The sequence below is a fragment of the Python bivittatus genome, unplaced genomic scaffold, assembly GCF_059951505.1.
Source record: "Python bivittatus isolate LINGU-HERP-01145 unplaced genomic scaffold, Pbiv_v1 ctg000060_np1212, whole genome shotgun sequence".
NCBI lineage: Eukaryota > Metazoa > Chordata > Lepidosauria > Squamata > Pythonidae > Python > Python bivittatus.
The window spans coordinates 5,678,337-5,822,515 of NW_028277044.1; positions in this window are offsets into that span (position 1 = coordinate 5,678,337).

The window sequence follows — 144,179 nt, forward strand, 5'->3', positions numbered from 1 at the left end:
GAGATGTAATAGTTATATCAGGTAGCATTCCAGCTATCACTTTCATTCTTAAGTAGAACAGTCTCAACAGTATTTTTTTTCCTTCAGTAAAAGATTAGTATTCATTTCCTAAAAGGTTTGAAGATATTTTAATATCAACGTTGGTGCTTGGTGGGAATTATGGGAGTTCATGTCCAACATATCTGAAGAGCACTGGATTGGAAACATTGTCTAATTCTTTAGGACCTGAAGTTTTATGGTACTTGCATCTATGAAAAAGGAAGGCAATCACTGCCGGTTTCACTGAATGTGAGCAATAATTTTTGTAGACCTTGCTGTTGTACCTGGACTGATTTATTTATTTATTTATTTTATGACCTCCTCTCTGCTTAATGGAATGAGCTTTGAATTTGTGCTGTTTCAAGCCATGAGTTATTAGCTCCCTTTTTAACTTGTTCCTGGTGTTGTCTCATTTTGAAAAATAGCATCATAAACCATCACCCTGACAAATGCATTTCTTCTAGTGGTTTTCAAGTCCTTTAGAAATATTTGGTATTTAATTTTATGTGATGTCATAATGTATTCTTTACACCCAATAAGACAATATAAATTAGTATTAATTCTGTGAATGGGTTAAAGGACTCATATAAAAACTGGATTTATAACTTTTTTAAAAAAATGTATTGCTTGTGGAACAATGGATATAACCGACAGTTAAGAGCTGCAATGTATCCTAATGATCAGAGGCTGACATAACCCTAAACCTATTTCACAAGTTTATTAGGTGCATAAAAGGAGGATATGATTCCATTCAACTGACACAAAAATTGGCCCAACTTTTATCATGTGAACAGCTGATTTATATGAGCTTTACTTAATGACAGTGATCAGCAGACTTGCTCTATTGTTGCTATCCATGTGATGTCAATATCAGCTTTGATAAATTAAATATTATGAACTAGAAGAAATCCAGAGTGAATTTCTTTTGCAAGCTAAACTAAATACAGTATTGATATCATGCAAGAATATACATAGCAAATTTTAGGAAAATAATTTTGATTCTGAACTACTGAAACCCTTGAGATATTTTATATCCTAAAGGCAATACTGTGAATTCAGAGGCAGAATAAATTCTTACAATCTTTATACTTTTGTTGCTATGCTAGCTTTTCCATTGCACTGAGAGAGGCTGACTTGATCATAAATCATGACAAGAAACAACCCCCTCCCCCCACACACACATTCATGTCATGATACTTTCAAGGGGTTTTATCACACCCTGTTATTCCCATCAACATCAAGCAAGCCATTCATTAAATATCTCATAATTCCATTTTAATACTTCATACCCTGGTCTGAACAACTGAGGTCCATCTTCCTGGAAAGCCAATATTTAATGGGTGTCTTCTTCCAGTTCACTACCTAGGATGGCAATAGGCATGTTCCAGTTATGATTGAAATCTTCAGAGGTAACAGTTATCTGATTTATCCCCTCATGGCTAATTGAAATCAATTCCAGTCTGAGATTCTGAAGATTTTCTCCACAATGCTTGATGTCAGTTGGCTATGACAAAGCTTTTTCAGTGACAATACAATGCATTTTTTTATTGTGACCTACAAAAGGACCTAAGACACTTCAAAAATTTACAGCCAAGGGATATTAGAGGGGCCATTCTTAGTGGCCATGTACCACACTGATATACATGTCCAACACAATATTTAATCACATCTCTTTTAACCATCAGAAACCATAGAAGTGATGCTGATCATATTCTTCCCTTTAGTATATCCCTTAGAGATGATCTCCAGGAAAGCAGCTAAATTTTGCTCTATCACCATTGCTGAGAGAAAGTATATTTCCTGAAGTTTAGAACTGTATGGATGTTACAGGGTAGAATTTCAAAACCATTCTTCTGTGTTTTCATAATGTTAAGCAATGGTAAGTGAGAGCAAATATATTTATATTTATTAATTCTTATATATCCATGTAACTAGCTCAAACATTTAATAATTAATGGATTAGAATTTAAGTATATTAGCATACTCATTAACTCCAAACAGCACTGGAAAACTGTCAGTACAAAAGCTGGAATAGTTCATTTATTTACATTAGAAGGAATGGAAGGGAAAAGATCTTCACAATAAACAAACAACGAATAAGTATTCTTTTCCACACCTTTTGGCTTGGCTGGCTGCAGATGGACTGGTGGTAGCTCTGTTACAGGCTTCTTTTTATTCCTTGTCCAATTATGATTTCTCTACCCTCAAGCTATGACTGAGATTGCCTTTAAATTCATATATATATATACAGAGAGAGAGAGAGAGAGAGAGAGACAGAGACAGAGACAGAGACAGAGACAGAGACAGAGACAGAGACAGAGAGAGACAGAGGACAGTAAAGACCAAAGTGGTCCCAGTGGTGGTAGGAGCACTCAGGGCCGTGACTCCTAAACTGGGAGAGTGGCTCCAACAGATCCCAGAAACAACATCAGGGCTTTCTGTCCAGAAGAGTGCAGTGCTAGGAACAGCTAAGATACTATGCAGAACCCTCAAACTCCCAGGTCTGTGATAGAAGACCCGAGATTGAGGAAGACACATACCACCCACAGGGGTGAAAGGGGATATATATATTTTCTCAAATTATTTATACAGTTGCCCAACTTATTTTAAATGTTTTTATGCTGAGAATATTTTATACTCTTTAAAAATGGCTTTTTCTTAAACTGATCCTTTCTTTCTTGTAAAGGGCCACAAAAGCTTAACTCAATACACTCAATTTCTAGCAATATACCTGTACTGAATTTGAGCCAATACTTTTATATTTTATTAGCAGCAGAATGTAGGAATAGGAAATAAATGCATCTTTTCACCAGTTTGAGCTAACAGAGGTTCAGGGCCCTTAGGAGATGTGACTGAATAGGCTTAACCAAAGGTAGATAAACTAGGGATCTAGGCAGTCTAGATCTGCCCACTAGGCAGTTTAACTTCAAGAGACCATTAACTTTAAAATGATGAGTCAGAGCAGAAGGTGTAAAGGTGATCTGATTCACATGAGAACTCACGTCCCCACCCACAGGAAATGGGTGGGTGGGTGAGTTCTCACAGCAAACTCATAAATTTTGATGCAGATGCTAACATAAACTCCTGGGCTGAAAAAGTAAACTGATGCAAGTCATTTCAAAATCACTAGTGTAAAAGAGAGAAGTTTGTGGGGGAGATGTATGATCAGACACCAGTTTAGCTTGCTTTTTAATGTTCCATTAGCTCTCCATTAGACAGAAAAATCCACAAAACTGTAGCCCCCCATTTTTCAGTCTTAATAAATCCAAAGGCAAGACACATGAAACAGTATGGGATCTCATGGGATGGGGAAAAAAGGGGCAGATGCAAATGCAAAATGGTATAAACTCTATTCCATTCCCTAAATTCTCAGACTCATACAGCCCTGAACTTTAAATTTAAGGCACAGCCAATGCTTAATCTCTATTCAGAATAGAACTGAGAACTTTTCTTTTCCTCCTAACAGTTTCTAAAATTCTGTGTAACTGTTGCAATATATTCAAAACAGTCTTTATTCAAGCAACTTTCCAAAATACAAGTTTTGCAGCAATAGAGTTAGCAGTCTTTGGACTAATATAATATTGATGATTTATAAATTTTGACATTTCAATTAATTTCTTTAGATGAAATGTCAGATTATAGTAAAAATAAAGCTTTTTTAAAAAAGAAAGCTATGATAAAAAACAAAGCAGAGAAGGGTATAATAGGCTAGGTTTGTTCTGATAAGTTTTAGCACAGTACAACAGTGACAGATAGTAATTTTATGACTCTTCTAGTGATCTCATGCTACTTGTCTAATAGCAAGTGATAAATATATTCCTTCTATGTTCTAACAAATGCATTAAATAGAAGATGAGTTCTAAATCAGAATATGGAATTCTGAGACACAGCAACTTAGAAGTCCATGTACCAAAGACTCAGTTTTGTGAGTATATTATCTCTAAAATGGAATAATTATTATATTTTCCCTCTAGTATCACCAATGGTAGTGAAGTGAGTTAGGGAGAAAGGTCTGTGATGGCTTAAACACATAAGGTACTTTCCTGGAATGAAACAATGTTCTATTAATCCCCAATTTGAGAATTTGACCAAGTCTCCCTAATCTTTGACACTTGATTTGTGGTTTTAGGGACTCAAGACCAATAATAGAATGCTTATTAAGACAATGGGCCTATGCTATTATGTTTGCAAGAAGAGATGGTGCATACTATCCTTATGAAACACACACACACACACACACACACAAGATTTTAAAAAGCTGCAGCTTTTAAAAAGGAGAACATAATTTAGTCTGGCTTTGGAATTACAGAGGCAGATTGAATACAGATAAAGTATATCCTGAAGATCAGGAATAAGGTTAGAAAAGTGAACTGGATGCAATTACAAGCTAGATTTAGAAAGTACCAAAGATGAAGGAGTCAAACTGAGATAGAATTCAAGGACAAGAATACAGAGGAGCATATCTGCAATGGACACTTTCTGTTTATGGCTCATTAGAATCCCTGGGTGAGAATGCAGTTTGACATACTTTCCTAGGATTATGCATAGTTCCTTCAAAGAGATGGAATAAATATGCCAGGTTTGCTTTTGTTCAGTTTTTCATCTGTTTCTAAATTTTAGTTTGATTCATCTGGTTCTCCCTTATAATGGTTTTGCAACTTTCTTTCTAGAAAGTCCATATGAAATGTACATGCATTTTTAAAGGAAGGTGGCTTCCCTCAAGACAGTCTGTTTCTTTCCCCCCTGATGTATTTTTGAGTGATGGAACATTAAGATGCACTTTAAAAGAAATTGTGAACTGAACATCATTTTTTTTAAAGGACAATGTTGGCATATAAGCATGTTTTGGTTTCATGAATAAAACCAGGAAATACAAACTGGGTATGTTTGCATTCAAATCTCAATCAAAAGAATTTTCTACCATTCCTGTTCTTATGTATACAATATCTTGCATGTAAATATCACATAGTTTTCTAATTCTGCTGTAAGCAAGAGAGGAAATATATGAATAAAGGAATGTGGCACAACCTTGCTATGGATATCAGCAGGTCATCACTGCAAAATGATTTCATTTAAAAGTAAAAACCCACGTTTTCTCTTGATTTCCCAGCTATTTTTTCTTCAGCTGCCTTAATATTTATATTTTGATTTTTTTTTTATTATAAGATGAAATTTTAATGTAAACTACATTATCCTTTTAAATTAAAAAAAACTATATAAAAAGGTGAAAATAAGACACTGAATAAAATAAAAGGATAAAGAACTGGAACAGAATAAAAATAGTTTGAGTCATTCAGACTCTTTAGACTTATGGAAGCATGGGAATTAAGCCATCTTCACTCTACTAATGTGTTCAAGCATCTGAAATGATGAAAATACCTCTGCAGAAAAGCTTACAAAATCATGAACATCTCTTCTTTGATCTTTATTTTTCCCAATGATTCTCAATGTTAGTTAATAATATTACCTATATAAGGTCCTAGATTAATTAATTATTGTAATTAACTACAGTCATTGTTTTCCCACACCCAATATGGCTTCTTATGTCAGACTTACTTCATAAAATTGTCAGATAGTGGTTTTAACAAACCTTAATATTTATTTGTTTGTTTGTTTGTTTATTACAGTAGGTAGGGCAAGTAGGTAGAATTTTTTTGTCCTGAAGATGAATACAGTATGTATTAATGATTGTAATACATAAACAAATAAGAAATATGTTTATGTAAACATTGTTCATATATTCCTTAAATAATATTATGGTGGGAAAGTTGGATACAAAATTTTTTTTTTTTCCCCCACCCACAGAAAAAAGACTTCCACAATGCTCAGAAGAGCATATTTGTGGCGAACCAAGCTTACAATCACAAAAATCCAGTAAAATAAAAGTTGGCTTAAAACCTGCAAGACCACACACAAAAAAAGCAAGTCTGAATATGAATCTAAGCCTATATCTTCAGAAGAAGTGCGGATATAGTAGTCTCAAATACTGGTTGACCATCGTTTATCTTCTTTCTTTCTGTCTGTCTGTCTGTCTGTCTTGCAACAGTTTAGTTTTTTTTTTTTTTAATGTAAATATTTGGTACCAGTGTTCTATTTTACTGGACAAGAAGAGTAGAAGAGCACAGAAAAGGTGTGCTGCTGACTTTAATTTCATTAAAAGGTTATTTCATATATGAAAAAAAGTCATCTAACAGCAGTTGTGATGGTAAGGCCACACGTTAAGGTGCCCTAATAAGAAATAACATACTCAATTATTCACCAGAGTATTTCTATGAATGAAACTGATACTAAAGCAATCAACATCAACAATTTTTGCTCAAGCAATATGTTTTTCTACCACAGACTCATTTATATTTATATGTAACACAAGTTATTTCATTTTCCTAGTTTTTCCTTGAGATGGTGGTGGGTCATTACAATTTTCTGATCCACAGCCTGCATTGCTTCACAATTTTTTTCTAGTCCCAGTTTAAGCTTCAGCATTTCATCTAAGCAAACTCTTAACTATTCATGTTGTGAATCAAAAACACACAGAAAATTGGTACTCTACCAAATATACAATCCTGTGATCCTGCTGTCTTCTCTATGCTGATCTTTCTCACGTAATTGGCTTTCAAGATGCTTTGACTAGTGGACAGTCAGAAAAAAAAATGTACTTGATAATATAGATGTATATACATGACTCTGTGTGTGTGTGTGTATATGTGTGTGTGTGTGTGTGTGTGTATATATATATATATATATATAATATGATAGGAGTCTTATTCCAGATTTTGCCAGACTTTGTCCTTTCCTAACAACACTGCCAGTGAACTGAAGTAGGACATTAAATATTATTTATTTATTACATTTATTTCCTACCACAGTCAGAATAGATTCTCGGTACTTGTAAAGGGGGAAGCACTTTTGAAAAACTGTCTCCCTTTAAACACATTCATCAGCAAGGCAGAATTTAGACTGATCTAAAGACCCGTCTTCCAGCTTGGACTGGCTAGATTTTGAGATAGATATGACTAGCCAGATGTGTCACTATAGATTTAGACATTACTTTTTGCCCATTTTTTTAAATTAAAAATTTAACATGCAGTTTCCATGTTGTGGAATAGCTAGATCTCTCAGAATCGAATAATTGGTTTGGAAAGACATTTATTTTAAGCCTGCTCATGGCTTTTAGCTTTCATGTAAGTTAACACATATATCTAAGTAAAAGATCAAAGCAGATATATCAGTGGTGAATCTTTACCAAATAGGATAGCACTCTATTGAAAATGTCTGTATCATCATTTGGCACTATTTCTAACATCATCGTGATTAAAGAAGATGCTCTTTCACGGTTTGCTATCAGTTTCCACCATCATCCTACTTAAGGGTTGAGTTTTAACATTTTTCCTTTCTGCAATGGACTGAAACATGGCCACTTGGTATAAACAAACTGTGTAGTTATGTTATTAATTGAAACCATTTGTAATCTTTCAAATGTCTGTCTTGTGTAAATTATCAGGATCATATACAGATTTTAATTCATATGGTTGCGGCATAATCTTTTTTTTTTTTTTAATTTCTTTTTCTTCTGGCTTGACCAAAGAGATTCAGACTTCCAGTAGTTGTGGGGAGAGTGTTGTGAAGCGTATGTTAAAGTGTTCCATCTCCTCTTCTTGCCTCCCATCAAAAGGAAAAACAAACAGACAAACAAACTTATCTTTAGGAATATTGTCAGGACTGCAGTGATTCATTTTACAGGAGGAGAAAAATCAGCCTCAAAGATTGATTCATTATACAAGTGCACTCATATTTATCTATTTATCTATTAATTCAAATACATCAATAATTTTATTTATAACATGTTATACATTTAAAACATATCCCCCAGTGAGATGCAGTCCAAGCACAATAAAAAATTAACAAAAACCAACTAGTAGTTAAAATTATGCAAAAGCAATGTAATCGATATAGAGCATGATATATTTAGAGTCACAATAAAAATAATACTTAAGCAATTATAAAATCCTGAACCTACCTACCATCTAAATTTTCTAAGATTTACAGCAAAACAGCTCTAGTGCCATTCCAAGCATCTGCTCATAAATATTTCCAGCAGTCAGCTTTATTAAATAAACAGTAACCACTACAAATGGCCAAAGGGAGAGCACATAATCTGGCAGAATCCCAAAATTTGGGCCATGGACACCAAAACCAACTCACAGCTCTGAAAGAGGAAGATAGGAAAGGTTAAGAAATGGGAGGGATGGTCCAGCTGATATACCAGGATCTTAGTCTTGTCCATCTTGTGTTTAACTGATGTGCAATTAATGTCCACATTTTTTTGTTGGATGAGCACTCAAGGATAACTATGCAAAATATTAAATGTGTGCTATGAAATATTAATATTAGTTAACTATTAAAATCTTGCCAAACATTTTTCTAAACACAGAGATAAGGGCTTAAATGAAATTCTGTAGGAGCAACATTCATACCTCAGTGCAATAGAGAAGACTCATGTGCCAGACAGGCAAGTCTCTGAGAACTGGACATCTTCAAAGGGTTGCAGCCACTGTCTTTAAAGATTAAACAAGCTTGTTAGAGGAGAGATGCTCTTAGTTTGTCTGACCGTTAGTTATTGGTAAGTAACTGGCAACCAGTATCTTATACTGGTTAGTAGCCTTGCTGCCATGTTTTGCCCTCATTTCAACTTTCAGAAATACTTCTAGGATACCTCACATAGAATATGTTTCAATAATCAAGACATGAAATAATCAAGTCAAGAATCACCCTTGCCACATCTGACTTACTCTGGAAGGGTCACAACTTGGTTTATGGAGCAAAAGTCCTTCTACCAGCTGTGAATCAAGTAACAGCTGAGGATCAATGAGCACTAGCAGATGGCAGGTCTGCTCTTTTAGGAAAGGTACCACCTTGCACAAACAGGCTGAAACTCAGTATGTGAAAGCAATTTCCTACTTACTAATTAGATCTCCATCTTATTTAGATGCAATTTCAGCTTGTTCACCCTCATCAAGCCCATTTTAGAACTTAGGTAGAACTGAATGGTAAAGACTAATGGAACGGAGGCTTATCAGTGTACAATGACACTCAAGTTCAAACCTTTGGCTGAGACCTCCAGTGGTTTCAGTGGTTAAACAACAGAGGTCCAAGAAGTGCCATAGATCAATGGCCTACATGTCTTCTGGTCACAAAGATTGAAAACCAATGTCCCCAGTGTAGCAGCAGTGTAGCAGCAGTATTATCCACCAAGTAGCAGAATACCATGATTGATGGGATCAAATGCACCAAAGAGTCCAGAAAGACAATCGAAGCTGAACTTCCTCATCCAGTTTCAGACATAGCTCATCCATCAAAGTTGTCTCAGTGCCATACCCTGCTGAAAGTCCATTTGAAATGGCTCGATACAGATAATCAGTACCACATTATCTAGATGTGTTGAACTGTGAGGCCCCCACTTTCTGATCAGCTTTCTGAGAAATGGAATATTTGAAACTGTCCAGTAATTTCAGGGATCCATATATGCAAATTATGATGAGTGCTTGCCTGGAAAGATTCACAGCTTTTAGCAGTGCACACAAAAGTGTATTAGGTTTAGTGCAATAAAGAAAATTAAAACATCTTCAGTATACCAGGTCCATTATGGACGAAACAATAAACTCACATCCCATTCAATCTGAACTGGAGATTCAAGTTTCAAAAAGAGTCTGATTCAATCTGGCAACCCAGATTGACTGAAGCTGCTTGAGATACAATTTAAGGAAACAATCCATAGACTATAATGGGGTATCATTAAAACTGCTTCATTTTGGGGCAAACTAGGATGAAAGTAGCAGGAATTATGAATCCTTTAGAGGACACGAACCCTGCCACAATTCATCTGTATCTCTTCAGTAGTTTCACTACAATCAATTTTTGAAATATTCTCCTTTACAGCAGAGGCAGCAGAGCTGGAAAGGAAAATGTTAAAAGTCTGGCACCTAGCAAAGAGACTATAGAAATACAATGTCCTACACCAATGTAAAAACCCAATCTTTAAAGTAATCCTGTTGCCTGAAATAAGGCTGTTGCCTTTTCACAAGAGAGAGAGGGAGAGGGAGAGGGAGAGCGAGAGTGAGAGAGGGGGAGAGCGAGAGCGAGAGAGACTGACTGACTGACTGACTGACTGACTGACTGACTGACTGACTGACTGACTGACGGCTTCTGTTTTATTCTGATCTGAGTGCCAGGAGTTTAGACATAGCTAGATGGCATGTTAGATCATTTCTAAGAAGGACATCATTCATTTTTGGCCTTGGTGAGTGTTACACTTGGTGAGGCACATTGGTAATGCATGTCCTCTTCTAGGCAAGATTTGGAAGAATGACTACCTACTTACTTCTATGGGATATTGCAACTGCATGACTGCTAATCCTGGATTTTCTGAAGCAGTATGACAGTTGGCTGAGTTAATTGGCAGGCTTGGCCCTTCCCAGGAAGGATCCTTCAACACTGTAAAAATTAGTTTATTTCACAATTATGGCTTGTTGGCAATACTCTGTTTTTTGTGGTTGTGGTTAATTAGCAAAGTCAGAAACTGATTCTGAAAAAGGAGTTGCAATACCATAAAGAAAGAATCTGGAACCCAGAAAGTGGCACTGATATCTTTAATCACTCCCAGTTCTGAAAATGGTTAAATCAGCACCTGTCAACTTAAACTTGGCTCAGAGTCACTCATTTTAATGTGGAGAGACAAACCTGTTGCAGTCACACAGAATGTAAAGGAAAGATTTGATCCAAAAGTGCATACTACTGGACTGCTGGACCTTGAGCCTATATTCCAAGCACTAAAAGCTGGACTGAACTCCTAACTGTCTTTGCAAAATCAGCATAGCAATATTCAGTAATATTCCATTAGCACAAGATAAAGGAAAGTTAAAATTTGTAGCTGGCTACAGTAAAGTAGTTGAAATGAAAGAAACTGAATGAAGCTCAAACCATTGTTAGCCTTCTGTCACCTCATTTTCAGCTTAGCAATATCCATTTGGACAGACATCTAAGACCCTGGCTACTAATCAATAAAACTATTAGCAAATACATTAACACTAAGGAATTCCCTCATTTTCAGATAGCCTACCCATTCACAGTGATAATCCTACAGTATATACATTTGGGGCAAGCTCTGTGGGTAGGATCATGCACCTCCCCATTCAATGCTGTTGCCTGGAGATTTCTCCCCATCCTTTGAATAATTTATTGTAGAGACGCAAGAATCTTATATAAATCTTGCGGTATGCACTTAGAGACTTTGGTTATTAACTGCAAACCGTACTATGCTCCATGGGAATTTTCTTCATTCATCTTGGTCGGAGTTTATATACCTCCTGCTTCTCCAAATAGTGCAATACAGACTTTAACAGATCAGATAGTCGGTATAGAACAGAAATATCCAGACTCTTTACTCACTGTTTTAGGAGACTTTAATGGTGCTGATCTTACTACCGAGTTGCCTAGATACATACAGCATGTTAGTTGTCCTACTAGGGGCAAGAATATATTGGATTATTGCTACACCACACTAAAAGGAGCCTACCGTTCTATATCGCGAGCAGCAATTGGCTCATCTGATCATTGTATGATTCATCTTATTCCCACCTATAGACAGAGACTTAAAACTGCAAAGCCTGTGATCAGAGCAGTGAAGTTATGGTCTGATGATGCTAAGTTAAACCTACAGGCCTGCTTGGAGTGTACAGATTGGAATGTTTTTGAAGCTGCCTCTGCAGATCTGGATGAGTATACTGATGCTGTGACTTCATACATTAGCTTTTGTGAGGGCATGTGTGTGCCCACTAAAAACATACTTATTTATAACAACAACAAACCGTGGTTCACAGCAAAGCTCAAACAGCTGCGTCGGGACAAGGAGGAGGCCCATAGGAGTGGGGACAGGATTAGGTATAATCGGACTAGAAATGTACTCACGAGGGAGATTAAGGCGGCAAAGAGGAACTATTCAGCAAAGCTGAAAAGTCAGTTCTCAGCAAATGATCCTGCAACTGTGTGGAAGAGCCTGAAGAACATCATCGGCTACAACCACCCACCTCTCCTGATTGAAGAGAGTCATCAACTGGCAGACGATCTCAACAGGTTTTATTGCAGGTTTGAGAATGATCAATTGATATCTGCGGCTGCCAATTGTATCGGATACATCATCAGTACTCGATTTTTCTTTACCTCTCCCCAATCCCCCGGGTCCCTTACCTCTGGTGATCCTGGAAAAAGAAGTGCGAGGTTTGCTTCAAAAGCAAAAGATTGGAAAAACTCCAGGTCCAGACGGTGTGACTACCTCGTGTCTGAAAGTCTGTGCAGAACAACTGACCCCCGTTTTCACGCATATTTTTTAACAAATCACTGAAGACGGGCTATGTTCCTTCTTGTTTTAAGAGTTCTACAATCATCCCAGTTCCTAAGAAATCCCCCATTAGTGAGCTGAATGACTACAGACCGGTTGCATTGACATCTGTGGTCATGAAGACCTTTGAGAGGCTCATGTTGGCTCACTTGAAAGCCATCACGGATCCCCTGTTAGATCCACTGCAGTTTGCCTATCGGGGGAACAGGTCAGTGGATGATGCTGTTAATATGGCCCTTCACTATATTCTGCAACATCTTGAACTTTCGGGGTCTTATGCACGAGTTCTTTTTGTGGACTTCAGTTCAGCATTTAACACTATTGTACCAGAAATTCTGTACAACAAACTGATCCAGCTTACTGTGCCTGTGCATACTTGTAGGTGGATTATTAGTTTTCTAACAGGCAGAAAACAACATGTGAGGTTAGGCAAAATTATTTCCAGTACTCGGTTAATCAGTACTGGTGCCCCTCAGGGATGTGTGCTTTCTCCACTGCTTTTTCCCTTTATACCAATGACTGCATTTCAAAGGACTCTTCTGTTAAAATTTTGAAATATGCAGATGATACAACTGTCATTGGTTTAATTCAAAATGGAAATGAGTCAGCATATAGGCGGGAGGTTCAACAGCTGGTCTTGTGGTGTGGTAGTAATAACCTAAAACTGAATACACTTAAGACCGTGGAGATGATTGTGGACTTTAGGAAGAATCCTTCTCCTATTCCTCCCTTTACTATACTTAACAGTCTAGTATCAGTGGTAGAGTCCTTCAGGTTCCTGGGCTCTATACTTTCCCAAGACCTGAAATGGACATATAACATTACAGCCATTATTAAAAAGGCACAGCAAAGGATGTTTTTCCTGCGGCAACTTAGGAAGTTTAAATTATCCCAGGAGCTCTTGGTGCAGTTTTACAGGGGAATCATTGAGTCTGTTATCTGCTCCTCTATAACTGTCTGGTTTGGTTCTGCAACCAAACAGGACAGACTCAGACTCCAACGAATAGTTAAGTCTGCAGAAAGGATCATTGCAATCCATCTGCCTTTTGTAGAAGAACTATATACTGTGAGGGTCAAAAGGAGGGCAGAGAGGATATCTGCAGACTCTTCTCATCCTGGGTACAATCTGTTCCAACTTCTTCCTTCAGGACGGCGCCATAGAGCTCCTTATGTTAAAACATCCAGACATCAGAATAGTTTTTTCCCTCGTGCCATTGCTTTGCTGAATACCATGTGATCTTTTTTTTGCTCTTATCCAAACGCACCGTTGATTTTGCTGTTATCACCGAAGATAAATTCCTTGTGTATGTTTTATACTTGGCCATTAAAGTATTGGTATTGGTAATTTATCCTGCCTTGGAAAATTTCTGCTCTTTGCTTGCCATTAAGAATAGAACTGTGGAACATTGTTTTGTTTTTTCCTACCAACCACATCTAACGTTCTCCTGGAACGGAACGCTACATCCAGGTTACTGCAACTTTCTTCTGATCTGGACAATTAATTTCCAAAAACCATTGAGCCAACCCCAGAAAGGCATGGTCCAGGAGGAAATTCATCTTGGTCTGGAATTAAAACAAATGGTTCCAGACATGTTCTGGAATGTTCTGTTCTGGAATTGGTGAGCTTAATTTTACCTGCCAGAGAAGACCAAAATCTGCCTTATCATAGGAAGATGGGATTTGGAGCTAGTTCTTATATTACTATCTGTCTGGGGAAGGCTCTAAAGTAAGTGATATTGGTTCCTCACATGTGATATCATTAAATTGTCCTCAAGTGCTTTGTATGCTTTCTGCAACTAATCCTGTGCTTGCTCTAGTTACAGATACAGTAAAATAGGGGTCATCTTCTTTCTGCTGGGAAGGATCCCATGCAATGCTACTTGCATACTTTTTAGTAATGACAATAATATTCTAAACATAGACACTAGAGTGTAGATGCTTGCCAGACTGATTAAGGATAGTTCTGGTATACGATTTGTGTTTCTGAAAAGCAATCTACTAGGTAAACAATATTTGGGGAATAACTAGAAAATAATGTTCATTCATCATCTTGGCCAGTCTTGTTTTATTAACAAAGTTATCCAGTAAATAAAAGAGAGCTCAATTAAAAATAATAAAATACTTATCTTCTTGAAAACTTTTAGCTCCTCCAACAGTTTTCTTACTGGAATATTACTTTGAAAGATATGAACCTTTGGAAACAGAATCAATATTTCAGTGTTAAGCAGCTGATATGTATAATATGCATGGTGTTGTTCCAGTTCCAGAGTTTATTTACTCTTGTATGTGCACAGGACTCTGTGGGGACCATTGTCCGTGGAGCAGAGAAAAACCAATGAAGTTTAGCTCACTTGAAATTGTGAGAAAAATCTAAGTCTTAGCTATGCAAGTACTTGAAAGTTTGGATATTAGATTGTGTAGTCTGATGTGTCTGTAATTTTGTACTGATCTTGTAGTCTGAGCTGCTGAGGACAAATATTTGTTACAATTAGGTCTGCAGAAAAAGATTGCTTGAAAGTTACACATTTAATTAGCACGAGACTGTAGTGGTTTCTTTTGTTACACCAACATATTTTTATAATACTCTTTCTGATCCACACAGAAGGATATTTACATCAGTGCAAATTGGTGACCTGTCCTCAGTAGTGACAAGAGGTGGATATAATAACATTTCCTAACAGGATTGCCTCTGCATGTACTCATATACTGAAGTGGAGGCTGTAGCACATGTCACTAAAATGTTCCTTATATTGTGTTATGCTTATCAACTTATCAAACCAATTGTTAAGAACCTTTCTCACCTACCATAATTATAGGTTATGGATCAGCTACTGCAAGATCAGTGTAGTGAAACATTCAAGAAGGTTGCAATATTTTTAGCAGTAGCAATGGCTATCGGAAGCTGTGGGTTTGCTCCGCAATTAAGGCTGGGATTCTGGTTTTTTTTTTTTTTTCATTTAGTATTATATTTTTTGATTTCTTGTTTATATTTCTTCTACTAATTTCTGTATAGGAGCTTGCCAGCCGTGACAATCTCTGCAAGTATCTGTTGGGCTTGACTTATCGTATTTAGCCTCCTATGAATGGATCAGCTATGAATGTCAGCTGTTTGCCTGCTTTTCTTCCTCTTAATTATTGCATAGCTTTCACTGATTTTAGTTTTTTGGTCTATTGTCATCCAATCAATTGATCAATCAATCAATAAATGGTTGATTTACTTTTTTTTACACTATCCCACAGCTACCCTGTCTTGGTTATACAGCACATTCTCTGCTGGAGGTTGTTGGGAAGGCTACATATAAATTGTAGGTTCAAACCTTTTCCCCAAGCCATATATTCTTATACAATCTGAGGTTTTGAAACTCCTTGTAAATTTGGTCATCTCTTGACTGTGAAGAAAAGAAAAGCAGGTGAATTTTTCAGGTGCTGGGGCGGGAATGAGCCCAAGTGGCAATTCTGCAATTGAATTGCTCAACTTCTGTATGCAATGACTTGTCTGCTGGGGGAACATAATGCCGACCAACTGGTTCTGGCTTCCCGAAGTGGATTCCATTGAGGACAAAAAGGAATGTCAAGGTTAAATTATTATTGGGACTTCTTTAGCAAACACAAGCAATGACTGGCTTCATTAAACATACTTTGTAGTGCTTTCTTTAAGAAGCCCTTCCCTTTCTGACTTTCTATTAAGCCAAATACCTTATGTATTTAACTGGAACAAGAAGAACTACAAACAGCTGCAGTGTTTTTCTTCCCTGTTTTTTTTTTTTTTTTGGTCTGTTGAATCTATTTTCTCTCCATTGTAGTGTTGGTAATCAAAAGAAAAGAAAATACCTGGCTTCTTAGCTGTTCTACCCATAGCATTTGAAGACTGCTTAAGGACTGTTGTGAATTCTGACATATGGATTCAAACAACAATTTGTTGTGTAAACATCGATTTTCAAAGACAAAAATGTTAGATAAATCCAACATGATCTCATTGTTTCAGTCTGAGAGGGAGAAAAACATTTCTAACTAGGTGACCACAGTCTATTATTTATGTATGGTTGGAAATTATAGTCCTAAACTTGGACACACGTTATTGTTATCATAACTGTAAAGTCTCATCCATGTTAATCATGTTATATTAACTCCAATAATCATGATACCATTTAACTTTATGCAAAATATGACTTTATGGGCATATTTTGTATTAGCATTTTAATACTGGTATTTGCTACATGCTGACAAACTTCTCCCAAAAGCAAGAAATGTAAACCCTTCTTTTCACATCCCAAATCTCCTTGCTGTCAAATACAGCTGCAATAAATTGGATTGAAGTTTAGTAATCTTTACAGCAGACAATTAATATGATGCAAGTTAATCTCAATGGTTCCATTAAAACCTAATCCAAGCCAATGTTTATCGATCCAATACAATATGGATTTAAAATGTCTACATTTGTAGTGGATAAAGAGGATGGAACTGATGGACAGGAGGAAGAACCACTACCATGATAACAATCAGATGAATGAATCCTGAACCTAGGCCAAGAAAGTAATTTGCAAAAATGCCTCAAACAGCCTTCTTTACCCCCACATGCTGATTCTCATGGAGATAAAAGAGGGTGGAAAGGTGGCACATTCAGACTGGCAAGATTCTGTTACTAAAACTGTTCTAATAAAAGTAGCTTAGATCCATACAGTATCTTTTTCTTAGTATGGTCCACGTGATGGGGCTGATGTACTTCCAACATCACACTAATGCATGGCTTGTTTTAATCATGGTTTGTTGAAGAAATGTTTCTTTCACTGATTTGTAAAGCTAAACAGTGAAGAGACTCATAGAGTGATGGTGGAGAAAAAGAAAGAATAAATCATGATTGCACACCTGTATTTGTGAGCATACCATGTTGTTAAGAGCAGTCAAGAGCTCTTTCTTGACTGATCTTGCTGGTCTGTGAACATCTGAACAGAATTTTTGGCATGTGTTTAGAATTTGGGGGAAAGATAGGAATGTGATCTCCTCCTCCTCCTCCTCCTCCTCCTCCTCCTCCTCCTCCTCCTCCTCCTCCTCCTCCTCCTCCACTTCTTCTTCTGCTTCTGCTTCTTCTTCTGCTTCTTCTATTTTTATTCAGTTTGGATTCCATCCAAATCCAACTGACTCTGGGTGGCTCATAACAGTAGAGTAACATAAAAACAAAACAAAACAAAAACAAGCAAACAAACAAAAAGCAAATACCCCAAACAGTACAAAAAGAACTATTAATAGTTTCACCAGTCAGTTTTTGTGAAAATAAAGTGGTCATACCTGTGCTTACTTCACAGGGCTCAGTCCCCTCCACCATGCTGAGTACCATCTATATGAAATCACTGGGGAGGTAATCCATTGGTTCAGAGTAAGGCAAATAACATCTGCCTAGGCCAAACTGGAGATGCTGTAGAAGTCTTGGCCTGGTGCCTGGAGGCTCTAAGTTCCTGGATGGGCCAAACAAATAAACACCTTCAAAAAGTGGAGGTATTTTATTTTATTTTATTTTATTTTATTTTATTTTATTTTATTTTATTTTATTTTATTTTATTTTATTTTATTTTATTTTATTTTATTTTTTTTAATTTTAATTTTAATTTTAATTTTAATTTTAATTTTAATTATTTATTTATTTTGGTGATCAAACTGGATTGCTCTTCCAAAACAGTATGTAGAGTCCATAGCCAGGAGAATTTTGTCTAGCTCAAGTGTCAAGTCCTGGCTTTTCTGGGCTGAAATGCCCTAGCAACAATGACTTGTGACCTTATATACAGAATACTGTAAGATGCTGTACATAGACTGCTCTTGAAGACTACTTGGAAATTCAACTGGTTCAAAACAGAGTGCTACATGGAACTGATAGATTCAGGTCTGGTTGCTGCATTAACTGCTAGCTGTTTTTGGGTCCAATTCAAGATGCTGGCTGCCATCTTAAAATGGGTTGGCATTTACATGCATACAGGTTCAACTTTCCCACCCAGACACAGCTCACTCCACTGGTCACTGAGGAAGGTATTGCATAAGACTGAGAGAGGTTAGGACTGAAGACGAGTCTTCTCAGTGGTGGTCCCCGCACTTTGGAACACTTTCCACCCAAGATAGGGAATGCCCCCAAGCTCTTAAGTAGCCTTAAAAAAAAAAACAACCTTCTTTTCCCACACTGTTGTGAGTGCTGGTGGTATAAAGTCTGCCTGACTTATTTCAGTTAGGTTTGATTTTGTCTTAGGCTTTTGTTCAAATGTAACCCAACTAGAAGTGGATGGCCTATAAATAATTAATTGCATAAATACATACATTATAGTTTACCACATCACATTACATCAAAGCAAAATCAAAACAAACACATTATGGCAAAATGTGATGCATCAACTAAGCCAATGTTAAGCTGTAATAGGTGCAGTGACATTAAACAGTGAAGGCAGGGACCAACCCAAATGCCTTTGGGTACATAAATTAGTCCTGGGTCCAGTTTTTCCATGTATCAAGAATAGTAATCTTTAAGGAAGCAAGTTTTCCTCCCTCTCCCCAGAGAAGTTCATTAAGTTCTTTGCTATGTTGAATTAAGTTCAGTTGTTATGTTCACATGTCATATGAAATTGGGCCAAAGGGGTGGATGGGAATTAGCATGTGCACATATCAAGCATTCTGAGTGTATGTCTTTACACTGCATCTGTGTCTTCAGTGATAGAATGTCAACAACATTATATTAGCTTGCAAGGTACTCTCTCGATTAGAAATCTTAGTTTGCACAGAATAGGGGGAAATGTTAGGTTATGCTTGTGGCTTACAGGCCAAAATGTGCTAAACTGACTGGCACCGTTGTTAATGTTATCAGGAAATGATGCATTTGGCTGATCTATCCTTCCTCCTTGCCCCAAATGTTGGGGGAGGGGGGAGTTCCTTCCTCCACCCATATTTTCTGTCTCTATATCAAAAGCAGTATTTTTCTTGTGTGCCTGCCGCACTTTGGTATCACTCAAATACTCCTGCTCTCTGTCTTCAACATGAAAGACAAGACTTTTTTTTTTTTAATGGTTCCTCAGTGGAAGGGCAAAATGCTGGCCATTAACCTCTGTGTGTGCTTAAATTGGGTGAAATTGAGGTGAGTTCTACACATTTCCCCTTCTAGACCAACAAACAGGAAGATCTCTCTCTTTCCCTTTCTCTCTCTCTCTTTCTCTCTTTTTCTTTTTATCAACAGTCCTTCCAATGAAAGGAAAGCAGTTGGTGTCTGCTTTCCTGACACAGGGAGAAAGAGAAAAGAAGCAAGGGAACCAAGCAAATGGGCTCATGTTAACCATGATCCAGTTAACACCTGCCATCACTGTGGCCAAAGTGGAGAACGGGGTTGAAATCTGGAAAAAAACGGTTTCTTAAGCCACCTTCCTTTTCAGCTGGTTTACAAATGGGAAACAAGCAGCCAATGGCTGCAGTACAGAAAAAACACTATGGCCGATAGCTTTGTCTTCTTTATAAAAACGGTAAGTGAAAGCCTTAATAGATCAGAGTCATTATGGACAAAAAATGTTAGTATCTGTAGACTCTTCTAGTGAGGTCCGTGGGATATGGAAGATGACCATATAAATACAGTGCATCACTGCTGCAGGAATGCCTTTTCTTTGCATCCTCCCATGGTTATTATAGGAAGAAAGGGGTGGGTGGATAAACCCATCCATGGGGAAGGGCAAGGGGAAAAGTGACAAACCACATGATGAGCTGTTGTCCTGCATTCCCTGCTCCTTACTTACATGTGTGCAACTTTGTGATCCAAACATGAAAGGGAAGAGCGTGTGTTGGAATATCACAACACATTATGTTATTTTGCCTCATCCTAGCTAGCTGTTCAGAGACTACCCCAACTCAGTTTGGAGTTATCTCAGTTGTGGCACCACGGATTTTCTTCTTTTTGAAGTTTTCACCACAAAAGCTTCAAGAAATGATAGCCTCTCAGTCCCCTTTGCAACAGCTGAGGCTGTAAAACAAGATCACTGCCTGGGGATTTCTGATTTGTTTCTGCCAACATACAAAGTTAAGCATTTTCTTTAGAATAGCCACTGCCTTCAGCAGAATCAAGCCATAGAGGTTCCATCAAAATTAAAATTCTCCAAATCTGGCATTAATTAATTCTCTTTAATTTTCCAGAACTTTAGAGTGGAACCATCTCATGAACTCAGTGGCAAAACAACATTCCCTTCATATCAAGGAGATAATTTGCACTGGGGAGTAAAGCAGATATACTTTTCTTTGAATCACATGGTTTGGCTGAAACATTTGTTGAAATCCCAAAATGGAACTTTGTACTTACATCTTCAAGATGTCTCCTGTGGACAGCATTTGGAATTAAACTGGACATTATTCAGCAGACCTGGGCATAAGATCTTTAAAGTTTTTTCTGTATGTTTAACATTTGACCTGAGAGCAGATTTGAATTGTTGTGGCAGGAAAAATGTACCTATATTTATTCTTTATAACAAAACTTTGTATGTATCTCTCTTTCTCTTGCCTTTTCTCTGGGAGCAAAAAGTGGTTTACACAAGATGATTCATTTTATTCATGCAACAACAGCCTCTTGGGTTGTTGGGCTGAGGGAACCTGAGGTTTCCCAGGTTATTTTAGTCATTACACTGGGTCCTGAACAGCTTTTGACATAGGATGAAGATCAACCTATGCATCTACAAAATGCTTTAAAAACATTTTTGCTTAATTCACAAAGAAAACGGACAAGTGGCCACAGTAACTTTTAATCTGATCATATATAAGGCAGGTTTTGCAGACAGTCACTAGACAGTTGTTCAGTTAACTGTGGTAAACACATTTCATTCTAGAACAATAAAGCATAAACAGCAAGTAGGAGATAATCCCATTTCTAGGTACAGTTTACATTGCAAAGTAAATCAAAGTTAATGAGAAGTCTGGAATCTGCAAGCAAGACTACTACTTTCAAACAAACAAACATTTTAGCACTCTGTGAACTCTTGCATTTGGTATAAAATTCTGTTTTTCTTCCTTTTTTCTCTCTTTTTTCTTTCTTTCTTTCTTTTTCTCCTCTCTCTCTCTCTCTCTCTCTCTCTCTTTTCCTTTTTTGGGCTTTCCACTCTAGGTTTCCACCTAGGGATTTACTTGAGTTAGTACTACTCAAATATTAACCAAGTCCAATTCTGCTCAACTTTCTTGTGAGCAGCCAAGGTTGGCTATGTGCTGTTACACTACTAAGTTAATGATACTCTTATGGCACCTTCATGTGGAAAAAGCAGGCAAGAAAAGTGATTGGAGGCCCTTAGAGACTCTTGTATAGCAACTGGAGTTTCCTGAAGCATACATCTCAAGGCTGTGGAACATATGAGCAAGTACAGGTAAAATATTAGCACACCCCACTTACCAACCTAAAGCTCCTGGGCGGTGGCACGGTATGGCTCTCTATTCATTACCAACTTTACGATCGTAGTGGTCCAGGCAAAAGAATTAGAGGCCTGGAAAAATAACACATTCCTACACAGATGACCCTGGTAACTTAGTTCATCTTCATCTATGCATTATCCAGTTTATTATGCACATGAACACAAACACAGAATGCATATATGGAGTCTGAGAGACTAATATGTTGGATTAGAACCTGGTCTCTCACCTTTATACATGTTTGGTTGAAGTATAAAAAAAATAATCATGCACATTTGTGTAAGTATGAATAATTTATATGTTTGCTTGTTCTTGCTTTTTAATAAACATCCTGAACATAAATATTGGAGAAGTCACATGCCTGTAACTCAAAATATAACACTATAAATATGGAAATAAGCCCCATCTGTTAAAACAGGAATTACTCTCCAAAAGTTATATATGGATGATATGTAAATCCACTCTCCACATGCATTTTATGGGTGGCCTATGTCTTCCTCAATCTCAGGTCCTCTATCAGAGGCCTGGGAGTTTGAGGGTTCTGCAAAGTATCTTAGCTATTCCTAGCCCTGCACTCTTCTGGACAGAGAGCTCTGATGTTCTTCCTGGGATCTGTAGGAGCCACTCTCCCAGTTTAGGAGTCACAGCCCCAAGTGCTTCTACCACCACTGGAACCACTTTGGCCTTTACTTTCCACATCCTCTCTATTTCCTCCTTCAGGCCCTGGTACTTCTCCAGCTTGTCAAACTCCTTCCTCCTGATGTTGCTGTCACTTGGCATCACTACATCTATCACCATCTCTGTCTTCTGGTCTTTGTCTACTACCACGATATCTGCCTTTCCATCTGGATCTGGAAGTCCCACAGGAACTTAGCCTTGTTATTCTCCACAACCTTCTATGGAATATTCCATTTAGACAGCTATTTGGCTGTGCCATTCAATATATGCTGTTCCTGCCTGCATCTTACACCCTGCCACTACATGTTGGACTGTCTCTGAGGCCTCTTTGCACAATCTGCACCTTGAGTCCTATCTAGTGTGGTAGACCCCTGCTTCTATGGATCTGGTACTTAGTACCTGTTCTTGTACTGCTATGATCAGTGCCTTAGTGCTGTCTTTTAATCCAGCCCATTCCAGCCACAGGTAGGATTTCCCAATGTCAGCCACCTCAGTTATCGGTTGATGGTACATCCCATGCAGGGTCTTGTCTTGCTATGGCACTTCTGCTTGAACTTCCTCCCATGTCTGGTGCTGCCTGAGACATTCTCTCAGCAGCTCATCTTTGGGTGCCATCTTACTGATGTACTCCTGGATGCCCTGGGTTTTGTCCAGGGCAGTGGCTTTGACCCTGCCCACCCTCTTTGCGGCTAGTGTACAATTTCTGGGTGTTGGACTTGGTGTGGAAACCTCCATATGTTTTGAGGAGCTTCCAGGTCTTCACATTGGCAGCCTCCATGTCCTCCTTTGGCCAGCTCACTATACCAGCAGTGTATCTGATTACTGGCAGGGCATACATGTTGATGGCATGGATCTTGTTCTTCCCATTGAGCTGGCTCTTCAGGACCTGTCTTATCTTTTGGTGGTACTTGGATGTTGCTGTCTTCCTTGCCTCCTCATCATGGTTCCCATGTGACTGTGGGATACCAAGGTATTTATAGCTATTCTCTATATCTGCTATGTGGCCCACTGGTAGTTCCACTCCATTGATCTTAACTACCTTCCCTCTCTTTACTATCATCCTGCCACACTTCTCCAGTCCGAATGACATCCCTTGCTGTAGATCTGTGTCAGGTGGATCAGTGAGTCGATGTCTCGTTCACTCTTAGCATACAGCTTGATGTCATCCATGTAGAGGAGGTGATTCCACTCTTGAACTTGTACTCATATCCAGATCTTGTAATTATCTGGCTGAGGGGGTTTAAGCCTATGCAGAAAAGCAGTGGGGACAATGCATCACCTTGGTATATGCCGCACTTGATGGCCACTTATGTGAGCTGTTTTGAGTTGACTTCCAGTGTTGTCTTCCATAGTTCCTTTGAGTTCTTGAGGAAGGTCCTTAGTGTCCTGTTGACTTTGTATAGCGCCAGGCATTCACAGATCCATGTGTGTCGCATTGAGTCACAGGCTTTCCTGTAGTCAATCCAGGCTGTGCTCAGATTGGTCTGCCTAGAACTTGAGTCTCAGGCGACTGCCTCTATCTATGAGTAACTGGTGTTTTGAGCCTCTGGTGTTATTCCCAATGCCCTTCTGAGCTGTGCTCATGTACTGGCCCATACGGTCTTGTACCTTGGTGGCTAGGATGCCTGACAGAACTTTCCATGTTGTGGGTGTCAGATTCAGCCTAGGAAGCACACACTGCTAGCGCAGAGCCGTTGGTCAGTTTCACCACCTCAAGCAATAGGGCAAGGAAACAAGGCCACCACAAGTTAACTACCAACGGGGGGGGGGGCAGTTAACTGGCAGCAGGGAGCCAATTAGAAGTGGCGACACTGTAGCGCAGCCGGCTCCCCAGGCGCCCCGGCAACTCCGGCTTACAATACACCAGCAGCGTAGCAATCCAGGGGCAATCAGCGGTCAATTCAAAACCAAATTAAAACAGCCACTCCAACTCACCATGAGAAAAGCTCAAGGAATGCAAGGGCTAGACATTCAAAGGAAGAAGATTATAACAGAATGGAAACCAGCTGAATCTGCCATCAAGGTGAGGGAAGAAGGATCGCAATGGACATATGGGTAGCCCAGGGCAAGGGGAGGAACTGAGGAATAACTATGGGTCAAGGGGGGAACCCTATAAAGCTGTTGTAAGAAACCGCACCAAGCCAATCCTGGCTTTGTCTGTAACCACTATGCATTATGCCTGAATAAACTAGCTTTCATCCAAGCCTGTGCCTCATGAGGTTTCGGTTCAGCGCCGAATGCAGTGAACCTTACAGGGGGGAGGCAGGTCATTGGCTGGTAGTTGGATGGTGCTGTTCCCTTGTGAGGGTCTTTCATGATCAGCACTGTCCTTCCTTGTGTTAGCCAGTCTGGGTGGGAGCCTGCTGCTAGCAGCTGGTTCATCTGTGCTGCACTGCTGTTCCAGTAGGTGTGGATCATGTCTGGGCCAGGTGCTGTCCAGATGTTCGTGTTCTTGACCTGCTGTTGGATGTCTGTGATGGTGACTGGTTCCTGTTCTGGGAGATTGCTGTGGTCTGCTCTCAGATCCTGCAGCCACTTTGCACTGGTGTTATGTGTCTTCTCTATCTCCCATATGTTTTTCCAGTATTGTTCAGTTTCTGCTGTTGGTGGCTCTACTGTTACTGTGTGGTTGCACTGCAGTTGGGAGTACACCTTGGATGGTTCTTTGGAGAATGGGGCATTTATATTCTTGGCCTCTGCTTCTCTAGTATATCTCCTTAGCCTGGCAGCCAGTGCTGCGAGCCTTTGTTTAGCAGTCTCTAGGGGTTCAGATGGAGTCAGGCCCATGTATTTTTTCAGTAGCTGAGTCTTATCCTTAACCTCCACACCCTTCTGTAGTTTCACCAGCTGGCTGGCTTCTCTCTGAGTTGCCTTGATCTTAGCTTCCAACCTCATTTTCCAGAGGGGGTAGGTACTGTTGTTTTTCTTGATCATGTAGCTAAGCATTTCCAGGATAACAGTGGCTGTAGCATATACCAGTCCATTGGTTTGGGTTATGGTAGTAGTAGGCATTGTCTGGAGGGCTATATTGGCATCTTCTAGCATACTATCTGATCGTACTTCTCCACTGAGCCTTGGTAATCGGACTCGAGGGTTGACTGTAGCTAGTTTCTTATGCCTCATATCAGCTGCTGTGCTCTGTAATGAAGGCGGTGGCAGTGACGTTCCAGCTTCTGGTGTTGGCTGCACATCCAGTTGTTCTTCTGGGTGTTCTTGAGTCCAGGATGTAATGTGTAGTTAGTCTTTCCCAAGTTGTGACAGCAGCTTCCTCTTCACTCTGTTGAAACATTGGGTAACTAGCTGTTTCTCAGTTAGTGTGGTTGTAGGTCTTTTGTCCCTTATAGTTTCATATATCCCCACTCATTAGGTCTACTGTTGTAATAGCATTCCATCAATTCCTGGTTCTTCTGTCTCATCCATGCATGGTTTGTTCCAGTAGCCTACTTATGTTCAGATTGTCCTGGTTCCCCAACATCTGGCATAGATCTTGTTAATCTGGGTGATCTCTGAGCTGACATGACTCTCTTAGTTTGTGTCACTGTCATATTTGAGGTAGACAGGTGAAGCATTAGGGATTCTTTGCCCAAGGACCCCTGATGGTAAGGTAGGTACCAGCCAGGATTTGAACCTTGGTCTCCTGCATCAAAAGGCAGTGCTCTAACCACTATGCTATCCAGCCGTGCTTTGTCTCTCTGTCTCTGTCTGTCTGTCTCTGTCTCTCTGTCTCTCTCTGTCTCTCTCTGTCTCTATATATACACACACACATATATAGTGTCAATGTTCTCTTAAAAACATGATTCCAAAGAAATCTTGAATTGTCTTTTTTTTTTTTTTAATTCAGAAGTTTTATGCTTTGATGTTTCATAACATGTGGAACTCTTTATATTTCTTCCTTTGACATTTGAGGGTATTAACAAACAATGGAGATTCTTTACCAAGCTGTGAATAATTAACTAATTGTGCTCTTACACAATTTTTCTTTACATCTTCCTTTATATTTCAGTTTTATGAAGCAAGAATGCAGTTTCTTCCTTCTGTCTTTCACTTGATCTTGTTGCTTACAATTAAATTCAACAAGTTATCTTTTTCAGCTGTGGAAAACATTTAGGTAATTTAATTGAAGCAATGTTCCATATTCAAACATGCATACATTTCAGAAGTATTATAATGTTCTTTTCTGTCACAGCGCCTGTCCTATGGAATGAGGTTCCGGCTGAGATCTGAAACCCCCCACCCTGATGGTGTCCCAAGAGGGCCTGAAGACCTGGCTGTTTATCCAGGACTTTGCTGGCTGTGACTGGAGCCTCCTTTTAACCTAGATTTTCTTTTGTTTCCACCCAGTTTTTTTCCCCTTATTTTTAATATCACATTTTCATGTTTTAAAACATTTGGAAATCCCCAGAGACGTTGGGAGTTGGGCAGCACATTGTTGTTGTTTTGTTGTTGTTGTTGTTGTTGTTATTGCTCACACAGTCAGCCAGATGTTTAGACTGGATTTGGCATTTTTGTCCACCTATCGAGTCCTTCCCAAGGACCTGGGAGAGGCAGATGTTGTTTGATGGAGTTAAAGGTATCGTTGCAGGATATAAGCTGTTCCAAGCAAATCTGCCCTTTGCAATTGACTGATGGTGATTTTGTCAATGCTGATGGTCTTCAAGTGGTGCTCCAGATGTGGTGGGATTGCACCCAAGGGGCCTATTACTATTGGTACTAACTTTGCCTTCTTTTGCCACAATTGTTCTACTTCTATTTGCAGGTCTTTATATTTTGTGATTTTCTCCAGTTCTTTCTCTTCTCTTCTGCTGTCTCCAGGTATTGCAGTGTCCACTATCCAGACTTTTTTGTCTTTCCTATCAACAATTGTTAAATCTGGGTTGTTGAATGTTGTGGTTGTTGTTTTTTGCTTAAACTTGGGGTTGTGAATAATGATGTTGTAAAGCATACAACACTTAGACATATAAAGTGACATAAGTTACTAAACTTGTTTCACATATTTAACTATGTGAAACCATCAAACCTGTATTTTCAATAACTCAGACCGTTGTATCAGATAGAGGCTTCACTGGGTTGGATCCATTTTTAATTGTACATAGAATCAATTAATTGGCATAAATTCAGTTGGTTGTAACTACATTATTTCTTTTATTTCAATCTGTCTGTTGTAGGGAAGCCAGATAAATCCTTTGCTATTTTCTTTTAAGCAAAATGGTGCGATCTACCAGCATAGGATTATTAGAAGCACAGACCAAATGCATCTGATCTTGAACACATGTCCAAAACATTATTCAGCTTAAAATTTGTATACAAGACAGGTATTAATACAGTAAGTGGCACACAAAAATGAATTTATTTGGGGAAGCACATAAAAAATGTGCACGTAAAAAAGATTGGGAGTATGGGGCCCAAGGAATATTCTCAGCAGTACTTCCCTCTCTCTGGAACAGGTTTTTTCAAGGTTAGATGTGCCCCTATCTTGATGCTTCGCAAAATGATGAAACTGTCCTCTACAGGAGGGTGTTTAGATATGTCTGATAGTAGCAGCAATTTTTATTAACAGTTTTCATTAATGTTTTATTCATAGCATGTATTGGTTTTTAATCCTTTTTATGAGCATTTTATTGCTATTTTACTGGTTAATTGTAAGCCCCCTAAAATCATGTCATACAACAGAACAGATGGCATACAAATGTTGTGAAATAAGTAAATATAACAAATGCATTGGGTTAATTGAAAACAAATATGGACTTCCTTGGCTCTTCTTTTTAATCCATGAATGATGCAAAGCCTCTAAATATGACTGGATAGGGAAGAAATCCTCATCTTAAAATTAAAATTCTACCCAGAATTTTTTGCAAACTGTATTGCATTCATGACAAATGGAGAGAGATTCTTTGGTAAACAATGGGATGTGTGATTCCAAAAAAAGGTTTAATACTGACCTAATACCACAAATGATAGTAGATTAAACACACACACACACACACACAATACAATGACAAAGAAGCATAAACCTAATGCCAGAAAGAAAAACATTCATATGCATTATTGTTATTAATGTCTGATTTACTTTTTGTAAGCGTTTACATTACAAAAGCCATTTGTGTCTTTTAAAATTCATTTATATACAGGATTTCTTACATGTCAAGATGTAGTTAATTTTAAGTATGTCTACTATGAAGCAAACATTGTAAAACCATTAGTTTAACTGATGAAAAGCAGGTTCCTTATTCTTGGCCCACACACAGCGATTGTGTTAATAGGTAGAAGGACTGCTCTGGGGAATCAAATTTACATTTTTACTCTTCATATTTAGCTATAGAATGTAATTCCCCCCCCTTTTTTTTTCTACATACATTTTCCTTTTAGAAATGAAGGCTTTTATTTTGTATTCTCTTAATATTTAGTTACAACTGAAATATATACAGTAAAACAGGTTTGATCCACTATCAAATACAATAACTTGGGGATCAAATTTGGCTTTGTATTTCCCCTAATTTCAATACAAATATTCCTTCTGCGCTTACAATGTTTGTCATTTTCCTTTTTTTTTGTTTTTTTGTTTTCCCTCCTTTGGAAGGTGTATTTTTGCTCTCATCTATGAAGGTTTTTACATTACTTAATACTGGGATACATTAGAGATTTCTCAAAAATAACTTCAGTAATGTTTTTCTGATTTCCTTCTTTTTCAGCATGACCTACCCAGCATGGAGGACATTGTTTATAACACAGTACACAAACCGGACAGCTCAGCTTAGGCCAACAGAAAATGGAAAATGGAGGCATTAAAAATGAATAAAGATTACATTAGTTTCTGGCTCAGGATAGGCTGAGGACAACATCTTTGTTCCTGTTCTCCATAAATGGTGGATCTTACCTGACTGTCCCCTTTTACTATTTTCCACGTAAATGAATAAACTAATTGTAGCTCGTGTGGCATGCACACGAAGAAGCATCATGGGATCTGTGATACTCAATAAATATCTCTGATAGATTCTCTTCATTCTAGAACATCAACATTTAAATTTATTCCTTGATGATTCCCCATACCCCCAAGGTTGGTTTTGGCTGACAGCTGTGCTTTGCATGACATTCTTTCATTCCCAGGTGGCCTTTATGGCCAAAGCCACATGCAATTCATTACTCCCATTAATAAGTGCATGCTACCACCTCCATGCAGAAACCATATGATTTCATGGAGAACAGTAGCTTAATTTGTGTTGCTAGGTGATTCATGGAACACAGAAATAGCCAATTATCCAAGACTGACACCAAAATGAATAATCCAACAACAGGGACAATTGGCAGCATTGTTTGCTTGTTTAAATATAATTGCATGGCAACCCATCAAGAGCTTAATGTAAAAACAGGTTTACATGCATTGAATTCACCTTGCGCTGACTTGAAAAGTTAACAAGAAGAGAAGACATCTGCTATCAAAAGTGGAAGTTAATCTGGAAAATAACCAAATGTCATTTCTGATTTCTTCTATTTGTATCCTTATGGTTAGTTGCATGAGTGATTGCAATCTGGGACTCATGGAATTCATGAATGATATCACAATATCATAACCAATGAGCAAACAATAAAATAAACAACATATCAAATCAGTTGAGTTAGGTGTGTCCTTTTTTCTTGGGAGGAGGAGGAAAAAAGTTACCTATCTTCTAAGAGAATGAGACAACATTGTCTGCAAGCACTCTTGTGTGGTTTTCTCCAGTTCCAAGAACAATCAGAAGCTCTGCTCACTGTCCAACAATTTAAGCCATGGATGCCAAAATCACAGGTAGGAAGTAACATGTGACCTATCAGTATTAGTATCCTTTTTGTGACCAGAAAGCCCCTAGCATGTGTAGGTCTAGAAAATTGGGTTCTTTAAGCACTGGAGGGAGGAGGGAATCGGGGAAAAAAAAATAAAAGCTTTAAGCTTTGCAAAGGCTTACTCCATCCATTTCACTCCTTAGAACCACTGAAGACACATGTTAAACTAGACCATGGCTCTAGTATTTTTGAAGCTCAAGTAAATTGTATACTTGTGATTTAGAACCATCAGACTAGTAGAACCTTTTCAGTGGTGACCATGAATCTCTAGCAGTTCCTCCCAAGTTATCTATATTTCTAGGTATACCTTCAAAGCTTGCATGCATCATTCTTCATTTTACTGATGCATTTGCATGCTGGTTCTTTATCTGTTGCTGTTTTTTACTTGTTTTGAAGAAAGGTTACCTATACTACCTATTCATTGTGCTATTCTTTGTTTACTCCTATAGGCAGCCTTTCAAATACTATAAAAATAGAATTGCATGAACTGACCTTTCTGTTCAGAAAATAGCTGTTACTAGACAAAAAAGTTTATTTTCCCCCATTTGTGGTGGAACAATACTGTGTGATTAGATTCTCTAGAAAGAAGATGTCTGCCTGACCTCCCTCTATTTTATTATAGGTATTGTGAGGTGAGGTGAAGTTTTTGAAGGAGGGGAAAGATAAGGCAGCAGATGCTTGGGATTACACCAGCATTCAAATGCTGTAAACTTACTGTTTTTACCCCCTTGTCCATTCAGCTCAAACAAGAAAACTGTTCCATAAAACATGAAAGAGAGATATTCTATACCATTTGTAATACATATGCTTCATCTGGAGAGATCCACATGATTTCCAGGACTCGTGGTTGCCATATGCTTTAGGCCTTCTGATCTTCAAGACACAAAAGGACTCCTGAAATATGAAACTAATGAAAAACTAATAGGATACAGACTTCAGAAACTTTGCCTTGAACTCTGTTCGAACAGCAGTCACTATGAGAGTAAAATGTCCTAGGAAGTATCTTAGAGAATAATATATCATTAACTCAAAACCTTGCAATCCCACAGTCACAAAATCTACTTCTAAAAGCCATTAAACTACTTCACAAATCCTGTGCCAAAGAGATCTATAGCAAAAAGAACAAGATCAGAAGTACAGGGTGTACTCACATAAAAACAGGACGCAGACACACATGCACACACACACATGCACACACACACACAGAGAATGAGAGAGAGAGAGAGAGAGAGAGAGAGATAATAGTTTAGGCTTCTCAGTGCACAAATTTGGCATTGGACAATATGTGTATATACTTTGACAACTTTAAAAAGGAGTTTCAATCTATGTTGCTGATCATAATACAGGACAAAGAGGTTATTAAGATAATAATAGCAACCTCCCTCCCAGTCTCCTTCTTTCACTCGTTCATCACCTTGCTCTTTGGCAAAGCTTCTATGCCAAAACCATTCGAGCCACTGAGCTCCTACTGAGTTGCTGAAAGAAATGACATTAATAAAAACAAATATGGCCTTTAGGCTCAAAACTGAACAATAATTTCAATTCATTACATTATTTTCATATATTTTATTATTTTGCAATAAAATATTTTTACATGTTACATTTAAATAAACTATCTGAGTTTTGTTTTTGTTTCTGTTTTTTTCCCCTGACACCCCCCCCCCACCAAAAAAAATGCTTCTAGTATGTTTTACAATTCCCATGGACAGGGATGAAGTATTGATTGCTAACCTATAAAATCTGAAGCATTTGTCAGTGTTATGGTAAGCTAAAGGTTTTAGGCTGCAGTGTCTACATTATCAATGGAAAGAAGCAAAAATATTTATGTCAGCCTCCTCATGCAAAAATTACAGCAATTTCAGAGTTGGAGGGGGGAGTCACTTTTAATTTACATTTTTAAATGAGTTGGCAAAGGCTTATTCTCACACTGCCATTGTTCCATGCAAACAGGAGCCAGAGCCCAGGGGAATGACACAGTTCCTATGAGGCCCAGCATCTATTTATAGAGGTAGAGCTGCATTTCGATGGGCAGCTCTAAGCTATCACTTGCAAACCAAATGATGCTTAGCTATGTGAATGAGTGGGGAGAATAAGCCATTGCCATTAGTTAAATGATCCCCCCCCAAAAAATGTAACTACTCAATGTTAATTTTTAGTTTCCCCATCAACATTCATCTCCCAACAATATTTGCTCTCTTACCAATCCTTACATCTTTAAAGCCATTAGCAATAGTTTTAAATGTAAATGTTTACCCTGAACTAAATTACCCTTTCTCCCCACTACTTGTTTCTTTCACCCACTGAATCTTATATGGATTTTCCTGAATATTACATTGTTTCAATTTTTGAAATATGATAATTTTGCCTCCATTATAAAAGGAAATAAAGCTTCATTACAACTTTTTTTCCCCCCTGTAGAGCAATGACACAATTATGTACACAGTTATTTTGACATGGTAATTATAAGAATGTTATTAGGAAAAAATTCAGGCTTAAGTAAATGCAGTAATCAAAGGAAGATCTGTAACAGAAGCAGGAATCTGCTAATTCTAACGGAAGTGGGCATAGTTCTTTTTAATCTTGAAGGATCCTGTACCAATGAACTTTTCTGAAATTCAGATTATTTTGTGGGTCATAGTTCTCTTGTTAAGATATATATGAGAACTCGGATGGAGGAGGGGAACACATTTTACCCCACTCCCTACCTCTCTCTCCATGTCAGCTCTGTTCTACATATCATTGTCATACTGAGGTGGGATTATAAATATATTTAATAATTATAGTGCAGACACAACTATCTTGATAACCCAAAGATCCCCAAGAGCCAGAAACTTAAGTGGTATTTATTTTTAAACTTATTGTATACCTTTAATTTGCCTTTCAAGCTACTTAGGATGCCATTCAGTGACAGGGAGATGGATTTTAATTGATTATGTGCCATCAAATCCATGTGGTTTTCTTGATAAAATACAGATGTGGTTTACTTCTCCTGCACAGTATGAAATGATACCTTTGCCATTGTCACAAAGATAATTATCTGCCTCCAGAACTTTTGCAAATTGCTACTGCCCAATATAGGTGCCTGATTGCTTTAGCTGGGGAGCTGAGATGATCTTCACATCTTGGGTGACCTTTCTGGAAATGTATATTCTTGGTGTACACTCCCGGTGTTCTTCACTCATCCCTCCCAGGAACATCCACCCTGCCATGATGATGCAACACAGCAGGACTTGGAGGCAGGGTAGGTAGTATGCCTTCTTCCATCACTGTCCTTGTGCATCAGATATTTGATTTAAATATGCAAGAGTGCATACAGATGGTCACATTCTGTATTTTTTGTATCCTTATTCTGTATTCCCTCTATCTATTTCTCATGATTGTTTTCTATATATTAATCCAAAGGCAGATAATATTTAATGTATATGATTTCACTGAATAACAAAACCGATATAACACACTGATATTAAAAAAACAAAACAAAACCTAGAACAGTAGTTAGGTTTCAGTTATATGCAGAAATAACATATGTTTCTTTTTCTAAGGAAATATTGGATCATAGGAACAGAAGTAATCAACAGAGTGCCAGAAGTCTATATTTAATCAACCCACAAAGTATTGACATTCCTCTCCCCCAACACCATTACTATATTCATCATGTCTGAAGTGGATAGGAGAGATCTTTAATTCTATATTTGAAAATTATTTTATGGTTTCTGTAGATTTCCTCCCCTGTGCCCCCCACCCCCTGCCGTGATATTTTGATAAGGTCACCAAGAGTAGGCCAAATTGTTCAGCAGGCCAAGAACCTGATCTGGTATAAATTGGAAATGCTTTTCCCAACACCACCTAACTGAAATTGAATTCCTTTATCAGGATTGCCCTTTAGATCAGAGTTAGCAGCTAATCTCAGAACAATAATTTGGAGCTACAGAAGAAGAAAATGTTCTTTTCATTGTGATTTCCCAAGGCCTGATTTATAAGTACCAGATAGGACATGTTATTTTCAAAAGACATATTCATTACTTGCTTTAGGTAAGGAAGACTATAGAATAGTGTCTAACTTAATTTCCAGAAACGTTGGTAATTAGAAGATATGGAAAGCTTCCCCTACTTCTGAACTTTAATAAGCAAGCAAGTTCTTAAGAAAATGCTGTTTAAAGAAACTTCTAGAGATTTAAATTTAGTAACCCTATATTGACTCACTTTGACTCACTAAAATATTCAGCAAGCAGAATGACTTTTTCAGATGATAAAAGCACAAAAAGAAAACAGGCACTAAAACTCCCAAAGCTAAAAGAGGGAGTAAGCAAAGATGCAAGTTCCAGTGAAGAAAAAGTCTGATTTGAAATGCATCAGGCCTGATTAATAAAGTTGTTTCTCACTGGCACTTGGGACCTCTCTCTCTCTCTCTCTCTCTCTCGTTCAGATGATAGCATTTGGGCTTAAAAAGCCTACCAATGCTTGAATCTTTTCTTCTCTTCTCCATTTTTGCTATTAAGATAACTCAAGAAGTTTTCCGTTACTGAAAGTTTTCCATTCCATCTATTGTAAGGGGGGGAAAAATGCTCACCTTAAATAAGATGCAAGGAAATACAAGGATAGCTGTCTGGTTTCTGTTATCTGTCTCCACTCCAGGGTCACAGCACTGAGTTATATGCCTCTTAATACTTAAGCTAACAGAATATATTCTCTATTTCTAAGGCATAAAAATGAACATGCTGTATGAATTAAACCTCCACACATCTGAACTGGGAAACAATTGGTACACAACACAATCTATGGTTTACAGTTGATTTAAGTTTTTGATTTCATCTGAACCTTATTTATAAACAAATGCAGGTATGTAAAGACTTTTCTTTCATAATGGTATAACATTAGAGCTCAGCGTTGCTTTATAAAGTTGAATAACTTGAAGTTGAAAATAGAAGGTAACACTTCTTTACACAATGCATCGTTAAATAATGGGTTTCACTACAAGGTACTATATTGGCCAGCACAACAACTAAAGTCAGTATAGACAATTAATAGCTGTATTATCCAGCCCTACTTTCCTATTCATCATATTTTTAAAGTGTAAGCAATTGGAGGATCAACCAGATCATGACAATGTATAATGGGGTGACACTAATTCCTTCTCCCACCCCATAACTCTTTCTTAAAATAAAAAAATAAAAAAATACAACTATGGAAATGATTGTTAAAAGGAAAAAGGAAACCCATTTTTCAGCTCAATAAGCACCATTTATTTATTTATTTATTTATTTTTAAAAGAATGGCCATTTTTTTTGGTGTATTTTTCCCCCTAATAATGAAAGAACTGAAGATAGGGTTAGGTTCAGTGAGTGGTGTTCCCAAATTGAATAAGGCACTTTTTTATTTTTAATTTTAAAAAACCCAAATAAACAGAAAATAGAGCATAACCAGGTACATGGACTGTATTTCTTTTAAAGCCTCTAAAATGGGATTCAACAAATTCCTGGACAATAAAGTTATCAGTGACTACTACTGCTACTGATGGCATTTGTTATCTCCAAAATGAGAGGCAACATACAGTTGAATAATATCAGTCCCTTGGGAAAAATAACATAGAAGACCCCTATGATTCTCATGCCTTGTTTAAGGGTTTCCCATATGGATAACCACTGTGGGAAACAGGATGCTTGACTAGATAGAAGTGAATGAAGTCTTGAGAGAATATTCTATTTCCAAATTTGTTTAGAATGTTTATTATACATTGAACTATTTATGGATAGGCAATGTTTGTACACAATAATTCTATTTGTATATAAGTAGTTTTCATTCAGCAGAAAGTTATACAGAACAGGAAATGATAATATTCCACTGCTGGATTTTTTTCAGCACTGCTGGCTCTTTGGTACAATGCACATCCTGGAAATCTATTGATTTTCCACCACAAACACATTTATTTTGAGACTCTTAGACACATGTATGCCATATACAAAGCAAGTCACATAATAGTACTTTTCATTCATCTGTAGTATACTCGTAAAGCTGCATAGGACTGTGCTGCTGATCCCACTTTTGATGTTTAATCCTTGGGCTAGGCCCATTCCTATTATCCACATATTGATACTGCCTTTTCTGAAATAAGCTTCTTCGAGTACTACCTGTAGGTGTTCAGGGCCATCAGGACACCCAGTTGTGTAAATGCTCTGATAATGGAAAACTCCTATTCATTAGCAACTGTTCCCAAATGGTTGTATCTTTTCAGATATCAGTGTTCAATATTTGTATGCCAGGACAAGGCTAGCTGAGAGGTAAAATACTAGTCAGCCTACTCCTGCTTCAACCTATGAGTCCCTAATAAGGATGGTATCAGACTCAGGACCTTAGCAGGTAGTATAATTAGGTATTACTTATAATCTGAATTCCCAGTGGCACTAATGCTGCTAACGACCTCATTCTTAGTTCCTACCTGATTTTATTTTCTGCTACTTTTAATTTGAAACAAGGTAGGAACAGCATGCCAGGCATGGCTTCTGGAATTCTTTTCAAACTTAATAGCAGCTTGTCAGAAGGAGAAAGGGAGGTTTGGAGTAGTGGGTAGCATTTCAAGCCATTGCTCCACTGTCACTACCATAGGAACACACAGCAATCCAACTGTTTTTGAATTATAGCTCCTCCCAACTAATTTCTCTACCAAAGATGAAGTCTGCTATAGCCAGCACTTCATTGTACAGTATATTATGCTCCTGTAAGACCGCAGCATGACAGCATGACCCTGGCTAAACAACTGTTAGGTTTCACATAGGGAAATGCCTTGGAGGAGGTCAATAAAAAAGAAGAGCTGAGGCTGTTCTGAAACACTAATGGGATTTATGACAAAGGCATTGGATGGCAAATAGTTGCTGATTTGCCATGCAGGAAAAGAACATTTGAGCTGAAAAGACAGAATTACAGTGGGGACATGGAACATAAGAAGCATGAATATGGAAACGATCAACACAGTGGAAGCTGAAATGAATTGACTACACATTGACGTCTTGGGCATAAGTGAATTGAAACTGACTGGAACTGGACTCCTTTAGTCAGACTGGAAAGAGTCTTACTGATTATTATTCAAGACACAAAAATAATAAAAAAAGAACAACATTGTGTTTGTAGTCAGGAAGAATATAGCAAAGGAAATACTTCAGTACAATGTAGTCAATGATGGAATAATAATCAATTAGACTTTGCAGATAATCCTTTAATATATCATAATAATACGATCATTAATCAAGTTTATGTTCCAACCACTGTTGCAGGAGAAAAGGAGATTTGCGAGATTTATGATCAAGTTCAATGTTAAATCAACATGCAAACATGCAAACAAAATGTGCTCCTTCCATATAAAAAACTTTCTGAATGAATTGGGTTACATATTTTTTCCTATATAGAATTCTGTCCTGTATGATTAACAGTCATATGCCACACTCAACAGATCATTTAGTATGTAGAAAAGACTGTGCTATGCATGACATTTCTAATAAAAACATTTTCTCTCACATAATGCACACATACATACACCAGCAACTGCATGGACATACGGACATAAACTGTATACATTAACTAAATGAAACCTTCAATTTGCCTCAAACCTACATGCATGTGGGGCAGGACTAGTGTATGTGTCCTAGGCCACAGTACAAGTATTTTGGGGTTTTAAATTATCTGTGTTGTAAATGCATGACTATCATTCTCATATGATGTTTCTACCCTTACATATGTCTAACATCATCAGTTGAATTGCCTGAGAGTTTCCAAGTGTTTAAATATTTTTCTTAAGTTTTGAAAATGTCAGTCATTTCCCCTCTTCTGTATAATAATCCCACTTTCTGCTTGCACGAAGTTTGCTTCTTAATTTCTGTTTTGTACAAGGTTTATATATAAATAGGTGTGTAGTCAAGAAGTATATATCCACATGAAGTCACCAGGAGATAGATGACTGCTTGATTGATAACACAAACTATCAGAAATACAAAAGTTATAGCTCTCCAGAAAGCCAACTTCTGTAACAATTTATGATGATACCAAAATGGACACTCATGTGTGATGATATGATCATGCATATGCCATGTGTTCTCACATCACAGCATCTGATGTGAGTACATAAGTTGCGATATTTGCGTGATGACATCACACACTTCATGACTTTGTCTCCCCTCATGGATGCTGTGTCTACAGATCTTATACTCATCTCCCAAAAGCCTAGCTATCTTGGTCAATAGATGTTGAAAGTTGTAATCTAACAACATTGTGGGTCATAGGTTCCTAATGCCTGTACTTAGCTCTTGTTCTGTGTAGAATAAGAGTGTTTATAGAATGGCATGAGAGCTTTTTTAGAATGGCGGTTTCTCTTTGGGAGCAAAGGTTTGTTCTATTCTCAACAGCAATTTGTTTATCACAGCAGAGAATTCTGTGTCTGTTTCTCTCCCTCTCTCCCTCTCCCTCCCTCCCCCCCCCCTAATCTCTGCTGGCCAATTCTATTTAGAAGTTATTATATTTGTTGCCTTTCAAAACCCTATAAAAATTGTAAGTCCCTACTACTGAAAATGTTTGTTTGTTTGTTTTATGGAAATGGCTGCTTTGGATCTGGTGTCAGTTCCATATTATCATCAGTTGATAGAAGGAGGTGCTATAGCTGAACGTTGCTGCTCCTGCTGCTGCTGCTGATTTAAGTGCAAAGGGTAAAAGATCATTCCAAAAATGTTGAAATAGACAGTGCTTCTTCGCAATTTACTGCTGCTATAAGCTATTGTGAATGACCTACTTACTTTCTGCCTTCTCTTCAGTAATGAAGGTACATCATATCCAGCACAGGTGCCAAGAAGACCAATAATTGCTATTTAGGAAGCAACTGTATCTCCAAGAAAAAGAAATTTGGATTTAGCTGCCTTCTTCTGTTACTTGCTAAGGTAAGGTATAAGAAGGAGAGAAGCATTGTAGAAGGAATCAAAACGGTTATAACAAATCATGTATGGTAGATCAAGAAATTGATATTTCAAATCCAACTACATATTTTAGCATGAATTTGGAAGCTCTGCAAAGCCAACATGCCTTTATGTTTGTTTGAAAATAAAGGTACATCAAGGTAACAGTGACTGTGGCTTTTTGTATCGATTTTGTGTCGCTTATTTGTGTAGTTTCAGTGTTGGCCTTGTTTCAATGGACATATGACAAGCAGAAATTAAGTACTATGGGCAGGAATCTATGCACTAGTGACTTTTCTGCCACTATTCCTATTGTAACATTTATTTCAGCACCAAACCTACTTGTGAAGAATAAATCGAGGGCCCTGATAAATCTAACAGGACAAAAATGCAGTTTTTGCTCATGTTTTTGTTTTCTTTAAAAGTATCTAATGGTTTCCAGTATGCTGGGCTTTTAAAAAGTTTATCATTCAGCCACCTTTCGAAACATAAGTATACCTAGTGATTTTTCTTAAATGGATTTCTAGGGAAAACAAACCACAGAGGTCTTCAGAAAACGTGTTGTATTGGAATCTGCCTCTATTGATCAGAAATATAAATAGAAGAGATCCACTCTGTGCACTCTATATCTACTTATGAAGAGATGCTCAGAAAGTGAGTATCACAGCCATGGAATCTCTTTTCCTAGGTACCTTTCTTATTTTTTGGCCTATGGTTTTAAAATCTGTAACTATTGGCTGTGCTAGCTGATAAATCTCAAAGATGATCCGAGTTTTAGTCTAAAGCAGCTTGAAGGTATCAGGTTAGAAAAAGCTGCATTCAATCATAGTTTTAATGTCAGGATCTTTCAAGATGAGAGACACGTAATAAAGTCCATCCAGCAAATCTTCAAAAACAAGGCTCATAAATCACCACATGTAATTGTGTTTGGTAAAACTACACACAATTATTCTGAACAGAGATGAAATATCATTAATAATGAAAACAAGTATGTGATTCACAGAAACAATCTGGTATTTTGAGTCTAGATAGGAAGCAATTTTATTTTTTGTCTTATTGAAAGGTAGCCATGTATAGAGTATAATGTCGTAATCCAGCTGGAGCAAATGTCAAGAAGCATACCGGTAAGGACAACAGTGCCAAGGAAAGTTGCAGAAGCTCTTACGTTAGATATTAATAAACCACTCCATTACCTTTTTTTAGTATTGCCACCCGAACCCCACAGTTTATTGACTTTCATTCTAACCCATGATCGCAGAGAACTATTAATATATTTCCTGCATCTATGGAACACTAAGGAAACTAACATATCATGATATGGATTGAGGCTGGAAGGGCAAAAACCATCAGTAGCGAGGCAAGGCAGAACCATTATATAAATAGTAAACAGGTATCTCCCAATCTCAAGGCTCCAAAGAGAAGAGCCAAATTTCTACTGACTCAAGAAGGAAAGTTTAAAAGCCTAGAATTTAATCCCTGGAATGAAGATGACGGATGCAGATACAGATGGAGGTACAGATACAGATGTGTGTCTTGATTTCTTAGTACTGCCGTAGGCAAATCTGCATAGGTATGAAGACCCTATAAAGCAGAGGTAGGGTAGACTGCTGATGCATTATAGCAGAGTTTCTCAACCTTGGGAACTTTAAGATGTGTGGACGTCAACTCCTAGAATTCCCCAGCCAGCCATGCTGGCTGGGGAATTCTAGGTGTTGGCGTCCACACATCTTAAAGTTCCCAAGGTTGAGAAACCCTGCATTATAGAGTTAGTACTGAGCATTTACCTTTTCTTTTCTGGATGAGACCGAAATGATTCAGGGTTAAAATGAATATACCTTCATTCAAGTTTAATGGCCATTATTTTCACCATTCACTACCTTTCCTGTGAAAGGAAATACTGATCTGTGATTTTCCAGGAGTGAACTAGGAGTGGCTAAAATCTCCTTAGGGTGCTTCTGGACAAATGTCTTTCTGAACAGTCCTCAACTTCCTAAACCACATTTGCTTCTCTCCCTAAGTTGATTGTAACCTGCTATAGAAAACAACAATTGAAGATGATAATAATCTGAGAAGTCCCCAAATTTTCTCTATTTCCACAATTAGAAAAAGCCAATGGATGCAATACACAACAATCAGAATAACAACATTTTTATATCAACTCAAGCTTCTCATTATTTTTCACCTTTGTCTTGGAGTTTAGAGAATTTGCCTAACCCCAGAATTTGTTATCAATGCCAGAACAAATCTTTCAAGTTTCTTCACAGAAGAATCCACTCTTGTTTTCCTCCAATAATTTATTCAGTAATTTAAATTGAAAATGTTTTTCAATTTCTTACCTATATGTTGACAACTGGGAATCAGATTTCCCAGAAATCTCCCAGTAGATCTCAATTTAACTTCTGTTCAACTTGCATTATGGACTATACATAAATGTCCTTCCTTCTTTCTATATTCACCAGCTTATAGTGGAAACAACGAGGACCAAAAGTGTAAGCACATTTAACTAGAAGCTGATATTGAAATCAATAAAAGGGTATTGTAGGCAAGACCTCTGAAAGAAAATACAATTTTATATAAGGACTAAAGAAGAACTCTGCTGGGCATAATTTTGTCCAGCGCACAGTGTCACATAGAGCCCAACTGACTCTTTTAGGAAACTTAGAAACCTGGGCAGGAAGGACTAAACTTCCTTCCAGAGTTGGTATTCATAAGGAATTAACCCGGCAAGATTGGAACCAAAAGCTCTCAGGTTAAATAAAATCATTACATCAACACAAATCAAGGGCTTTTCAAGGCTATCAAGTCTAATTATCCATTAACTTGAAAAAGATAAAGTAAAAAAAACAACAACCCACAAACAAACAAACAAACCCTGTAGATTCTGAAACATGTACCAGTATATAGACCACTATTTCTATATATGGCAGTCTTTATTCTTGTCTGCAGTAAGGATTCTGTCTGAAGCCTCTGTCTGAGGCTTCTGCAGAGAAAGCCAATTCCTGCTTGTAAAAAAATTACATACATATAGAGGAAACATTTACACCCTTGCCCAGTATGAAGTCCCGTAATATTTAAGCAAGGCTGCCTGTGATTCAGGAAGTTTGGTCTAGTGGTTAAGGCACCAGGCTAGAAAGCAGGAGACAGTGAGTTCTAGTCCCACCTTAAGCATGAAAGTCGGCTGGGGGACTTTGGGCCAGTCATTCTCTTTCAGCCCAACTCGACTCACAGGGTTGTTGTTGTGGGGAAAATAGGAGGAAGAAGGAGTATGAGGTATGTTCGCTGCCTTGTGTTATTTATAAAAATAATAAAGGTGAGATAGGAAAAAAAATGAAAAAAAAGTTATAAACAGACATCAAGACAAGTACCCCTCTGGAATGTGATTCTCTTTTTAAAGCTTTCTAAACTGGTGCCATAGTCTGATTATGTGCTGCATGTAAAAACACTTCCCATGATCATTAATGAATTATTTTATTGAATGACCAGAAAGGAAACGAGGAGATAATTCTACAATTTTGATATAGTTACTTCTTGCACAAATTTGGGGCAATAAAAAACAATCTTACTGCTTCCTTATTGCTTTGTTTTCCACTAAATCTAAAATATTCCTAATTTAAAAAGTAATAAATAAAAATGTTGTTATAAGGCTACATGCTAACTCTTCCAGTGTGAATGTTTACTGCATTACTGTTTTGGAAATCATAGCCTCCTTTTTGCCTAGAAGTAAATGGAGTAAGAGGCTGCTTTGTGCTGCAAAGCTGTGGGCTGAATGATGGGAACCAAGGAAACAGCTTCTTCAATCATATAATTTACTGCACAGGGGAGTTCTGTAAAATGCTTCAGTGAACCTAATCATCTTTTGAAATCAAAACATTCAGTGTATCATATTCTGGTAACACATGAGGTTGTGGCATCAGATCTCGTTGGAGAGACCATTGAAACAGGAGAAGTACATTTACAGAATTGCTTCATAAGTATCAAAAATATTATTTCAGCAAAGCATCATTACATCAAGTTATCCTCCTGCTCAAATATCTTCCGTTAATACTCTCCTGGTTAGAAAACAAACCCCTCTATGTGACTACAGTGGAAAAGGATGGGTAAGTCTCTTCTAAGCTTTGCTCTGAATAGTGCTAAAGTAATAAATACTATTTGTCTGTTTTCCTCAAAATTTTCCTAAAACCTTTGTCAATGCTAACAGCTGAAAATTTATTTTCCAAGATAGATTTTGCTTAAATGTTCTTCACATTACCTGAATGTTATTATGACTGTTGTGCCAAATCCCATCTTCCAAAAGTTTTCTTCTACAAAATAGTTCCTCCATCAAAATGCTTTCAAGAGACAGAGAAAGAGAGCAGAGATTGGTGTCTGTATTTCTTTCTTTTACATAGCTGTCCATTACACAGACATGCCGTGCACTCCCTGGGATGAGTTTCATCCTTCATCAGCCTACTTGCCTTTAGGACAAATAGAACATATAACTTATGGCAGTGTTGTCCAAACTTGGCCACTTTAAGATGAGTGGACTTCAACTCCCAGAATTCCCCAGCCAGCCATGCTGGCTGGGGAATTCTGGGAGTTGAAGTCCACTCATCTTAAAGTGGCCAAGTTTGGACAACACTGACTTATGACTATAAAAAAAAACAGCACTGACCCATGAAAATTTCACATCATTTTATTCTCTTTGGCTAAATAAATAAATCCACCATAATTTTGAATGAAATTTTTGAAAACATTTTTCAAGTAATTTGTGGATCTCTGCTGCTAAATATAATGATCAGTACATATAGTGAGATTTACTAATTGGCTATCAGAACACATACAGATTGGCTGATAATTAGCTATCAGAACACATACAGATCTATGCTGCTGGAAAGAATTCACTTCAATATTAATAGGGTCTCACAACCATGTATGTGTATAATCAGGTATCAGTCTAACTAATCCTTTAAAAGAATTGTAGCATGGATTAGTTAGTTGAAAGATGCACTCAGTTCACAAATGTTTTCAGTGTTCTACCACAAGGAACAATGATAACTTGAAAAGAAAAAAACAACCCTGTTCTCTCATGATCTAGGGCATGATGAATGCTGTCTGTCATCAAACCTAAGGAAAGATTGTTGAAGGGAATGCTTTATTTCAGAAGAAAATAAAATAAATATGTTTAAAATCATATAGAAAACTATGAAACTGACTTATAAGTATAATTTAGCAATACAGAAGCCAGGGTGAGCCTAGTAAGAAGCAAAGAATACAATTCACTTCAACAAAGCCTATGAACTATTACAGCAAAAAATATATTTCAGCTATAAACCTGAATATGTCTTCTTGAACCCCTCTTGCAATTTGAACCTTGCCTGAACCAGATATGAGGGTTGAAGGCTGCCGATGCTTTAAGTCACCAATAGATGTTCTAGAAGCTCTGACATGTTCTTTAAATCTGTTACTTCACTTCAGTTGACAGGAAGTTGCTGTGAGAAAAAGTTATGTTGTGATTGTTCATGAAATAGAAGTCTGCCATGAGTACTTATCACTGTGGTAAGCAACATGCTGTGATTGAATGTTTGGTTGCCATAGGGGTCCCTACAATTAAAATTCACTGCCGAATGCAGAGTGTTTATGGTAATAACTATGCTGATGAGAGTACTGGGCATCATTGGGCCAAAAAGTAAAATGGTGAACAGGGAAGAGCTAATTTGTGAACTCAAGAATGAAGTGGTAACCTATGACAGCAACCAATGAGTTTCACATGAGATAGGTTGATAAACTGATTACAGCCCACCAGTGAGTCACTCAAAGGGAAACTGCTGTCAAGCTGGGCTTTTATAAGAACATGTGGATTACATTACTGAAGTTCCTCAATATTGGAAAGTTTGTGCAAGACAGTTTTCTTGGATGCTGATGGCAGAGATGGAAGCTTTAGGAGTTGACATTTGCCAGAAATCTTTGTTACGCTATGGGAATGTAGGAGAGGAATTTCTTCACAGCATCTTGACAGCTGATGAAACATGGGGTCATCATTATGATTCTGAAATGAAGTCCATGGAATTTTATCCCAAAGCTTTTATTGCCAAAAAAAAAAAGGGGGGGAGGTTTGAAAACCCAGGTTCATCAGAAAATTAATGGTTACCCATATTAGGGATATATAAGGTATTAATCACATGGATTTCCTTGGAACTGATTGCACTATCAACTCAGAGGGCTACACTGCAATGTTAAAAACTTTAAAAACAAACAGAGTTGGATACTGCAAGAAAAATCTTTTGCTACAGCATGACAATACTAGGCCTTACACCTCAGGAGCCACCCAAGAGGCAACAGTGAAGTTTACATCTTAGTCCATCCACCCTAACCCTATAATCCAGACCTGGTGCCATGCAATTCCCACTTTTTCCCCAAAGTAAGTAATACTTCCAGGGGCATCTGTTTAACTCAGATAACTCAGAGGTAGAAAGGACTGTCAGGACCTGGTGGAACAGTCAAAGTGTGGAGTTCTTTCCTGACAACTATATGTGCCTTGCATCTCTGGCAGAAATGAATAGCAAATGGTGGTGATTATGTGGAGAAGTAGAAACAGATAACAAATAGCTCATTTCCAGTATTATTTTCCTTTTCCATTTACTAAAGTATCCCTATTTGAATTAAAGTCATGGAGATAGAAACAAGACTTTTCATTCAGCCTTCGTACATTCACTTCAATATAGCTCACAATGAACAGCAATATTTAAGATATTTATAAGCATAGAATCACAGAATGTCATTGTCAGAAAGTACTTTTGAAATCATCTAGTCCAGTTCAGGAATTTTTCATTCTATTTTAACACATCTATGGATGTGTCTTAGGTTTTCCATTATTCATTCTCCCCATCAGGGCTACCAATGCTACCTAAAATGAGGAGAACCAATACATATCCTAAATATCATTTTTCTTGAAGACATGACATGAGTCAACTGGGTTCACAAACATTTTGAATCATAACAGTGAAGTTATGGAGGGGATTTTTTCCGATGTGGATTATGGAGGTGATATTGGTGTCCCTTGGATAAAAAAAAACAAAACAAAACCTAAGGCAACATAAGATTTTTTTTAAAAATCCCTTTGGAAAACTAAGGCAACATAGGATTAAAAAAAAAGAAAAGAAAAGAAAAAAGAAGAAACACTTGTGAGGATTCTGGTCCAGGAAATGAGAAGTAGAAAAGAAGTTGTGTTGGATAGAATCATGTTAAATTAAAATAGATTCCAGATTGATTTCTTGAGCCAAAGGGTTTATGCCATATGAGCTGGCAACAAGCTTGAAAGGAAAGCCTAAGAAAAAATAGCTAAAAGGCATTGCCAAAAGAAACTTAGATTACCAAGAACTAACTGTGCTATACCAATGCTTCTCTAAATTTTTTGACCCTTATGATGGAGTCAAGGCTGAGTTATTTTTCTTATAATCTCAATTCAAAGACTTTTCTCATAAGCTGTTGGCATGTTGGTGATTTGTAATTTAACTTATAGTGAAAATTCAGCTTTCTAGGAATTTTTCTGATATTTAACTTAATCAGTGGGGGAACATGCCTCTCTCTTTATTTCAATTAATAGTAGCAAATCCTTCTCCAACCTGAACCTCATCTACCAAATCAAATTAGAAACAAAAGGGAAAATTTGACTTAAGTTTTGGGGTAATGTTTTCTTTCTTCATTCCATAAAAAAAGAATAAGAAAATGATTTAAAAATTAAATAAATAAAAACAAGAATAAAATGTACAACAATGCAGTACAATACAACAATAATACAAAGAAAACAAGAAAAAAGAACAAAATAATTTTGTTTAAAGTAAACATCACTCAGCCCAACTTTTAAATATTGTATCATTAAACCATAAGCCCACATAATATTATGGGCTCTCAATTACCACTACAGAGCCTGTTCATAGACACACACACACACACAAAAAATGAATGAATGAATGAATGAATGAATGAATGAATGAATGAATGAATGTGTATGTATGTATGTATGTATGTATGTATGTATGTATGTATGTATGTATATATATATATATATATATATAAAATCCAAGACTGAAATTTTGGGTTTTATTGTATTTCCAATATCAAAGAGTAGGGATTTTTGTTTGTCTATTTGTTTTGCTTTGATTTTGTGACACCCCCTGCTTGGTAAGATACATGTGTTTAAATAATGAGCATCTCTAAACTTTTCTACATTAACATTCTTATCCGATATTTCTTATCAGGAAATTGTTTTTCAGTGATTTTGACAAAGTCTCTTTCAGCCCTAATATTGACTCAGATGTGTCAAAGAACTGTACATGCCTGAAACTGATTAAGGATGTTCCATATACAAAGGTCCTATTACTGCATTTTGTAATGGCAAATGGCAGTTTCTGAAATTTTGTATTATTGATTATTGAGAAGCAATTGAGAGGTGCTAATAAACTGGTAGCATCCACTTTTCAAACTCTGAGTTGTTCTTGTGAGGTTTGATGTTGAAACATCACATTCAAAACCTGAGTTACAAAAGTGAACAATTTAGGTGCTATATTGAATATTTTCAAGTATCATTTCATTTTGAGTTAGACAGTACCACTGTGAAAGATAAAAGGCTTAATGTAGCAAACTATTTGCAGCTTGCCCAGTTGTAACTATATGTGTGAATTTTAAGGCAATTGTTGCTGAGTTCTTTCTAAGGGTCTAAAGCATTATTACTGCTGAACGAATGACTGCAATTTAAGCTGTAGTTACCAATTACCAGTTGTCTTTGACATTATTTTAAGTATATACATTCCTTTGTGCAAAGAATAAAAAGTTGCTAAACCTGTTCTTTTTCCCTGTAGAAAACGGCAACTCCACAGGATTAATCACTTTAGCAAGCTCTAACCAGTAATCACTTATTTTAAACTTTTCAATCAAATTGCTGATTATACCAGATAAGGTAAGGGGTGGGAATAAAGACTTAGCCCACAATATTATACTCTATTTACAAGACAATATCCTGACTGATATTATGGGAAGTTTGGGAAGCAAAAGGAAGAGAAGTGGGAGAAAGTGCATGGCCTAGTGCAAAATGGAAAATGACTGGATTTGATCCTTGATATTTCCTGTAATCTCACAAAGCAAGTAATGAGGAACAGCACACCTTAAGGTTTTCCCATCAGATGGATAGAATAGATAATGTGCTTGATGAGCCAATAGATTATCTGGTGCAAGACAGCTCTCTGTGTACTTGTCTACTGAAGGAAAATGCAATGGTCAAAGTGTTTAGGAGGACATATATAGGACCTGAATCTTGTGCTCAGTCCTGGCTGGTTGATAATGAGCGCAAAGTGCAGAACTGGAAGGAACGGCACAAGCAACGAAACAAGACTGATTTTGTACATAGTAACCCTTGCCATTTGCCCGCTTTCTGCTAGAGATTCCTAAGACCAAATTTTCTTTTCTTTAATTTGATTATGTGCCATCAAGTTGTTTTTGACTCCTAGTGACCACATAGATGGATTTTCTCCAAGATGTTCTGTCCCTAACCTGGTTTTTCAGGTCTTTCAACGGTGCCAAGTTTTCTTACTAGCTGATAATTGAGTTATGTTTAACCTATCATTAAAATATTTAAACCACCTACACAACACACATAAAAACAGCCTTGCTCATCTACAGTCAAATAAACACCAGCCAGTATGACAGCTATTCTAATTTAATGAAAATATTAAACAATTGCATTAAGAATTTTTTTTTCTTTGTGGATACATAAGTAAAGTGGCATACAGGGGTGGGGGTGGAAATCTTGATTTGATTGCTGAATTCTTCTTCAGCATTATGAGCACTGATAAAATATGAGACCACAAAATTTTGTAGGGACTTAAGGCCTAAATGCCCTCTGCCTCATCCTTTACTAGGACAATAATTTAAAAAGTCAGAACTGTTCAGAAATCTGTTCCTGCATTCACTGAGCAATCAGTTGAATTCAATTTATTTTGATCAACAATTAGAAACAAGCATACAAACAAAAAATCTAAAATGACATTTAAACACTAAAAAGAAACCCCATAAACATAAATATTTCTTCAAGAGATGCATATAAGTATATTGTTCAAAAAAATTCAAGATCATTTGTGTATAGATATACTGTAGACAGCTTCAGTGCAACATTACAGGTCTGATAAAAGAATGTTAACATAAAATTCATGAGACCAACCTGGAACATATAATAACAAAGGAATTATGTGGCTTTTTTCAGAATCATTATCAAAGGAACAATTTAACAATGTAATGGATGGATTCCACAGTGTCAAAATAATAGAGACAAGTTTGTCAAAGTATGGAAATTTTAATTTTCCATATAAAATTGTTAACAGTCAGATGTTCAACCTGATTCTAAAAGCAGAACCTTTGTTGGAATGGTGAAGTAAGTGAGCTTCCCAGATAATGGGATTATGTCCTGATTACCATCCAATTTGCCTACTGCAATGTTTTCTATGTGGGGCTGCCTTTGCAGGTGACCCAAAAATTACATCTGATGCAAAACACAGCAGCTCTACCACTGGCAAGACAAGCCAGTTGTCACCTAGGATGGACTGTTTGTTTTCCAATGTAGTCTGAGATCAGAATAGTCTATTTTGGTTTTCAGTATTGAAAATCCTTTCTCTGATTATTTTCTTAGTGTGTGTAAATTCTAAAACATGGTTAAAATATTCTGCAGAGAAGCCACATCATGAGAGCCACATGGATTCAAAAGTGCTTGAGACCACCAGGACTGAAACTGGTATTCAGGACAAGAAGGATCAGCTCTGTGGGAAATAATGGAACTTAAGCCAACAATTAAATATTAATTACTGCGGTCTTTAACTGACCAGTTTCTAGTTTCATCTTGTGAGCTTGGTTTGCACTATTTTCAAAGACGTGTAATTGCAGTAAGGATCCATCTCTGAACTGTAGTGCAAGGTCTGGTTAAAGATTTTCATGCAGAAGAATTTTAGAATCATTGCCAGGTTTCTTTGAGTCTAGAGGACTACAAAGTCCTTCTGCATTTTCCATGAATACTGAAAAACTGCATCAAGGGAATGTATTTGTTACATTAGTCCCCTGCCCTTCCAAGATCCATTTCTGCTTTCTACTTTTTTTGGCAAATGCTATACTTTTGACTTCTGTTGCTTTCATCTATTTCCCCCTCCTTTATTCCATTCAAAACAGGTTTCTTCACTCTATTGCTTGAGAATGGCAGATATATATTCACACCAAACTACAACATTCATCTTGATAGAACAATATCCATAAATACATTAAAGTCTCTCAGTGCACATTGGTAGCATCAACAGAGAAAAGGACCAAGTATGAACTGCTGCATCAAACTACTTCTCTCATGGTCTTTACAAAATACATGTCTGTATGTTTGGTGGAACAGTAGAGAATCCTTGATGAATGAATTCCAGTTATCCATTGATAATTTGTTTAACAAATGAATTCATTTAGCCTATATACAGGTAGTGCTCACTTACCCACTGCAATTGGGACCAGCAACCCTGTTGCTAAGTGGTGTGGTCATTAAGTAAAACATCACATGACTGTGCCGACTTCAGACATCAGTTCCAGCTACAAACATTAAGCAAATCACCATGGGTCATTAAGTGCAACATCACATGACCATGACTTGTAACTTCCTGTTGCCTTCCCCACTGACTTTGCTTATCAGAAGCTAGCTGTGAAGGTCACAAATAGTGATCACATGACCACGGGATGCTGCAACCAGCTGCTACTTGTGATTGCAGGGACACTGCAACAGCTGCAACTTCAAGGACCAGTCATAAATCTCCTTTTTCAGCACTGTTGTAACTTTGAACGGTCATTGAAAGAGTGGTTGGTAAGTGAGGACTATCTACATTTTGATACATTTTCCCATGGACTCACAGCTCAAAGTGGTTATAATAACGTTATGCAGCCCTTTACATTTAAAGGCAAAACAGTGCTTCAGACTGCATGGGGATGCACATCTCACCTGTCTGCAATTCCTTAAAACAAATATGGAAGGTAGCCACATAAACCTAGGAAAATATGTAGATGCTTTAAGAACTTGTGGTCAAGAGAGGTATTTCATTTACATCCCTGTGCTCTATGAGGCACTTTTGGGGGGAGGGGCGGGTCTGCACAGCTTTAAATAATAGGGGAAGTGCTGCACAGCTTTAAATAATAAAAATAATTACTTTTAAAAATAAATGTAAAATAATACAATTTTAGTACATTTAAATTAATAATTTGAAAATAACTTAAAATGTAAACAATATATAAAAACAGGTTAGTTAAAGAGGCAATGGGAAAAAAATAACTAAAATCAGGTAACACACTGGGAAAGCTGAGTGAAGACTTATGTTTTCAGAAGCCTAAAGTAGCTCAGAGTTGCCTCACAGATTTCAGAGGTAGAGGACTTTCCAGAGAACAAGTGCTATCACAGAGAAGGCTTTACTGAAAGAATACTATTTCTGTGAATGATCAGTGAAGTGAAAGTAGATCATTAGCTATCTCTGACCTGAATTATTTAGTCTAGAGTAAAGGGAGGGCCCCCCCTAAAACTTGTATGTGAACAGGTCCTTCATTCAGCAACCTCACAATTGCATTTGACAGGCTGTAGACCAATAAAGGGATAGTCCTATTTAAAGTATGTTGCAGTTATCTAAATCAGTGTTTCTCAACCTTGGCAGCTTGAAGAGGTGTGGACTTCAACTCCCAGAATTTCCCAGCCAGCCATGCTGGCTGGGGAATTCTGGGAGTTGAAGTCCGCACCTCTTCAAGTTGCCAAGGTTGAGAAACACTGATCTAAATGATGAGTTACTGGTATATGAACAACCTAGCAAAACTGTTCCTGTCCAGAAAAGTTAATAATATGTAACTTGACCCTACCCCAGCCATAGATGTTACTTAGCACTGGGGTGATGATTATGACACTAGAAACACCTCAAATAAGTGTCTGGTTCTTCTGATGGAATGCAACCCAATTTAAAATGGACAGTTGCCCCAATGCTGTACTCAGAAATCACTTATGCACAAGGTCTTCCTCTTTTCATGGTTCATTCTCAGTTTATTGACTCACGCATCATCACTTCATCTAGACATTAATTGAGAAGATGGCCAGCCTGCCTCTATTCAGATGTTATGGAGAAACCGAGCAAACCATCATCAGCATGATGATGATGTCTCACCCCCAAACTCCTAATGACCATTTCAAGTGGTTTCATACAAAACATAAACAGCCCTGGAGATTTAAAAAAAAGTACTTTGTGGAATTCCACAGAATAACAAAAGAATACTATACAGTGGTACCTCCGGATATGAACGCCTCTACTAATGAACATTTCGGGTTACGACCAGCTTCGGCAGGAAAAAATTACCTTGGGTTTCGAACTCGCCTTGACTTACGAACCGGATCTGCGGCCATTTTCCCTGCTGCCATGCGGTCGCGGCTTCCTGTGGGCGAGGTCGCGGTAGCAAGGAGACGTTCGGTGAGGCTCATGGTGTGGTTTGCGGTGTTTTGCGAAGGTTTTTGGTGTGCATGTTAGCATGGCTCCAAAGAAAATGCAGAGCAGGTTTGGCGGGAGTAAGGCTCTGAAGACAAAAGTGACAACCGAGCTGAAGAAGGAAATTATAGAAAAGCACGATCGTGGCATTCGTGTGACCAATCTGGCCTCGATCTGGTCGACCGAAGTCGACCATCTTGACTATTCTCAAGAATAAAGATGCCATCAGAGGAGCTGATGTGGCAAAAGGAGTGTCGATCTTAATGAGGCAGAGAACACCAGTGCTGGAAGAGGTGGAAAAGCTGTTGTTGGTGTGGCTGAATGAGAAACAGCTGGCAGGTGATAGCGTGAGTGAGGCTATGATCTGCAAGAAAGCCAGGAAGCTGCACAGTGATTTGCTGCAGACAAACCCCTCTACCAGTGCAGCAAGTGAGGAATTTAAAGCCAGCAGAGGCTGGTTTGAGAAATTCCGAAAGAGAAGTGGCATCCACAGTGTGCCAAGACATGGTGAGGCTTCCAGTTCTGACAAGGCTGCTGCAGAAGCCTACAAGAAAGAATTTGAGGACTTCATGAAGGCGGAAGGGTATGTCGCTGAGCAAATGTCCAACTGCGACGAGACAGGGCTCTTCTGGAAGAAGATGCCAAAGAGAACCTACATCACGCAGGAGGAAAAGGCACTGCCAGGGCACAAGCCCATGAAGGACAGATTGACCCTTTTGCTGTGTGCGAACGCAAGCGGCGACCTGAAGATTAAGCCGCTACTCGTATACCATTCCCAGACCCCTTGTGCATTCAGGGAGCACAATGTGAACAAGGCCAGACTGCCTGTCATGTGGAGGGCCAATGCGAGAGCGTGGGTCACAAGGCAGTTGTTCATGGAATGGCTGCACGAGGTGTTCGTACCCAGCATTAAAAAATACCTGTCTGAGAACCAGCTGCCTGAAAGGTGCCTTCTCCTGATGGACAATGCCCCGGCACACCCTCCAGCCTTGGTGGATGACATGGACGCTGAGTACGACTTCATAAAGGTCAGATTCCTCCCCCCCAACACGACACCTCTTCTGCAGCCCATGGACCAGCAAGCGATCTGCAACTTCAAGAAGTTGTACACAAAGGCGCTCTTCACCAGGTGTTTCAATGACACCAAAGAAACATCCTTGACTCTCAAAGAGTTTTGGAAAAAACATTTCAATGTCCTCCACTGCATCAGCCTCATTGACAAAGCCTGGGAAGATGTCACCTGCCGGACCTTAAACTCAGCCTGGAGGAAACCGTGGCCAGAATGTGTTGCTGGACGTGAGTGTGAAGGGTCTGATGCAGAGGTAGTGGAGGAGATTGTGTCCATGGGCAAGAGCATGGGTCTGGTTGTGGATGATGCGGACACAGAGGAGCTTGTTGAGGACCATAAGGAGGAGCTGACCACAGAAGAACTTGCTCAGCTCCAGAGTGAGCAACAGAAGGCACTGGGTGAGGAGCATTCCACTGAGGAAGAGGGGGTGGGGGAGGAGATGTGATAAAGTCCATCATGGAGAAATGGAATGAGTGCCAGGATTTCATTGAGAAGCACCACCCCAACAAAACTGTGACAAGCAGAGTGCTGAATCTTATGAACGATAACGTGTTCTCTCATTTCCGGAAGGTTATGCAGCACAGGAAAAAACAACAGACTTTAGACAGGTTTTTCCCCAGAACTCAGCCTGCAGCTAAGAGGCAAAGAAGAGAGGAAACCCCTGAAGGGGACTCTCCCTCCAACCAATAACTGCTTCCCCACCCCATTCGGCCTCTTCATGCTGTGCCAGTTGCACTGTTTTTCATGTTTTTGTGGTGTAAAAATAAAATGCATATGTTTCAGAACGGATTGTACTTTACATTGAACCTTATGGGGAAATTGTCTCGGGTTGCGACCAAATTTGGGTGGAGGGAGGAACGGATTAACCAGATTTACATTGAACCCCATGAGGAAATTTGCCTCGGGTTGCGACCAAATTCGGAGGGCGGAATGGATTAACCGGATTTACATTAAACCCTATGGGAACATTTGCTTCGGGTTACGACCAACTCGGGATACGTCCAGAGTCACGGAACGGATTAAGTTCGTATCCCGAGGTACCACTGTATTAGTGAACACTAGCCTCTGAGACCGTCATTGCAAGTAGAAGTGGAACCTTCAGAACCATCAGAACACATCACGCCCCTCTGATGATTTATATGAATATCATGGTTAACAGATTTAAAAATCACTGACTGATTAATGATGCTATGCAGGAGATCTTCTACAAGGTCAATGAAAATATAATGGATTCTTTTTTAAAAAATAGACAACAAGTTTCAGGCTGGATTCAGTTACATAGCAAGGTTAAATTCATACTAAATTATTTATTTATTTGCTCAGTTTAGTGGATTAAATTACTGCAACTCTGTATTGAAAACTGTCTTTACTTATCCAGTATAATATTTTAATTCAGGTTTTTCCTTCCTGGCTTAACGACCAAGATGGAAAGCTGAAGTACCTGGAAGCCACAGCTTTGGGAAGCCATATCTCCTCTAGATACGTTAATAATATCTAACTATTCATTATCATCTTGGAAAACATCTCCTCCTTTTCACATGAAAGTGATGATAATAGTTTCAGTAGAAAGTATTTTGAAAAAGGCGGATCCCTGATACGCCCACAGTCTAATTGTTTTCAGGTAAACACAGCATGCATTCTAATGACAGTACGTCAAATAAAAGATTACCTGGAGACGAATGCTTATTTGTTCATAGCAGTCACCACAAATAGATCAGTTGTGCAAGTTCTATGTGGAAGATGTATGAGGCTGTTGCAAAGCAAAGCAAGTGTCATTTGCTTAATGCCTTCCAGTAATTTGACAAATTAGGCTTGTTAGTTCAAATTAGCCTCATATTGGTTTCATATATTTCAACAAGAAAGAGAGGCTGCCACCTTCAAGCCACTTTGTAACTGTCCTACTGGAACAACATATTATTTGGAGTGTGACAATAACTATTTTCACTGTTAATTATGTGAAGGAAATCCCACTAGCCCTGGCTTTAGGCACCTACACACTGGTGTCAATATTGGTAAGGAGCAGCTTATAGCAACTGGGCAGAAGCAGCCGCTTAGGGGTAGATATTCTTCCTGCAAACGTTGGTGCTCTCATGTGAATATCCAGGTAACATGATCAGAGGACAAATATTAGGCAAGTACAAAGACCACCTAATCTATTTTGAGCCTTAATCCAGTCCAGAAATGGCCTGATCTAGTCTGGATCATTCCAAGGACAGTCTGTGGAACTGGGATGAGATCAGAGGGGAAAAAAACCATCATAGCTTTATATTTCTATATACTAGCATAATAAAACTGAAATAACAGCTTTTCTTTGTTTGTTTCTTTTGTTTTTCAGCCAAATGGGAAGAAAGGTGATGTTTTAAGATGCCAAATGTCATAAACATCTGTGCAGGTATTTCTAACAATCTTTATGCTTGTAACTTTACCATCCTGGCCCAGAAGACAATTAAATTTCCAGTGATAATGACCTCTTCTTTAGGGAATGGTTTTTACTAAATTTTAATCAGGTACATTAGGAGAAGTTTTGCAAGGGGATGGAGTATTATTTGTAACTGATGATAATACCCTTTCTTGGATGTGATGGACTTGATGGTTGGGGAATATGGCAGAAGTAAATAAGACAAACTGTTCTTTGCCTGTGATAAATCAGTCATTAAACCAAGTCGGTTACCAAGCACAGTTCAGAAAATGAGAGACTAGGTAACAATAAAGTAACCTGAGGCAAAATGCTAGAACTACAGAACTCTACCATCTATCTATCTATCTCATGCAAGATTTCACTAAGATTCTGTGATTGGGGTAAATAATAATACTCTAAACATTGCCCAATAAAAATAGTCATTCTGTGGTCGAAAGCATGACCAGGGAGGATTCTGGAATGGAGCTTCAAGGTTACAGGGAGGGGGGAGAGACATTCCGAGAAAGCATCTTCTCAGCCCCCAGCTGGACTGTGTGAAGGTCAAGAGGAAGAGACTGGCCCCTCCCTAAGGGCTTGATGTTTATAGTTGTTGTCGTTGGGGGATTAGAGTTAGTCTGGTGAGATTCTTTCTCTTAGAATTAAAGAATTAAAGAAGCTGACCTGATGTCTGGGCTGTCTCATGTGATTCTTGGGCTGAACCTGACACATTCTGATTTGATGGAACACCTAACAGCCCCTAATCAATTCCTCTTCCTCTTTTTCTTTTCTCATTGCATTTTACTTGTGACTAAATCTTTTGTGTGTGTCTTTTTGGGTGTTGCCCTATTGTTGCCACAGGCAGCATGCTGGATCTCTAGAAAAACAGACCACAACTTTAAAGATCAAAGCTTTACAGACCTGTAGACACATAAACTCAGACCCACCCAATAGACCGAAAATCTATTCTATGTGATCCCACCATTCTGTTTCAAAATGTGGGCTTCATTTAAATCTTATATTCCTTCCAACTATTTAAGACTCTTTCTGACAATCTCAGTGATTCTAACAAGATTTCAAGGACACTAAAGCCTAAATAACTTTCCCTAGAACCAGCCAGTTCCAATGTTAAGCATTATATAAAGCAAACTTTAGCTATAAGATTGACAATGTTGAACACCCAACTGGAGTTTGGAAGCTTGGAAGAAGACAAAGGCCTTAGAAAAAGGCTGAGGGGCATAGAGTGTGCGTGTGTGTGCATAAGTGCATGTGATACATTGCTCTGGACATTTCACAGAAAGAAATTGCAATAGCAAATATTCCAGAGGATAAATGCTGTGCCTAGACTTTCTGTCTCATGTATAATAAGAAAGGATTTTTGACTGAAGCTTTCTTGTTAGTCTGAAGATTGTGTACAGAAAATAGCTAGGGTGGATAATTATGTGAGCCATGGAATAGATAAATGGATAGAGTCAGTGAGTCAGGCTCCATCTTTTAACTTGGACTGTGGTTATTTCCCCTATCAAAACAATCTTGCCATTGCGGAAATAAATTTGAATGTTATATTGTTGTCTAGGGCACAGGAAAAAACCAGGAATAGAAAGGCATTTTGATGAAGAGTGTGGAAAAGCTGCAAGAGAGAGGGAGATCGGGGGAGAGAGAGAGAGAGAGAGCTTGCCGTGACAGAAACTATAGTTCTTGGTCTGATTTTGTATTTGAACAATAGAAATAGTGAAAAATACCCTATTATTTACATCATAGGAATGATGTGGTGACAGTTGCAAAGTTTGTAGACATTATTCTTTTTTTTTTCTTCCAAAATAATATCAAAGATCCTGTTAAAGAAAAGGAAGCAGGATGTATACATTCAGTAGGATATGCTGAAAGAAGATGGAAAGAAAGATCCAATTAAAGAAAGCTTTTCTACAGTGTTTTTGGTATAAAAACAATATCTAATTTTTGGCTAGGAATGCACAATCAGCTGAAATATATCAGTATTATCTGTATCATGAAAAAGGCAAAGTATTCCAACAGTCTAATCTTGCATAGGGATAAATCAGACCAGACAGATGTCATGAGGATAAACTATTTGAAGGGTAAAGGAAGGCTCCATCCAGATGTCTATTTTCCTTTTCATACAGCTGATTAGTCGTCTTTCTGATTTTTGGCCTACTGTATATGCAGCCCAAGTGAACCCATTGAGATAATACAGAGTGTCTATTTGCATTTTCCTTTCTTAATCCAACTAGGTATGCACATATGGAAGTTTGCTGCTTGAACATGCATACTTCTTGATGAGATCAATGGACAAATGAAGCAGTTTGTTACATTTAAGCAATTAACTAAGTTTAATGAGCTAAGTAATGGGAGAAATGTGCCTATTATCTAATAGCGCTTCCAACCCTGGCTAAAGTTGTAACATTCAATACCCAAAATAATGACTCATCTCAGCATCTAAGCATTATAAAATACTTAAGGACTAGAGCATTCTGAGTGTTGAGTCCTTGTAATTTCATAAAGGTTGCCTTTTCTCATCACAACAAGCATTTGTTGGTACTGTTTACTTAGGGAATAGATGTATTTAATAATGTAAATAAGACCGATTTTTAAAGCCTGCAACCAAACTCTAGTGTTCTTGAGATATTTGAAAAAGTAATAGTGTTGAAATGTATGTAGGTATATTTGTAACAATTCCATTAAACATTGGTTACTAGCTATAATTTTCCCTGTTTTCCACTGCAAGTTAAATGGACCATTGTCTTATTCTCAGCTCATCAAAACCTCAATAGAAAAAGGCAGAGATTTTCCCTGAAACAGAAAAATGGAAGATTTCTTAAGCTTTCAGCTCTGTCCACAAATTCAGCTCTCTGATAACATCACACAGCCAGACAGCCTTTTTCTGAACTAAATTGGAGGGTGGGGGTGGCACTTTAAAACAATGCTAACAGTTGAAATAAAACATGTCACCAACTAATCTTAGACAAGACTACTCAGAAAGAAATTCATTGACTTTACTAGTAATTGCTCCCAAGATAAGTGGAATATATCATTTGGTTGGAAGTCAACCCTTCTGAACTCAATAGGTTTTATTTTCAAGCAAATATATTTCTGATCATGATGTTTTACTGTTTCTCTGTCTTCAAGATTATAGATTTGGTGTAAACTTTCACTGCAGATCTAACACAGAAAACCACTTTTTCCCTTCCTTACAGTCTTAACTATGCAATAGATAATACTAATTGAACTATATAACAGATGTTTTCTTTTAGTGTGTGCCCAAGGATCATAGTAACAATCAGAAAGCTACATAAAGTCAAATGCAAAGTCTATTCTTTACTTGATTTATTCTTCTTATGATGATGCCAACTGCTCTTCATCTGAGATATGCAAATTTAGCTTCCTCCTGGGTAGAATTATGCATTTTAAAAGAAAGCAGTAGTTATTGATTGAAGTGTTCCTGTATACAGAAAACAAAAACTTTGAAAAAAAAAAGGTAGAATCCATGTAGTCTAATAATTAATTTAGTTTTATTCAGTGTATGTCACAGTTTATTAAAATACATACAACTCGGTTGTCCTCCCTGCCAAGGGAGGGTGAGGGAACTATGTTGCAAATAACTATCTCAGTAAGGACTTGCCTTTCTGGTATGGGCAAGACACCATCTAGTCCATTACAGAAGTATGTAAATGATTTGACCTACTCTAGATTATGGGTGGGGAAGAAGTCAGATCTAAACCAGCACTAATTTTTATTATTATTATTATTATTATTATTATTATTATTATTATTATTATTTTGTAAGCCCTCCTAATTCAAACTGTACAATATTAAAAATAAGTAAAAAAGTAGAAAATTTCAAAATATAGAGTGACACAGAAGAATTGGCACATCCCACAGCAAGAAGAAGACTGTTGAGGACTTCATCATCCAAGTTAGCCCAAAGCCTGGGAGAAAAACTAGGTTTTAAGGGCTTTTTTGAATGTCAGGATGGAGCCAAATGAACCTCAGAGCATATGCTGTTCCAGAAGACAAGAGCAGTGACAGAGGATGCACATTTCCTTGGTCTCATCAATGACCTTGCTTTATTGACAAGACCCAGAACATGTTGATTCTGACAGGTTGATTAGGGCTGGCAAACACTATAGGAGATAGATGGTCATTCAGATAGCTAGACCTTGTGCTTGAAGACCCTTAAGGGTGATAACTATCACTTTGAATTGTATCTGGAAGCCAAATGGAAGCCAGTGAAGCTCCCCAAGAAGAAGTGTTACATAGGGACACTGAGACAGGCCCATAACTGCTTGGGCCACTATTTCTGGCCTAGCTGGAGTTTCCAGATACCCTTAAAGGGCCACCCCATAAAAAGTGCATTATGGTAGTCCACACACAAATAATCAAAGCATGACTTCTGGGGAAGCAATGGCAGACTGAAGACTCATGGAACCAATGGCCATGATGCAAAGAGGAACCAATGAATGGATTGGCTCCTTGGAACCCTCTCCAGATCAAGGAGGGGATTAGGATCACCCACAGGTTTGGTCTGTACAGAGGCTCACCCACAAAGAGATTGCAAAATAGCAATCTCTGGTGGGTTTGAGAGCTCTGGAAGCCAGAGGAAAATCATCCTGCCCAAGCTGCAGTTTGGCACCTTCAAACAGACACTGAGTTTAAAGTTTAAACAAACAAACAAACAAACAAACTTTTAACTTTAAAAGTTAAAAAAAAAATAAAGGAGAAGAGACCTCTTAATACAATGGAGCAATATTTTTTGACTATAGAAGAAATTAAGGCTGTCTGGGCACAATGTATTCAGAAATTACTTTCAAGATTGTCTGCCATTATAAAAATGGATTTAACAGAGGCTAAAGAAGAGGAACAGATTCTACTGGACAAAATAGAGACTGAGGCTGACTTGAATATGGATTTGAAAATGGATTCTAAAGAAATGCCAGACTACAAGAGTGATATGGAAAAAGATGATGTGGATTTGAAAATTGATTTTTAAATGATAGATTATAAGAGTGATATGGAAAAAGATACACAATGGATTTACAAATGAAACTGGTTAATGTTTTAATAACTAAAGGGGACATATAAAAAATAAATCAGAAGAGTGACTTGGATAGCCTTCTTATCTTTGATTTACAAAAGGGATGCATTAAACTACGCAGCTGTTCCTGAGAGGAGACAAAGAGAAAAAGATAAGAAATCAACTTGTGAGATATTATTTGATGGGATTGAAGATCAAGCTTTTTAAAAGTAAATGGAAGGGCTATAACGTGAATTTATTTGATCAGGGTTAAAATGTATATGTTGTGGTTTCTGATAGCTATTAATGGATTTAAAAAAAAACAGGACTGAGTGACAAGGCTTTAAAGATTTGTTTATAAATGGGGAGAGATTTCTTTTACTTTATTCCTCAGAGAAAGTGTTAAGTTGGAACACAAAATGGATTTATTTGATTAAGGTTAAAATACAGTATATATGTTATTATTTCTGTTAGCCCTTAATGGACTTTTGCTGAACAGGACTGAATGATGAGTTTTTATAATTTGTTTATTGATAAGAGATGAAGGTATGGAAAGAAGAGGGGTTTTTTTTAATTATTGAAATTCTAGAGAAGTTACTGAATGTGTTTATAGTTGTCTGGAGGGATGGGGGAGTCATATATATATATATATATATATATATATATATATATATATATATATCCTTTTCTTATTTTTTTCCTTGTTTCTTTTCTTTTTTCTCTCTCTTTGCACTTTTATTTTTCTTTTCTTCACTTTTTTATATTTCCCTTAGTTTGTATTCATTCATCTTTGTATTTGTAAATGTTAATAAACAAAAAATAAAAATCAAAGCATGAGTGACTGTCTGAAGGGCCTCCTAGTCCAGAAGAAATGTGCAATTGGGATACATAAAATGAATCTATGCAAATGCCTACTTGGTCATAGCTGCCACCTACTCTCGTGCAGCATCTGTAAGTCTATGAAAGCTCACAAATTCTGCACAGCCTCAAGTGGGGTAGTGCCATCTCCCTTAGACCAATGATGGATAATCTCTGGATCAAGGAGTCCAGTTACCCACAACCACTCTGTCTTGCTAGAACTGAGCCTGAACCTCCAGGCACTGGGATAGGTCACTGATAGCATCACCTAGTCAACTCAGGTTTGAGATATATAACAGTGTATCTTCAGTGTATTGGAGATACCAATCCTGAACCAATGAATAACCTCTCCCAGCAGCCTCATGTAGATATTGAATAGAAGGGCTGAAAATGTCAAGCCTTATATACCCAACATATTACAGATGTCGGGCTTGATCTCTCCCTCTCTATCAATGTCAGCTGGAACAAACCTCAGAAAAAGGAAGAGAATTACTGAAGCACTGTTCTTCCCACCAAACCTAATCCCTGCAGGCAGTATGGTTGATACTGATGGCTGATGAGATTTGAAAAAAAACCAGAAGGGTCACACCCATCCCTATCCCAGCTCCACGAAAGGTCATAAAAAAGTATGACTTATACTATTTCAGCACTAGGTCCTAATCTGAAACAACTGAAAAGGATCTAGATAATATGTTGTTTCCAAGACTCTGTACAGCTGGAGCATGACTACTTTCTTAATAACTTCCCTGAAAAATGGAAAAGTAGAGACTGGATGAAAATTTTACAGGGCCATTGGGTCCAGCACCAGCTTCTTGATCAGGGAAGGTACCACTGCCTCCTTCAAAGCTAGCAGGACTACCTCGGCCTTCAGTGAAACCTAACAGGACTATATCCTCCCTCACTGAAGCCAACACTACAGCATGGACCCAATTATACACCACCTGCTGGGAAACCTTAATAAACCAGGATGGGCATGGATCTGACAGACAAGTCAGAGTTAATTTATCTATTTCCTCAGGAGTTACAGGTGCAAACTCTTCTTTGTTAAACAAACCAGGTCATGCTTTAGTCACCTCAAAAGAATCAGCCCAGTCAGAGTCCGATTCCAAGAGAATCTGACTGTTTTTCACTGTAGCTCTGCAGTTGGACTTGGGACTCATCCATCCCCAGCAAAGAGCAGGGCACTTTGAAAGGGCTGCTGGGCAATTACCATTAAGCATGTTAACAATGGAAAAATAACTACAATGTGCCATTCTTATCACCAAGATGTAATCCCCAACATGGGCTGTTACTAATGCAAGGTTGGATTTACTTTTTATCTTCTTCCAATGCTGCTCTAGGTGTCTCTTCTGGCATTTCATCTCCCAGAATTCCTCAGAGAACAAAGGAACATCCCAGGATCAACACACAGTCTAAGACCTTTGTCACCTGTCCATTCCAGGCAGCAACTAAGAACTCAGCTGGACTACCAACTAGATCCTTGAGGAAAACTAAGTTTCCTCTGACCCTTCTGGTCTGCCAGTCACCTGGGCTAGACTGATATAATATTGTAAGGTTCACCTACAGGCCCATTGTTTCTTGTGATTTTCCATTCAGGAATCTGCATCCATAATAAAGGATATAGTTTGGAGGGGGGAACACTTTTATTAGAAATAATGTATGTGGAGACAGAGAGAAAGAGAGAGAGAGAGAGAGAGAGAGAGAGAGAGAGAACTTATATTTTTAAATTAGGGAAAACTGGCATATCAGGAAAAGTTGCACACAAAACTGTATGTCAGGGAAATTTGCAAATGATAATAAATGCTGTTACTCTTGTGGTTTTAATTCATGAAAAAAAAATGGACTGCAAAAAAAAAAAAACTGTGTAAACCTGTAACTCTGAAATAGGTCCTTGCAGATTTGTTCACAGTATTTAAAACAGCAAGATTTAATACAGAGAGAATGAAGACAATAACATTAATTAAAGTAAATCAAAGAGTTTAGTGAAATAAAAATACGTTAAGCCTAAAAGTGATAAATGAAGGGGACAACAGAATTTCCTTTGGGATAAAGGCCCATATTTAGGACCCTAGTTAATATGATTATGATGCAGATAAGATCATGGTATACAAGTCAAGGAGAGTACAATGAATTTTATACAATAGGAAGAGGAGCAGGAAAAGGGAAGAGGAGGAGGAGGAACCCTTTCATCCTTCCCTATGCTTATGGAGATTTGGATACATTAGGATGAATTACCACCAAAGATCAATGCAGTTTTCCAGTTGACAGTGCACATGCAAACTGGAAATATCTCCCCCCCCCCCAGTCTATGACTGAAGGGAGTAAAAAAAGACAAACCAAAACCAAAGCATAAACATTTAACCTTTCTGTGAGGGTCATGATTGAAGCTTGATACGTATTGAAAATTGCAAGCTGCTTGCTTGGTCCGTATTTGATTATATTAGCAAGCCAGTTGTACTTTGGAAAGCTGATATAAAAAATGAAAAGGTCAGATCATTTTGGAGCCAAACCTTTTAGCCTTTTGTGTGCCTATTATGCCTACTAAGCAGTGATAAATCACTTCTGGTAGCAGGACAAATAAAACAAAGCATTTTTTTCCCCTTCACACAGAGTATAGTTAAATTCAGCATTACAGGAGAGTCAGCCCAAATTTGGGTGGGTTGAAACTAAAATTTGAGAAAGAAGGCTACCCATGGCAACTGATCATAATGGCTAACAAATTCTTGTCTTAGAAACAGAATGCCTTTGATGGAGACCTGTATGAAAGGATGGTTCTGTTTATGGGCCCAGAATGCACTACTGTTTATATTATTATATGTTTTATCTATTTATGCATTTATTTATTTACATGGCTCCCCATCTCACATAAGTGACTCTGGGTGGCATACAAGGATTAACACACACACACACACACACACACACACACACACACAAACCATGACAGTAACATTTCTTTCCACTAAGAGAATAAGAAGATAAAAAAAGGAGGGAGGAAGGGAGGGAGGGAGGAAGAAGAGAAAGAGAAAAACTACTGACTCAGATCATCACTGAGGCATGATTAAGACACATAGAGAATAACTCGAAAACCGCTTGGAAACTTTAAGTAAACAAGGCCTATTGGGCTCCATAGTAAATTACTTGCAGTTATACAATAAGTTAAACTGTAACTGTTTTACCATATTTACCTAAAAGATACTTAGTATAAACAATGACAAACAAGAGAGTCCTGACAGCAGTAATCTATGACATAGTCTTTAAGCTGTCATATCTATCTGTATCTGTATCTCTATCTGTATCTGTATCTGTATCTATATCTATCTTAAAGAATATGTCATTCATATATAAGTGCATGTATACATGCACACACACACACAAATTATAATGACCATAAACAGTGCAATAAAATTCAATACATACATATAAGGGTTAAAAAGGGATAAGGAATAGAAGAAAAACAGTTCATAAAACCACATATTAATAATCTCTGAAGGGTCCTCCCACACATTAATATATTCATCTGGCATAAGACTATTATGGTTTTCCTGCTTAACATAAGATATAAAATCAGACTATACTTTAGCTTGACCAGAATGCAGGTGAAGAGTGTAGGTCACTTTCTCACCTATGGCGATAGGCCAACATTTCAGTACCAAACCTCCAATGTCATAATTTTATCTCTCCAGTGTTTAGCTATGGACATTCTGGTGGCAGTCAACAAAAATACCACTAATTCTTTAGAATAGATGTTAGACCCTAAAATATATATTTAGCAAAGTGAGTTGTGGACATATATCAATTCTTTGATTTATAACTTTACCAATCTCCAAAAAACACCCCTGACCAGAAGGAAAAGACATGGGAACACTGTCACAAGTGGAAATAAGTTTCCCTTTCCTCACAACCATTCCAGCAAAAAAAGAGAGAACTTCTTGTTGTTGTTCATGCATGCTAGTTTATAAGGAGTAATATACCATCCATGGAATAGTTTAAGAAAATGTATTGTCAAGCCACAAAAGGAAGCAACTGCCTGTGGAGGGTATAATGGGAGTGGAATATGGTAACCAAATACCTTCTAGTGTTGCTCACACTGTAGAGAGGTACCATCTGAGCTCCATTTCATACAGCAAAATGTTCTAAGCCAGCTTTATGGCTGAATGGTTTATAATCAAGCAAAGTTTAGGCATAGCATTTTATTAAACTAAGTTTATATGCCATCTGTCTGCCACAAAATAGAGATTTTAAATAATGGTATTAAAACTGAAGAGTCACACCAAAATAGGAAAAAGGAACAAAGAAGAAAAGAGAAAAGTAATACACCTCATGTAACACAGCCACTATATAAGCCAATTTGGGGGGATATGGTCCTTGCTATTTTACACCTCTCTCTGAAGCAACTGGATGGAAAGAATGTTCATGAAAATGTTTGTGAGAAGAGAACCCACACGACAAAGTTATTCACAGATGAATTTGTTCAGAGGTACTTGGAACATAATTGATTGTGTATTCATTTGGTGCACCTAACAATAAGAATTATAACAGCTCATTCTGGTCTTCAATTTCAAGCATGGCAGATGCCAAACAAAGTATATCTGCATGAAGAAACTTGGCAAATTGTCTTATGTACTTTTAGTTTGCCACAAAAGTATGAAACTTGGCCCTGAAGATGTCCTCCCACAGGTATTACTGAAATGATGCACAGGGAACTTTGCTGTATTATCATTATCCATACCAAGAGAGATTTCAAATAACATAGCTCTATGAAAAATACTTTTTCCCATTTCTTGAAGATAATGAGTGACTACAAGGAATTAAATAGAGAAATCTATAAACCTAAAAAAAAGTTTTGATTAAATATTTACTCTGTCCCATTTCATAATTGCAACAAGGCTGAGTAATATAACTGCCCAAAATTTCCACATGACACCCAATCACACCTTAATGAATTTCATATTATCTCTGTCTTTGGCAGATAGGTCTGTCTAGAATTTGGTGTCATAATGTCTGAGGGAGATGGCTGCACATTGTAATTTAGAGCAGGGAAGCATATTTTTAAACTAAAATAGTTTTTAGAAAGAAAGGAAAATTACATGCAAACAATTTGAATGAGGGATGAAACTGCTAGGCAGTTGTTCTTACATTTGAAAACCAAAGTTAGTTTTAAGGAAATAACAACAACATTAACATCCTGCCTTTCCTTTGGTAGCTCAGAACAATTAAATGCAGGTCATCCTTGATTTTATCTTCCAAACAAGTCTATAGGAAAATTTTGCTAACAGATAATAACTACTCTGAAGTTACCTCCATGGTTGAATGAGGATTTCGATTTGGTTCCATGGGATAGATATCAGTGACCCAGATTCAAGTCCAACATCAGCCATGGAAGTTTATGCATAACCTTGGACAAGCCACCTTCTTTTGGCCTCGTTCACCTGCTAAGATAAGAGAGAAAACACACAACTCAAAGGAGCATCTCATGTGGCTAAATCAATTGTCACTAAGTTTCACATCTTCCACTATATCATTTCCCATATTCAGCTATTTTCAAGGGACTGAAAATTATGTCCTATGGCTGCCAATGTCCTTATACCTGCTCTTGCCTCCATTAGCCTCAACAACCTACAAGTATCCGGAGCATTCAGCCTGGCCTCCTGTTCATAAATCATTATAAATCACTTTGCAGAACCATAAAGTTGTCCTTTAATCAAGATGTTATATTTTATTCTTGGAATTATGTCTAAAGAAACCACCATGAGAACGCATGCAAGTGGAAGATATGAAACTCTACAAATGTTTCAGGTTTTTATGATTTTATTTTAGACAAGTGACATTTTATTTTAATTGACCTTTAAAACAACCACAACAATAACAGCTGGTTTCAGTTTGGCAAACCAACTTTAACTTGAATCAGAAGCACTTCAAAGGCAGAAAAGCTGAAACTGTCACTTCCTGTTAAAAATGTATGCAGATTTGAGGCTATGGATAACCGACAATTATAAAAATCAGGTAACAACTTGCTTTTATTTCCCTTATTATATAGTTTTGGGAACTTGGAACATTTAAGTTGTTTTCATCTCCACTGAAGTACTGTTGGCCAAAACCAAATCAAAACAAAAACCCAATCAACGTTGCACGTTTCTTAATAGAAATGTAAAGGGGGTGGGGAGGGAATGGCTCATATAAGGAGCACTTTGTTGAGCAACCAGACTGTCTAAAAACTGACCCACAGGCTGCATGCAACCTGCCAAGTAGCCTTATGCAGCCCACCATCATTTTTTTTTAAGTTAATAAATTTGCTGCTGCTGCTGCCCCAAAAGACACACTGACAAGGACCTCCAATGCCTCCAGGCCTCACCACCCCTGTCACCATCTCTAGCACTGCCACTGCTCCACTAGATGCCAATCACCAGGTATTCCTTTGTGGCTTTCAAAGATTTTTAATTTATCAATGTGGCCATATCCCCCCGACAAGTTGTACAGGCCTGCTCTAAATTAAACAATCATGCTCTTCCTCTATTTTTGATGGCTATACCTCCTAGTATAACACATGGACTCACAGACTTGCAAGTATTTCTCTACTGTTGTTCACTTTGCAATATACATGTATCAGTAGTAACATCTTTTATTTTTACACACAAGCAAACACACATACACGCACAATGTCCATTTCTTTCTGAAGTTGAAGGAAAATCCATCCCTTCCATCTCTATGCTAATTATTTATTGTGGCATAAAGCCTACATGAACTACATTTCTTCAATGGGTGAAGAGTTATTCTGACCTTCAGAAACATTAAAGGGCAATTAGCAGAGACATCTCATAGGTGGGATGCAAAAATCCAACCTACCACTAGATGACAGGGAAGAAATGCAGAAAAAATTACCCTTTGCTTTAGTTATCTGGAGTTCTGTATCCCAGATATGATATGACTAGATAAGGATGACATGATAAATTTACAGTTACTCAAACAATTCAGCTCTGCATTGTGTAGATTTGTTTTTGTTTTGCTTTGCTTTTACTTTTTTTTTAACACTCAACATGCATCCATTGTCTAACTCAATGTCAAGATATTGACGTTATCAGCAACAGCTGTTTTGTAATTAGCCACAGTTAATCATGTGATTGTCACAGTCTATCGTTTCTGCATCTTACTTTCATTAGCTTATATCACACTATAACTCAAAAATGAATACAGTACGACTACTTGTAACTCCAGAGAGCATGTCGCATGCTTGTTCAGAATAAAAGTATGACTGCAAGGCTCTGTTGTATTAACGTAATTTATCTAATATAATTTCTCATTACATCTACTTTAACCTGAATGAGTTTTTCTTGAATACAGGTGAATAGTCTTACCATCATGACTTTTATGCCCAAAAATGTTAAAATAATAAAAAAGTGTTTTTATTAAAACAAAACAAAAGACAACACAAAAGGCAACCTTTTCCTTTGACAACTTGGAGTGGCCTTTCTTGTTAGCAGTTTTAAGAGCATGTATGAATGGCAAACAGTAAAGATTTTAGCAGATGTAACAGTATCCATTTTCTCCCTTATTTTTTGCAGTTGCTTTAGAAGTTTTGACAGACAGGGGTTGGAGAGACAAACAAATATTAGCATCAGTAGTAATTTCTTTTTGTGTTATTCCACTGTTACTATTCAATGCAGATCTTATTCTTTCTGTGAATTTTCGTATGTAATAATATCTTTAAAAACATTTGAATAGATAAGGTTTCTGCTTGCAGACATGGGCGTAGATTCAGAAAGTACAAATAATAAAATAAATGTTAATGTCAGCAATGACAAAAGTTGCTGTCAATTTTTTTATTAGGATAAAAAGTGTGGATGTTTCACGATAAGCCTTTGATGTTGAAACTGTAAATTCAAGTTTATGTTGTGTGTGCAAGTATGCGTTTGTGCATGTATGTATGTATATCTGTGGCAGAACCAGTGGATACAACTCATTAGCTACAAACTATTACATTCCAGTGTTTTCTATACAGGCTTCCTTTGTCTGTTTAGTATCTAGGAGGTGATTAAGACTGTTCCTTTTACTATGCTCCCTATTTCTGCTTGATCCAAAAACGAAAACAAAATCCAAACCTTCTGGCCAGAATAATGTTGTTAACTTTCAATCTCCTACTAATTCTACGTTCAAACAAGATGCTCCTCCAGACTTTACAGTAATGATGGCAGGAGCCCCTTCCTCATGAAATTGGTTCTGGCTTTTGCAAGGTTGGAGGGAAAAGAGTTTGGTCAATGCTCTGGTGATTCATATTGCACACCGCCAAAACAAGACAAATATGTTCTGCCGTTCTCCTCTGGCTCACATTTTAATTCAGTTTAGGGAAGAAATGCCTTCTGTTCATAACTTTACTTCTCCTTTTCTGTATCAGCCAATTCCTCTGAAGTCAAAATTGTTTGGGATTTTACCACCAGAGAACAGAGTAGGATTAGATCTCTCTGATACTTGATTGCAAGTAACCTCAAAAAGTTATAAAAGAGAATGATGTCATTTCCTTCCATTTTATTGCTGGTCAAGCAGCTAATTAAGAGGACTAGGAAGGGTACATTTTGAAAGACAGTGAGAAGAGAGCTGGATTAGGTAGGCAAAATCTAAGTTTGGGTTCTCCCAGAAATGAATCAGTTTTTTTTTTCTCCCGACTGTTGGGGAGCTGGCTCAATTTAATTATGAGTTAATGTGACTGAAATTGGAGAAAACTGGACATTGTAAGAACCACAGCCACGCTAAGGAATTAGGTTCCTAGTTTGTTTGTTTATGGATTTACCAGCTGCTTGAGTCCACCAACAAGTGGCATAGCCAAACAGTACAATAAAACAGGTGCAATGTATAATTACAGTTTCTGATTTATAAGTTGGAGGAGGAAGGGTTTAAACTGTTCTACAGGAGGGGAGATGCCACAGAGAATGCCTGTTTTCTGGATTGCTTTTCATTAAACGTCTTGGTAGGTGGCAACTTCCTGAACTTCTGTGCCTTCAGGTGGGCAGGCAGAATATACATACATACATACATACATACACACACACACACACACACACACACACACACATGCAGTGTGTGTGTGTGTGTGTGTGTAAAATGAGTGGTCTTAAAAGTGCCCAGTTATTGTTATATACATTGGCAGGAATAGGACTGGGTTTCAGGAATTTTGAAGAAAAAGCTGAGGACTGCTTGTAGAATGTTTTAGAATTTTGGCAGAACTTATGGGAGCTTCTGGGTTGGCCTCTGCATGATCTTGGCTATGTAGAGTCTAATGTCCAATTAGAATACAGAACTGGGTGACTTCCACTGTTATAGGAATTGGACTTGAGGAGGCTGTCTTAAAGGCCTTTTGTGCTGTGATGGTGAAGTGGTGGCTGACAGACTACTGTCAACAAACTCATATGGGCAGTGGAAAAGGAGGAATGCTAGTGAAAATGTCTGATACCAAATTCACTGGGGAGGAAAAGATAGAAAATCTGGAATACTGACAACAGCATCTCCCGTTGCCTGAGTATGGGTATTGTTGCTGATAGTCCTGGCTAACTAAGTATATTACTAGTAATCTTTGAATGTATGTAATTCCCATTCCTTTGAAGAAGTTAGTGAACCACCACCAAAAAAAAAAAAAAAAAAAAGTCTACCTGAATATTTCAGAATTGACCCACAAGCCCAATACACCACCATCATGACATATTGCAGCCCACCACAAATTCTCCCTTCCCTCAGTTTATCCTAACTTGTAAATACAAAGTTAGAGAAATTATGTCAAAGCATCTGATAGTTCCTAGCATGCCTCAGATTCTGTATGACTGGATAGGTCGCAAATTGTGCCGACCTGCTTTATCAGATTCCCACAAAGTTTTGTTTTTTTTCCAAAGTGTAATGCCCTTAACTTTGAAGGCATCAAACATAAATGGATGGAATGGAGAAAAGGCAAGCAGAACAAAATGCACAGCTTGTCCTTAATGCTTGAAAGGCATAATAGAGCATGTCGAATGTGTGAGCCTGCTGTTCATCCTTTCTCAAAGCACAGTTAGGTGGAAAATAATTGCACTTATGGTCAAACCAGAAAGACCACATTGCTAAAACAATCTCTGGGGGACTAAGACAGTCTAAAAATGGAGATTAATGAGATGTTACTCAATAACTCGATTTTGAATGTTTGGTATAACTCAATCCCAACACAGCAGGCTAAAAGTACACCAACCCTGATGCTTAAACCAGCCAAGAGGTAGTAGAGATTAGATCAAGAACTACTTTGGTTTGAAAATGACTGATGTTTGACAAAGTCAGCTTCAAACTGGACACACATTGAACAAAATTTACCAACATTTTGAACTCTCAAGCATGCAGACTATTGTTACTTTCCCTCAGATATCACCTTCTTGTTTGCACCAGTCCAATACATGGGTAAAGTAGTTTTTCAAAAGAAAAAGTGGACAGCTACTGAAACCTATATTTTCTAAACATTTTTCTAAGTTTTAAAGCATAAGCACTTATTTCATGTATCATGATGGTTTTAAGATGCTGCTAGAGTCATGAGTGGTATTGAAGTATTTTGTCTTTTTATAACAGTATCATAATTCCATGTGAGAGTGAAAGATTCCTTTGGTGGAATAAATTTTAGTTAGTTAACTAGATTTATATAATTCTGTTTGTTTAGAAACTCAAGGCAGCATATATAATACTCCCTTCTCCTATTTACCCCCATAATAACTACCTTGAGATGGGCTGGGCTGAGACATTGTAATTGACCCAGTGAGCTTCCAAGCCTAAGAGTGGACGTGGATTGTGGCAGTTCAACATTTTAATCACTACACTGTAGTGGTTGTCAGGTTAGGTTTTATCTGAAGAACTTTATTTATTTTTATTTTTATCCTCTAATTCTATACAATGTACAAGCCATGATTAGGGATTACACTGGATTGGGTTAATTTTTAATTATGAAATGAAGTCCAGTCTTCATGTATGCTGGTGCTTCCATATTGCAGCTTCTTGAAGTTACCTCATCAGTCTTGGATTCTTCAGAAAGAACAGAAACCCGGCATCCTTCTTATATCAATATTGAGCCAGAAAACCATATTAACACTGCTATGGATTTTTAATAAAGTTGGACTTCCATTTTTAAGGTTTTGCAGTTTCAACATAATGCTGTCACATGGTGCTTTGGGTGGGGAGATGAAAACTGAACCCAGAAAACATGCAGCAGTGAAATTTAAGTGCAATGTCAGCAAATAAAATCTGCATGCACATTAAACATGGATGAGAGGGTGACGTGCAAGTTTTGGGTAGAAGTTCAAGCTCCATTTCTATTAGCTGTAGCAGATCAGGAAAAACTGGCCTATATTTGAATGGTTGATGTACCTCAGACCCCACCCAGCAGGCTTAAAGTACAGGTGATATGATAAAGCATGGGATGAAAAATTCTTAGACCTTCAATAGCAATATGTTTCTCCTTGGCATAAGTTTCATGCTATTTTACAATAGAACACTATTATTATTTTTTTAATATTTAATAATAACAGTATTATGTTTTTTTCTGTAAATTAGTGGTTTCTGTATAATATTTAATACATAATATATAAGTTAGATATTATATATCACTTTAGATATAACAACTTTATTGCTTTATTGATGATAAAAGTGGGCATGTGTCTTTGTTTACGTCATTTTCTAGGTTAATATAGGTGTTGTGTTAATAGTGAAAGGAAATATTGTATGATAGATGGATACCATCCCCATTTGGCATCTGCTGTCCCTAAATTAGACATTTATACTGTAACATATATTTACTTAAAAGTAAAGATGTGCTTGAGGTAAGCGTGGCTCCTGAGAATGACATGGGCATATCCATGCTGTTTTCTTTAAAATGTGGAAGTTCTTTGTTATTGCCTTCTTCTAAGATTTTTCCCCCAATTCCCCATCTAACCTAAAGCCCTAGCATTCCCTCTTGGTCTCCCATCCAAGTATTTACCAAGTCAACCCTGCTTAATTTACAATTCCTATATTGCAGACTGAAACTGAAATTGTAGCCTGCCTTTAAGGAAAATGCACCTCCCTAGCCATGTAAAACCTGTATGCAAAGGAAACATGTCAGGAAATATGTGTGACATCCCCATCCCCTTTGATCTAATATTTTTATTTTTCATGTTCTCCATCAATAGCTTCTATTTATGTGGGAAAGGAAACAGAATGATGAGGGTTGGGGTATGGATTGTTTGGCTATTACAGGGCAGAGGCTGATAACTTTTTGATGGCTGCACCCTTCACTTGGGGAAAATGTTTTCATCCTGGCTGGAGTAATGACACAAAACCAGCAGCCTGTGTCACAAGCAGAGAGACATTGGGGTTTGGGCTTTATATTCTGAAAAGTATCCTGCCTTCCTGCCTTCCTTCTACTTCATACTTTGAAACCACACCGCAGATTTTCATCAGTCATGCTGAGGATTCATGTACTGCCCTAGGGCTGCAGCTTGCCTCCCATGTTTGGCATTGTGACTGCTTTATCCTCAAGATAATGCTTTTTTTTATTTTAAAGGATGACATTGAAGGCATTAATAAGGTGTATTACAAAGAACAAAAACAACAAAAATCTGTTGTTGTTTTTTAAAGTTTTGAAAGTTATGAAGGTACACGTCAGGAAATGGTAACACCTAGCTTACCTTGGCTGATCTTAGAAACTAAGCAGGATCGGCTCTGTTCATACTTGGATGAAGAGTGTGTGAGAATTTCTGGGATGTTGACTAGTCTGGGCTGTACAAAAAAATTGTCTTGGGGTGTGGGGTGGGGGAAACAGTGGCAAACCACTTCTGGATTGTTGCCAAGAAAATTGAACAAATGCATTTTTCAAGGATGGAACTTGACTCAAGGACTTCTTTACCTTTTTATGAAGATGACTGGAATTTATATTTCTTTCTAAACTGATATATTTTTGGTTTATTATATAAACAGAAAAAAAGAAGACTATAAGGAAAAAAATAACCCCAAATCCACTTTAAGGCAATGCCTTTACTGCACAAAAGGCTTACCAAGTTGAGTGCAAGCTTTTGCAAGTCAGAGACATGACTGTTAAAATATACAAATACCAAACTTCACAAATGTAAAAATAATAAAATAAAAGCCCATGGATGAAAATTCCATGACATTCTATTTATTTCATTTAGGTATTTCAAAGATTTTGAAATACATCTATTTACAACATTCACCTTTTTAAAATAATAGAACAAAGAAATCAAATTAACAAATTTAATGACTCACAAATGTATAAAAGTATGTAGACTCTAATATAAATTCTAAATATCCATAGCAATTACACAGACATCAGATAGATATTGATGTTATACTGTATATATAGATGTCGCTATTCTATGGGATTCACAAGAGAAATACAACTGCTTTAAAATCCAATATACAATGATAACATGTTGAATATCTGCCAAATGTTGGGTAACTATGACTCTTCTGCATTTCTATGAATGTGATTTTTATTATTTCTTTCATGGAAAGCCGAAAACATTATTAGATTTCAAAGTCAGAGAGAATTTGCGTGACATTTAGGCCTGTGTTATGTGAAAGTTTTTCAAAGTAAAAGATTATGAATGGCCTCCACTTTTAGACCATTATTAGCTGTCCAAATGAGTGAAGCCCCAACATTTCCTGGCTCATAAGAAAGCAAGGCCATAATTAAGAGCCCATATTCAGAAGAACAGTGACACATCAACGGAAGGGCCAGCTAATGAAATGATTTGACTGACTTTGTATTCTGCTAACAAAGAATTCATTTAGGCTTTGAAGTGGGAGGCTTCAGAAATTGTATAAACACAGCCTGTGATAGAAACAGCCAATGTGTTATGAGCTGGCTTTGTAACCATTCTGTAAAGGCATTACAGAAGGCCTACGACTGATATAAAATAAGCACATTATGGAAGTGATTCTTCACTATCTTTATATTTTCACTTTACTATTCTGTGTGCAGAATGTCCAGTCAGATTGTCAAGGAGAAAAGACAGAATCATCTTATATGGGAAGAGGATAAGATGAGTATAATGAAATAGGAGAAGAGAGGATATAAAGGCATATGATGAAATGAAGAAAGAGGGAAAGGATTTATTTTAAAAAAAATCTTTTGGAGACCTAACAAGTGCCTAACACATCATTCACATTGAGGGAAATCAAACAATTAACAATAAAGTCTTTGTATTTTGCCCTGTAAACCCAAGGCAGATAGCCAAATTAGCTGGTAGGATAAATATGCAGCTGTAACCAAAATAGCTCCATATGTCTGGTCCAATATATCCATATCCTGAAAGGAGGACACTCAGCATGTTCCTAACCTCCATCAGTAGCAGCCAGTTATATGATGCAGAGGACAGCTCCAAGGTATAGAGAAGAAGCTGTAGCACAACAAGGACATTTCAAAGGAGCCATCCATAACTTGTTCTCTCTGATGTGGTAGTCTTAGATGCCCATAATCCCCAGCCAGGTGAAAACCACCATGTCCAGAAGCTGCCAATTGATTAAAATTGTTTTATACCCGGAGTAGCAATGGGGAAGCAGTTCTTTTGGTTCACATTTTCACAGGAATTCCTCATGCCCACTCAAGATCTGAAATTCATTATCATCTTTTTTCCTGATTTTGCAGGATAAAAATCAATGCATACACACACAAAAGTTTATTGAGAGGAAGTACCCACAGTAATGAACTTATTAATTAGCATGACATATAAAAATGTCTCATGTGAGAGGAACTTGTTTGTAAGAAATGTGAGTGTTAGGAAGAACACATGTATTCAGTAAAATGGGCATGTACATGTGAATAATTTGGGTGTGTTTTAATCACACAATATAGAAACAGGTTGTTTTGTTCAGTTCCAACTCTTTTTTAAATGAAATATGAATATGAACAGGTCTGCATTTAAAATCACTTACCTCATATCAATACCATATTGTGATTACAAAAATAAATTGAATTTGCTTCTCCTGCTCTGATGTGGAACGTATATACTTGAGAATAAACATCATCCAACTATAGAAAGGGATAGTATATTTTAAAAACAAATATTAAAAAGGATACCTATTAATTAAAACTAATAAATAATCATAAATAAGGTTCACCTTTTCTTACAACATACATGCCTTGCTAACAACTTTTGGATTTTAGAAAAGTTACTAAAAATGGCCAGATGTTGACTGTTTGCCAATTGCTCATTATATGCTACTTTCTGAGTAACCATTCCCCACCATCCCCCAGGTTGTACTGCCCTGAATATCACACCTATGGTTTAAACCCAAGTAGCCTGGCAAAAAATAGGTTGTAACTTCTATTTTTGATGGCAGCCATATATTTAGCATAGTCTCTGTTTTAGATGTTTACAAGAATAAACTTAGATCTCTCCAAGGACACTTTTGGTTCATTGTCCAGTGAATGGCCAGATGCTGCTGGGAGTCCTGATTGTGTATTGCTAATGTATTTTTAAAAGCATGATATGGTTTCTGGAATAAGGATATCCTTTGCAGCCTCATAACCACTGATGAGCAGACATTTCAGATTTAAAGTGGTTGTAGGAATGCTTCAACTGAATGTCCAGTGAAAGAAATATCGCCTTGTTATCTTGTGACTGCGGTATTGCAATTCACTCTACTTGGGGCTGCCCTAGAAGAGGATCTGGAACTTCAGCTGGTTCGTCATGCAGCAGTCCGAGTGGTTATGGGACTACTGAGGTTCATCCATGTAACACCACTACTGCTGGAGCTGTACTGACTGCAGTTAACTTCTGTGTGTAATTGAAGGTGCTGGTCATCACCATTAAAGGCCTAATGTTTCAAGGTCCAGATATGTCCAAGACCATCTGCTCCAAACTGAAACTGCTTCCATGATGGTATCTAGCAGAGGAGGCTTGCTGAGGTTCCCAAATCTGAGAAATTGCCATCTATAAGACCCCCTGTGCCTGAGGGTTCTCAGTGATGGCCACTGCTTTTAGAGCAGCCTCATCCCTGATATTCAGGGTTTGTATTCACTCCATCCCTGTTCTACTTTTAAAGACCATGAAACCATAGCTGCTCATGACAACAACTGGGGAAACTTAATGTTCTCACTGCTCAAATGGTGTCCCATCAGGGTCTTCATGTTGTTATTTTATTGTTGTAAGATATTCAGAAAATGGGGCCATATGTTGGGCTTTATCTAATGCTTGTTCAAGAACCATGTGCTCTAAATACCATTACTTACACCATTGGGTTAATTGTGAATTTCAAAAGTTAATTATGCAATGTTGAAGAACTATTTAATTGTAGTCCAGACACCTATCTTCTCTTCTACTTGTATGTACTTGTATCTTACATGACTAAAATTGAAGCAAACATATTAAACAAATCAAGATTCCTAATTAAAATTCAGAGATCACATTCATCGGGGAAAAATACGAACTGTTTCTCATACTTTAAAAGACTGAGTAGTAGGTTTTGCCAAATGAACCGAAGAGTTCATTTGATAAACATCATAATAATTAAATAAGCAAGCTATAGATATTAAAAAAAGAATATCATCCTAAATTAACTTTAAGGGCACATGTAGCTTGAAATGATTGAATCAATAACTTTTATGAAAAAAAAAATGGTTGCTCTGAATGGGAAGAGAATAAATTAATAGTTCTTTAAACTTTATTAGGATTCCCTTAATTTTAGCAGCTGTGGTGGTCTGTACTTTTTCCAAAACAAAAACAAAAACAACAAACAAACAAAAGAGAATATAACTTGAATATGTCACCTTTTGTGCTCATGAGAATAACCTGTCAGTTCAGTTCCTATTAGCCAAGCCCCTGTTTTATTCATCTGAAAACTGATTAACTGTCTTCAGTAAATCTATTTGATTGAATTAATCATCCATTAAAATGTTCTTAAAAAGCACATGAAGGTTAAAGTACATAGAGGACAAGGTTGGAATTATGACTACAACTCCTATATTCTTACATTCTACCAACTCTTCTGCAGGCTATGTCCAACATCCATCTATTCAGGTGGGTAGACTGCAATGAAACCATAATTTATTTGGGATGAGGAACAGAATCTTTAGACTCAAGTGGATCTCATCATTGTAGACTTTTGAATACAGTGGCAGTCTGTTAAATTATGATGTTAAAAGGTTACTGATGTGGTTTTAGCTCTTTTTGTTTGTTTTGATTGTATGTCATGTTACCTATTTATTTGTCCTCATTTGTAACATGATTGCTACAGTGTTTTATTGCTGTTAAATTATTATTGTTTATGTTTATAAATATATATATCTCATTCTCCACTTTTGTTTATTTGTTTATTTAAGAATATATGATATAAATTAGAAGATATGTTATAAATTAGAAGTTAAGGGTATTTTTAATTCACAAACTGACTTTGAGGGGCTGCTGCTGTTTTCACCCCAAAATTTTGGATATTCAGTGAAAGAGATGAGTCAAGAAATCTCAGTGCAGAGTTCTGTGGATTTGTAGACTTTTATAGATCTTCAAAGGAATGTGTGGTGGTTGTAAATAGAGATGGTAGACCCATCCCTTCTGTCTCTTCCTATTTATTGAGGATGTTTGAAGTGAATTGAGTCATGAGCTTTCCTAGCTATTTTGAATATTTAGAAATATCCTGGGCCCAAGATGAAAAATTATATAATAGTGGAGAATTCATTTGCTACACATTTTAATGTGAACTTCCATTATTCATGCTTCTTGACCTACACATTTGTGGAACTTACAGAGAAAACAAAATACAGATCAAAAATGTGTCTAGTAATAGAAATGCCGCCTAAAATACAATGCACAGATATGTTTTATAGAAAAGGAAATATAAATGTGTTCAAAGATGTTCATATTTAGAAAAATGTGCACAATAATGTATATGCATTTTCTGCAGACTTACAAAATTATCAACTAAGGCATATTTAGAGCTGGAAATATAAGAAACTGAGCAAGATTCAATTTGATAGACATGCATTTTTATTTTGCTGACAAAAAATGAGTTTTGGGTCTAAAAACTAGCATTGCCACACTGGAATTGATTTAGATTTATCTGGTGTTGAGCACTCCTTTATATACATGGCCCCTCCCTCCATCTGGTGATGTGTCATCTTTGACTCTTGATGTGGTAGCATCTTCCCCAGAAAGAGCCAGTGGGCAATTTGGGGGTCCTCCTAGAATCACAGCTCCCACTTGAGGAGCAGGTGCTAGCTGTGGTTATGGGTGCCTTTGCACAGATTCAACTCGTACACCAATTGTGTGCATTCCCGGACCAGGAGAGCTTGTTCATGGTCACTCTCACCTTGGTCACTTCCCAGTTGAACTACTGCAACAGCAGCATGAGGCTGCTCTTGAAGACTGCCCTGAAGTTACAACTGGTACAGGATGTGGTGGCTTGTGTACTGCTAGGTGCTCCATGTTACATTTCTGTTGTGCAAGCTACACTGGCTCCCATTTTTTTTCTGGATGCAATTCAAAATTCTGGTTATCATCTTTAAAGACCTTCATGGCACAGGGTCAGGTTATTTGCAGGACCGCTTCACCTTGAGGATATCTGCCCATTCCATAAGATCAGATAGAGTAAGCACATTTCACGTCCCTCCCCTTAAATGTTGTCAGCTAGTGGGAAGTGTGCCTTTTCCATGGTAGCCCCTGCCCTATGGAATACCCTTCCTTTGAGATCAGACAGGCCTCACCCTCTTAGCCTTCTGGAAGGCCATAAACAGCTGGCTCTTCCCCCAAGCACTGGGATAGAGATGTTCTATATGTTTCCTCTTTTTGGCTAATCATGCTTTTGTTTTAAGATTGAACTTCATGAATACTTTGATGAAGGACCATCTAGGAATAGATGTTCTAAATTGGAAAGTTTTTTTAAAAAAATCTCAGAAAAAAGGCAAAGGGTATTATTGAAAAAAAAAAAAACTCTGCATAAATATGTCTATGTAAGTCACCAGAGGTTGAGCTCAACTGGAAAGTACCATTATTAGCATTCTAGTTATTACCTTTAGTTCAGCTTGTGTATCTCTCTGTTTGTGTAACAGGCTATAATTTAACCATGATGGTAATTTATTCCTACATTTTTGTCATAAGCATTTTCTCATATGAATTCAGAAAATCCATGATTTCAAGTAAAAATTATTGTACTCTATAAATAATATTCACGAGCTGAGTCATAAATGTTCCCTCAATCTTCTTTACTCTCCAGGCATCATATGTTGATAGATGTTTTCTCGTTAATTCTACTTTTACATAAATTAAGAATTTCTCTTTGTTCAGCCTGCAGAAATATGCCAAATGCAAAAGAAACATATTTCTAAAATGGAAAGGGGTGACATAAGGAAGAAATCGCTCAGCAGACCTGTTCTTTTAACAGAAAGTTAGATTATTGAGATAATATCTTTGTGCAGTATCAATAATAAAGCAAAAGCATCCATACATTTTAGTATTATACCAAAGATGTATTTTTCTCCCAGGATCTACTAAGTGCTTGATGGTATCTTTGTAATATAAAATCAGCCAGCCTTGTGTATCTGATATTTTATATGTTCAGCAAAACCTGTCTTTAAAGCTTTTTTTCTTCGCTAGTACCACTTTAATATGCAGGTCAAGCAACGAACATGTTTATATGCACTCAAGTCACAATGAATGAAGAAAAGTCCTGAAATTTATCTTTCTGATGGCCCTGAACATATATTTTCACAACATGAACATAATTCCCAAAATGAATGGACAAATTCTTAAACTTGGTTTATCTTAGTGTTTATTGCATCCTGTTTTTGTATCAGTTTAACATTCTAATAAAGGCTACACAAGAATGTATGCATATGTTTTTGTCTAAATAAAATGATCTCTTTAATGTGTTGTTTGTGTAGGCAGTTTCCCTTTGTAATTTTTTTTGGAGTATGGCTTAACATACACACTTTTGTATACATTTTTGTTGTAAAAATGCAGAGGAAAATAAATTGCTTGTATGATATAAACACAGATCTTCCATATGCTCACTATATGGGAACCTTAAATCACAGTCAGTTCAGTTTATCTCTGTTTGCATGGAATGATATGTAATAATCATGAATTAAGGATTTCCGTCTCCATGATGGTGCAAAAATACAGATTTGAAATACAGATCTGGTTAATATTTTAGTGGGCACCATCTGAAAGCACTGAAAGGTATCTTTTTGTATCAAATGAGCATAATAATGGAGCCAGCCATTTTTTATCATTTTTAATGTCTCCAGAAAATTCTGTTGGGTTCAGTTTCCACTAATACATGGGTAATACACATCTCTATTTCTCTTCTGTGCCCAAGAAGATAACAGAAAACCTAAATGGGACTTATCTACATAGATCCTATATCTCATCAAGGAGTCTTTCCCCAATTTCCTCTAACCATACTACAAATATGCCCTGATAATCTTTTTTCATTCCCAGACAATCAGTATGACCAGCTTAAATCATTTTCAACATTTTCCAATGTCAAAGCAGTATTTTCCTTTCCATTACCACACTGTCCAAGTATAGCCATAAATTGTATAAAATCTGTTAGGCTTTGTTCCCTGGAGCAAAGTCAAGTAACTGCAATGGCTGGATTTCATGCCAGTAGAGATTTTCTATGGGGTGGATAGATACAGCTTCAGCTCAGCAGTGGGGAATGTGATTAACATAAATACTCAAATATATGCCCCTGCATGGATAAGCCAACCCACATTTTTCATGTTTTTTTTTGGGTTAAAAATTTGAGGGTCTGCTTACTCATGGATGGGATTATCCATGAGTATATATGGGAAATATGGGTATTTTAAAGAAAGTATTAGCATATATGATGGAGACGTATAAGAGTCTCAGACAGGAATGTGGTCTCTATCCAATCTTCTGACAATTGCTTTCTGATCAAAGCAATTATGGATATGATCTGCAGTTTCAGGTGGCTTCATCATAAATGTTATCAGAATTCTAATTACAGATCTACATTTTTGCACTATCACAGTACCCAAAATCATTGGATCTGTGGTTCATTCCATGCACATGGATGTGATCTGTGGTTTGACATTTGTTTCAGGTGAATCCCATGTAAAACAAACCTTAAGGAGCAAAGATTTGCACTGCAAAATTCAGAGAAGACAATTAGTTGCATTTCCATATTAATTAAAAAGTGCAAATTGGTAAATTCACCTGAAAATGCAAACTGATCAAAATTTTCCCCAACCCTGACACTAGTTTCTTCAGTCAAAGTAACTCATTGGACAAAAGAAATTAAATGATAGATTCAAATATTCATGAAATTGTTAACTATATCTACAAAGTTGTCTTGCTCAACAGTATACAAAAATAATCACGTTATTTATTTATTTATCTATTTATTTATTTGGGACAATACACATAAGTATATTGACAAGCCACCATTAGGTCTATGATAGTAATGAGTTGTGACCAAAACCACAGACACATAGCAATGGTTAACTGCAGAGGTTTACATTTTAAAATGGTTTTCATTTAAGAAAGCTTATTGGATAATCTCTGGTCCCCTTCTATATGAATTATATGGCTCTGAATCCTAGGTATAAAAGCAATTTACCCTGACAGATTTAATTACTACCTAGCAGAGCTGAGGCAAGGAGTCTCTGCATCAGGAATAAATTGCCACCTTAATATATAACAGCAACAGTGCTACTGAGAGAGGCATGATCATAGCTTTCTAATGGAAAGTGGCTTGCTTTTGGGTCTGGAGTAATTTATAAAGCAGTACACTGATAGGGAATACCCAAAAAGCAGGTTCTATATACAGTATCTTTATATCTATCTCACTACCCTTTTCCTCCATTGTCAAACTTTTAACCAAATGATCATTCTTTCTTTGTTTTGACTTTGTCTTCTTTTCCTCTCCCTTGCGTAAAAAAAATGATCACTTCTGGGACTGAATTCAGATGAGAAAGAAAGACAAGTCATTTACATCAGCCGTCTCGAAAGCAGGCTTGCTCTTAATTGCCAGGCATGTTGTGAATGGGTCACTCTGCAATCAAACCATCTGACAAAAGTGTGTCTGCGACTCAAGCAGGACATAGTGTTAAACGGCTCTTTGCTTTTGATATTGCAAATTAATAGCAGCAGGCAATCTCTTCCAGAGCAAAGACATGATGTATTTTCTTCAGGACCACCGCAAATGCCATGTTTTCTCTAATCCCATTAATCCTCGGTATCTCCCTCTTCCATGCACACACTTACATATTGATGCAATTGCACACACATCAGTGCAACTGCACTAGATGTGAAAATGCTTTTAGTGTCACGTAGGATTTTACCATAAGTACATCCCTTTTTAAAGTTACATAGATTAGCCAGAAGCAACTGTGGCTCTCCAAGGTTGCTACCAATTCAAACACTGCAAGGGTCAGACAGATAAGCTATAATGAGCAAGCAAGCTGGCTGGTAGCCTCCTTGGGCTGTTCAGTACTTTTATATTCATAGAACAAATGGAAACTGATGTATTTATCATGGAACAGTTGACAACAACAACAACAACAACAACAAAAAGCAAAATCCCGAAGTTGATTCTGTGAAATGAGAAGATAAACAAACCTGGAGCTGAGCCACTTAGAAATCTTTCTTTTTCTTTTTCTTTTTCTTTTTCTTTTTCTTTTTCTTTTTCTTTTTCTTTTTCTCTTTCTCTTTCTCTTTCTCTTTCTCTTTCTCTTTCTCTTTCTCTTTTTCTTTCTTTTTCTTTCTTTTTCTTTTTCTTTTTCTACTTTTAAATAGCTTTCACAAATCCAGTTAAATTACATGAATTTCTTTTTATTTTGAAGATTTAAGAACTTAAGAAAGAAGTCTGCTTTATTCCCTTAAAAATGTATGAAATATGCTGCAAAATGTAAATGCCTGTATTATGTACATACTAACTGGTCCTAATATAAGATATTCTTGTATACCTATTTGGTTTAATATACTGAGAAAACACTGTGATATTTCTTTCCTTCCACTTATTCAGTGCCATAATGACTGGAGAAAACATATTTATCCACCAGATTGTGGCAGCCATGGTCAGGAACTGATGACCGGAAAAGGAAGACCTCTACTGTGCTGCTACAAAATACTACTTATCAGTTCTGCAAAAATTCTGAAAATCATCTTCACAAAATAGTTCATATGATGTTACAAGGAATGTTGTTATTTAAAAAATGTTAATGTGCTCTTGATTTATATATCAAACATTTACAGTGTATCAATATATGAAGAATTATGGGTATAATGCACAGGGGAGATAGTAAATCATATAATTATTCAACATTGAAAAGATAGTTACTCTGGATTTAAAATCCGGGTTATAGCTAAGTGCTTAATTTCTGTTTATGAAGTGGTACTCTTTTGATGCAATGGAAATATGGATCAACATTATTTTATGGGATCAAGGGTTAATGATTTGCTTGAAAATTGGGTTGAGTTACTTTTGGGGGAGGGATGTATAGATGGTTTTCTTTTCCTTCAGAAATTAAAACAAAAAAAGCTTTTGAAAATTTCAAAACAAGAACAAAACTGCTTTCAGGAGATGCTTGCCCTTTGAGATGAATTTTGTTAGGGTAAGAACTACAAAGTACGTTATATCTCCAAAAAGATACTAAAGAGTTCAGATCCAGGACTTCTCAGCCTGAGGTTGATATCTACTTGACTTGATAGGTTACCACAGATTACCTGTGTGCTAATGCTTCAAAGGCCTGCTTTCCAGAATGGAATACATTTCGCGATATCACCTTTGCAGGTGAAGGCAGGGAGACAGGACAAAGTCTTAAGATTGGTCAGAGCTGTGTAATTACTTGTAACCTATTGTCTTGGTTTGTTGCTTGCTGTTTTTGTTTTTGTCATTGTTGTTTTGTTTTTTTCTCAGTTCTGTGCTTTTAATTCAAGCTTCTCGTTTCAGCCGCTGACTTCTGGTCTATGTCCCATAAAAGGCTTTAGACATGATGTTTGCATACAATTGTTGTCAGTGTGGGAGATATTATCTAATTTATTTTTAATGAGTATTTCCTTGACCAGAAAATCTGTCTTTACACTGCAGGAAATAACAAGAAGATGAATTATTATAGTCTATATGCTTCCAATACTAAGTAATATTTATCAGCTGGTGTTTTTCATAGTAATAGGAAAATCAACTATCCATGAAATAGTCTTATGTCACAAGAATATTATTCTCTGCCATAAAAGGGTACCTAATCAGTAACAGAATCCCCAGGGTTTGCAGTCCTTTAAAAAAAAAATAGTAATCAATTTTAGTTGGCAAGGTTGTTTTTTGTTTTTGTTTTTTGATGGGGTCAGGGAAATTGAGGATTAAGATCCAGTCTTCAAATCCTGCAAGCAATCTTCTGGTCTATCCTTCTGTAATAGAGTTTGGTTCACTTTAGAAGCACTGATAGGCAATATTCCGCACATGAAATAACAACAGAAAAATAGTGATGTCTTGTGGCTCTTATCATCATGATTTACACTTGAATATGATCTCTTACTGTGTTCAGTCAAATTTACTCTTTGTGCTCCTCCAGTGATGTTTTAAGTGTCTCTTCTGCTGCCGTACATCCAATGAGATCCAAACAAGAGAACAGGGAGAGGCCATTCAGGAACCACCCTGTTCAGGGCTGTAAGTATCTTCATATTACAACAAGTGACCAAAGTCTCAGCAGAAGTGTCCCTCAAAAACTTCCCAAGTGCTTTTTGGGTCCACTAGGAACCTGGGACAGACCAATCAAATATCAGACCAATCATCCCTGAAGAAGGTGGTGGCACCTGTCAACTCTTAGCAAGTAAACAGTTATCCAACCATGACTATCCCTTTTCCCTGTCTGGGGTTGTCAGTTAATGATAAACCTGAAATCCAGATGCCCACATCTCCAAAAGGGTAATGATGCCCCCCCCCCAGCCCCCTTCACCCAACCAAACATGAAAGAACAGAGTTAATAGCCTGGGACTAATCAGTCAATCAAATACTTGAATCAATCATTCCAGAGAGAGATTCTGGTCATTATACATGGTGGCTGAATTACATTTGCATTTGACTGATTGCATGACCACTGTTGGTGGAGGGGAGGCACAAGGTGTAATGGCCCGTGGGAATATGTTTGAGAGACAGGAGGAGGAAGAGGAGGAGGAGCTGCAGACTAGGCAACAGTCAGATAAATGGCAGCTTAGCCCACAGTGGGGGCATAAAAAAATGTCTCAGAAGGGACCCTCCCTAGTTTCTTGGACTGTAAAGCCAAGTGGAGGAGAGATGTACTTTCAGACTCGCAAGATTCTGTTAATGTAACCTTACAATAAAGGCAGTGTTAGTACTCATGGTTGGTGCTTCTTGTCTGGATTACCTAGATAGGCTGACATCAATCTTGCAAGCCTGAAGGTACATCTGTCCACCCCCCTCCACTTTACAGTCCAAGAAACTAGGGAAGGTCCCCTCTGAGATGTTTGCCAGGCCCCATTCTTTCTATGGACTAAGCTGCCTCTTATCTGACCATTGCCTAATCTGTGGCTGTTCTTCCTGTCTCTCAACAACATTCTTGCAGACTATTACAGAAGGGCAGCATGAACAGATGATGAGGGCAAGGGCTAGAAGTGCCCTCCTCAGATCTAATGATTTAATTTGATACATCACCAATATCAACAGCTTTCTCTTTCTTAGTTGAGGTTTCTTCTTTCCCCTTATTCTGTTGTTTAAGATATTTTAAAGCAGTAACATTAGATGCTATAGTTTACACTGCACTGGAAAGGTAAATGTTTTGGTTAAGTGTATGTGGGGAGCTTTTTAAACATTTCAACCAAAATTTATATACATATAGTATTCACCATTTGGACAGCCAGGCAAGATCTGCTAGGCCTAGGTTCAGATGTGTCTGTCCATGGTCCTGACCTGAATTTAAGTTATGATTGGATAGCATGTTTCCTTCCTGTTCCTCCTTTTGGTGGCCCTTGTATCTTCAGATAATCCAGAGATGTAGTTATAATACCACTTTTTTTTTTCACAAGTAGTTGGGATGTGGCATAAATTTAATAACAACTAACTTTAAGTTTCAAATAGCATACCTTTTGGAGGTTCTAATTCAGGGTCTGGACATAAATTTTTGTGCAGAAAGTCCCAAATTATGTCTTTCAGATATCTGTATAAAACAATGACACTACTTTGTCTTTAATACTGCTGTCATTCAATGTGGCTTAATGCTGTATTAAAAACTGTTTTGCATTTTAGCCTTTCTAATTGTGCTTGTTGAGCTCAGTTTCAGTAGTGAACAAGTCTGTCTCCAGTGATGGAAAAGGAAGAAACTATTTTCATTTCTTTGATTATTACATGTATATTAGTTATGAAGTAGCCTAAGGAAGTGAGTGAATCTTTTACTGGATAATATTTTGTTCAACCATCAAGACTGTGGCTTCCAAGAGAATATATCAAGAAGGGATCCACATCAATACACAAGTTTCCATGTTAAAGTATAAGCTCCAGTCTTGGCATCTTTAAGAATTCTTCTGTCTGTAACCAAAGAGACAGACCTTCTCTATCTGAATTGACTGTACTGGGCATGGCAAAGAGATCAATGTTTTATCAATGCCAAGGCAAAGATGCCATGCATAATGGATTTTTATGGGAACAGTTTTGTGAAAATTGCCAAAATGGTCTATGATGTACCATACACAGCAGCAATGGTTATGTTCTGCTGCTCTTTTGCCAATTCAAAATGCAGAACCAATACCATTCTTTCATGAAATGTGTGTCTGAACAGAAATGGTCCTTTCTGAATTTTTGCACTGAAGGAAATAGCTATGTTTTACAATGCTTACATCTCTCTCTCTCTCTCTCTCTCTCTCTCTCTCTCTCTCTCTCTCACACACACACACACACACACACACACACACACATTCATTATGTTTGAATGGTTTTCTCAAGGAAATCAATAATTATATATATATTAGGGAAAGTTGTATACAAAAGATCCAAATGTTAGGAAAATGTGCAGATATAAATGGATGTTCTTGTTTCTTTGGTGTATTGTTTTGTTTTAATCAATCTTTTTAATAAGACTTATGGAAAGGGAATTGTTCTGCTAATTTAAATAGTTAAACATAGTATATTCCCATAGATCCACACCCAACTGTATGTAAAATGTGTTCTATAGGTTTTAGGTAAATATATGTAAAATGTCATAAAGTCCTGCATAAGGTGATGTGGCTGCTTTTTTTTTTTTTTTTTAAATATGTTCTGAAAATGGAATGCATCTTAATGATTGGTGAAGGATCATGCATGAAGTTTCAGCAAGTTCAGGTACATAGACCTAAAACTATGGAATTACATTAGCAGTTTTCATCTTTGCCATCCCAGCAGATGAATCATTATGTTTCCAACTTTAACAATTTGCTTTAAACAGCTGCAATGACACCAATTTGTTTTTCTTGGTGGCTTCAGCACAACATTACCACTCAGGTGTTACATCTTTAGATCATGTTATCCTTGTTTCATTATCCCAAACTCTGTTTTAGAAATTAGGTTATCACTGAATTTATGAGGAATTATTCCATACATTTAAAACACACTCTCTCTCTCTCTCTGTCTCACACATACACACACAAACACACACACTAATTTGCCTGCTTTCCTAACAGGAATCCCCTTTGAAAAAAGGGGGAAAATGCAGATTCACGAAGAAGCTTACAATCTATTACGTATACTCCTAATTACAATTATTTATGTAGTTATAACAAAACAGAGTTAAATACCTTTAAAAAATTACAATTAAATTTTCAGTCATGTAGGAGACAAGGAAAACAAGAAGCAAAATAAAAAGGTAACATTTGAAATGTACCTGGGATCATATGCTGTGACACACACAGGTGTACTTTTGAGCAGAAGGTCTCAAATATATTCAAGATTTATATTTTAAATGTCTTTAGTTTTTTAATAGTACTTGTTTTATTAAATGAAAATGTTTATGATTTAAACGAAATAATATCAGCCTTAAAACATTTTAGCATTTGCAAATAAACAAATAAATACATAAATACATAAATTAAAAAAAAACCTGATTATTCATTCTAATAGCAAACTAATGTCAAACACCACAGGGAGAGGTTGTTTTTATTTATTTATTTATTTATTTATTTATTTATTTATTTATTATTTATTAATTAAATTTTTCAACTGCCCATCTCCCCCCAATGGGGGAACTCTGGGCGATTCACAACAAACATTAAAAACATAAAATATATAAATAAATAAAACCTTAATTAAAAACATTACTAAAAAGAAGAAGGAGAGACCAAGAGGATGAAAAATCTGAGGCTGAAGGCAGAAGGCCTCTATGGGGCTAGCTATGCCCATGCTTGAGGTATTCCCACCCCACCCCAGGCCAGGTGGCAGAACCAGGACTTCAAAGCCTTACGGAAGGCCAGGAGTGTGGGGGATAATTGCACCTCTGGGGGCAGAATGTTCCAAAGAGCAGGGGCTACCACAGAGAAGGCTCACCTTCTGGACCCACCAGTCGAAGTTCTTCACTGAGGGGGTCTGAAGCATGCCCTCTCTGTGTGATCGGGTGGGATGGGTTGAAGTCATAGGGGAGAGGCGGTCCCTTAGATAACCTGGTCCCATGCCATGTAGGGCTTTAAAGGTGATAACCAACACCTTGAATTGGACCTGGAAGCAAATTGGTACCCAATGCAGCTTGAGGAGCAGAGGCATTACATGGGCCCTCCTTGGGGCTCCAACAATAGCCCGCACAGCTGCATTCTGGACCAGCTGTAGCTTCCTGATACTTTTCAAGGGTAGCCCCATGTAGACAGCATTGCAGTAGCCTATCTGGGAGATAACAAGGGCGTGAGTGACTGTTTGAAGGGCATCCCGATCCAGGAAAGGGCATAACTGATGCACAACTCAAAGTTGTGCAAAGGCCCTCCTTGCCATGGCTGCCACCTGCTCTTATGCACTGGGTCTGTCTGGGGGAGTGCCACCCCATCCAGCACCAAAGATGACAAAATCCCAGAAACAGAGGAGCCATTAACCCACAGCCACTCTGTCTTAACAGGGTTCAGCCGAAGCCTGTTGTTCCCCATCCAGACCCTCACAGCCTCCAGGCACCGCAAAAAGGTGGCCACGGCATCCCTTACTTCACCAGGGATGGAGATGTATAGCTGCGTATCATCAGCATACTGATGATACCTCAACCCATGATGACGGATGATCTCGCCCAGCAGTTTCATGTAGATGTTGAAAAGGAGCAGAGAGAGAACCGAACCCTGCAGCACCCCACAAAGGAGGGGCCGAGGATGGGACCTCTCGCTCCCTATCACCACTGATTGGGATCGGCCCCGGAGAAAGGAGGCAAACCAGCACAAGACCGTGCTGCCCACCCCCAATTCCCTGAGCCGTCCCAACAGGATACCGTGGTCGACAGTATTGAAAGCCACTGAGAGATCAAGGAGAGCAAGGATGGTCGCACTTCCACCATCCCGCTCCCGCCAGAGGTCATCCATAAGTGCAACCAATGCCATTTCCATTCCATATCAGTGCCTGAAACTTGACTGGAAGGGATCCAGTCAGTTTTTATTGATTGCATGCAATTTTGGGACCTTGTTCAGCTGAAAAATAGGAAAACCCTTCCTTGCGGGGGGGGGAGATTTATTATGTTCAGTAATCATGAATATATTGAATATTATTGGGAAGTCAGAGAACTGAATATATTGAATATGTTGGGAAACAAAACTGGAAAGCAGTGAATAGAATAACTATCAAAGAGGAGGGCTATTTATATTATAAGCAAGCTCCATAAAATGTAGCTTCAAGATAACAACCTTAGGTGGGATTAAACAATGAGAACGTCCTTCTTAGTGAAACAGAAGTCTTTACAAATGTAGCCAATAATTGCAGAAAAGAGTTGCTTTCATGGGGGTGTATAGCTACTCCATTTCTCTTCCCAAAGTAAATATAGCCTGACAATGCATATACAGTCTCTTATTCCAGATTATTTTTTTTAGAACAATGAGTGAGAACTTCTATTTAAAGTTCTGTATAAATACCTTTTAATAATGATCATGGATTCCCACCACTGCCACCCACCAAAAAACATAGTCAATATAGTATATCTGTGTCAACCCTTCTGGGTAAAGTAGCCCAGGAAATCAGCTCCATGGGAAGACCACAACTACCTTTGTTGAGACTTATTATAATAACAATCTTGCAAGACTGAATTGGCTGTACCTCTCCAACTTTTTATACCCCAGTGAATCAGGAAAGCATCTGCCTGAGCCACAAATACTATCTTGCTTCCTAGGAATTCAAAAAATATTTTAGCCCCCTTTGCCTATGGCTCTTGCATAGTTCCATCAAGGTCATCTTCTTTATTCTCTACAATCTGTCACATGCTCCTCACTGATGTCACAAAGTATGTAATAACGGAGTGACCTCAGGGATGGGGGTGGAGTTGCCTAGTTCTTTGAATCCTGGTGTAGAGCTCTATAAAGCAGGGTTCCTCAACCCTGGCAACCTTAAGATGGGTGGACTTCAACTTCCAGAATTCCCCAGCCATCAAAGCTGGCTGGGGAATTCTGGGAGTTGAAGTCCACCTATCTTAAAGTTGCCAAGGTTGAGGAACCCTGCTATAAAGTGATGGATTCTTGCCTCAGGTTGCAAGGGTGGGGTGAGGCTCAGAGAACCTATATATCATATCTTTGCCTCTTCAAGAAAGTAATATGTCAAGAGACTAGCACTTACCTCTCCTTTAGTGCTGGTATCAATGTCTGGTATTCACATAACTGTATCAGTAGCAACCAGCCTTGCCCTTAATTTTGCATGGACTAAGTAATTTAATTCTTGGTATCTATATGTTTTCTTACACAGATAATCTCCATAGCAAGGCAGGACAGGGAAGCAAACAGTAATACTATTATTGCACAATTGCGCCATTATGAAAATATCATTTCGGTCAAATTTCATGCTTATGTAATAGTAATTTGTTACAGAGATTATTGTGTAGTTCTTTGGGGTATATAGAAAATGGCTAGAGGTAGGGCTACACAACACATATGACTTTAGATTCCATTACTTGCTCACGCATTGATGAATGTATGAGCATCTGAAGGGGGCCTTTAAATGCACATCTTCTATAGAGTTCTATATTTAGAATACTGTGTAGGTATTAGGTTCCTGGGTGGAAGTGTATTATGCTTTCTAAATTAGCCAAATTAAAGTGTTGTGTTTATCATCCTAGTGTGATAAAGTGGATTGCACTTACAAACGATAGCAAAAAAAAATAATCTTGCATAATTTTATTCTGAAAAAGCTTGATCACACCTCAAAATGTGGGTTTGGAAAACTATGACCCAGCAAAGTGTTCTACTAATACCTCAGGACAAAATTTGTGTCATATGAGTTATTGTGGTTGCAGGCCTCAAATGGCAAAGTATTCAGTATTCCCAACAGAGAACAATGAATCTTGAGTCACATTTTCTTGTCATCTGCTTTGGAACCCCCTTAAGGAAGTGAACATCTTTCCACCTGAGACAGAAAAGTCAGGAAGCACAAGTGGCTTTGTTTTCATCTATATGCTTGATGCAGCACCAGCTTTTTTTTTTTTTTTAGGAATGATGCATTGCTGCCAGACTAAGCAAAACACTGATATATTCAAGATGCTGGCTTCCAAAGATCAGCCACATCAAGAATGGGTTTGGCATCAAGCCTTGACTCATTCTTAGGACCATGAAACTAGGTGAGAGTAACCTAGAGCTCTCACTCCCAAGGTAACACTCCACTAAGTAACGTGGATCTGTCACCTTAGGTGGAAGAAAATTGGGGATCCGACAAAAAACTGCATGCCACAAACTACCAGCCTTGTAGACTAAGCTGCTTGCTTGAAATATGAGTCAGGATACTAATCACATTGTCTTCCATATATGAAATGGGGGATGTTGCATTTTGTGTGAGGAATAAGATAGAGTGGTCATGTTTCAATCAGTGAGTTAACAAGCATGGGATTCCAAAACAGGAAGTGAAGGATTCAAGTGTTCCTCTTCTCAATTAAGAATAGTTCAGTTGATGACTTTGACCTAAGGAACTCCGGCCTTAGGTTCCATCACTTTCTCCCCTGCATTGTTAAGGTGGACATCCCCCAGAAAGAAAGTTGCTCAAATATTTTTGCTTTTCTCCTTCATTCAATCTAGGTCAGAACTGAGAAGAGTTGAAGCATGAAATAGAAAATAATGAAAGCAAAGTTCTTATACTTGAAAGATGCCTAGAAGTCAGAAGAGCAAATTATGGATGTTTCTCCAAACAATTATGGCTATATACAATCAAATGATTGTTATTTTCTTAAATTGCTGCAGGGATGTCCAGTCCTCAAAGTGCAATGAAAAATGCAGTAATCTCTAAAAACAAGCAGAAGCAAAATATTTGAGGATCAATCTTTCCCTGTTTGTTACTTTCTTATATAACTTTTTTTTTTAATAACTTATAAAATCTACTTGTGTGATATGACCATAAAACCATCTGGAAATAAATGAATTTGTTTTGTTTTTGACACGTATCATTTTATTTAATACTTACTCAGGCTCTGAATCTAAGGATGCATAATATACTCTACAAAAACAGATTTATGTAACTGAGGCTGAAAGCTGAATACCTTAAATGTAGAAAACAGCTGACAAAGTAAGTTCCCATTTATCCAGGGAAGAAATTCAGGCATGCTACAGATGTCTCCTTAAAGTAGTGAGGTTCCATCATGATACATATTCCACTTCAATATTTTAAAGGTCTTTTTAGACACAATTTTGGAATCAATTACCTAGAATTAGATATGTTTGCCCATAATAGCCAATTAAATTTATCACTCTAGGCCACAAATAAACAATATTATGCTCTATTTGCAGAACTATGTATATCTCTAAATACTAACTGTGGATAAACACTGGCTGGATTCACATATAACACTAATCTATTTTCTGATTTTACCAAAGGTTGTGAACATGCTGGAAACAATAATCACAATTTGTTTGGCCTAGCCCTGATTTGTTTTCCCTTCTTTTTAAAGCTGGTCTTACTTGTGCCTCTGTAAATTGATCAAACGCTTGGCTGGGTCACAAAAAGAAATTAGGAATGAGCTAAGAATTCAGAAATAAATCACATAGCCCCACTCTCAAATTCACCTAAGCCATAGCTCAATCAGTAATGCACCAATAAATCAAGGTTCCATGATGTAGTTCACTACTATAAAAGAAATCATGATTTATTCACTGACTTCCTTCTCCCCATTCACACAACATAGTGAACTAAAAACAATTGACTTTTTTATCTGGATGGATCTATCTATTTCATTTATATCCTACATTTCCACTAAGCATACAAGGGAGGTAACTCAGTTACTTGCCTACAATAGTTACTTATTCAACAAGGAATATAGCCTATCAAGGATTTCAACCTAGGTCTCCCAGATTATATACTTTAACCACTATACAACACTGACTTATTACATTCAGGGGCCTTTCTATGGCTTAGTGAGATATTTGAACCCTGCCCTGAACTGACATCTTATTCATTAGTATGGTGAATATTTTGCAACTGTTAACTTGGATTTTTGATATAAACCTTTTGACACAAATTGTTCCAGGAGGCACACATTGGTTTCTTAACAGATTAGTTATGATTTAATCCCCTAGAAGAAACATAGCATACATTTCTCATGCCACCTGTATCCGATTGACTGCAAAAGGAGTGAAGCATGACTAAAATGTAAAGTAATCTTGTACAACTCTGTTCAGGCGTAATCCTATTTAACACAGTGGTTAATTTAGAAATATGCTCTCTTCTGTTGTATCTTGGTTATTATAATAAGTTTCTTTTTTCCTCAGTGATAGATTGGGGGAGGGTCTCATGGGCTGATATGGCAGATTTCGTTTTTATGTCTACTGTGCTGCAACCTTAGGTCCCAGCTACATATTACATTTAAATATGTAGAGTGTAGCTGTTTCCTTCATTCAAAGTAAGTGAAAGAGGATTAATCCAAACAGGTACTACAGCAATATGGGAGAGAATGTTATTAATTTCCTACCCTACCTCTTTCTATTTTTGCCATTCCTCATTTAGGCAAACTAAAATAATAATAAAAAAATCATTAGTGCAATTTGATGCACGTGTCAGTAGGGATTATATTATTTGCTAGCATGTGTTTGTTTCGTAAATGATATTTCCATTAATTTTATTATGATGAATTTTATGTTCTTTCATTGGTGGTGTTCTGAAATGTTAATGATAGGTGTAGGTCACTTAAGTGCTCTTGTTCTGCACAGATATAAATCTGTCTGTCTGTCTGTCTATCTATCTATCTATCTATCTATCTATCTATCTATCTATCTATCTATCTATCTACCTACCTACCTACCTACCTACCTACCTACCTACCTACCTACCTAGTAGGCCACCCAGTTAGAATGATAGTTTGTATAATAATCAAAACTGTAAAAAAGGAAGAGTTGAAAAAACAAGGAGACAAAAGAAAAAATGATAGCAAAATAACTCCACCATGAATTTACACCATACTTTATTCCAATGCCTATAGAAAGAGCTACGGTTTTAAGACACATCTGAAAGACAGCAGGGTGGGGACTGCTTGGATCTCAGGGTGGCAGTGCTGTTAAAGACAGCATGTGCCATGACAGAGAAGGCATGCCTCTTGGGGCCTATCAGAAGACGTTGCATAATAGATGGGGCCTGAAGCATGTTGACTGTGTCACATCTTATTGAATGGGCAGATACTGGGGGGGGGGGGGGGGGAAGCAGTTCTTCAAATAATAAACCTTATGCCATGAAGAGCTTTATAGGGAGCAACCAACACCTTGAATTCTAGCTATGTTTATTGGTAATCAATGCAGTTCACGCAGCGGAGGTGTTATAGGACATGTCATGGCATGCCTATAACTGTTCATGCTGCCACATTTTGGTGGAGCTTTTTAAATGTGTTAATAAGCAAGTAAATAGCAGGAATGTCTATGATCTTTATCTCTGATGTTTAGGACTTATATAAAATCTATTTAAAAATAAACTCCATCAGCTAAATAGTTAACTGGGTTGACATGCCATAGGTTACATTTTAAGTCATGCTGTGAGTAACAAAACTGAGCATAATGCTACCATTATTTTTTCATCACATGTTCTTTATGGAATTGCCAATCTTCCTCTCCCATTTTGATAAAAAACAGTGGTGAAAATAGTTAAGTCAACTGAGTATACAATAAAAAGGCAATAGCCTTTTTAGTGTAGGTTCCTATCAAAGAAAAGCCTAGTTTTTGTCATAAAATCTCCTCATACTGAACCAAGATCCACATCTTGCTTTTAATGATGCCTCCAATGTTGCTTGCCTCCAATATTCTGTTGGAATATTCAGTATATAAAATCCCATAATCCAAAACTTTCATAAGCCAGTAATAGAAAGCTTGTAATGCTCTCTCTGGGTTACGATCTGCCATTCAAGTTTTTCACCAGAAGCAAAGTTACTCTTCCTGTTCTGTAAAAAGAAGAAAAAGATATGTAGTTTAGAAGAGGATGAACCAGAATTGGCTGCCAAAATATAAGGAGTGTTCCTTTAGGGTTGCAGCTAGTAAATTTGTGGGCTTGTGCAAGGAAAGCATGATCTGCCTCAATGCCTCACATCAAGTGTTGAAAGTGATGTGATCTGCCCTGCCATTTGAAGTGAAGCATAATAGGTAACATGTTGTGCCTCACAACGTATCAAGCGGGCCTGAACTGTCTTGACCAGCTGCTTTGCTTCAAGGCAAGTGTCTTCTGAGCCTACACAGAAGATCACTGTAGGGCCAGAGAAGCACCCAAAGAGAAGTAATGTGATTGCTCCAATCTGAAAAGTAAAAGCCACATTGTAGATCTGATTCAATAGAATATTTGACTGAATCACCTTCAAAGCAAAACATCTGCTAAAAGTTTTGCGCATCTTTAGTAAATGACCTTCAACAGGTTTCTGAATTCCTCCTGGAGTATGGCAAAACATAAGAATTTGTCAAAGCTGAGCTGATTCTAAACAGACTTATTTCAGAAGTATGTACTCCAAATGTATGGGACATACTTTCAATAAAGATAGTTGCCAAATTTTGAGATCTGTGTAAGGAATCTCTGGTCATCCAGATATTGCTAAACTACACTCCCAGGAGCATCTTCCAGCATAGTTAGCAGCAAAGGATGCTGAGTCTGTACTTCAGCACCATATGGAAGATTGAAGATTCACAATGCTTCCTGCATGATAATCATGTGGAAGGGGGTGGTATATAAGCTAAAAATCTTAAAACTGTATCTCAACTGGTAGGTGATCCCTCCTTCAGGCACTGAATAATTGTAAGCAAAGTTGGGGATAACATATATGCCCTGTATCTATAGCATTCGGTATTTCAGTTGGGAAGTTTTGAAGGGAACTATAATAATGTTTAGCCAAACACTATTATAGTATTCTCTAGAGAAAAGAACACTGGACCACAACTATTTATTCTAAATCAGAGATGAAGTTCACTGAATAGCATGGCCAAATATCTGTCATTTTATAACTTGTATGTTATTGGAGATAGATAGATAGATAGATAGATAGATAGATAGATAGATAGATAGATAGATAGATAGATAGATAGATAGATAGGCAGGCAGGCAGGCAGGCAGGCAGGCAGGCAGGCAGGCAGGCAGGCAGAAAGAGAGACAGACAGACAGACAGACAGATGATAGATAGAGAGATTATTGTGGACCTAATTCTAATAAAGGTACTGTAAGAGAAGACAAAAGGCATTTTTACAATGAAACCAGATAAAGCTGTATCATGTTTTAACAGTACTTTATTGTGGCTTTGAGGGAAGTCTGGGGAAAAATTATGTGAAGTTTTATGGCTTGTTCAGTTTAAAGAAAAAAGGGTTCCACAAACCTGGTTTGGAGTTGACTCATCTGGTGTGAAATGTAAGGCAGTTCACTAGGCTTGAAATGAGACTTGGAGCTTTATTTCTTCTTGCAAACTTTGAAAGATATAAACACAACCTCCAAAAGTGCCCTCAAAAGGATTAGACTTGAGACAATTCCCATCCTGCATTTACCTGTTGAAAACAGTAGCTGGATGCTAATTTCATTTCACTGTATCCAGAACATCAAGGAGTTCATGACATCATTTAGTTAACTAACAGATAAGCATAGATAGATAGCAAAACATAAAACACTGGTAATGTCTAGGAAGCAACTTAAAAACTTCCAGGAGTTTGGGTCTTAAATTCCTAAAACCCCTGACAATTAGCCATAGTGGCTGGAGCTTATGGGAACTGTCCATTCTTGGATTATGGAATAGCAGTGAAAAGTAGATACGCCCACTGTTTTTGGTACCATATAGATAAACAAAGTGTATTATGATCATATACCAATATCATAAAATGAACAAACTGCCTCAAATGAGTATATAAATATACAACATTGTGCTAAAGAACTAAAAGTTATTGAAATACTCAAATGCCACAGGCTCACATTTTTTTCAGAGGTGCAGGACAAGTATGTGCATATTTGGGGGCTGAGGACTAACAATCTCCAAATAGCAATGCCATAAGATTTTCTAGAGGTTTCACATGCTTATCAGCAAAAAAGGAATAATATTTTCTTCTCATCTGACCCACTAGAGCAATTTAGTGGGGAGGGGGTTATTATGTCTGAACATCAGCCTGAGTAGAAAAGACAACACAATGTGTGACCATCTCAGTGCCACCCAAGTGCCAGATAGGTGTGCTTGCTCTTCACTGAATGTCCCTTCAGTGTGGCAAATACAAGTTAAATAGATGCCTGATGGAGTGAAGGGTCCTTGGTCCTTGGCTCAGTCATAAAATGGGGAAAGAACTTCAATCATTCAGATCAGAGTTGAGGGCATATTATTTCAATTTTAAATTGGTATTGTCCTTCCCTAGGGAGACAAATATTGAATATTTCAATCAGTGTCTTTTTTCCAAAGTGGTAGCTATCTAGTAATGTTAAGAAGGTGAGAGATCCCAGATAAAGATTAGCTTGGATCAGCATCACTTCATAAAGGCCACACAGAAAGCCAGCCAAGATTTCCAGCTTAATACAGGGTGAGCTACACACTAATGGACTAAGAGTATAGCTCCTAAAAATTTGAACTGGATGGTTCAAGAGTATTGATATCTTGATAAATATGGATATATGACCTGTAAAGCAAGAGGCTTATCACTCTGGCACTGTAGACCAAAATTGTATTAGTAATCGTATAGCCTAGTCAGTGCACTTTCTTTCTGTTCCAGAGACTTCCAGTAATTTAAATGAAGAACTTAGACTGATATACGTGGAGATTTATATAAACACACATAGGGAGTGGTTGAACTATCTTAGTAGCACATCTGCGTTCTGCTGAAGCCAGATCCCAAGGATGAGTTTAGGTGAGAATTGTCTTATGCTTTGGCAAACCTAGGGGTACCATATCTGGACTGCAGAAATCCGGACAGGCACTAGATGGTAGGAAAATATACTTCTAATTCTATGTGGCCATCTAGTAGGCTTTTTGGCACATAGCCAAGCTATGACAGTCTACAAGGCAATGAGAAATTCCCATAACAATGGCTCATGTAGAGAGGGCGGAGCTGGCGTCGCGGCGATACGGCGGGCGATCCTGGGCTCCCAGGATGGCAGCCGATATCTCCTCGCCCGGACGGTCCCGATGGACCTAAGCCGTCCCGTAGAGATGGCGAACGTAAAGGGCGCGTCCCGCGGATCTCAGGGACGCCGCAAGTCCCAGATCGATCCGGGGAGAAGCTCTTGAAGCCGGTGGAGGAGAGGCAGCCAAAAATGGCTGCGAAAGCCGGGACAGCTCCAAAGGAAGATGGAAGAGAAGGGTGTCAACTGGGTGAGATGGACTTTTACTATTCAACTATTCTTAGAGAACACCTTAAGTAACTTAAAGAGATTTTTAAAAGTGAAGAAAAGTGGATTAAGCGGCGAGATTGAACCTTATTAAAAAAAAGAAGGGGGAGAAAATTTTTCTTTTCAACTTTCCCTTTTTAGTGGAATTGACAAGATGTTTTTCTTTTAAAAAAAATATATTTTTAACTGGATTGGCTTTCTCTTTTTAATACTCAATAACTTTTTATTTTAAGCCTTTTTTTTTACTAAGATTTTTTTATTGTTATAAGAAATTTATATCTTTTTGACTTTGAAATGGGGAAAGTGGAGTTAAGAGAAAGTAAATGAAAGAAAGTTGCACTGCCATTTAGAGGCGCGAATTAGTGCTTTTTTTTTTCATTGTGACGCACGCTCAAAGACCCTGTGCTTTCTAAAAAGATAGTGGGATGTGCATGTTTATACAGGTGCCATCCGTAACTATAAACAAGAAAGTGGAGTTGAAAGCGACTTTGAAAACATTAAGATGGAAAGTTTGAGCCAGTCACAAGAGCCTTGATTAGTGGCAGTAGCTCTTTTTTCTGCTAGAAGCTCTGCTTTGCTTTCTATTCCCCCCCCCAGATGGATTTTTTTTTTTAAAGAGGCTTAGCCTTTTCCTTCTTTTCCTTTTCTTTTTATTTTTCCTTCTTTTTTTTTTTTCTCTCCTTTTGCTTCTTTTTTTCTCTTATTTTTGGCAAGAACAAAGATAAAGAATCCTTTGACTCAATGAAGGTTTATCAAGATAATAGACTATATGAGAAACACAATGCAGAAAAAGATCTTTAAACTATTGAGGATGACTATAAAAAATTGGAAGAAGAGCTGCAGAAATTCTCAAAAAAAAAAAAAAAAAAGATATTAAAGCTAAAATGGACTTAATTAAACATAAAATGGGATCATTGGAAAAGGAAGAAATAGTACAAGAAATCAGAAACATTAAACGGAATTATTGTGAGGCCTATAAACTGAGAATTAAAAGGGTTAATCAACTGATAAATGAAGAGAGACAGATTTGTTCTTGGCACTGAGGGTGAGAAAAAGATTATACAAGATTATAATGGAAAATCGTACTAAGAGAATGTACAAAAAGAAGAAGTAAAACAATATTGAAAGAAACTATTGCAGATGTTTAAAGAGGAAATCAGGGGAATACAACAATGATGGAATTGACAGAAGCTTCCAAAAGCAGAATGTTCAAAAGGACACTTATTATTGCTTTCTCTTATCCAATAATATAGAAAAAAGGAATGAACAGCCAGATATTTTGGGACATTGAATGAAAAGGGTGAACTCAAAATTATGCAAGCGCTGGAATAAAGTATAAATCTGAGATATATAGTTAAAAATTGTATAACATGTAGTGAAATCTGGTTAGAACTGTAACTTGGTTAGAATTGTAATTGATACTGTAACTGATATTGGTTAGAATTGTAACTCTTAAGAATTGGAAAAATTAAAAAGTACTTATGCAGGAGGAAGTTATTCAAAATTATGGAATGTGCAGAGATGAGTTAAATTGAGATTTGAAATTAGAGTAAGAAGATAAGCAATTTTATATGACACGGGATTTGTTTTTATTAATGATTAGATGAGAAAATATAGTAATGTAATAGATTAGGAAATTTTATAATAGAAATTTGATATTAATTATTATATATATACACATATAATAGATAGATGGAGATGTATTACTAATCCTACTGAAAGTTAAAATTTTTTGTAATATATGATTTTATAGATTAGCTATGAATGATTAATAATTGTTTATTGATAAGTATACAAGTATATTTTTGAATAGATGATATGAGAATTTAAGATTATGAAAGGGGCACCAACGAGTTTAACTGGTTGACACACGGTATAAAATGGAAGATGCTTTTTTATGCCTTTTTATGTTTTTGTTTGTTCATGTTTGTTTTGTGTTTGTTGTAAAAATAAAAAAAACATTATAAAAAAAAAAAAAAAAAACAATGGCTCATGTAAATTTGCTTCTCCATCAAACTTTATATCAGGAAATTATAAAAGAGAATCAAGCCATAGCAATTTATGTTCTAGCCCACAATCTTGTATATTCCCCAGTTTTAGATTTCTTTGTTTTGGCTTCAATAGATTGCAGTCTTTAAAAAGAATGGTAGTTTTAATTATGAGGCAATGAGTTGTGAATTACACTTAATAAGGAACTACTGTAAGACAACTCTGCATTTCATACTTTACACTGTTTAAGAAGGGTAGAAATTTGTGTAGTTTTCAGATTAGACAAATTCATACTTAACTTCCACAGATAACAGTATTCTAAGTTTATCACTGAAACATTGTTTCAAATAATTCTGCTTTAAGTATGTGTAAGATTGGGGTCAAGCATTAGAGTAGTACATCTACTGCATGCATTTTCAAAACTTGTGTCCATTTATATGCCTGTGTTGTTTTTTTTCCCTCTCCAATATAGAAAAAAATAGTTTCACAGAAAGTACAAAAATGGCCAATAAGAAGATTATTAAGTGTCTTTCCCCAAGTGATTCTAGGATTGAATCTGCATGCTTCTTATAGAATTGCATTATCATTTGCAAAACTGAGTATTAATCCTTTGTGTGATATATAATTTATTCTGTATAGTACAGTACCATAAAGGTAAATCATCACCATCATCATCATCATCATCTTCGCCGTCATCGTCATCCATGGACAGCTAAAGATACAAAGGATCCTAGGGAATTACATTAAATAAACTTAAACTCAATGTTGATTTTTCAATGGATTCACTCTTTGACACCTTAATATGCATAACATGAATATTATGAATTAGTACAGGTAGTCCTCACTTTACAATGGTAATTGGGACCGGCAAGTCTAATGCTAAGTAACGTGATTATAAAGCACAACATCACATGACCATGCTGACTTACAACAGCAGTTGTGTCAGTCCCAGTTGCATTATTAGGTGAATCCTGCGTGGTTGCAGCATCCCACAGTCACACGATTGCTATTTGCAGCCTGCTGCAGCTTCCCCATTGACTTTTCTTGTTGGAAGTCAGCAGTGAAGGTCACAAATGGTGATCTTGTGATGGTGGGACACTGCAACCGTTGTAACTGCATGCCAGTTGTCAAATGTCCAAATTGCGATCATGTGACTATGGGGATGCAGCAATTGCCACATCTATGAGGACCTGTCATAAGTCCCCTTTGTTCAGTGTCACATCGTTATAACTTCAAATAGTTGCCGAACGAGTGGCCGAACGAATGAGTACTACCTGTATGTGACTTAGTCATGTTTATTTGAGTAGAATTAGGTTCACAGCATACTTTCACCACATTCATTAAGGGAATGTAGTTCATCATTGGGCAGGAAGTGTTGAGCAGAGTACAGCAGTGCGCCCAGAAACCCTTTGCCCAGGGAAAAAGATACATACCAGCATGATAGGTTTGCAAACTGCAATGTCCATATCTTGTTCTCCAAAGAAACTCAGCCAGAAAATATATACTATCTGGTTGTTTATTGATAAAAATGCAAAACTACATAAAATACAAGTTGTATACAAAATATAGAAAAAAACACGTCTTCTCATATATTCAGCATCCAAGACTTATCCACAAAAACAAAGTCTCTAGCCAAAAACTCTCTGAGAAGAGGTACACTACTTGGTTATTAGTTACAACTACAACTGCAACTGACAAAGCTGGGCATACAATGCTCCAGTTATATTGGCACTCCATGCCCCCCCCCACTGGGTAACTAGCATACACACGCCAATAGGTGGCAGTAAATAGCAATATACGTGCACAACACACAGTCACAAGTTACACTAACAATAACAACTTTGTCACATGACTCATATAGCCATAATATTGTTGTACAGATAACGGGATGAACTTCTTTCCCATGAGAAAATCCTGACAGGAAGCTCTATCTTTTACATATCTGAAGAAGCACACAAAAGAAAAGGTTATTAACTAACCTTCACCAACAACTGAAGATGGCCAACAGATGCATATACTATTGACTCACCTCAAAAGATTGAAAAACAGTAGATGAACCATTAAACCATATTTTACATCCTGCAAAAGGTCTCTGCAATGCAGTAACAATAAACTCAGCACTTACAAGCATTTTTCAATCTTACACATATGGTTATCTAGGTTTTTTTCTTTTTCTTTTTCTTTTTTAAATAGAAAGCATAAATACCACTCCTGCTGCCAGAAAAGTGGATTTCCATCTCTGCCAAGTTATGAAGTCTCAAAGAATAACAGAAGGATTAATGGCGGGGCAGGGGGGGAAGTCAGCATTTATTTGCACTTAGTACAGGAAGGCCAAATTAGTTAGGCACAATGCAGCACTATTCTCATGGGTTTAGTTAGTTTTTGAAATGGGGAAAAAGAAGGCAGGCAGGCAGGCTTGACTATTTGACCCAACCCCACAGATGTCTCTGGTGGGTTGACTATTGTAGCCATTCTTAGAGAAGAATAACTGAGACCAGTTGGACTTATTCACTAACTTGTCCATTTATTTCAATAAATGAATGTTTTAAAGCCTTTGTAAATGTCTGATAAAATATTATTAAATTCTACCATATTACTGTATTTTGACCAAAGGAGAGTCAGCAAGATTCTGACAGATTTTAGATTTTTTAGATTTGTTTGTTTTGCCTTACCTCAACACTCTTCAATTTTCAACTTTCTTGGCCAAGTTTGGATGAAGACCCTTAGTAGAAATTATGCTGCACTGAAGTAGTATAAGCATGCATAACATAATTGATTTTTTATATCTGTCGTGTTTAGATAATATAATTTGTCATATCCATAAGATGGGGTGATAGTTGATGCAAAATATTTGGAAAAAGTGCTGCACAACGTGCAAACATGAATGGAGTAGTTCTATTCATTCAAACAGCTGTGTCTTTTACACAACTGAAGTGTCTTCTTGGGAAGCTGATCCCAGCTGTCTCAATATGTATGTGATCCACAGGCACTTTACTCGACTTTGTGCAACTGCAGATTTCCATAAGGCCTAGGCAGTATGTTGAGAGGTATGATTAAACAATATCTGCATGGCTGTAGATTGCAACGCTGATGCAGTTTATAAGAATAAATTAGGTTGTTTGCCTCACATTGCTCAAGTCTTCTACAGTTCGATGAAAGAATGGTTAGTGTGAAATGAAGGATGTGGGATTAAATCCATCTTCCATGATCAGAACAAAGGATATTTCTCATGCACACACACACACACGATCACCCTGAAATTCACCTGAGGTTGCAAGGTTATACCAATCACATACATACAGTAAATGGCAAGATAGGAATAAGCATTCATTGACTACACACACTGATAAATATAGGCTATGTTGCATCTGCTATAACAATCGATTGTTTAGAAATCCCATGGAGGAATTTTGAAAGTAGATGGCTTTTAAATCCTTATATTTATTACTGTGGCCTTCACATGAGTTGCCTCCTCCATATTCTATCAGATTTGGCTAGGCAATGATCTAAGAACAATTGCAGTTATGTAGAGTGTGGATTTTAACTATTATTAAGTATTATTTGTAAGCCCTCTGTAATGTCAACACCTTGACAAACACGAACAGCTATGTGACAACTTCATTAGTTTTTAAGAAGGAACAGCTGACATTTTTACTTTTAAATTGTACTGAAGCAGTAGCCAGACAGGTTGTTGAAATGGGCTGGCATCTTTTCGGCCACTCTCACTGATGTTTCTATCAAAATTCAAAGCCAAAAACATTTGATACAGTGCTAATTGTTATTCTTCCTTTAATCTTGTTATTTTTGATTGTCCTACATGAGTTGTTCCCCTGATTAAGTATTTAACATCCAAATATCCCTGATCCCTGAAAAGTAACTCAATATCTCTGAGTTACTTTTAGTAATGTAAGAAAGCAAACACATGCCAGATGGAGACCAATTATATGTATGTGTGCATGTTCTCAAATGACTGCTTTGTTTTTGTTTCAAAGTTACTGTTTAAAAGCTGAATCTTCTGCAATGGTGAAAATATCTTAAAAGATATAACTTTCTAGTCCCAGGCCTACAATTGATAAAATTTAGGCTGGATCTAAACATAAAGGCAGCTCCTATGAGATGTCATGTGGGATGTCAACAGACACAACTTCAGAACTGGTAAAACCTGCCAGTGCTGAAACCTAGGAAAAAGGATAGACTCAGCTTCATCTTTAATGCAGTAACAGACTATCATTACCCTTTGTGTAACCATGTTTCTCTGCCCTGTTCATGAAGTTGAAAATGCACCACTGATGCATATTCCACAGGGTGTGCTATTTATTTGCAACTATTTTTACTCCCCCTTGCAGAGGGGAAAGGTGTCAAGATATCATGGCCCTTGCTCCTCTAAAAGTGGTACTATGTTTAATAACATCTCTCTCATATTTTATTTGCATGGGGATTTAGGGCTCATTAGAAACTGAGTAGCCTGGTATTGTCATTTTTTTTTTCCTATTGACAAAGTCTTAGTCAGCTTTTAATGGTTAAAATTCCTTCTTTACATATAATATGCAGAACTAGGTAGTTCTTTCTTTGCACATAAAATATTCACAGCTGCAATGCAGCATCAAGGCAGCTGACATTAACCTGACAATTCCCTATCATTAAAAATGAGTGATAAGGCAGAGAATAAGGAAAGAGAGAATTTTCTTCCCTCAACTGCCAGTCACCATTTCAGAACCAGGTAGGAAAGGCAGCTGAAGAGACTCATTTAAGCTCATACCACATTTTTTTTTCTTTTAAAAAACATCCTTAACATATCAGCCCAGCATCCTTTAAACAGAGGGAAATCTGATCAATTAGATTATTTCTTTAGCATTTGAATTTTGGGGTTAAAGATTTAGAATCAAATGCAGAAGACCACTTCTTTGATGGAGGAAATTGATCTATGTTTGTTCTACAAATGAGCATTTGATCTTTCTGATGGACAGATTGCTAAGTGTGACATAAAAAGAAACATATGTACACTTACCTGTACAGTTCTCCATGTGACTTTGGGCTGAAAGAAGGGAAAGGAGAGGATAGCAGAAGGTAACCTAGTTTGGGGAGAATAGCAGCAGGATTGGCTCCATTTCCTCCTTGCCTCCACATCTTTCTTAGAGTGGGAAGGTAGAATGTTGGAATGTTGGATTTTCCAGATATCTCCTTACACCATTTGCATCCAGGGAACACATACATCACAAGAATTGTTTCTGGAGCCATACTACATGTACCTCAGGGCATATGTCTTCCCCAGCATGACAAAGTACACATCTGTGAATCAATCCATACAAGATAAGGTAAGAAGAGATGGCTCTGATTACATTGCATTTAACAGATTAAATTATGGAGTTTCCATCTACTGTACAAACTCTGGCCCCCAGCATCATCTGGCCTGCAGCCCCAGACCAGATCTAGGTCCCACCTTTGTCCTAGAGGGAAAGTGAAATGTAATATGTATGGCTTCTATAAACCACTGTTTTTCTTACATATCAAACAAGGAATAACAAGGATATGGCAGTTCATAATGCTATAGGAGATTTATTGAACCTTTGGCAGGCCTCAGTATATGGCTGGGGAGCTATACATAGCTTAATTTGAAAGTCTGCTGCATGCCAGAGTCAAGGACATAGGTTTTCTTACTCCTGTCTAGAAGTACCATAAATCTTTTCTTCCTCTGTCAACTATTGTTCAGGCGCCCTCAGTTTCACTCCCCAATCTCTCTCCTTGAATGCTTTTGTTGCCTTCTCTGTGTTTAGTGGACCAAGGGGCAAAGAAGGGCAAAACTGAATGGCACCAAATGTGGGTATTAGACAGATTGTATGAATGACTGATATACTGAACTTCGCATGGCCAAGCTGGCTATTCACTGTATTAAGCAGACTGTAGCTACAATTTCGTATTCAGCCTCGTGAACCATGCTCTTCAATTATGTGTTGAAAACAATGAAAGCTCATTGGATGATTTGGGACTAGTCATTCTCTCTCTGCTCAGTCTAACTCACAAGGATGTTAATGTAAGGGGGTGGGGGGGAAGATAAAAGGAAGGATTGCCAAGTACATCATCTTGAACAAATAGATAAGATCACAAATTCTGAATGCTCCAGATATATAACAGCATTTTTCTTGAGCTGAACACATATGGAGAGGGAGGTTTGCTTGTTTTTTTTGTTAAAAATCTTATCTATGATATGTAATTGTAAGCTCCCAGCATTTTCTGCAAGTCTTAGTTGCCTCGAGAATTTCACCTTCTCCACTTCACCAGCATTAGAGGATAAGAGGAGGAAAAGAAACCTCCTTTTTCAGGGGGGGGGGGGGAAACAACAGCAGTAAAATTTCTTCTGTGCTTATTGATGTTCCAATAGAGCAGCTGCAGTTTGTAATCTCAGCGTGACCTCATTTATGTGTTGATACTATAACACTCTGTGGAAAAATGCAAGTTACTGATGAGAAGCATTATTAAGTATTATTTTCAAAGGAAATTTCTTTTCTTTTCTTTTCTTTTTATAATGAATTAAATTGGAAGTGAAAAATTTTATGACACTGCACCAATGAGCCAATACTACAAGTTATGGGAGGCTTTTCCCCCCTTCCTACTGTGAATTATAACTTCATATTTTCTTATTAAACATTATCATTACAGCCTTTCTGTCCCTTTTCCCTCTCAAAAAAGTAACACATTTCAGATATATTTGGTTTCCCATCTCTGCAGTGGAATATACAGTGCAGATTTCAAATACCTGTCATATAGCATGATTGGGAACTTTGTTTTATTGCTAGGTTAGGTTAAGTAATGTCAACTGGGGGGCAATGAAAAAGAAAATCCTTCATTGTGTTAATTCTATAAAAAAATGGTTGCATCTGTAAGTTAAGTGATTATAGCATTTACTTGAAATGTATCACAGCAGGATGGCAATCAAATGCCAGATTCAGTAGTCAGAGCATAAAAGTCTTCTTCATTTCCCCCCCCCCCCACCCCCCAGGTACAGTACAATCCTACAGCACCGTGGTATCCATTTCAACTCCAAAGCAAACATTTATTAAATACAACTTACTTCTTAAATTTAAGTTAGAACACCAGCTTTTAAGCTTTATTGTTGAAGTATTTGAAGTGTTCTTTTTACAAGCCATTGCTAAATTGTTCAATTTGCAACTTCTGAACCCTGAAGTTTTTAATATGGTTATTAAAAAAATATTATGGACCCTATAATGTACAGTAAGAACATCATCCAGCATTTCCGTCTAAGAGCTGGAACTGGAAAAGATCCTTAGGTAGTTCTTATTGTCATAAATGCCTTTAAAATGTATTCAAACCTTTTAGGGTGCTTTTGTGATTCTGTTCTCCAAAGCTGGACACAGAGTGCCTACCTCACCAGACAGCTTCTAATACCAAATGATGCCTTCTGCCTTCCAGCCCCCTTCCTCCTTTGGCTTTTTCTGAGGCTGAGAAATTCCAACCTTAGAAATGCCCAAAGGAGAAATGGCAGCTTTCAGGTCAGGGTGAAATGAATGGGAAGGAACTTAGAGTCTGGACATTTCCTACATTAATTTTTGAAATAGATCTGCCACACTCCAAAAATAAATATTTTCCCAGTGTAGCTTATACATCCCAACATTTTAAAATCACAATCTGCATTTTAAATAGGAGGTCTTTTAAAGCTATTTCTTGTCTAGACTGCTTAAATGTATATGTAAAAACTGACCAAGTATCTCAGTAAGGGACAGTAACTAATATAGTTTGAAGTACTGAAAAATATGAGAATCAGTGCTGATGGTGTACTGCTTTCCCATCCCTTAATATTTCTGTAATGAATCACTCTCAGAAACCCAGATAATGGATTTGGGGCTGACAGGAGAAATACCATAGTCTCTGGATACCCTCCAAATTAGAGCCATTTGATATGAAGCCTCCAAAATGTCTGATCCCTGGTTAACTTAACCATGTTTAAATTGTCCTAGGCTTTTCCAACTCAAATATTCTATACTATGCCAACAGCAATGATTGATGAAAGATACCATCAAATTTCACTGGTGTAAATATTCTCTATAGAGGTGTGCAGAGACTGCCCAACTCCTTTTGAAGGCTCCATAAGTTGTTTGGTTTGATTTACTCCTCAGATCTGGACTGTGATCCTGATAATGAAATCCCATTCTTGCTAGGAAGATCCTCTAAAATGATTGATATGAAAAAATAATCATATCCCATTTATATGGTGTGTTTATCTCTTATATTATTTAATGGAGAAAATGCCAAATACCTCACCACTACAGTGCAATCAAACTTCCATTTTAATCTTCCTCTAGCTTCCTCTTCTAACTAGTGTTGTCTAGAAGAATTCACAACAACAGGACTGCATAAGCCCCACTGCCCCTTAGAGTTTGTTAAGATTGAAGAACTTTATAAATTTCATTGATAAGGAGAATCAATAAATATTGCCCTAGCTCTCTAGAGAGTAAGTACTGGATGCTCCATGTTAAAGAAGGAGCAAACACTGACATTCCTCTCAATTTCAATTTCAACTTATTACAATCAAAGATCAGCTAGGACCATCCCATCTGGTGGTAACCTACCCTGTGTCGTCCATGCCAGACTGAATCCCTTTGTTAGAGTATGTTAACATATCTCACAGACATTTTATATTATTTATTGCCATAGGACTTTAGCAAGTATTTGCTAAGTTTTATTCTGCAGCGTTCCCAAAATTCCAAACATCTAGCAATTTGATTAAGGCTTCTCACTGTTCTGTCTTTATTTGATTTTTCTCTGGCCAGCCCAATGTTCCCCAATCAAGATCCTGAGTGGTTTAATGCTCTTGATCTTGCGATGCTAGATGCTGTAAATAGAATGGCTAATGCTGGTCCAAGTCCCAGAAATAAAGAGAAATTTACTGATCACTGAATTCAATCCTCTTCCTTTTTACCAGCATGTTTTGCAGGGTTTTTTTTTTTTTTTTTGCATGACTGCCAGAGCAACACATTTACCAAATGGCAGAGGCCCAGAGATTAAAACTAGAGCTTCAAAAATGCTTCTGAAGCAAAAGAGACAAGTTAGAGCCATATGCTTTGGCCCTGATATGTGACCATTCCTTATCCATCTCAGGATGTATAATTCTGAGCATAGTGTTAGTTCTGCATATGTGCTCAATCCCAAATTTAAATTCTGGTTCCTTTTCTGTTTTGTTATCTTTATATTCAACTGTGGGTTTAAAAAATCCTCAAGGTGACAGGCTCCTAGATTCTCATAAGAGCATGTTTTGTTTTGTTTTGTTTTGTTTTGTTTTGTTTTGTTTTGTTTTGTTTTGTTTTGTTTTGTTTTGTTTTGTTTTGTTTTGTTTGTTCAGTCCTTCAAGTCAATGAACCGGCTCTCTGAAGGCCACGGTAACTGATTTTAAAAGGGGATATTCTCTCTTAAAATGAATATTCTATATGAACGATTGAGCTCCATGTAAATCAGTTAATGGCCTGTGACTGCACAAATAATAAACTCACTTGGATTTGGGCTCATCACTTTCAAAGTTCCAAAAAGATGTGAATCTACCTCCTTAGCAATAAATAACTAGGGGAGAGAAAAACAAAACCCAGTTAATTGAAGCACTCTGAGACTCCACAGTATGCAGAGAAGTTCTAAAAAGTAGACAGCAGTGCTTCACCAAAAAAACAAAAACAAAACACACACACACACACACACAAAACAAACTCTTGATTTGACCTTCAAGCATTTCATCTTATTTCATAAGAGAATAATAATAATAATAATAATAATAATAATAATAATAAAAATGTGTCTAGCACAACAGACAAGTTCAAACCCTTAACTTAATTGCTTTCTTGAAAAAAAAATACTTATTAGGAAGTGGACCAAAAATATGTTAAGATGAAGCATCCCCCTCCTCTTTTTCTGACATTATACTGGGAATGTTTTGCCCTATTTAACATCTACTCAATTATTATAGATGTTTTTCAGTATACCTTAGAAATTACTTTGTATTGATTTTAACCCTAATGCTCAAGGCATACTGATTGCCATTGTGCTAGCATGATTAAAGCATTGTAAATTGCACTATTACCCACAATTTATTCCATTATTTTCTTCTTCCTGCTAATTTCAACTAGTCCAAGAAACCTGAGCAAAACAAACCAACAAAAAACAACAACAACCTTGGGGAAAAAAGATTTAACTGATGAATATATAACAAAGCTACTAAAGCCCAACAACGTGTATCAGATGGAAATAAGCTCACATGGTAATCTTATTTGCCTTTAGCATTTCTGACGTCTGGAATAACAGTTGGTAACAGCTTGGAGAATTGCTTCCAGCGACTGCAACAACACAAGCCAGTGTGTTCCTGACAAAACCTGTAACCCAGTTCCTTATCAGTGCTGCTAACTCCTTTTCTCATGCTGGCTGTCTTGGACCAGTAAGTAGTAGGGAAGTTACCTCTGCACATATGGGATCCATCTGGCTTTTGGGATACCCAAGTTAGGGCTGAGCTGACTGTTTGACACTTGAGTGTTAAATTTGCCACTATGTATCTCAATGCTCAGAAGCACAGCTAAACAGGAACAAAAAGAGATAAGCCATAATTTGGGCTTTTGATTGAATTGCTCAAGCTCATAATGTGTGTGTGTGTGTGTGTGTGTGTGTGTGCATGTTTTTAATTATTAAGAAATATATTCTGATACTCCAAGAAGAATAATTTTTCTTGAGTCATTCACACACATTAATATACTTTACTAATTTGTCAGGTTTTCATCCCACTATTTCTTCAAGAGCTGAAGACAGAATATATAACTCTCCTTCCTTCAGTTTTTCCTCCTACCCATAAGTTGGACTGGGCTCAGAGGAACGTGAGGTTTCATGTCTGAGGGTTGGCATGATGCTGGTTCCTAGTTCAGGAGCTTAATTGCGGCATTAATCTAACTCTCTTCTTCCATGTGGAAAATGTCCTCTTTGCTAGCTATCATTAAATAAATAGCAGAGCGTTAATATGCTGAGGTAGGCAGGTTGATATGTCCTTCTGGTTTTCAATAATGGTACATTCTATGACCAAGGACCCAATTTTAAATATTTATCTTGATAGTAATCCTCACTGAAGAACTTAATTCTTCCAGGAAAAGTGGGAACACTGTGCACACAAAGGTATAGATTACAGTAAAATAGGTAGAACCACACAGGCTGACTTTTCCCATTTTTTGTTCATGCATTTTTCATTCAGAATCTCCTCAGAAACATTTCTCAATTTTATGTAAACTGACTTTAAATATCAGTGGGATTGCTTACAATAAGTATCACATCATCAACCCTATTTCTCTCCATTCAGCTTACTGTATGTGCATGTGTGTATATATACACCAGTATAGTGACAACAACAGATTGACTGTTTATTTCAGGAGTGCACAACTTTTGGTGGGCCAAGGGCTAGATACCAAAAAATATCAGGAGGAACCATTAAACACTAAATTTGATTTTTTAAAAAATCATTTACATTAAATTAAGATTTTATATGTGTCTCTGTGTGTGTGTTCTCCCCCTTTCTTCACATTAAAAAAAAAAAAAAAAGCATGTAACCTAGTAACAACTTTTGGATATTTCTGGGATCTGCAATCAATGCTATCAGGGAGCACATGCTTTCCTGCAATTCTGATTATGCAACTCTGGTTTATATCTATGCTGAGAAACCAACTTCAACAGATCTATGTAGACTGCTCTGCCTTTAGACACCCAAGAAGCCAAACTAAAGGGCTGCCCCTTGGTTTGTAAGCATTTGGACATCTTATAGCCAATGGTGAACTGAACATGGACAGACAGGAGAGGAATATCAGCAAAATATCCTGAAATTACAGCAAGCATTTTATATATAGCTCACTGACCTTAGAAGAACAGCAATATATTGTGGGACCTTGGAAAGCAAATGCTTCCATTGCTGGCGGTGACTAATAATACATAATGTTTGACTGTAGTCTTTCCATTGGAAAGGCTCTGAACTACTAACCTCATTTTTGTTAAATTATGTTAGCACAGTTGTATATCCCTATTGTTAGGCCAACCTAATTCTAAAACTAACCTCAGGCCAGAGATGCTACAGGAATGCAATTTTCATGAATTCCATATAAACATCTCTCAGACCAACCTGTCATTTAGAACACAGCAATGCCACGGAGTTTGCACTTGTATGCTGCACCATAATTATTGATTTGAAAACATATCAAAATATATTTACAACTGTATATTTTTAGATGACCTGTCTCTCAAAATACAGTGTGTTTCATATGAGAGCAATACATCCCAAAATACATATTTCAGTGTAAGGAGAGAGAGAGGGGGAGGGAGAGGGAGAGGGAGAGGGAGAGAGAGAGAGAGAGAGAGAGAGAGAGAGAGAGAGAGAGAGAGAGAGAAAATGCAGACAAAAATGACAGGGACTAGACATAAAGTGATCCACTCACCTAATGCATTAACAGTATTCATGCCAGAGATCTCAGAAGAGCACTGGAGGTTCTTGACTTATTGACCTCAGCTACTTGCTATTCAGAAAAGGTGGTTGATTGCAAAAAGTAGGAACTTGGGAAAACTCTATTTTTTAAAAAAGACATGTTCAGTAGAAAGAATCCTACCCCAATCTTTCATAAGAAGACTGCTTTTGAAAACATTTTCAGACACACATACAGTACTTACCAAGAACAATTCAAATCCATTCCTGGTTCCAATCACGTAATAACCACAGGTAGAAATATGCTTCTTTTTTTTCTTTTTTTTGTGGAGGCCATATTTGGAAATGGCTATAGCCTGGTAATAAGCTTATTGAAATAAATTTAATTGGAAAAGATGAAAGTCCATAAGATTGGCTATGGCTTAAAAAGAATAGTCAAGGAGTAATGTACCATAGTGCTCAAGTGATTGCTGGCCTGATAATTATTTATGTCAGCTTGCTAGTTAAGAAGGAATTAATTACTATCTATGGGATGACGTAGGAGCACTATACATGTATATGTACATATACATGTAACAAGGGTTCTCTTGCCAATGATTATACGTGCATAAATGAATTCAAGCATTAATAAAACACAGGGAACAAAGTGAAACTAGAAAAGGGTCAGAGTTCTTCCCCTTCTTCTAATCTAGCATTTGGTCTGCAGACTATCAGCACTGCCATAACAACTATCAGGCAGGCCCTCTAAAACCTGCATGGTTGGCTATTTTCTTAGTCCTTGGATTCTTCCCAGTTCCCAGTTTGATAACCAAGAAACTTGTGACCATATGTTTTCCTCTGAAGAAAAACCTGGGCTAAATAACTCAGCACCTCAGTTGCAACACCCACCCAAAATATTTTGAGAACATTATTCACTCAATAATTGTCCACCAAGCTTGCTCCTTTTGTTTCTTCTGCTGCCAGATTCCTAGGACTGAAGTTAAGATTTAAAAAAAGAAAGGATGCAAGAAAGCTACAACTGCAATGACATTCTTCAAAAAGTAGCCTTTCACTTTATGTATTTCTGGAAGTACTTAAACTGCCCATCTGAAAGCTGTTTCAAAAGAATAACTTCAAGAGAAAACAGTGCTGGATAGCCCAAGAGAAACTTGGCGCTGGATAGCCCAAGTCCAAACATGTCACATGGAAACTTATGGACTTGGATGTTTATTACTTTTGTTTTAGCATTTTGCTATAGCACTAAAGCTGCCTAGTAGTTGCAAAACTGTTCACTATTTTGCTTGTTTCTATTCTTGTTCTTCTCTCCCTCCCTCCCTCCCTCCATAATGTAACACTAACACTGAAATTTTCAAACAAGGTCTTTGGGACCCTCAATGATAAATAAACTTCCTTGATCACAGTTTGAAATTCAGCTCACCATCATGAATTTTCTACTATCAGGCAGACACATTCTAACTTGAAATGTGAACCGATGGACTGAATGGATCCCTGAATGTATACACTGACTTGTAAATTTTCTGTGGCTATTTTGCCTTATGTTCATCCTGTCAATAGATGAGAGTCAGTGGGATGGCTGAGGCAGAATACAGGCATAGTGAAGCATCAGGGAAATAACTGACCTGTGCAACTCTCCCCACCCTTGCCTGCTTGTGGTTCTTTTGGACTGCTTTAAATTACAGCATTGGTACCACAAAGAGCTGACAGCTGGAATAAAGCAACAGAGAAGGAACAAGACAGTCCATGTCCTATCACTTCATCTGTCAGTGTTATTCATGCTCCTTTTGCACCCAGGTTGTATTCTCTTCTAGAATAGCACTAACCCCATGTCTTTTTAGCATGGCTGAAATATTAGTTTGGAATAGTGCTAAATCAGGAATTTAGCAGCTGAGAGGTGAGATAAGTTGCACCAGAACACACCCCACAGAGAAAGAGTTGGTTCACACAACTCCATTTCCCAATATCTCTCAAATGATGTTTGGGGTATCACTTGAACAGACTAATCTTCAAGCTAGGAATTGGCTTAGATACCTGGTAAAGCTTCCTGTTTCCTTTTCCTTTCCACCTCTCTCATCTTGAACAGCTGAACCCCAGACTAGGGGAGGTGACAGGAAATGGGTGTGAGTCTACCTGATGGCTAAACCTAGGAGTTTACCCTTCTGTCAAACCCATCACAAATTATAGTACATAGTAATTGGAAGATGGCTTTCCTGGCAACATGTAACATTGACAAGGTGCGGGAGAGAAGCCTTCCCTGCATGAGAATTGAGGATACCATCTTCCAGCTACAAGCCAGAACAAAACAATTTGGACTGGCAATGAAAGTAACAAAATCTGGTGCTGGCTTAGTTCTCTGCTGACTTACAGACAGGAAAAGACCACTTTATCAAAGCTGGGATGGGTGGAAAAATTGTGATTGGTTGATCTGTACAGTGTTTCAGTTTAACTTTGGTTATTTTTTTTTTAAATTAATTTATTTATTTTTCACCATGTGGTTTGAAACCATATCTTTGGTTAGTTTACCTAGAGAATGGGTTAGCTAACACCAAGTTATGTGTTTTGCATTAATACTGTTATTATATCTACATAGCTGCCCCAAAATATAACTTACAAAATGTCTTATGAAACAAAGATCACACTAAAAGATAATATTCAGTTTTAAACTAATTTAAAACTGAAACAGAATGAATCAATCAAGTTATCTTTCCCTATAACATGCAGCAGTCACAGTTCTCAAAATTAATTGAGAATAAACAATCTTCAATGGCATAAAATTAATATGATCATGAAGGAACTGATTTTTGGCAGCCCATCAAGTACAATCCTCCTTCTCTTATAGTCTTGATACAAATGTTTGTAACAGGACTCGCTCCCTATTCTTCATTATGAGGGCAACCTAGGTAACTTTCTTGTGCCTACTTACACATAAAGTTTATTTTATTTTTTAAGTAGAACATGTGGATCCTAAGGAGCTTATTTATTTATTTATTTATACGATTTAGAGGCTCTCTGAGTCCAAACGACTCTGGACACTTTACACTTTAAAAGCAAGAAACAAATTAGTATATGGATCATATGCATCCAGAAGAAAATAGAACCAAATAAATGGATAAATAAATAAATGCCAGAGTCCCTGAGTCCTTGTATATGTTCATAATTTTTTAACTTTCAGAAACATATTTTGTGAAGCATTAATTTAGATCCCAATGGTAATGTACTTTGAGAGGTTATTTTGAGAAAACATGGGGGGGAAAACCCTCTCTAATCAAAACTTTTCAAATAGCAGTTGATTTATTCTTTAGCATTGTCCAGTCTTCTAGAGTGTACAAAACAATCACGATATCATGCACTGGAAATGAAATGACTTTAATGAAACAAAAATGTATGTGTATATATAATAGTAGAATGCCATAAAAATATTAAGGTAATGCAGGTGTTCAGCAAAATACAGTTAGAGAAACTTTTTCAGAAATGTGCAAATACTGATGTTAGGATATTAGATGGGAACACTTCAAAGAGTCTTTACATTATCCAACAGAACCAAAAATATTCACATGCAGGTGTACAGTTATATAAGACTAATGTGAATGTGAAAGAAAAAGAGAATGCCACAATAATTTTAATTCAACCATTCATCTATACCTTATATTTGCTTACCAACCTCCCTCCAAGAAGTCTAAGATGGGGCCTATCTTCTCCTGTTGCATCACAAAATCTTGTGAAGCAGGTTACACTGAGACTATGTGATTGACACAAGAGGTGATTCAAACAAGGCCTGCCTGAGAGAAATCCATCATTCGAACACACTGGTTGTCATCTTCAAGTGACCTTCCAATTTCTACTCACTGATAAGAACAAACCTAACACAAGGGAAAAAGCAGATAATATACATGGTTTCTCCTCCTCCTGTTTTAACAATTCACTGCAGCAGTAAATCTAGTCTCTCCAAGAGACGAACAACTGTAAATGGAAAAGAGAAGCTTTCTGAGCAAAGAATACTTGAAAGTTACAGATATCATCATCAAACTGAGCTTTAACTGAACAGGCACATCCCATTTGCTATTACTGGCTGCATGCCACTGGAGTCCTTTAGTAACCCAGCCTTTCCCATTTTCACTGAATAGCCATGTCTCTTGCGGCCATATTTCTCTTCCAGCTTCCATCTAGAGTCCTTTGTCTGCTAAAACATCCTATCCTAATTTTTAACTGCCCGGCCACAAGCTTATTTTCTTTTCTTAAAAGCAAAACAAAACAAAACCTCAGGAATAGCAGAGAGAAAAATTAACACTGTAATTTAGATCAGCCTTTTCACTGATTTTCAAACAACAAGTAAATCTAAGACAGGCTAAACATGATAGGACTACCAGATATCCATTTGGTTGACTACTGAATTTCCAGTTAGACACAGCCATGGATTTCAGGGTGGGAATGAAGTGACAAACCCAGTCTATAGGCTTTTCTATGGGATCCTTCCCATACAAAAAACGGGGGAGCCAGTTTGGTGTCCAAAGGCAGATGGGTGACCTTGGGCCTATCACTCCCTCTAAGCCTTGGGAAAGAGGCAAGGGCAAAAAGACCACTAAAAGAAAAAAGAAAAAAGAAAAACCTTTCCCAAGAAAACTACAGGGATTAGTCCAAGCAGCTGCCAGAAGTCAAAAACTGATTTGATGGCACCAAAAAAAAAAAAAAAAAGGGGGGGGGAATCCTTCACCTCAGTGAGCAGCTGTTGGTAGAAACGATGAAGCTGCATTCAGCCATTAAACTAAGTTGTTGCAAATCACATTACAACAGCAACTATGGAACAATAATATTTCTAGTTAATAAGACCGAGTTGAGCATCACTGGCATTAGCTGTCCTTCACAAACGCCACTGTGCCTTTAAATGGTGTCATACTAGAGAGATGTTCAAGAGATGCAGATGTAGCTTCTCCTACTTTTACATTAATACAGCCAGGATCTACATCTGAAGAATATATGATTAGTGGAAATCAATTTTAAAATGTGATGAAAAAAGAAAGAGAGGGGGGAAAAAAATCTAGATTGGCAGAAATGGTCTTTTGAAAATTTCCACTGTATTTGTGGCAAAGGACAGGAGGAAAAGGATGGATTTTACTGCAACAATTCTTCAACATTGTGGGCTTGCCATTTTCTTTTTCCTTAGGTTTTATGTTTTTCATTTCTCTTTATTTTGGGGAATAGGTTATATTATTATTACTATATTATTATTACTATTGTTGGTTGCACAGTCATCCAGATGTTTAGACTGAATTTGGCATTTTTAATCCACCCATCGAGTCCTTCCCAAGGACCTGGGATAGGCAGAGGTTGTTTAATAATATTAAAGGTATAGTCACAGGATGTAAGGTGTTCCAAGTAAAGCTGCCTTTTGCAATTGACTGATAGTGATTTTGTCAGCGCTGATGGTCTTCAAGTGGTGCTCCAGATGTTTTGGGATTGCACCTTAGGCATCTAGTACTATTAGTACTATCTTTGCTTTCTTTTGCCATAGTCATTCGACTTCTATTTGCAAGTCTTTATATTTTGTGATTTTCTCCAGTTCTTTCTCTTCTATTCTGCTTTCTCCAGGTATTGCAATGTCCACTATCCAGACTTTTTTGTCTTTCTTATCAACAGTTGTTAAGGCTGGGACCTTGTGTGGCAGGTGCTTGTCTGTTTGAATTCTAAAGTCCCAGAGCACTTTAGCTTCTTCATTTTCTATTATATTGTCTGTTTTGTGGCCCCACCAGTTCTTCCTTACAGGCAAAGGGAATTTCTTGCAGATATTCCAATGCACATTGTTGCTACTTTGTCATGCTGTTGTTTGCAATCAGTCTGTGTGATCTTCTTGCAGCAGCTAACTAGGTGGCCCACTGTTTCTTCAGCTTCTTTGCAGAGACAGCATTTGCTGTCTGTTGTGTCTTCTCAATTCTGGCTTTATAAGCATTTGTTCTTAAGGCTTGGTCTTGTGCAGCCAGAATTAGCCCTTCTGTCTCTTTCTTCAACTTTCCTGCTCTTAGCCATTGCCAGGTCTTGCTGTTATCTACTTTGCCTGCTAGTTTTTTTTTTTTTTGGTTTGTGTGTGTGTGTTTACTGGCCATGTAATGCTTTGTCTTGCTATCTCTTTTTTTCTCTTCGTCATTTGGTTTCTTTGATATTCAGCAAGCCTTTGTGGTGTACCAGCTTCAATGCATCTTCTTCACTGTTCTTCAGATACATCCAGACTCTTGATGTTATTTCCATTGGGCATCTTGATTCCTTAAGTTTTCAGTATTTTCCCCCCGTTGATAAGGGTGGCACATTTGTCCAGTCCAAACTCCACTGCAATTTCTTGGCTGTATATTTGGACAGTGTTGAGCAACAATTCCATTTCAGATGGTGTTTTTCCCTACAGCTTCAGATCATCCATGTAAAGGAGGTGGGATAGCCTGACAGATGTTTTTGATGTTTGGTAGCCATGACCTGACTTTTCAGTATTGTTGACAGAGGAATCAATGCAATGACAAACAGTAGTGATGATAGTGAGTCTTCTTGAAAAATTCCTCTCTTGATGTTAACCACTCCCAGTCTATCACCATTGACCAGCAACTGTGTCTTCCATTGTCTTCCATTGATCTTTGCACCAAGCTTCTGATATTTCTACTGACTCCTGTTATTTCTAGGCACTTGATTATCCAGTCATGTGGCAGGGAATCAAATGCCTTCTTGTAATCAATCCAAGTTACATTCAGGTTGGTCTTCCTTCTCTTACAGTTTTCCAAAATTATCTTGTCAGTTAGGAGCTGGTCTTTTGTCCCTCTGCTGTTTAGGTGGTTTCTTTTCTGCTCAGATGGAAAGAGTTTGTTTTCAGCTAGGTGCTGTTGGACTGAATGAGCTACCACACCAGTTAGCATTTTGAAAGTTGTTGACAGGCAGGTAATTGGCCTGTATTTGTCGGGTGCTGTACCCCTTTCTGGATCTTTTATTATCAGGTAGGTTTTGCCAGATGTTAACCAATCTTCAATTTCACCTCTTTGCAGTATGTTGTGAAACTGCTTGGCAATAAGTGGATGCAGAGAAATTGGATGTTTCAACCAAAAACCATGCAGTTCATCTTCACCTGGTGCTGACCAACTCTTGATCTTCCTTGTCCTTTTATCCACCATTTCTGCTGTTATTACAAGTTCTTTCATTTCAGCTGCTGCTGCTGCTGCTGCTGCTGCTGCTGCTGCTGCTGCTTCTTCTTCTTCTTCTTCTTCTTCTTCTTCTTCTTCTTCTTCTTCTTCTTCTTCTTCTTCTTCTTCTTCTTCTTCTTCTTCTTCTTCTTCTTCTTTTTCTTCTTCTTCTTCTTCTTCTTCTTCTTCTTCTTCCAAGCTGCATTCTTTTATTTTGTGGGTTGTCTCATGGCTGTACCCAGAACTTCACAGTTTCTTCTTTGTCAGGTGTTGATTGGTTCATTACAGTCTCTCCATTGATGGATTGGTAGAAATGTTTCTGATTAGACTGAAACTGGAGATTCTGTCTATAGTGTACAGTTCGAGCTTTGTATCTGCTGATCGTTTGGGCTATGGCTGTTATTTGCTGCTTTTTTATTTCCAGTGTTTCCTTGATCTTCCTTGTTTCTAGGTGGTATTTCTTGATCAAATATTCTTTGGTCTTCTTGTTCTTCAGCTTCTTTTCTTTCATCTGTTCTAGGTTGCTTACCTCTTGTCTTAGCACGCTGATCTAATTTTCCAACCTGGTCTTCCATTTTGGTGGTGTACTGTTTGACTTTTTTTTCTTGTTTGTTGATTTTGTATCCAAGGTATTCAGTTATAACTGCAGCCGTGCTGTACATCAGTTGGTTTGTTTCTTGCAGTTAGTTGGTGCTTATATTTGATATTACAGTATTGGCATCTTTTAATACTTGTGCAAGCTGTTTCTTTGTAACAAGCTTCAATGCAGGCAACTTTATTCTGTTGTTTTTGTGCTGTTCTAGATGCTCAATTATTCTTTGTTTCAATTCATGTTGTTTTTTTAGTTAGGGGGCTTTGTTCTTTCTAAGGAGAAGGCTCTACTGTGTGAGCTACTTCTGGCAAGGCTTCAATTTCTTTGCTCTGGGTAGACCTTTGCAGTTCTTCCAATTTGTGAATACTTTATTTGGTATTATAAATTGGCATTTATAATACTAGTCTGATCTGCTAGTCTCTGTTCTGTTATTTCTGATTCTGAATGTTGTTTTTTCCAGAAGTGGTGCATTCTTTTCAGATATCCTCTTCTCGTTGGACTTGATTTGTATTAGCAGATAATTATTCCTATGTTTTTGATCTTTGCATATTTGTGATGAATAAACAACTTTTTTTCCAGTAGTTTTGCGGCTACTGGCCCTAGTTGTTCAGCCAACATTCCTGAGTCCTGTAGCCCACTTGTCACCAGATGTCCAGGAACTAGAACATCTAGTGAAGTCTTTGTTGACCCGGGTGATGACCGATATGTTATGGGTTACTGTAAATTATGTCTCACCATATTGTTTATGGGAGAGACACTCATCTTCTGGCTCCTCTCATGAGACCTGCCAGGTATGGATGAACCTCTGGCATAGCTGTCATTCCTTCTTGGAGCACACAAGACCCACAACCTGATTAAGGTAGTACCTTGCTTGGGGTTGTTGTTATTATTATTATTTTGGGGGAGAGGGTTAATTATGACAAAGAAAAAATATATAATTATCTAGGCCAATCTTTTTCACAGGAAAATATCCAGGTTATCCTATTGCTTGACTATCTAGTCCTATATTTTTAAGTCTCTTTTTTTAGGGTTCTTAGGCACATGATGTCTCAATTCTTTGAGGCAGCTATTTTTGTCACTCTGTGTTTTGAACTAATTTGAATGCAGTGCAATGGGGCAACCAGACATGGTGTAATATATGCTGTGATGGTAATTTTAATTCAAGATAGGACTATGTCTGCAGCCCTAATCTCACCAGAAATATAAACCCTACTGAAAACTGTATGTATGTATGCATGTATGTATGTTGTGTATATATATATGTGTGTGTGTGTGTGTGTGTGTGTACACACATGCATACATACAGTATGTATGTATGTATATATGCATGCATGTGTGTGTATGAATGTATGTATATGTGTGTGTGTGTGTGTGTGTGTGTGTGTGTATAACTTTCTCACTATAACCTTAAATATAATGCCTCTCTCTGTTAATCTCCTATTACTCAGACAATTTTGTAACACTGCTGAAAATCTTGCCTGGAGACTGAAAACAATCCTCTTCAGAATAATTCCTTCTGAAACAGAACAGAAAAAGATTATTTTCTTTTGCTTCTAGGGGGAAAAAAAAAAAAGAATATTTGAACTAAAATCCCACCAAATGAAGAAGCCAGCTGATATAGAAACTCTGTATAGTTATGAAGCATATGAAGAAGAATGACTGCAAAGAACAGTATAGAACAACATGGCTGCAAAGAATGAACAAGAAAACTCTCTGGGGAATGATTGTATAATAAAATAGCTGCCCTGCAGGTACAATACAACTGTATTTCACATATACTAAAAATAGCATTGTGCTTCAGAGTTTGGCAAGGCATCCGGGGTGGGGGTGGGGGGGATGCACAGAGGCAATAACCATCAAGAAAGAAAAGAAAGCCTATATAAAGATGTAAGGGAAGAATATCAATCTTTTGCTTCTTTCTTTTTCATTGCCATGCTTTTTTTTATTCTGTGTGTGGAGTTTTTTTGCAAGCAAAAAAAGTCTGTAATGGTCCTTCCTGGGCTATTCTTGAGCTGTATATCTCTGATCTTTCTGAAAGCCTGAAAAAGCTTTCAAAAGGTTATTCATGTACCTGTGTGTAGGTGTCTCGATAATTGATGTGCCTCAATAGGAAGCTGATTTCAATATCTATCTACTTTGCTATTTAATCACCTCTGGAAGATTATGATGACATAAAACGAAGGGGGAGCATATACCCTCAAAACCTTTCTATCCTTATATTTTGAGCTACTTGACTGCTGAATGGAACAATTACTGTTACACAGATATGGATAAGCTACGAAAGCAATTGTCTGAAGCATTTTGTTAGAAGTAACATATATTTTTTACTGGTGAGTAGCTGTCACCAGCCCAATTTGAGGATGGGGGAGCAGAGGTAAAATGTTTCCTCAAGGAACACTCCAGGAAACAATGATTTTGATGCAGAAGAGATTACCTAAATCTGCATATAAAATATCTTGATAAGAGACCTTTTCCACTTGGAATGTCTGTATAGAGAACATCTAGATTGGGGTGGCTGTGAAACACCATTAATTTGTGATGCTTCCATTGGGATCACATGTAAACTGTGAAGAGAGTTTTTTTTTTATCATTTGAGCAAATCAGTATCTATAAAATAAGTGACAAATTGAAGCCAAGTCCAAATAATTTCCCATTGTAGACTTTGCAATTTGTGATTTTACACAGTGGAGCTGCTGCCTAATACTCCTTCCTTCTCCTATTTTCCCCACAACAATAATCCTGTGAGCTGAGTTGGACTGAGAGAGAGGGACTAGCCCAAAGTCATCTAGCCGGCTTTCATGCCTAAGGCTGGACTAGAACTCCCAGTTTCCTGGTTTCTAGCCTGGTGCCACTAGAATCAAACTGGCTCTAAGCAAAGAGAGGTTGTTGAGAGCTAGAATCCAATGTGGAGTTTCATTTCAATTTGTTGAACATGCAACTGTTTATATCATGCCATGATGCAGGTAGCATATATGTTTCTCTCAATGTATTTCACTGGTATAGAATGAAAGCAGGGAAATATAGTCATAATTCTATTACAACATGTGTAAACTGAAATGGGTTATTATTTTGTAATTGACCTGAGCATTTAGTCTTTATGAAGCCTTGATTCAGAGATTCCATTTAAAGACGTTTAAGTTGAATTATTGAATCACTGAGCTAATTTCCTAAATTCAAAGGGATTTATTGTATGGGCAAAAACTCTTCCTCTTCTTCTTCCTCTTCCTCTTCCTCTTCCTCTTCCTCTTCCTCTTCCTCTTCCTCTTCCTCTTCCTCTTCCTCTTCCTCTTCCTTTGTTAATAGATTTAAAAAATGAACTTATTTCCAAATTAAGTGCTATTTTTGAATTAGATTAATGATACTTGCGATCTGAACTAGACAGTCGTTCCACATATTGCTAGGATTCACAGATAATCTGCCTCTGAAAACAGTAGAGGCTGTATTGAATTACTCCATTATGTCAAATGCACTTAGTGTGATGATATAGTGACCCTATGAATTAAGACACACTACAATATTGTCTCAACTGTCAAAGCAGCCATTGACAGATTATTTTGTGTGGTCTATTCTCTATGGATTTAATTTAGTCTTTTGACCCTAAGGTGTTACAGGGTAACATAGAAAGAGACTGTCTTATATGTATGGTTCAAATCACACATACAGTCTAAACTAATCCCAACTAACCCCTATTTATTATAGCCTTAAATATAGTTCAGGAGCTCTTAGTAGACTACCTTTAACCCATTATCAATTGGTTCTGTTTGTACTACATTATTTTCTCCCAATACTTCATTAAAAATATAAATAGTCTTCACATTGCAGTCTTTATGAAGAATTTAAATCAATAAAAGAAAAAGTATGCTTATTTACTAAGCATAATATGTCACTTTAAAGCATTTAAGGAAGGGAGAAAATGTCCTACATATATATTATCTAACCTGACAGTTTTATTTAATAATTTGTCTCTCTAAATGAATTTTAAAGGCTATGATTCTGACTCAAATACACAGAAAATGCAAATATAACTAAAGTCATTACTGAAAATGAGTTTTTCACATAATTTTTTATCCATATTTCTTTAGAAAGAAAGGGGGAGATAAATATAAAGTGGAACTACCTATTTTCTGCATTGCTGCCAAGAAAAGAACCAGGAATTGAACTTTGCTGAAAAGAGAGATTATTTTATTTGGGATGACTAAAACTATTGCAGAAATATATTTCCTGACCATGGGAAAAATTATCTCGGTACAAGAAGTTAGGCAGGAAGGCAAACAATTTTGGAGCACACTGTTATTTTTGTGTAAGGTCGAAAGAGAAGGGAATAGAGCTTTCTGGAAGAGAACCTTGACACAGATTCAGTCAGGTGCCCAATTGAATATCCTTGTGCTATGCTGCATAGAGCTTTAAAGGGAATAACCAGGATTCTGAATTGACCCCCAAAACATAGGGATAGCTGTGCAAAGATAACCAAATAGTGTAAGTATTGTACTGTAATAGTGAGTTGTCCTTGCTAACAGTCTGGCTTTTGCATTTTGCACCAGATGAGGGTTTGTTTGTTTGTTAATGGCAGCCTCACACAGACAGTTTTGCAATAGTCCAAATGTATGATGAGTAAGAGTAAGTTACTGCCACCAAGGTTTCTGAGTCCAGATAGGAGTATAACTGGTGCACTAGCTGAACTTCATCTGATTATTTGCAAAGGAACCCACAAATCATCCAGACAAGACCTACATGAATATCAGCAGCTTTATCTGCCAGGAAACTCACAGATGTATCCAGATGGCTTCCAGGATCTTTCTCCCTCTAACCCTTCCTGAAGACATCTCCAGATGCTGTAAGAGCAAATCTGATAGTACAGTACCTTGGTTTAGGACATGTTTATGTTGCAGCTGCTGTATTGCAACACTTAAAACTGTATTATTATTATTATTATTATTATTATTATTATTATTATTACTACTACTACTACTACTACTACTACTATTCCTTTCCATTTGACTAATAAATTATTAATCTTAATGCAATTCTTACCAATATTATATGTTATATTACCCTGTCTTTCAATGCACATATTTTCCCTTGAGCCTAGAAGGGGGAAAAAAGGAGGGGCGTTAAATGGGGTTCATGTTTCATGACTTCACCTGGTTTATCATTTGTAAAATAATCTTCTACTTCTTCTTTGTATGGGGTTCACACTCTTCAGTCTCATTAATTCAGTAAAACAAGAATGTTTCCAATTAATTATTATATCTTTCTTTATGTATGCAATGGAGCTAGTGAGAGTTAAGGTTTGTATCATAGCTTGCTGCTTAAATAAAACACACCTAAATTAGTTTCCATGGAACTTCTCCAATTTCTTGAAGATCATTCTACATTTAGTTGATCACTGTACTTACTTTGTGGTAGCTTTTAAAAGAAGGCCGAGTTGAGGGAGCAACTCACTTCAATTCTTACTAACTTTATAATCCTTGTTAATTAATCACACACTGACAGCTCTGACAAGTTAGGGCATATATGTACAGTCACACACACATATGCAGGTCAAGGATGTATTCAGACTTGCACACATAAAATATGCAATGGAAATCAATTTTCTCTGGAGGCATGTATGGTTATAATCTTAGACAGTTTCCTGCTTTCCCAGCAGTCTCAGTGCCTAGTCCCATCTTGTTTGGGGAAAAATGAGTATAATTGGCAACTCAATCTGTCATTTTCCAAACCTTGTTTGTTTCAGTCCATTAATTCATGCATTTGCCAATTTAAAAAAAAGAAAGGAAAAAACTACATAATTTTTTGCTAATATATGTGTTTTCTAGTCTATATTATGCAAATTATTTTCCTCTAGTTGAATGTAGTTCTATATTTGCTATTCCTTAAAATGCACATTTTGGTGCACTCTTTCATAATATGTGCACATTTCTGAATGATGAATCACATGACAACATTTCCAAAACTGCTTATTTTGGTGTGCAATGACTGTGCAACTGATTTGTGTGTATGTTTGGGAGATACAAATTAGATTTGTTTGTGTAAATCTTTCAGCCAAATGAATTACTCTCCAGTTCAGCTGACATCCCCAGTTACCAAAATGTCAATTGTTTACCAATTTTGGTAACTTCAATAGTTTTTTATATAAACCAACCTTCCTTCCTTCCTTCCTTCCTTCCTTCCTTCCTTCCTTCCTTCCTTCCTTCCTTCCTTCCTTCCTTCCTTCCTTCCTTCCTTCCTTCCTTCCTTCCTTCCTTCCTTGTAAACTACCTTTTTTAACCATGCATTTTAATACTAGACTTACTGTTTTATTCTATTTTATGTTACACTTTGAGATTTTTAAAATAAGAAACTGTATTGTATATACATATTGTTAACAAAATTATATAGAAAATAACAATTTAAAATCACCAAGCAGCTCTGACTTTCATCACTGTCAAAATATGAAAAAGCTACTAAGATGTGATCACCAGTTGGTTTTATCCTGACTCAGAGATGTCATCTGAGAAATTGTCAGCTGAACCCACTGAATCAGATAGCCACAGGGGAACAGTGGCAAGACACCTTAGTGCCCTTCTGGATGACAAAAGGAGTAAAGCAAGAGTGCTCTTCAGCAGAGACCTGTCCACATCACAACTTCGGGGGGGGGGGAGCAAAACTATCTTAATGCATTTCTTCTTGGAACCCCTGTTTAGCTAATTAACTTCACAGCTCAGCATGTGAAGATTTCTGGAAGTACCACATCATCATGGAAATGCTGACTTTGTAGTTGACTTTGGATCAAAGCAGTCTTTGCATATGTAAGGTCTTCTAGCTATAAGTCAGCAGGCTTTTAATTATGTATAGGGAGTATGTCTCTTTGGGTGTTTGAAAAAGAGACATAAATATGGGGCAAAGAGAATTTCTTGTGATGTCCCTGACACTGAATAGGAAAGGGGAAAGATATAAAGTAGCCACATCAGTTGCAAGAAAGCTTTGACGTATTTGGAGTCATCAGATGTGGTATCTATCTGATGATTTTTTTTGTTTATAAAGTTGTAAATGTTAATCTCTATTGGAGAGAAAAAAACAAAACATCAGCTTCCAGTGATACCAAATACCATTTTTCTCTTCTCTCTGGTATTTAGAGATGCAAACTGAAATAGTAGGAAATGTGTACTGCTAAGCAGTATGAAATTAGGGGGGAAATGGGAAAGAGTGTGTGAACACACATCTATCAGTACTTTAATTTGACTTTCTTGATCTTTGTAAATGGAGAAGAATGTACCTCTATCATAAAATTTCAGGATGGTATCTGATTCCATGGTATGCAGGAGCAGCAAACCTTGACTTGCAGGGAGGTAGCAATAGAGCAGGCTGTGAAAACACCCTATGGACAGCTTCATAACTATTATCAGAAAACACTTTTTATTGAAAAATGGTCAAATAAAGGAACAGGTGTTATGACATCACATTGCAAATATTATGGCTTACAATTTGCATCCAGCAAAAAGGGAGAGTTTGCCTTGGGACATTGCAACAGATGTTTTGTCTTCTTCTTTTTTTTTTTCCATTAATGTAGTTTGTAACAGATACCTATGGAATCAAGAGGTAGATATTTATTGTGGTGGATCCCTACAGATCCTAAAGGCCTAAATGAATGGATACCTTTTTAAAAACTCCATAATTGGACTTTGTGGCTGCTACTTTAAAAGTATTGTATTATGCTGCTGTATTATTTAACTGTATATTTGATTATTTTGTCATGCTATCTTATATATTTAATGTGACAGACTTTGCCTACAGAAGCACTCTACTCATATTTTATGTAAACTTTTCTAGCAGATCTGGGCTGCAAATGCCAGTATGCCAACTAGATGGCAGTAAAGGATTTCTCTGTCTCTTTGCTACCATCTAGTGGTTATTGAGATTCCTAAATTCCTCATTTGGTAGCTGAATACAATGGTAGAGTGCTTTCCAGCAGGTAGTTTGGATTCATGTCCCACTTGGCTACTTTGAGCAGCTGGTTATATGTAGTTGGGTTGGACTAAGAGGTAGACAACATCTTATTAAAGAAAGGTATAATGATGGCAACTCTAAAAGAGTGCTTCTTGAAGATGAACTCCCTGGACCCAGGTATATTGGACAACTATGTACTATCCTGTCTTCAACCTTCCACTTTGAGGAAATGTTAAGAGTGTAACAGAGTGCCCTAAAGGAAGCAGATTATCAGTTTTTTTTTTAAATCTGATTTCAGGTTTAGGCCTGGGACAGAAAACAACATTGGTTGATATGGTGGATGGGCCTGACATGACCTGGATGGGATTGCACTGCTCCTAGTACTACTGGATCTCTTGGCAGCACTTAATACCATTAACTGTGGCCTTGAGGTTTTACGGGACAAAAGAGAGTAAATGTTATTCTTTGTCCCGCACAGTTCTCTGCCAGCTTTGGGTTTTTTATTTCTTCTGAATTAAAATTAAGGACAACTAGATGTTCATTAACATATATGCTATTTCAGGCATAATTGGAAATCATGATTTCTGCTAAATTAAACTACAATAGACCAAGATATCCAATGTGCTTCCTCCCTTTCTCTTATCACAGATGTAAAGAGGAGATCTCTTCTTGCTTCAAAACTCAAACTAACTCTGTGACACTCAGAAAAATATGGTATGTTTGAACTATGATTTAAGAACAAGCCATCAGGGCAACTTACAGCCCAACTGGATTTGTTCTGCTTGCACATATTTGAACTGATAACCAGGGATGGCCTTCAGAGCAGCCACATTAAGCCTCCAGAAGACACAGCTGCTTTAACATTGCAAGGCAAGTCCTTCACTTATGCCAATGCCATTTATGATTTTAAAAATCTATTATTTATTTGATTTATGTTCTGTTTTTCTGCTCTGGCCATCATTCAGCTAATGATTAAAAGGTAAAAACAAAAACTAAATTAGAGTATAAAAAGATAAAAATGCAGATTACAAATAAAAATCCAATAACATTAAAGAATATTAATAAATATATTAATAAATACATTTTTCTATTCTTGAAATGCTTTTCATACCCCTAATTTGAAATCAATCCATAAATACAAATAAAAATATTTGCAATGTTAGCAAAAAATATTTGTAAAAAGTGAATGGATTTTACAATGTATTCAAAACATTTCATATTTTCATCCCTTTTGCTTTCAGAGTATTTGCCTATGTGTTAAACACATGGGAATTCCTTTCAAATTACTGATTTGCCTGTTTTTGTTTAATTTTACTTTTGCAGTCAGTAGAAATTATATTGTTGTGTTCTCTTGCCTTTAAATGTACCACTGAACATTTGTTTGCAACTGTTTCAAATAAAATGGATTGTGGAACTACAGAGTTTCCACCTGCATGCACAAGATAGTAATAATTTGGGGGAAGCAGTTCATGAAGAGATGCATCAATTCATTAGGGACATTTCTATCGAGTGACTGGGGAAGCAATACATGTTGAATGGATGCTTGGATGCTTCTCTCCTGAGTATATCACTGAGCTGAAACATCAAGACACATACTGTAGGAATCTGCCAACCTGTGTGTGGAGGGAAGGCATTTCCATTTCCAACCCTGGGAGATAAGGCAGGACAAAACACAGACTTTACAAAATCTTATTCTATTAGTTCTTAAGCTTAACAGGAACCTTGATCTTTGATTATACTGCCCAAGGTGATTCTCTGGGACTCCAGAGCAGGGTCTGACTTTTTCTGTCATTTGTCTTCTCCTAATATATGAGATGGAGCAAAATTTATAGCTTACTTGGCACAGAAATTAAATTGACTCCAGTAACTAATAATTGTTATGTTTTCTGAGCACTAGTGAAAGTTGTTAGTACTGTAACTGCATCTTAAACTAAAGCTTTCTGATTACTTAATATAGCTGTGTTTATTTATGACTGATGAAGAATGATCCTCTGTTCATAATCACAGTGTTGGATACTGATTTCCTGATTTCTCATAAAAGGAAGTTCAGCTCCTTAGGTGAATTTTCAACTACTGGACGGTGAAATATGGATGACCTCTAGAAGGAAGCAAAAGGACACAGAAAACTATGTTTGCTGCCATCTAGGGGTCATGTGGACTTTTGCAGTCAATATCTCATAGTACTAAGTGTTCCATCTTTCATGTTACTTAACAAGTGCAAATCTACAACCAAATCAAACAAGAAGAGAGTAAACTTCATATTTTGCCAACATGTCTGCATTATGTTATAGTGGTTGTTTAAATTTCAGTTTAATGAATTGCCAACATCTTCATTTATCAGTAGCCAACTGATACTTCCTTAAAAACAGATGGAAAGATAGAAATAGAATATGATGAAATAATTACAGAATTTGTGGGGCATATAAATTAACTTGTTTATCCATCATAGCAGATCATTTTTAAAATATGATCCACTCTGCAAACATTCCAAATGAAGAAACAATAAAGTTTTGTGAACTAATTAACAAAATAGCAGAACTGGTTACAACAGCCCTTTAAAAGATCTCACTGTCCTTGGTTTCATTACCATACAAGAGGTCTGAACATTTATCCAAAATGCACATATTGTACATAACTAGAGGAATTTTCAGACTAGAATTCCAGAAAGAAACCCAAGTCAAAGGTGTGGGTTTTAAAAAATGAAAGCCTTCCCAGTTCATTTTGTACTCAGTATGGCTTTAGCACCCTATAAAGGTAGCGCAATGATTTGATGCAACTTTCATGAGAATTCAAATTATGGTTCCCAGTTCTGGGAATACTGGTATTTGAATAGTTTATTCAAGATTCTGTGTCTTTTTTCCCCCCCTTACTTCCATCTTCCCTCAAATCTTGGACACTTATGGAGAGTGAGTAGAAAAGACAGTGAGTAGAAGAGAGAGAGAGAGAGAGAGAGAGAGAGAATGCCTTGTCTTATCCATGCCATCAACATGTACACTCTGCCAGTCATCAGATACCCTGCCGGTATAGTGAGCTGGCCAAAGGAGGACATGGAGGCTGCCGATGTGAAGACCCGGAAGGTCCTCACAATGTATGGAGATTTCCACCCCAAGTCCAACACCCAGAGATTGTACACCAGCCGCAAAGAAGGCGGGCAGGGTCTGGTGAGTGTCAAAGCCACTGTCCTGGATGAAACCCAGGGCATCCAGGAATACATCAGTAACATGGCACCCAAAGATAAGTTGCTGAGAGAATGTCTCAGGCAGCAGCAGACATGGGAGAAAGCTCAGGCAGAAGTACCATAGTAAGACAAGATCCTGCATGGGATGTACCATCAACAGATAGCTGAGGTGGCTGACATTGGGAAATCCTATCAGTGGCTAGAAAGGTCTGGACTAAAAGACAGCACTGAGGCACTGATCATAGCAGCACAAGAACATGCATTAAGCACCAGATCATAGAAGCGGGGGTCTACCACACTAGACAGGACCCAAGGTGTAGACTGTGCAAAGAGACCTCAGAGATAGTCCAACACATAGTGGCAGGGTGTAAAATGCAGGCAGAAACAGCATACACTGAATGGCACAACCAAGTAGCTGGGATTGTGTACAGGAACATTTGTACAGTGTATGGGCTAGACCCCCCACAAGTCCAGATGGGAGATTCCATACAAGGTCATGGACAATAACAGGATTAAGATCCTGTGGGACTTCCAGATCCAGACACACAGGCAGGTACTAGCCAATCAACCAGACATCGTGGTAGTAGGCAAGGACCAGAAGACAGCAATGGTGATAAATGTAGCAGTGCCAAGTGATAACAAGATCAGGAAGAAGGTTTATGAGAAGCTGGAGAAGTACCAGGGCCTGAAGGAGGAACTAGAGAGGATGTGGAAAGTAAAGGCCAAAGTGGTCCCACTGGTGGTAGGAGCACTCGGGGCTGTGACTCCTAAGCTGGGAGAGTGGCTCCAACAGATTCCAGGAACAACATCAGAGCTCTCTGTCCAGAGGAGTGCAGTGCTAGGAACAGCTAAGAAACTGTGCAGAACCCTCAAACTTCCAGGCCTCTGGTAGAGGACCCGAGATTGCGGAAGACAATTATAGTTATACAAATATACAATTTATATTGTATTTGAATGGATTTTATCTTTGTTGTAAACTGCCCAGAGTTGTTTCAACGATGTGTGTGTGTGTGTATTTCGTGGTGGGTGGGTGGTGACAAATTAAATAAACAAACAAACAAACAAACAAATAAATAAATAAAAACACATACCACCCATAGGGGTGAAAGGGGAATGTGTGTGTGTGTAATACATATAACATTTTCCTCCTCCTGTATAGAAATATATATTTCTATACAGAAATACACACACACACACACACATATTTTAAAACTATACATATTTCTCCAATATATATTTTTTTAATTTTGCACATCATGTATTGAAATTCTTTGATTTTCTGGCTGTTGGGCAACTAACCCTTTCACTGATATACAGTAATCAGTGCTAGCAGAACCTGACCCTGGTTTCTTATTGGAAGAAAATTATGGTTTAATTTAAAGTTATATAAATTCTGTTGTTCGAATGAAACCCAGTTCAGCTCATATAGCAGCTCCAATCAACAAAACCAGTACTGAGGGAGATCAACAACCTCTAAATAGCCTTGGGTTCTCCATACAGCCTAAAAGATGAACAGATTTATGATTGCATAATAATAAGATATATTAAGTGTTATCCTGAATTAGAAGTATATGGTTCTCTAATAGTGAACAGATGTTCAAATACTCCCATTACCAGTACCTATACATATGAGATATATATCAGTACAGCTGAGAGTTTTCTTTTTAATTTTTAAAGGGATCCACCTTATTATTTCTACATGTTGATACCTGCAAATTATAAAATACCTATGTCAATAACTATGCCATTTGCTGGCCATATAATTTTGAACAGGAAGCACCAAGAGTGTCTGCAGCTGCATGGGTGGCCCAATTGAGACAGATAAATTGACACGTTCTTCCTTTCTTATTCTCTCTCTTCCATGCACACACACACACACACACACACACAGAGTACTGCGCAGATCACCATAGCCCCGATTTCTTCTCTTCAAGTTTTGTTTAGCACCACATTACAAAACTGTCACCCATAACAGCTTGAAGTTTCAGGGGTATTCAGACCCATCTTGAGCCTTGGTGGTCTTCCTTGACAATGTTGTCAAAACAGGTCTGGGAGAGATATCAATTATTGGTTTCACTGGGAGGGCTGAGGCCTTGGCAGCTGCCCTAAAAGATTAGGCAGTGGTAACTCATCAGGTTGGGAACAGACAATTATTTTCAATTTCCCAACATTGAATGGCTTCCTGGGCAATTAAAGGCAAAATGCTAAAATTAGTAAGCCGTGGCTCAGATGGTGGCGACTAATGACATCTTCTGATATGAATTTGCACCAAGCCCAACTAATATCACAGCAGAATATAGTGAACAATGTATTATTATATTCTATTTCTCATACACAGTAGATCCAATGGCCTTTATAAGAGTACATATGTGTTCTTGCCTTCAGTCTTCAAAAGTTACACATTTGAGAAGAATATATACAAAGAGAGAGGCATATACAGTATATAGACAGAAATGCATAATTAAATGGTCAGTCTTTCTTTCTCTCCCTCTCTCTCTCTAATCTATCAAAAGCTAACATGTTAGGAAAGAAGTTGTTGTTTAGGCAGTTGCTATTTTTTTAGCCCTGCACATTCAAAATGGTAGCATTAAAAAAAAAAAAAAAAAAGACTACACATTGTGTGTGTGAGTGTGTGTGTGTGTGCTTTAATCACTTTTAAATAAATCTTAAATTTTTTCAGAACAGCAGATCTGGCAAGTATTTCAAATCTTAATTTCTTGGTATATTTTAAGATAGAGATTTGGACAACTGAGAGACACAGTGCACCAAGTAAGGATTAAAATGTGAGCAGTTTTAACATGTTTGGTAAAGGAAATCAATCATTTACCTTTTGCAATCAAGGTTATGTTGTTTATGTCAGGCAAGGCTATATATTTCAAAATAATTTAATCATGCACCTTTGGGTGGTACTCTATTGTTCCATTACAGTGCTTGCAGTTACAAATTATAATTAACTTAAATGTTTCACAATATCTTTATAAGGGTGGGTCATACTGCAAAGCACATCAGACTATTGAAAAGAATGAAATGAGTTCATTTTATCAGTCAGAAATATTTTAAGAAAGTGTTATATCCTTCAATCCCTGATAAATATTACACAGTGACTGAAAAATCAATACATTATTCCTTCAATTTTATTGCATTAATTTAAGAATCAGTTCTCAGTCTGAACTGATTTTATTTGTAGGTATTATTGAAATTCCTTTTAACAGCAAAAAGCAAAGTAAAACAGCTTTTAGGTGGTACATGCATTATTAGCATTTCAGCGAATGGGAGATTGTTAGACCACACATCTGCAACTGAAGTTTAGTTAATATAATCCAGGAACTATGTCACACTTGATTTAAGAGCAATTCTATATAATTTTTCCCCCTCCCTTACGCATCTGCTCACCACTCATATCTTTCAGCTGTTTATCACTCCATCTTAAGCTATTATATATATATATATATATATATATATATATATATATATATGTGTGTGTGTGTGTGTGTGTGTGTGTGTGTGTGTGTGTGTATGACCGTGGGAAAAAATGGATATCCATATGCAAAACAGCTGCACTTGAATGGGTATTTGTATGAATAATCTTCAAGAGGTTATAATATGTGTGGTTTGGCCTAAAAGATAGATTAGTAAAATGATCAGTCATTGTAGAATGGGGTAAGTTCTCCCAAACTGAATCTATGCACTGTACACCATAACACCTGTGAAACTCAAGTTTCCAGTCTCATAATACCACTCAGAATCTGGTCTGTATCCTGCAGTCTCACTCCATCATTTAGGGTGAGGAAAACAACAGAGAATGAAAATGGGAACCATCTGCTAACCCATGTCCTACCCAGTTCTAAAGCAGTGGAGAAAACAGTTCAGATCACTGATCTCACCACTATGACATACTGTGAAATTAAATCCTGTGCCTTAATAATTGCCAGTGCAGTGATAGTAGTTTAACTTGTTAGGATACTAAGACAACCAATCAGGGTTATGCTTTGGAGAATTTGATGGGTTTGGAATTCCTGGCCTTCTAGTTAATACTGAACTACAACTTTTAAATGTTCCATTTATTATGTCCTGGTGTAAAGAGATACTGGATCTCATTGTTCATAACTCTTGGAAGGGAATTACTTAATTACTGGGCATCTTAGTAGGTGAATCAAAACATGCTTTGGCTTCCTCCCATCCCTCCATCACCATCAGACGTCATATCACACAACTTTAAGGGGGTGGAAATCAAGTGTTACCCTTCTGGGCATTATTATTCTGGCAGCTGGTGAGAAAGGCTGGTGAAGTGAAATGTGACAGCATAGATTCCTCTCCAGGCCTGAATGGCTGTCATTGCAAAAACTACTCTTGCATCTTGGAAAATAGGCTATCTGGGTGTTTACAGTCCTGGCACCGATCTATCTATAGTTTATATTTACTAGTACTCCAAAAATATTTCAGCACATTTGTCACATGTTGTTGATTTGCTGTGTGTGAACACATCATGTTACCATATCCATTGTTGTTTTAAATGTATTCCTATAGCCTTTCTAGAAACATCTGCCTTGACTAGATAAGAAATGCCAAGCAAAATGGAAAACTTACAGAGATATAAAACAGATGCAAGTTTATATTCTTTTGGTCAATGCAAGAGCTAGATGTCCCATTCCTAAGTGAAAATATGTAATATGTGGTATGTACTGTATCATGTGTAAGTGAAACATCCAGAATATGGTGTGTTGCTCAGAATATGATACCACTATGTACAGTAATTCCTAGCACTGAGGGGAGTGTCTGTGCCCTTCCAAGAGTTAATTAAGAGGGGGAAATGCAAGAGAGATGAAGCTCTTGACGTTTCTGCAGTTTGAGAATCTTAAGCTCTGAGTTTAATAGATTTTATTAGGCAGCATGTTAACCTATACCTGATACTTTCACTTTCCTCCCTCCCTCCCTCCCTTTCTTTTTTCTTACCTCTTGTTTGCTAGGTTTGCATAATTAGGCCCACAATATCTATCTCCAAATTTTACCCTGATGAAAGAAATGTCTCACTGAAAATTCCCTAAATGTCTGCTTGAACTGTTAGACACAGTGATACATCTTGCTGAAAGAGAATCTTCATTTAGTGTTTAGGGAGGATGGAGAAATGTCAACATTATTGGTGTCTACTGTGTACTATAACCTTTTCCCTCCTGTTTATAAAGATAGCAAATGCTGTACAGGTAGTCCTCATTTAGCAATCACAATTGAGGCCAGCAACTCGGTCACTAAGTTAAGTGGTCACTAAGTGAAACAATGGCTTTGCTTATGATCTTACTTAGCTCGCATTTGCTTTACAGACCTAAAAAGGTTGTAAATATGAAGACTGGCCACAAAATTGATTTTCCTATACTTTAGTCCCTGTTTAGTGACTGACTTGTTTAATGACCATTTGCTGCTACTTTTTCATCACCACTGTAGCAGCAAATGGTCACTAAACAAGTCAGTCACTAAACAGGGACTACAAGTATAGGAAAATCAATCACTATTCTGGTTTAGATAAACATGATCTGCATTGGATAATACAAACTTTTCTTATTTCCAATCCTCCAAAGACTGCATGATACATTAGTTCTTCACAAAGCTTTGGTTTTTGTTAACCTCAGTGCAATTTCAGTGACACTGATTTATACAGCATCAATCTTTAGCATGTTCTCTGGGAACATGAAGTAACATTGGCATTCATTGCTTCTTAAAAAGCTTCCAGTACTTAAGAAACATTTTTGTAATTGCAAGGACATTGTTATAAATGGGGTGGAAGTACAACACAATGCAAGTAGTGAAAAACAAAGGGGGGGGGATTTCTCCTTATACAGAGTCAATAAAGGTTATCTTGATACTTCACTTGTAACTATGTAAGTCAGAAATAGATTATGCTTGATCCAATCCCATCCCCTTATACTAAGTATTCTGGTTTTAATTTTCTCTTTTACCCTTCAATCTCTTTGGCCTGGGCTGATCTATTTTAACTCTACTTAAAAAGAAGCAACATCAAAATCTCAATCTTAATAATTACCAATCATTCATGTTTTCTGCTTTTCTTTTCTCCATAACTTCTGAAATCGGTTGTCCACTCAAAGTTTAGATAATGTTTCATTTTTTCCAGTTTTTTCTCTTCTATTCTGCTATCTCCAGGTATTGCAATGTCCACTATCTAGACTTTTTTTCTTGATAATCTGCTGTACATCTGTTAATTTGTTTCCTGCAGTGAGCTGGTGCTTATATATACCCTATTGGCATCTTTTAATACTTGTGTTAGTAGTTTCTTTGTAACAAGCTTCAATGCAGGCAGTCTTATTCTGTTGTTTTTGTGCTGTTCTAAATGCTTAGTTATTCTTTGTTTCAATTCCTCTTGGTTTTTAGTTAGAGGTCTTTGCTGTTTCTGAGGAGAAGGCAGAGGAGAGGGTGCCTGGTTTGGAAATGAAATTGATTCAATAGCTATGCTGGCTTCCTCTACTGCCTACTGCCCTTGGTTTTCATCTACAATCTGAGCTACTTCTGCCAAGGCTTTGGCTTCTTTGCCCTGGGTAGACCTTTGTCGTTCTTCCAATTCTACTTCCGTGAATACTTTATTTTGTATTATAAATTGATGTTGATTTGCTAGCCTCTGTTCTGTTATTTCTGATTCTGGATGTTGTTCTTTCCAGAATTATTATTATTGTTATTATGGTTGGTCGCACAGTCAGCCAGATGTTTAGAATGGATTTGGCATTTTTATCCACCTATCAAGTCCCTCCCAAGGACCTGGGACAGGCAGAGGTTGTTGTTTGATGGTGTTAAAGGTATAGTCACAGGATGTAAGGTGTTCCAAGTAAAGCTGCCTTTTGCAATTGACTGATGGTGATTTTGTCAGTGCTGATGGTCTTCAAGTGGTGCTCCAGATGTTTTGGGATTGCACCTTAGGCACCTAGTACTATTAGTACTATCTTTGCTTTCTTTTTCCATAGTCGTTCTACTTCTATTTGCAGGTCTTTATATTTTTCATTTTCTCTAGTTCTTTCTCTTCTATTCTGCTTTCTCCAGGTATTGCAATGTCCACTATCCAGACATTTTTGTCGTCGTCATCATCATCATCATCATCATCATCATCATCATCATCGCACACGGAGATAACAAAGACAACAAGATGAATATGAAAGCCACAGGGCAAAACTCTTACTTATTCTGCAACAGTTTTCTTTTCACAGATACATCTGAAAGCCTTTAATTGGATGGTAATATATAGCGTCATCATTTATTGTACTATATATAACTTAGATAGAACCACCAATAACAATAAAAAGACTGTAAAGTATGTTATTTATTTCAAGTCACAAATATAACTTGTGGTCAGAGATGAATTAACCATCAGGTTTTTAATCTTCAAAACAGGTTCACTCTATGATGATCCTTTGAATTACATAACATTTGGAAGGCAGTGATTGGTGTGTGTGTGTGTGTGTACATCTCTGTGTGTTATCACATAAAGGAAAAGCGAAGTTGCTTATTCATAGATTAAGTATAAAATATGATTATACTGAGAAGAATTTTGATGAGTTCTATATCGCTACGGACCTGAAAATGCTGCTAGTTTGATCAAATCTCTATTGACTGTGTGTGTCAATATATCCATGTCCTTAGGAAGAATCTGAAATTTGTTTCAAATTTTGCTGTAGGCAAACTTAAAATAGAAATAGATGTGGGCTGTGGGAGAGTTTTTTGCCATGGGCATAATAGAAAGGCTGGCTGTGTTAGCAAGAAAAGAAGTAAACAGTGAATTAGATCATTTATTAAGTATGTGGGGACAGGTAGAGAAGTTGAGTTCCCAAAATGTAATATCTTTAATGTTCCTATAGTTGGCAACTCTTCTCTTCTCTTCTCTTCTCTTCTCTTCTCTTCTCTTCTCTTCTCTTCTCTTCTCTTCTCTTCTCTTCTCTTCTCTTCTCTTCTCTTCTCTTCTCTTCTCCTCTCCTCTCCTCTCCTCTCCTCTCCTCTCCTCTCCTCTCCTCTCCTCTCCTCTCCTCTCCTCTCCTTTCCTTTCCTTTCTCTGTATTTTATGTATTGTTATTTATTTACAGTCCCAGACTAATAAAACACAAATATAATATTTAAAAGAACAAGAACATCAAACCTGAAAGTGATGGAAAGGAGGTACCAAATAGTTTCTGGAAGCCATAACCATTGCTAAGAACTTTGCAACCTTTAATCTTGCAGAAGTAGGTAACTTCTTTATTAGAAAGCCAACTAAGATTTATGACAGTATGATTTATGAGTCCCAGATGCCATAAGTGGTACGATGGATATGACCTTTGTGTCTGAACACCTACAAGTGTGCTTATAGTTTAGAAAATCAGTATTTTTTTTTAATTGACTCCATAATGGATAGGGCACAAAACTGAGACAAGGTAAAAAACCTCCTATGTAGAACATGTAAGATATTATAAAAAATATCTAGAATCCATCCATGACTATGACTATGACAACTTGAATTATACATTCAACTTAAAACCTATTCAACGTAATTAGGTTTTGAATCAAACTGCTAAATCATGATGAATTGAATTGGATACTTTTCAATCAGTTTGAAGATTCAATTGAGCTTTTTACAATTTAAAACTCAAGTTCAACTTGAGTTTACAATTTAAACTGGACTGAATCTCATGTATAAATTGAATCCCAAACTGAAGCTGGATTTTGAGTGATTCACAAATTCCTAGGTGTTAAGTCTTCCAAATACCTTGCCCAATCAGTATTTAGCTTACTATCAAGTCTTCTTCACAGCCTAGGCTAGAACCAATTGAATAGATACTCAAGAATCCAGGAAGTTCAGATAAAGAATTTTATTATAAAAAAACTAAGATGTCATTGTGAAGGCAATGCAATTGCTCATTTATATGAAAAGCAAGACCTACATATAATGAAATCCCTGTTAAAATTTTGCACCACTTTCTCCTGTCTGGAAAAAGGGATGCAATGGGCTAGACAGTCCTGCCTTTGGGATAGGAGACATAGTTTCATTTATCTCTTTTATTTGATCATAGCTAGATCTGATAGCAGATTGTTTTCCTCTGATCATGTGAGATTTAACTCTCACAATTAATGTTTACTGTAGATTGCATCAAAGTCAGAAAAATCCTTAGCTGAATCGGCTAAAGGTAAAACAGAATCCCCCTGAAGATTACAGAATCAGAGCTGAGACCATCAAAAGGCTTCATGCAAAAGTTTTTATACTGACACGCTACATATGTCAAACTTTGCAGAAGGAGAAGAAACTATCTTTGACTTTCATTTTTCTATTAAATGTTAACAGAGAACATGAAAGGGAAAACATAGAATAGAATAGAAGGACTGACAGTTTTATACAAAGAACTGTTCATTGGGAGCTCTCCAGTCAGTGCTGTGTTCTTGACTAAGAGTTTCTGTCCTAGTGACACCTCTATAATGGGTGCAGTTTTCACACATATCAGTCAACAAAAGTGAAGCTTAGAAAAATTCTCCCCAATTCCAGTCTAAACAAAATACCTTGGACAAAGACTCTTCCTGCAGTGATACGGCTGAAAATAATCAGGATTTATTCCTACAAAAGAGGCAGCTGTGACTGTATATGCCATCCAAATCTATTAGTGACACTTACAGCCATAGTTCCTCTTGTATAGGAAATTAAAAAGAAAAATGGATGGAACCTCCTTTTTTGTTTTTTGTTTTGTTTTAATAAGTCTGAATACTTAACTCCAAAGAGCCTCTCAAATTGTGGCAGATGTACTGTATGTATGTATGTATGTATGTATGTATGTATGTATGATATTGATTTGTATAGCTACGCACCTTGCAGTCATGACTCTGGGTAGTAAATAGAAGATTAAAAGGAACAAGGCCAAGTAGTAATAAACAAGAGCAC